At 39.7% G+C, this 115,953-nt stretch overlaps 7 protein-coding genes across 12 annotated transcripts; 5 read left to right on the forward strand and 2 right to left on the reverse strand.

The window, feature by feature from the left end:
• Positions 1-6,600: 6,600 nt before the first annotated feature.
• LOC117540121 (sodium/hydrogen exchanger 6-like) lies at positions 6,601-27,482 on the reverse strand. 2 transcript variants are annotated; one of them, XM_034206636.1, is made up of 17 exons: positions 27,080-27,482; positions 24,681-24,880; positions 20,291-20,368; positions 20,009-20,085; positions 19,618-19,730; positions 19,378-19,483; positions 17,540-17,681; positions 12,617-12,722; positions 11,823-11,911; positions 11,481-11,594; positions 11,105-11,216; positions 10,514-10,667; positions 10,399-10,429; positions 10,199-10,284; positions 9,876-9,981; positions 9,581-9,616; positions 6,601-9,259 (listed from the first exon to the last, which is right to left on the reverse strand). In XM_034206636.1, the coding sequence occupies exons 1-17, from the start codon at positions 27,354-27,356 to the stop codon at positions 8,963-8,965; spliced, it is 2,124 nt and encodes a 707-aa protein (XP_034062527.1). In that variant the 5' UTR covers positions 27,357-27,482; the 3' UTR covers positions 6,601-8,962. The 2 variants fall into 2 exon arrangements, with proteins under 2 accessions (XP_034062527.1, XP_034062528.1); XM_034206637.1 differs by lacking the exon at positions 9,581-9,616 and having other exon boundaries at positions 8,963-9,259.
• A 3,965-nt stretch (positions 27,483-31,447) lies between these two features.
• Positions 31,448-36,871, forward strand: LOC117540123 (cytokine receptor common subunit gamma-like). Its single transcript, XM_034206638.1, has 8 exons — positions 31,448-31,587; positions 32,125-32,215; positions 32,457-32,626; positions 32,853-32,983; positions 33,076-33,247; positions 33,864-33,969; positions 34,474-34,531; positions 34,700-36,871. Exons 1-8 carry the CDS (start codon positions 31,521-31,523, stop codon positions 34,946-34,948), a joined length of 1,044 nt encoding a protein of 347 aa, XP_034062529.1. The 5' UTR covers positions 31,448-31,520; the 3' UTR covers positions 34,949-36,871.
• Positions 36,872-36,978: 107 nt separating this feature from the next.
• On the forward strand, positions 36,979-45,070 carry snx12 (sorting nexin 12). Its single transcript, XM_034206639.1, has 6 exons — positions 36,979-37,363; positions 39,362-39,457; positions 40,940-41,064; positions 42,640-42,730; positions 43,100-43,110; positions 44,210-45,070. Exons 1-5 carry the CDS (start codon positions 37,199-37,201, stop codon positions 43,103-43,105), a joined length of 483 nt encoding a protein of 160 aa, XP_034062530.1. The 5' UTR covers positions 36,979-37,198; the 3' UTR covers positions 43,106-43,110; positions 44,210-45,070.
• A 3,481-nt stretch (positions 45,071-48,551) lies between these two features.
• Positions 48,552-71,377, forward strand: slc7a3a (solute carrier family 7 member 3a). 3 transcript variants are annotated; one of them, XM_034206642.1, is made up of 12 exons: positions 48,552-48,664; positions 61,767-62,381; positions 62,541-62,702; positions 63,386-63,569; positions 63,664-63,779; positions 64,522-64,744; positions 65,127-65,266; positions 65,632-65,734; positions 66,504-66,733; positions 66,861-67,027; positions 68,484-68,592; positions 68,691-68,845. In XM_034206642.1, the coding sequence occupies exons 2-12, from the start codon at positions 62,015-62,017 to the stop codon at positions 68,843-68,845; spliced, it is 1,956 nt and encodes a 651-aa protein (XP_034062533.1). In that variant the 5' UTR covers positions 48,552-48,664; positions 61,767-62,014. The 3 variants fall into 3 exon arrangements, with proteins under 3 accessions (XP_034062533.1, XP_034062534.1, XP_034062532.1); XM_034206643.1 differs by lacking the exon at positions 48,552-48,664 and adding an exon at positions 48,855-49,465; XM_034206641.1 differs by lacking the exon at positions 48,552-48,664 and having other exon boundaries at positions 62,015-62,381; positions 68,691-71,377.
• A 1,025-nt stretch (positions 71,378-72,402) lies between these two features.
• Positions 72,403-78,275, reverse strand: LOC117540242 (ras-related protein Rab-39B-like). The gene is made up of 4 exons (XM_034206828.1): positions 77,958-78,275; positions 76,690-76,922; positions 75,349-75,619; positions 72,403-74,414 (listed from the first exon to the last, which is right to left on the reverse strand). Exons 2-4 carry the CDS (start codon positions 76,902-76,904, stop codon positions 74,259-74,261), a joined length of 642 nt encoding a protein of 213 aa, XP_034062719.1. The 5' UTR covers positions 76,905-76,922; positions 77,958-78,275; the 3' UTR covers positions 72,403-74,258.
• Positions 78,276-79,460: 1,185 nt separating this feature from the next.
• On the forward strand, positions 79,461-88,308 carry rab38c (RAB38c, member of RAS oncogene family). The gene is made up of 4 exons (XM_034206745.1): positions 79,461-79,923; positions 82,874-83,004; positions 83,883-84,020; positions 87,903-88,308. Exons 1-4 carry the CDS (start codon positions 79,731-79,733, stop codon positions 88,062-88,064), a joined length of 624 nt encoding a protein of 207 aa, XP_034062636.1. The 5' UTR covers positions 79,461-79,730; the 3' UTR covers positions 88,065-88,308.
• Positions 88,309-92,517: 4,209 nt separating this feature from the next.
• On the forward strand, positions 92,518-115,414 carry LOC117540235 (phosphatidylinositol-binding clathrin assembly protein-like). Of its 3 annotated transcripts, none has more exons than XM_034206821.1 (19): positions 92,518-93,364; positions 100,139-100,281; positions 101,607-101,682; positions 102,067-102,169; positions 102,727-102,820; positions 102,905-103,016; positions 103,487-103,593; positions 104,866-104,907; positions 106,710-106,795; positions 107,706-107,808; positions 108,403-108,536; positions 108,688-108,785; positions 109,094-109,207; positions 109,328-109,358; positions 109,522-109,660; positions 110,689-110,712; positions 111,102-111,158; positions 111,282-111,401; positions 112,209-115,414. In XM_034206821.1, exons 1-19 carry the CDS (start codon positions 93,235-93,237, stop codon positions 112,221-112,223), a joined length of 1,728 nt encoding a protein of 575 aa, XP_034062712.1. In that variant the 5' UTR covers positions 92,518-93,234; the 3' UTR covers positions 112,224-115,414. The 3 variants fall into 3 exon arrangements, with proteins under 3 accessions (XP_034062712.1, XP_034062710.1, XP_034062711.1); XM_034206819.1 differs by having other exon boundaries at positions 92,519-93,364; positions 111,234-111,401; XM_034206820.1 differs by lacking the exon at positions 104,866-104,907 and having other exon boundaries at positions 92,519-93,364; positions 111,234-111,401.
• Positions 115,415-115,953: the final 539 nt, after the last annotated feature.

Raw genomic sequence — 115,953 nt, forward strand, 5'->3', positions numbered from 1 at the left:
TACATACCCGGATTCTTCCAAATTTGTGTTTCCAGATGGCGGTCATAGCGTATACGCTGTCAATAACAGCTGCTTGACCGTCATTGCGCTGGTTGAATTTTCTTACAATGAGTGTAGGCATTGATCACCTTTGAGAAAAATGATCACAATGTATTAAAAAGAGGCATGTTTACTGTAATACTATCAACTACATTGTTGTAACGTCACTGAATTAATAAATGGAGCAAGTTTCATGAATGTCAAACTTTTATTTTGTAAGATAGCAAGGGGGGGCATATTGTGATGGCCAGGCCTGTCATAAAATGCCCCCCCCCCAAAAGAGGTTTCTATGAATCCCACCCTCAAGCATTTTTCAGGGTATGGTTCTAGGACTGGTACGAATACATGGAGCAAGTTTCATGAATGTGACACTTTTATTTTGTAAGATAGCAAGGGGGGGCATATTGTGATGGCCAGGCCTGTCATAAAATGCCCCCGCCCCCCCCCAAAAAAGAGGTTTCTATGAATCCCACCCTCAAGCATTTTTCAGGGTATGGTTCTAGGACTGGTACCAATACATGGAGCAAGTTTCATGAATGTCACACTTTTATTTTGTAAGATAGCAAGGGAGGGCATATTGTGATGGACAGGCCTGTCATAAAATGCCCCCCCCCCCCCAAAAGGGGTTTCTATTAATCCCACCCTCAAGCATTTTTCAGGGTATGGTTCTAGGACTGGTACCAATAAATTGAGCAAGTTTCATGAATGTCACACTTTTATTTTTGTACGCATAGCGTATATAATAATATGCTGACAAAGACTATGTAACATTTGTAAACATATATTTTGATTATTAGATGACAACTATGTAAAATTAAACAATACATTTTAAAGCACGTTTATAGAGACAGGACGTAACAATAATGATAAAAAAAAGATTTAAAAAAACAAAAATTGAAAAGGAAGTGACGAATGAATTGACACCTCAAATACGGAGCGAAAAGTTAAACCAGAAGAATCAAGACTATGAGCTACCACTAAACAACTCACAGTCTGAAAATTACCATTAATAAAAACCCTGAACGTTTACTTTTCGTTTTAAACATCGTTTTAAGGTGTAAACCTATGGTGTAAACGTGTCATTTAGAGGTGTAAACGTGTCATTTAGAAATGCGCGTTCCCGTGACAAGGGGGGCATTTCATGACGGGGAGGCATAATGTGACCATAGACTGTATATATAAATGGATGTAGGGTCCGTGACGTCACCCATAGGATTCTGCAGAGTTGCCGTGAAGCCCTTAGTAGGCGGAGTCGGCCACTAACGGCTCAACAGTGACGTTAGAGTTCAACTCCCGCCTTCTCCAAATAAGGGCAAAGAGGCGGAGCCGAGGCCACCGAGCTGAAAGTTCCAGAGCTAGCTGAAGCTACCAAGCTAAGCTAACATTTACGTTTCTAAGGTAAGCGGACATGAAACTATAAATAATAATCTAAGTTATTGAGTTTTTAGCATAATACTTCAGAATCTTAAAACCCCTTAACGTTTGTATGCAATTGTGCTAAATTCAACACTGGAATCAAGCAAATATTAATATGTTTACATGACATTAGTTATTTATGTTTTGATATCACTTAACTATACGTTTAATACATTTAAGTCAAGCTAAGGTACATGTGATGGTAGCTAGTTAGTGCTCTTACCTGTGAGGCCTCCTCCAAACAGCATAATAACCAGACTATATCATTAAAACTAAGTACCAGTTCTAGATCATTGACTTTAGACAAACAATTCAAAAGATAAAATGTATTTAAAGACCAATCTTTATTTGAATTTGCCTCTTAACCTGAGATATTAGTTATACAGTAATAGTATTGACAATCTAAAAAAACTGAGCAACTCAACTTTATGTTTCTTATTGTCTAAAGCATTTATTATTTTCATTTCCCCCCTCTCATATTCAGTGTGGACGGATTGAGACAGCATGGTGTCCAGAGAGCAGGAGAGACTTCAGGGAGAAACCTCCGTGTGATGGACGTCCTGTCTGTTGGTTTGGAGAGGACTGAGGGTCTTTCCTCAGCGAGGAGGACTGAGGGTCTTTCCTCTGCGAGGAGGACCAGGGCTGATGGAGGAGCCCATGCTGGGCAAAGCTGATACCAACTGCACAGGCCTAGTCTGTCACTTTATTTGACTAAATGTGTTTACTTATACATTTAATAGGTTTACACCTTCTGTCCATATGTGCTTTTGGTTCACATTTCAATAATTTGTATTTGTATTTGCACTCCTTTTGTCCATTATTCTTACTGAAAATGTTAGATTACACATTCACATCTGACTGAAGATTGGCCCCATTTATTTATGACGTTGCAAAACAAGGTACATGTTGTGAAGCTCATAAAGTGAGGCAAATATAAATAATCAGCTGATGGAGTGTAGATGTGGAAATAGCTGCATTCGATCAGCTGACTGTTTTTACAATAAAAGTAGTTTCTTAGTGAATGTCCTGTACTGGTCTTGAAATCTCATAACATCAGCTTTTAATGTTCCTCTTGGATGTTCTTCTTGACCCTCAGAGAAGGAGAACATGTCGTGTCTTTCAGGCATGTCCTTTCCTAACAAAAATGACAGGAAACATAAAACATATTATTGCAGAACAAGTGTGTTATTTATGAAAGCAGTGTGCTTGTGTGTTTAGGGGCTGTAGATATAATTATTTTGTAATTGTAATGTTGTTTTTTTATTTCAACAATGAGCTACAAAGACAATCAGATTATGAATTAACAGTATGAAGTTCATCAACATTGAAATATATGTTATTATCAAAATAATATTTAACTGTTATCAAAACGTAGTGCAACTGTAGAAGCTTGCTCTGTTGTCTCACTGAAAGAATCACTTTTACCATGTTTTTTTCAGACAATATTGAGAGATAAATAGTAGCAGTTCTCACTATGTGTTAAATAGCTTTGCCTTCAATACATTAAATTAGAAAGCTGACAAAAGTCATATTGCTAATATCTAAATGTAACTTTTTGCATGGAAAAAACCCTCAACTTCACTGATGTGTAGGTGATCTAGTATTGTTTAATGGAATGTATATCAGTGTATTCAAGTCAATACTTCATTCATTTAAACCAATATCTTTCTTGATTCTTTGTACAGTATGAAAAAAGAGTCTTTGTACCTGTGCTGAAGTTCACTGCTGTGAGGAGTCCAGTTCTGTCTCTCACTCTCTGGTCCAGCCTGTCTGCATCACCTGGACACCTTAAACAAACAGATATATATGTAAAGTACCATGTGTACAAACAATATAACTGATTCTCTTCTGTTGAACATGTTGGATTGTGTATTGTCCGAGTCAGGGTTCTTTTTATTTTACTGTAACTTTGGAAGTTGTGTTACCAATGCTTACTGTTTATTTGATACCCATTTGGTAATACAATTAATAAAAACAACAAGGTTTGGGTTCGTTCTTCAGATGACTGTGACGTTAACGTGTAAGCTCGATAATGAACTCCAGCTCAACCAACCATATTGTAATATCTAAGTAATCATCTTGAAATATGACATTAATAATTGTAATATACACACATCTTATTGTGAGGTTGATTTCACATACACTACTTCGACATTAGCTTGTCTACATACTTGAGCATAGCCAATTTAAATTAACCTTAGATGCATACAGTTCTACCTATATAATAAAATATCTCTAAGTTACAAGGATGACCTTATTTTATCAACCTCAAACAGAAGCCGTTTGTTCAACAGTATTATCCCACTTAACACTTGTCTATTTAGTTTACCTTTATATATACAGTCTATGATTTTAACTTGGAGGCTACGATTACAATCGTTAGCACCGATGTAGCTACCACTAGCCACTAACTAACCCAAGCCTTACCATTCATTACGTAGCCGATTAAAATCATTAACACATAAATAAAGCACTCGAATTTCACTTACCGCATTCATGCACCGTCTGTTTTAACCGCAGAGCGAGTCACAATAGTCCGATATATAAGCATGAAGAACAAACAACCACGGCCGGCTACAAGTTGTGTTTGCTGGATGAGCTGAGCAGGCAGAGTCCCTGTAGCTAGCTTCACGGAGCAGCTAGCAGAGAGACAAAAAGCTAACAGCGGCAGGCACTTGACAGAGCCGTCACTCAATGTGACCACGCCCTAATGTATGCACAAACTTTAAGACCTAATATAAATAAAAGGGTCGCGTTAGAAAACAATTCACTCACAGATCCATAATTATGAAGGTGGAATCTAACTATATCGCTAATAAAATGTATGGAGCCAGGGGTAGAAACATGTTTTTTTCTGCTGTAAAATTGGGCATTTTAACATGGGGGTCTATGGAAATTGCTCCTTTCTGCAGCCATCGCCTATCGGCCAATATATGAACTGCAGTGTGTGGCACTTCCGTATTGGCTTCCCGGCTCTACCCCACAGTTTGCCGCTTGAATGTGACACAACACCTGGACGCCAATACGGAAGTGCCACACACTGCAGTTCATACATGGGCCGCTAGGGACAGGCTGCAGAAAGGAGCAATTTCCATAGACCCCCATGTTAAAATGCCCAACTTTACAGCAGAAAAAAACATGTTTCTACCCATGGATGCAATAAATATTATTATCGATATAGTTAGATTCCACCTTCATGATTATGAATTTGTGAGTGAATTGTTTTCTAACACGACCCTTTTATTTATATTAGGTCTTAAAGTTTTTGCATAAATTAGGGCGTGGTCACTTTGATGGACACGTACATGCCTCACTGTCAGCTAACAGCAACTTGTCCACTCTGCTAGGCTACAACCATAGAGGCTACAACGTTAGTTAGTCATAGTACTGTACTTGACCCTTTAGCTTTAGCCGTGTTCGTGGTGATTGTGCCTTTTAGGGAATATTGTTACAAATACCAGACAATTAAAATGTCGTGTTGTGCGGTTGAATGTACTAACAGAACTTCCAAGAAGTCTAAAATGATAATATTATACATGTTAACCCCGTTCGCAGGTGTTTGTGTGCTTGGTAGCTTAGCTTGTTACTTATTAGCCAGCTAAGGACGTAACCCTTTATGCATACATACATTTTAGTTTATGATTCAGCCTTGGGTAAGACTTTTATAGTCTATGGCTATGACGCCCATAATGCTAAACGGGAGCAAATGTTAATAGGGGACCCAATTATCCCAGTGGTGGCCGCCGGAGCTAACGGAGCCGCAGGGGGCTAGCTCCAGCCGGCGTCCCGGAGCTAGCCCACTGCGGCTCCGTTAGGTCCGGGCGGTGGAGTCCGTCTTTTCTCAACGTGTGAATGACAAGCATTAAGAATAACAAAATATAGCTAATTCTCTTGCAGATTGTCTCATTTTATTATGAATGTAACGTTTATATAGGGGAACTATACGGTTAGCAGTAACTTGGTATGCATGTATTTCATGTTAGCTTAGCTTCTTAGCCTGAGCTAGCTCTGTTTACTTCCAGTTCGGAGGCAGCAGGTCCCGCCTCTTTGCTCTTATTTGGAGCAGGCGGGATTAGACTCTGACGTCACAGTCGAGCCGTTAGTGGCCGACACCGCCTACTAAGGGCTTCACGGCAACTCTGCAGAATCCTATGGGTGACGTCACGGACACTACGTCCATTTATATATACAGTCTATGGTTGACACATATTTAATGAATTTGTGCCCAAAGACTTTATTTAGCATGATAAGCAAAAATGCAAAAACCTGTGTTCCGAATGGCCATGACTGTAATATATAAGGGTTATAAGGGATTAATATGGACATATGGGATAATTTGGTGCGTTGAATCTTTGACAACAATATTCAAGTATTAGCTATTAACGCATGACCTTTATTAAATTTCCTTTAATATCATTATTATTATTTGTCAATATTATTTTTCAGTTATTACAATTAATGATATTTTATTAATGAACAACCATCACAAGTCATTTCAGTTTATGAATACAAAATGTTGGAAATGCGATTGACCTTTTATCAATCGGTGGTAAAAGTCAGGTTATAAGGAACATCCATACGTCTGCCATACGTTTTTTTTTTCCTTCTAAACTGCATATCTGAGCATATCTTTGAAATGTAGCTTATTAGTTTATTACAGATACTTGATTATGGTCCTTGAAATCTCTAATACAGCAACTTTCTCATAATGCTATATCTAGTCTTTGGGCACATGGGAATATGTCCACGGTCTAAATATTACATTTTAAGAAATGTGGTTTAAACGTAAAAAAAAACTCAAAGCAGGCACCGATGCATAATCGTTTTTCAGCATAACTGAAATAAAGTAGACGAGCGGAGAGTCTTTGACCTTGGAAAAACAATATTAACTTGATGTCCACTTGCTAAACTTTTCCTGTACTATAAATGTATCTTAGTCTTCATCAGCGGATGGGGTTTGATCAATTGTCTCTTCAGCTTAACTAGTCAAAGAAGACAATTGTACTTGAGTATCAATATAAAGAGTCATTCTGAAAAAATCTTTGAAGAGATTAAACTAATACAACTGAGATTAACTCAACTTTAGGTAGCTCAATGACATTGAACAATACAAGTCATTGCATAATTTGAACAAGCAAAGACATGTCATTTTCAACATTTTTTTTATTTTCTAGTACACTTGCAAGATGTCTGACTGCGACGATGTTAAAACTTCAGGACCACACAGGGAACAATATAATATATCTGTGATTGTTTTCCCCTCATGATGAGTTCAAATTTTAAAACATTCACATATTGAACTTTTGCAGGTGTACTTTTCACAAATACAATTGTCAGTAACACTTTCTACAAACAGTAGAAACATAGACATGTTCAGATTTTCAGGTGTAGTTGTTATTTTATGATTATAGACGTTTCTTCAAAATTCCCATATAAACATATGTTTTTGTTATGGTTTAATTACAGTACAACAAAAGGAAAATCAAAAGGTACCTTGCTGAAAGGAACAAATGGTGAGTTCGCTTGTCCTTATCTCTCAAACCCCAGAACAACGCTTACAGATCAAAAAGACAACTCGTGCAGCTTGACAGTTACAAGCATTTGAACATTTGAAAATGGGATTTTTAGCAGGAATACATTTCTACTTCAATCATAGAAATCACCAAACAGCAAACAAAACAAACAAGGAGATGCCTCAGTGCAAGTTATCTCACACTGAGGTGGGAACATATGATAGGATATCAGTTGCCAAACAAGGAGTGAAAAGACTGAACACCAATATGAGTGTTCTTATCTTTTCCTAGACCTTCTACAAAATAAAAATAGGTCACCAGGTTCTTGTTGCATTGAAATTCAGCCCCCAATAGTGTCATTCTCAAATGCCACATAAAGTATACTTTACAAAAAGTGATTCCGTCTGAGAAAATATTAGTGATACTTGTTTCCCGTTAACAAAGTACAATGTTTTTGTTTGCACTCTTTTGTGATCGCCACCCTAGAGGCCTGGCCTAATTATACTGGGAATATAATATTAAGCATTAGTCATAGTTTTTTTGTGTCATATAAAAAACAAGAAAGATAATCTTACTGCACATTAGTAAATCAAAATATGTACAAATCTACATTATGTAATAGAATTCCAGAATAGGCACTTTAAGTCAAAACAGTTCAGCCAGCCCTCAAAGTCATCAAGACACGGCAGTTACTTTTTCTAAGAAAGATTAAACCAGACATAACCCAGAAACAGACAAAAGCCCTAAAACCAGCGTCAGTAGATTTGGACAATTTCATTCTGACATCAGCCCCACACACACTTAAAATATGCACACAGGGAAGCTCTAGTTTCCAAATATAAAGTAAAATATCTGCTACAGCGCAGGAAGGAGATATAATAACATGCACACTTGGTAAAGATCAAACTCTTCAAATGATGATCCACCAGCCTCAAGACTTATCTACCGTACAATTATGTAGTGTTTTGTTCCGAAAATGTGCATGATAACAGCCTTTCACCACAAGCAGCCCTATGTTCAAACGGGGCAAGATAATCATTAATGTCACCCCGAAAACAATAAATAAACAATAAATAAACAAAAGAAATCGTTAAATAAATAACTCTTTTTTTTTTTTATTAGAAATAAATACATGAATAAGGGAAAAGACTGATTCGGCAGTGCTAAAATTTAAGTTCGATTTTATGGCTTGGCTGAATTATATCTACTTTCAATCTTTTAGAACATATTTGTTCATTTTAAAATCTCTTTAAAAAACATCTAATACTGCTTCCACCACAGATGCCAATGTCTTAGTCTACTTGTTCTTAACCCTTCTCCACCTGGGACCTTTGAGCAGGAGGAAAACACACTAGATAAATGTACAGTCTGTGGATGGATGGATAATATTAATAATGTGGCTGCAGTGTAAAATGCTCATTATTGGTACCAGAGTAACGTTTTAGAGTTCTGTACACTAAATGATGCTGGCGGTCATCGTCACAATACTTGAAGGGAAGCTAAACAAATACAGGTCCTGTAGTCAGGAGCAACTTCACCACAGAGAGAAGGGTAAACTGCATATTAAAGTCCCTCCATAAAGCCGGAGGGACTTTAATGGATTATAGAAATAGCACTTGCATGAGCCAACACTACAGCCCCATTTTTTAAGCTTTCCTTAATGCAAGCCAAATGTGCGTCCCGCATTATTTTAAGTAACCCTTAGGTTTGAGGTGCACTTGATTGACAGTACCTTACCTCGACAGAGTACGCTCACTTTCAAGATTACAGAAATCCACCTAAATAGCAAGTTGAATAAAGCGCACTTCATGTTTGTCACAAAGCTGAGCCTATTTTAAATCCACGTTAGAGAGGTGGTCCCATCAATATGGTGACTTTTATGTGACTCATACTCTAAAACAAATCATTTCCTTTTAAATTCAAATTAGAAGATTTGTGATTTTTTTTTTGTAATGCTTAAAACAACAAACTGCATCCTGACAGTGTACGCTTTCTTACAGTCTGTGCCTGCGAAGCTCGGAGCGTGGCGGTGAAGGCGGGGGGGGCAGGGTGAAGGTGGTCGGGGGCTCCACTGGGTCGTCCATGGGCAGGACCAGGCGGGTGCCCCTGATCGCCACTTCATGTTCCGCTGAGCCCAGCTTGTGCTCCAGACCCTCAGCCCACCGGCCCCCCCTGCTGGTGGTGCGGGACCCAGAAGCGTCCGTGCTGACTGTGACGTCGGCGTAAATGGAGCTGACACTTGAGTCATTCAGGATGAAGTCCGAGTCATCCTCGTGGAGCCGGTACTCGTTCTGGTGAGTGAACAATGGGAAAACGTGGGAGGGTAAGACATTAAGCAGAATGAAAAGACAAAGACTGTAGAATACCATCACAGGACAAGAAAAGGAGAGAAGTGGAAAAACTGCTTCTTTAAAGAAAAGCAAAATCTGAATAGTCACAGACTGGGAGCCCCTTCCACCAAATATCAACACCCAAGTTTATGACGTCAAAAGACTCCTAATAAGATCTTTAGATACATAAACTAGCTTGATTTATTGATTTTCAAATGTATTGTTCTATAACATGTAAAAAAAAAATTAAAAAAAAAAAATCGTATTTCTTTGACCAAATACCTCCATAATTCGACAATAATTTCCCATCGGGAGCATCTGCGAAATATCAACACATTATGTTATGTTAACAGTATTAACATAACATTTCTAGATTATTAGTATGTGGATATATAACTACTGTGGTGTAAAGGCAACAATTGCATCATTGACACTTACTGTATGGCAAATTCCATTATCTCAAATCTCAGAAATACAAAGTCTTATATCACCGTATTGATATATTACCCTGCCCTATTTCAGATGTTCAAAAAATGACTGATTGGGTTCTGTAAAACAATATGCTGAGTGTCCAAACCTCATAGGCCTGCGGGCTGGTGAGGCATCGGGCCAGCGGTCCACAACAAGCAGGCAGCGTGGAAGAGAGGGGGGGGCCGCTGTGGGTCAGGAGGGGCTTTAGGTAGCTGGAGAACAAGCGGTCAAGGACTATTTACAGTTTTAAAGTTTCATTATTAAAATGAATTTGGTCAACTCGCAGAACATTATCTATAAAAGGAAGTTATATAGCTTACAGCTTGTAAAGAACGCCCTCTGGTGTTTAAAGCTGAATGTAGTTTCCACTCTACTGAAAACAGGATCTTTTATACATTATACACGTATGATCCATGGCTCAAAGGATACTTGTGGTCGAAGTTATACCAGATCCTGAAGGGCCAGGCACTCTCATGTTTGGTGCTCCGTTGTGTCCCATCCAACACCGCTGAGATCTGTTTAGCAAAATATTGAATTAGTGGCAATTTCACTTGGGATAACAACTTAATGCGACCAAAACATTTAAACATACAAAAAGGAGTATCATGCCGTCTGTGCTCATCACTTACAGAGTTGTCTTGATCAGAGTCCACACCCACCCTGAAAGAGAAAACATTGTGGCATTGACTTTTGCTGAAAAACATTTGATAGCGGGACGAGAGAGAAACAAATGCACAGCCTTACGGTATGCTCATGAGGGACAGCATGGGCGTGGTGCCCCCCCCACAGATCCACACAGTGAAGAAGACAATCAGCAGGGTGGTAGAAAACATCATCTGGCGGGCGTACGTCGCTGTGTCTCGGATTGAAAGAGCAAAGGTCATTGCACCACGCAGACCTGATGGAGATAAGATAACAAGACCCCGTGAGAGTGAGTAACAGTGTGAGTTTCACCAAAAGACACCGTGGGAGACACCTTGAGTGGGTTTTGTCATTCATTTTAGAAAAGCCAGAAAATATGTGTATTAATGTGGCTGTTCTTGGGTTCTTCTTTTCCTAACCACTGCACATTTGTTGAGCTCATCCTCCACAGTATGCTGATTCAGGGTTGTTTATCTACCCATCCGGGCTGGTGGTGTCCAAACAACTATGTGCAGAGACATGGAGGCGATGTTCTAATTTTAGCCAGTTTTAACTGTCAATATCAACCTACGGCTGTTATTCATAACTACTGTATCTAGGGTAAGCAGTGTATTCATTTTTCGAGCAAGCCTGAGGAACTTTAAATGACTCATTGGAGAGCTGGGAATTGACAACAGAGACTTAAGTCCGTACCTGCAAACATCATGACATGCTGGAAGTTGGATTTAATCTTGTTCTTGCGGCCCAGGTTGAGCAGGAAGGACAAAGGGTAGATGTTTGCCGCCCTGCCCAAAAACACAGCAAACTACACGACACAGGAAGGTCAAGGACACAACAAACTGAGATGGAAAATACTCGTGGGTAGATGACATTACAGAAATTCTATGTCAGCAATGACTAATCTTTCTTTTAAATGTTGCTGCTATCCGTGGGCTTCCTAAAACACTTAATTATTTCAGCAGTGGTAGCAATAGTTTTGGCAGCCAAAGAGTGGTTATATGCAACACGTATTTGGCTAAATAACCAATCATCTGAGGACAGCAGTAACAATATTCAGAGTAAAGGATACAAAGGCTCCGATGATGAACATAGGGTTAAAGACGTGTGACTGGAAGGAGAAGAGAGTCAGGCCCATGTAGGAGAAGATGAAGTTCTCTGCCAGGAAGTTCAGCAGCTCAAACAACTGATGGGGAAGAGACAAGCAAACATTTTAACAATGTAAAAAGAACATTACATTCATGTCATTTTGGATGTAATGGAAAGTGACTGAGAAAATGTGTAACATATGGAGTTACTACGTTACATGGGTGATTATCCTAATTCTAAGACTTAAAAACAGAAGTAACTAGTATTCAGGTAGGATCTAAATAAATTGAGTGAAAGTGACCAAAGACATGTGGTTGTGCATCACCTGTTTGGTCCTGTCCTGAGAGTCGGGGGAGAGATTGTTGAAGGTGTAGTGAGCCTGAGTGATCCCACAGAACAGCACAGCCACTACGCCTGATGAACAGCAGACATAGAGTGGTCTCACTTCAGTATCAATCCAACACATTGAATTATACTTATACCAGAGGACAAGAATTAAAAACCATCATTCATTTCAGGATTTGTGGCAAAATGAGTTTCTAAGAACATTAAAATACATCTGACGGAAGTTGCTATGGTCAAATGTAATGGACGTTTTTTTTAAAGATTGAAGCTAAACTGTAATGTAAAAAGGGGTGCAGTCTACGTCCTTGGATAATATCAGTGGTTAAAAAGACTGTTAAAGACTCGCACTGTGATAAAACAACATAACCCTATCTTTTGACATCATGTGGCTTGAGGGTGTGTATCAGTTTGTTTGATGATTTTATTTCAGCAAGTGTGAATGATTCATCCTTCAATACATTGTCAATCATGGCTTCATTGTTTTAATGTGACAGTTGGAACTCCTAAGATAATAAACAAATGTTTCAGGCTTATGCATACTGGATTATGCGTAGTGTACAAACTGTGAAGTCCACTGAGACAAATGTAACATTTGTGATATTGGGCTATATAAATAAACATTGATTGATTGATTGATTGATTGATGAAAAGGTCACTTTCAATATGTGATAGAGATTCATTTTTGACTAAATTAAGACTGAAACTTAGTCCACGACTTATGATCAAAATGAGAAGCAGTGTATATTGCATGTGTGCTGCTGTGTGCTGGTGTACCTGTGAACCCGCAGGCCTCAGCCAATAGGAAGGTGCTCCACGACATAAGGAAGAAGAGCGCCGTCTCCAGCAAGGGGAAGTCCCGCAGCTTAGTGAACTTGGTCACGTGAGCAAACCTTAAAGTCAAGGAGCAAAACATGAGGGGGCCCTGCTGTATATAAATGGAAACAAGGTAATAAAGATATTGTTTGAATAAACCTTTTTATCCGAACGTGCAAGTACACAATTTAGGCTACTGATATAGGGACTGACACTAAAACATTTCTGGTTCCAAGTTGATTAAAACTTGAAGCTGATCAGCAGGAACTTAATGAGTTACAATGAAACTCTTTATCCCTGTAGTGCAGTGCTACTCAAAGTGTGGTCCGCGGACCACTGGTGGTCCGTGAGCGCCCCCTAGTGGTCCGTGAGTATATTGGTAACATTTCACATTTTAAATATGTATTTATTTAAGTTTTTCGCACTCTCGCGGGAATATAGCCGCAATGGAATGAGCTTAAGTTTCACTTTCGATTGCATGATATAGCCCAGATAAACACCTTCATCACACATCTTGCCACTTGTTTGTATCATTATCAGGCGATTTGTAAAAAACGATGTGTTTTTGGATATTTGTGGAGTTAGGTGGTCCGCGAGTGTTTTTTTTATTGGTTAAGTGGTCCTTGCAGTGGCGGCTGGTGTAAAATATTTTTGGTGGGGCTTTTGATATAGTGAGTAAAAAAAGAAATGGGAGAAATGACCCCTTAAATGAGGACTTCTGGTGATGTAATGGCGCGTTTCCAGTGCAGCGCGGAGCTCGCTTTAATGCTGCGTTCAGACCGGACGCGATGCGAATATTCGCTTCGCTCTAAACGCTCCTATCGCATCGCTCGAGTTTCACCGCGGCTGCCAGCTGTGTTTACTCGCATCATTCAAACAAGACGCGCTGGCTCGGGAGCTACAACTACAACAAAATGAACATATTTTACCGTGATTAAATTGTAATACACGTTTCTAAATGATGCCGACGTAACAACATACTGATACCGGTTAGTAAAAACCATGAATTAATGCTTTGACAAGTCTGCAGACAGACGGCAGGCGAAAAACCTTTTAGAATGCTTGTTTTCTGAATGGAGCTTGGCTAAGCTAACGTTATATATGTTCCGACCGTCCACACTCACAACAACGGCCTATACAGACATAAATAAACCAGCGACTGTATTCTCCATGACACAGACAGTCTGTGGTTTCTACTTGTTTAACTTTTGTCTAGTTTCTGAACAGATCGTATCTCTCCCCGGCTGTTTGAAGAGCAAGCATGGGAAACAAAAGATAGCAGGCTTGTTTGAGACAAGCCAGACCTGCGCAGTTGCGATCAACGTCTTGCTAGTGCGTTGCATGATGGTTAGTCATGTTGTCCGACTTGCTCTGGAGGCCCGCCCACATGAGACTTTGAAATTTCGCGGGACAAAGACGCCCGCAGCCTTGAGAGCGAGGCGAGGCGAGTTGGCGCAGTTGCTCTCCACGGGCTGCGGAAGCGAAATGCTTGATGGGAAACGACTCGCTGGTATCTCGAGCTGAGCGCTCATTGGTGGTTTTTACCACGTGCTGGTGATGAAACTCTCCAATTGGCTGGCAAAATGTTGTTGTTGTTGTTGTTTTGTGTCAGTTTTACGTCGCCACTTCCATTCACATTTTTCATCATTGTTCCACAATATTTATCATCATGAAATGAATATCTATATATTTTATACTATACTTGCACTGCTTACCGTTTTCATACTTTATATATCTTAGCATATTCATACACACTGTTCATACTGCTCTCAGGCTGCTGTGTATATCTAGTGTATTCATAGCCCTCACTGTTTATTCATCATTCAATTCATTCTATATGTTATTCTGTAGATTGTGTACATTACTTTTCACTTTACTGCTTGTTGCACCTGGTTAGAAGCTAAAGTGCATTTCGTTGTCTCAGTACCTGTAATATGTGCAATAACAATAAAGTTGAATCTAATCTGGAGCAGGAACAAATGTATTTACTTAGTACATATCTGACATTAACGATTAAACACATGTGTGCATTCTTTATAAATGCAAACCGAGTCAAGCAGACTCCGGAGGTGGCGGTATGCACCTTAAAGTTGTTTGCAATCCGCCAAAAAACCGAGAGAAGAAGAAGAAGACGAAGCCGACTCCGAGCATGGACTCCGAGCTGTCCGACTTCAGGCGAGCTTTTTGAGACCTCCCCCGGCTGCGATCGGCTATTCTCGTCTACTTTCGAGGCGAGCCGCAACGCGTCTCAAACAAGCCTAATATTTACCTGTTTGCATCGTTTGCATCCAGCTAGCCTCGTTGATACGTTTTGTCTTTTTCACGAGCTTACTGTGATATATACAAATCGGGTTGGTCCGGTCCAAGGTCTTTAAGTATCAATTTATCTCCCAAACTTCTCCTTTGGAAAGGATTGGAGAGTAGCTCTTACACGGAATTGGGTGCGGACCGAGGTCCGGCGACTCCACCTGCACACCATTCTAAATACTGCGTCACCTTGGTCACTCACGAGTCTAAAAAACAACTCACGTCACGTCAGCAACGTGGGCGCCAACGTGAGCGCCCTCGTGACCAACATATTTGACGGCGCTGATTGGCTGAAATTATGTTTCGGCGGCACAGTTTACTATTGAGACTTTTGCAACGTGCTGGTTGCTGCTGTTTGTCTCGGGGGCTCCGCCCGGTAATGATAAACTAATGCCACGGGCAAGGCCAGGCAGGAAACATGTGACTTATCAGTAACTTTATACATCGTAACACAATTTTAAACGAGATTTTATTGTAGATTATACATGTTACTGATACCAATTGTATGATATTTACCTTGTTCATTAAAAATAAAAATATAAAATATATATATATTTTTATATATATATATTTTTTAAATATATTTTATTTTTAATATATTTTTTTTAATATTCTTTTTTTGAATGTGGGAAGAGGTGGGGCGGCGCCCCTAGCACCCCTATGGGCCGGCCGCCACTGGGTCCTTGGTAGGAAAAAGTTTGAGAAACACTGCTCTAGGCCCTCTGTGAGGGCCTAAGATATTTAAAAAAATAATATTTGAAAACATTAAAAAAAACCATTTGTTTTTGTTACATTTTTAGTTTGACCAAAATAACTTGATTTAATTGTATTTAAAATAACATTTCCAAATAAATAAATCCTTCGAATCTGCCTGTTCAGTTTCTGTTAGAATGTGAAGGGTTAAATGCCGTCTCTGCGAGCTTGGTCCAATTGTACCTCCCCCGGCTGCGATCGGCTAATCCAGGCTGAAGACTTTTCTTTTTGTCGCTGCTTTTAATTGAACTATTCATATCTTAGACTGCACTGTAACTTTTATCCATGTACTTTTTTCTTTTAATGTTTAATTGACAGCACTGTAACTTTTATCCATGTATTTTTTCTTTTAATGTTTATTTTATTAGCTTTTCTTTTTAATGATTTTAAATGCCATTTTCTTAATCTCTTTCATTTTTTGTAAAGCACTTTGAATTGCCTTGTGTTGAAAAGTGCTATATAAATAAACTTGCCTTGCCTTGCCTTGCCTTACTCTCGTCTACTTTCGAGGCGAGCCGCAACGCGTCTCAAACAAGCCGAACGTTTTTTTAATGGATTTTTTGTCAAAGCACTTAAGATATTCATTGCTATAGGGATGTTAAGAGCATTCCATGGAATATAACAAAAAGTGTATCTCAAGCCGGTTTCTCAAATGTACATACCCTACCTTTAATAGAAGTAGTGTCAGAAGACACAGCTTCCTGATGTGTTTGTTTGTTCTGTGTCTGGTTAAAGTAGCTTCCCATTATGCCCGCCTGATGTGATCATTTTAGCTAGCAGACTCTCTTTGAAATAGCTAGTTAACTCATTAAGCTAACATTAGTTACTCAAGGGGGTCTCGCTTTTCTAATTTCCTCTTCAGATGCTTGACTTGGATACAGCACTTTTGCAAAACAGAGGCTAGCTCAATACTCTAATGTTTATATAAACTATTTCAGATAAAGAGTTAGGTTGGGGATGCTGGGGGTGTAAACTTCAAAAATGTTATATGGCAGGACCAAGTAGCTAATGTTAGCCTACATTCTCATAGCATTCACAACATAGCAGTGACGTGCACAGGTACGGGCCCTATGCAGTGCTTCTCAAAGTGTGGTCCGCGGACCACTGGTGGTCCGTGAGCGCCCCCTAGTGATCCGTGAGTATATTGGTAAAATGTTACATTTGAAAGAAATACATTTATTTAAGTTTGTCGCACTCTCGCGGGAATATCTCCGCATTGGAACGAGCTTAAGTTTCACTTTCGATTGCATGAAATAGCCCAGATAACCACCTTCATCACACATGTTGCCACTTGTTTGTACCATTTTCAGGCGATTTGTAAAAAACGATGTGTTTTTGGATATTTGTGGAGTTAGGTGGTCCGCGAGTGTTTTTTTATTGGTTAGGTGGTCCTTGGTATGAAAAAGTTTGAGAAACACTGCTGTAGTGCTGCGGATTTCAATTGAAATGTAATGAGGTCCAGTTACTTAACTTTCCTTCCAACAATGTCCGAATCTCAAAAAGTCTTAATTGTGTACCCCTTTGTCAAATAAAATATAACATATAATTTCAACATGTTGTCAATTGTAAGTGTAGCACAGTTAACATTTAGAATCATTTCAAATCTTTACCATAAATTAGACCTAGCATAATACAAATCTACATTGCAGGTAAAACAAAAGAGAATCTTGTAAAGAAAAAACAGCCGTGCTGTCAGGAAAAAGCAAGCACATTTTCAGATTTCGGTCCACCAGTTAGTGATGCCTGCTGTAGTTTTATTCTATAGCTGCTTATGCATATCACTAACTGTAAATGTTCATTATGTGATAGCAGGTGAAAGGATATGAGAGCGGTCATGAATCCGGTGGCCACCCCAAGAGCAAAGGATCCGCTGAAGATTCCCAGGAAGACGCCAAAGGATTTTAGCATGGCCATGGCCTCAAAGCTGTGGTTGTTGTCTCCTGCAGGCTGATACGCCACAATAGAGCTGAAGGGCAGAAAGAGAGTTAATACATTTACATGGAAAAGGGAAATAGACGTTTCCAAAGAATCCCAAAAGAGGATCTGATGAAATATTACTCACATGCTCTAATAGAGAAACAAACGGACGAACTCAAGATGAAGTAAGGCATCAAATCAAATCTGCAGCAACCCAAATCCAATAATGGCTGCTGTTTATCTGATGTGTTGTATCATTTAGAGGATTTTAAAATAACAAAACAAAACTTCACACTCATGGACTGGAGTTGGGTTTTACAGACATAAAAAGGGAGTAAGTTGGGGTCTTGCATGCTTGATTCTTATTGGATCGTGCTGCATCTTAACACCATTCCATTGATATCCAATATAGAGTATCAATAAGTAGAAAACAGACAATTCAGGTGCTACCCTTTTATGAGTAGTAGTGCTCAAATAGCTTCAAGACCAACAAACCAAATCAATAGCACTAAGAACCAGGAGTAATAAACCTTTTACATACGAAATTACCAGAAATGTAAATAAAAGTAGGGTCTATAGAACACAGAAAAAGGATGCAAAGAATGGATATGAAAGGGGAGGAGAGCAATAATCCTAAGAGGAAGGCTACATACTACTAAGTCAAAGATCTGCATAACATAGTCTTAGTTAAGATGACCAGGCTCTTCAACTATAACTCTTCCAGCACAGCCGCATAAACAGCCCCCACCACCCACCGAAGAGTCAATGTCTGGTTTTCTTCCAGCCATTGATCGTCCCCTTGAGGCCAGACAGAGTCATTGTCTCCTTGGGAGCGCACCCCCCCGGCCCCATGCCTACTCTGCCTGTCCAAGCTGAGGAGAACTCTGCATACATACGTACAAGTAGGCCACGAACGACACGGATGGAATGAAGGAAGGCAAGCAGTGAAACGACAGGGACTGACGTTAGTATGATTAGAGTCCATCAATGCGAAATGTACCACACAAAAAGCTGAGTTTGACACAGTTAGCCTCATTACAGTGCAGGGCAATAACACAACTAGAATATGAAGGATAGATTCACATTTCTTTGAAGTCTCTCGAGGAAATACTAACATTTATGACCATGTATTACTCTTGTACATAGTGGCCATAAAAAACGTTCCTGTATAATCCAATTCTTATTTCAAGAGGCAACAGAAAATATTTCCCCCCATAGTGTTCAACATGGTATAATTGATGGCAAAGAGTACAACTGGATCCCTTTCAATTTACCTAAGAGCGAATTACTTGCGACAAATTTACAGCATTGTATTTATCAGCACAGGGTCTCCCCATTTCCTTTTTGCGCTGTCAGAAAGAAACAGACACAAGCACTACGCTCTGTTCAAGAGCTACGAATTGCTACATTTAGCATCACAAAGTAAGCCACTTTGAAAAAAGACACTTCAGATTTATTGACCTCAGACTGTTGGAACATCACATGAGCTTTAACTGCACAAAAAAAGCTGTTGATGTTATCCCCAATCACTACTTGTGAGCCAGTTAGGTAGTAGAGAATGAACTGGTGAGAAGGCCACTAATAACTCTTTAAATATATACTGTTCGAGATAGACTTGCAAAAATGTTAACCTATCCTTTAACATGACACTACCAATTCTTTGATGAAATAGAAGTGGACATAAAGTGTTGCTGTGTAGGCTGTGTGTGTTCATATCTGCAGTTTATTAATTAATTGGTGCTTACGAAGAGAGGACGATGGCCACAGCATCATTGAGGACACTCTCCCCAAAGAGTAAAGCATACAGGTCCACATCTACTTTTAGCTCATTGAAGATAGCCAGCACTGTCACTGAGACACAAAGGAGAAAAAGACACTCAAAGACACGTAAATACTGTACAAGATGTCGCACTGCTTCATTAAATTACATTCTTAGTACAGTCTTTGGATAAATAGTTGCTAAAAGCTAACATGGCACTAATTACCTGGGTCTGTTGCTGAAACGATGGCCCCAAACAGGAGGCAGTCGGTAAAGAAAAAATCTCCTCCAAGCTGGCCCACAACTTTCATGAAGGACACAATGCCATACATGATCAGCCTAAGAACGGAGAACAAGATTTGATCAACAGCGTACGTACAGTATTTACGTCTGAGAGTAGAAGGGATGAAGGATAATGTATGTGAAAATAATCTTAATTTTGTGTTTCTTTTCCAATATTGCGATTGCAGTTCAGTATGCACCCAGCAGTTTGGAAGCAAGACATGGAAACTCATTTTTTTTAGATTATTTTACGTGTAGCTTCCATTAAAGTGCATTGCAATGTCAATAAGATGTTGTTCAGCCCTAGTGTACATCAGAGATAAACAAATATTTACCCAATAACAAAGCAGGAGATAACTGTTCCGATGAAAGCATAGGCCAGGATGGAGCCGATGTTTCTAAAGAAATGTCTCTGAGACAGGCAAGGACACAGATTTGTTAACAAAGAGGCTTTCTAGGACTAAAAGTTAGGATGTGGCATTACAGACAAAAAAATATCAGAATAATCAACAAAAAGTAGTTTAGCCTGTTTGAAACGTGTATGCGAAAGATCCAATGTAGACTTTGAAAAATCTGAATACTTAAATTGACATGCTTATTAGTTTAAACCCTCTTACCCTTTTGAGACTGTAACCAGCATGGAAGATAATGGGAGGCAGCAAAATGTTGAAAAACACTTCTGGGTCAAAGGTCACCTAAAGACAGTGGTAATATAGAACAGGTTAGACACTCATTTTAAATAGTCAACTCCCTATGTGTTAAACCGGACCCATAATATCTGCTTGTATATTCAGACTGACACATTACATTACATTACATTGCATTTAGCTGACGCTTTTATCCAAAGCGACTTACAATAAGTGCGTTCGACCAACAAAATACAACTTGAAGAAAACAGAATCATATAAGTACATCAGGCTTCATAGAGCAAAAACATTTCAAGTGCTACTCAACTGGCTTTAGATAAGCCAGTCCTTTATTAGTATAAAAGTGCTTCGTTAATAGTTCTATCGCTCGAAGTGGAGTCGAAAGAGATGAGTTTTCAGTTTGCGCCGGAAGATGTGCAAGCTATCTGCCGTCCTGATGTCAATGGGGAGCTCATTCCACCATCCTGGAGCCAGGACAGCAAACCCACGTGTTTTCGCCGATGGGAACTTGGGTCCCCCTCGCAGCGAGGGCGCAGCGAGTTGTTTGGCTGATGCAGAGCGTAGTGCACGCGCTGGGGTGTACGGTTTAACCATGTCCTGGATGTACGAAGGGCCAGATCCATTCGCAGCATGGTAAGCAAGTACCAGTGTCTTGAAGTGGATTCTAGCAGTTACCGGAAGCCAGTGAAGCGAGCGTAGGAGCGGAGTAGTGTGGGAAAATTTAGGAAGGTTGAAGACCAGATGAGCCGCTGCATTCTGGATGAGCTGCAGAGGTCGGATGGCACATGCAGGTAGACCAGCCAGGAGGGAGTTGCAGTAGTCTAGGCGTGAGATGACGAGAGCCTGGACCAGAACCTGAGTCGCTTTCTGTGTCAGCTGGGGACGTATCTTCCTGATGTTGTAAAGCGTGTATCTGCAGCAACGGGTTGTAGCAGCGATGTTTGCAGTGAAGGACAGGTTGTTATCTAGGGTCACACCCAGATTCCTTGCAGTCTGAGTCGGGGAAACAACTGAGGTGCCGATGTTGATTGTTAGGTCAAGAGTGGGACAATCTTTTCCCGGAAGGAAGAGCAGCTCAGTCTTGTCAAGGTTGAGCTTGAGGTGATGAGCAGACATCCACTGAGAGATGTCAGCTAGACAAGCAGAGATGCGTGCGACGACCTGGGTCTCTGAGCGGGGAAAGGACATAATTAATTGGGTGTCATCAGCGTAGCAGTGGTAAGAAAAACCATGCGGGCTAATGACTGATCCGAGCGAGTTTGTGTACAGGGAGAAGAGGAGGGGACCAAGAACAGAGCCCTGAGGGACCCCTGTAGTTAATTGACAAGGGTCGGACTCAGACCCTCTCCAAGTCACCCTGTAGGTACGGTCTTTCAGGTATGAGGTGAGGAGGGAAAGTGCAGAGCTTGAAACTCCAAGTTTTTGGAGAGTGCGAAGGAGGATCTGATGATTCACCGTGTCGAATGCAGCAGACAGGTCCAACAGGATGATGACAGAGGAGAGGGATGCAGTTTTGGCAGTGTGCAGTTCCTCCGTGACAGCAATGAGAGCAGTTTCTGTGGAGTGACCTGCCTTGAAACCAGACTGGTGCGGATCCAGAAGGTTGTTCTGATTGAGATAACAGGAGAGTTGTTTAAAGACAGCGCGTTCAAGTGATTTAGACAGGAACGGGAGGAGAGAGACAGGCCTGTAGTTTATAACATCAGACGGGTTAAGAGTGGGTTTCTTTAGGAGAGGGTTTACTCTTGCCTCCTTGAGACTGTTTGGAAAGTGACCAGAAGTTAGAGAAGTGTTGATGAAATGGGTGAGAAACGGTAGAATATCAGGAGCGATAGTCTGAAGGAGGTTTGTAGGGATAGGGTCCAGAGGACAGGTGGTAGGGCGGGCAGAGGTAATGAGGGTAAGAACCTCACTTGGAGAGAGAGGGGAAAAGGAGGTAAGTGTGTTGGTGGAAGGAGGGTCTGGTGACCCAGCGGTGAGTAAAGGTGAGTCAGAAAAAGAAGAGCGAATATCATCAACCTTTTTTTCAAAGTGGGTAACAAAGTCGCTTGACAGAAGTGAGGAGGGGGGAGGGGCTTTTGGAGGGTCCAAGAGGGTGGAGAAGATGGAAAATAGTTTTTTAGGATTGGAATAGGAAGATTGGATCTTATCTTGAAAGAAAGTGCTTTTTGCCTGAGAGATCGAAGCAGAGAAAGAGGAGAGGAGAGCTTGATAGGTTAGGAGGTCGTCACGGTGTTTGGATTTCCACCGTTTCCGCTCTGCTGCCCTAAGGACGGTTCTATTAGCACGCAGTGCATCATTTAGCCAGGGAGCAGGAGGGGACTGACGAGCCTGCCGAGATGTGAGAGGACAGAGCGAGTCCAGAGTGGATGAGAGAGTAGAGAGGAGAGTTTCTGCAGCAGAGTTTGGAGGGCAGGAGTTGGAACGAGTCAGAGGAAGGGAGGGCTGAGAGCACCGACGAGGCAAAGGTAGAGGGGGAGAGGGAGCGAAGGTTACGGCGGACAAGTGCAGGATGAGAAGAGATTAGTTTGTTATGTTTGGAAAGGGGTAGAGAGAATGAAATGAAGAAGTGATCGGATGTGTGGAGCGGGTTTACAGAGAGGTTAGAAGTAGCGCAGTTCCTTGAGAATATGAGATCAAGGACATTGCCAGCTTTATGAGTCGGTGGGGACGGAGACAGTGAGAAAGCAAAGGCGGTTAACAGAGATGTTAGTTCGTCTATCTTCCCCGTCTGGAGGTTGAAGTCTCCGAGAAGTACAGCGGGAGGGCCAGTTTCAGGGATGTGTGAGAGGAGATAATCTAATTCCTCCAAGAAGTCCCCCAAGGCGCCTGGTGGACGGTAGAGAACAACAATGGTTAACTGTATAGGATGGGTTACTGTGACGGCATGGAATTCAAAGGTGGAAGGAGTGAAGTTAGGTAGCTTGAAGAGGGAAAAGCTCCATTTGGGAGAGAGCAGGAGACCAGTGCCACCTCCTCTGCCAGTGGGTCTGGGTGTATGGAAGGAGGAATATGCAGTGGAGAGAGCTGCTGGGGTGGATGTGTTGGATGGAGTAATCCAGGTCTCAGTGAGAGCAAGGAAATCCAGAGACTGCAGGGAGGCGTAGCCAGAGATGAAGTCAGCCTTAGGAACAGCTGACTGGCAATTCCACAGGCCACCAGAAACTAGATGTTGGATCTCAGTGGAGCATGTGGGATAGACGAGAGCAGGCCGGTTATATCGATTAGGAGATACACGGGGCCAGTGATAATTGCGAGAAGACACATGAACAGGAATGGAGAAAATACACATGATTATAGCATGAGGGGCTAAACAACCAAATAAAATAAAACAAAATAAAAACACCAGCGATACTTAGCTCAATCAAAGTAGGATTTGCCTCCTCTTTGCCTCCCTCGTGACTCCTGTAGGACCCTAATGTCTTTGCCAGTCTGACGCTGAAGCTAACGCTCCAGGAAAGTGCTACCTAAAATGGACACCTGATTGCTGAGTTCTCACAGCTGTGGGGCAATGTCCCTTTAATTAGTTAACTCTGCAGCTGGTGGCCCTCAAAAGGAAATCTAGACTGGCTTCCTCCTGATGTGTTATTGTCTTTTAAGTCAATTACATTAAACCCTAAGTTATAAAGTTATGAGTTTAACCCTTAATACAGTTACACCTACTCAATAAAGCTCTTAGTATTCTACAAATGTTTAAATCAAAGTTAACCCTAGCAGTCAGTTAGTTCACTTTTAAGGTTTCAGTCACATGACTTTTCCCAAGTTTCTGTCTGACAGATACTGTAGCGGTTTTGAGTTTTAAAAACACAATTCCAGTCAGATCAACTACAGAGCATTGATACAGAGTACACACACTGAAACAGAGAAGTCTAAAAACACAATGTTACTCTCACAATTCTAGAAGTCTCCAGTAGCTTTCTTGTCAAAATCGACTTGCACACTGGCAGGTCAGTGCTTAGGATGAGATTTAAATACAGTTTCTGTTGGGGGAGTGGCCTCAGATCACAGCCGATGGGTCTCAATCGAGACTGGCTTCCTCCTGATGTGTTATTGTCTTTTAAGTCAATTACATTAAACCCTAAGTTATATAAAGTTATGAGTTTAACCCTTAATACAGTTACACCTACTCAATAAAGCTCTTAGTATACACAAGACACAAGTTAACATCATGTAATGTTCTATTTGTATTGTTGACAGATTATGTTTGATATATCAGGTTTGCCGTTTGCAGGTTGTTTGTTTTTTTACACGATAAAACATATACTTCTGCCATTTGGCAACCGCCTGCTGGTGATTTCATTTGAGAGCGGCACACCAACAACAAGCTCCACTTGAACCATTCATCTGTTCATCCTCTTGCCTTTCTCAGCATCTCGTCGTCCTGTACTTGGTGACCTTTGCCCCGGCTGACTTCCCCCTTTAGCGTGTACTCGTAGAATCGCCCACTGACGTTGACCAGAAGTGTAGCGGGACTGGCGTTGACGGCGCAGTTGAGGATCACATCACTCATGCTCGCGGGGACATGGACTCCAAAACGCAGGATCACACCCACCAACACGCCTTCAGGAGGGAGGAGAAAGTGGGTGAGGGGAAAGCAGTTAAGGTATCTTTAGTAAATGATAATGGTTATAATATTCTTTATATATAATTTTTTTTACAGTTACAATAGGAATAGAACCCTAACCATGTAATATTGACTTTAATATGGACAGTGAATATCATAATGGATAAATAATAATACTTTTGAATACAAACACCCTACTAACTATGGTAGCCTATATCACATTTCGCAGGGAGCCTCCTTTGTACCGTGAAACCCAGTGGTGTAAAGTAAGTAGATCTACTCAAGTCAATTTTGAGGGACTTTTACTCCACTATATTTATTTAGTACCTTTATTTAAACATGGAGAACAATTCTCCAGCTACCCTACAGCACCTACATACAAAGTCATTCAAATTAGCCACACCTTTACCACCTTTACTTAAGTACAAGATCTGAGTACTTATTTCACCTCTGCTATTATATATAGACATTAAAATGGGCTATGCATATGACACTGGATAAAAAGTAATACTTTTGAATATGAACACCCTGCTAAGCTAACAATGGTATATCACATATCGTAGGCAGCCTCCCCTCAAACCTTGAAACCTGAGTAAAAGCTGTCATATTAGCTTACTGGCTAAATTGGAGGAGCTAACACCATCATTGCCAACTAGCATTGGAGCTAAGTTAACTGAAAGGCATCAACTAAGTGCTCATACCATCAGAGGTGGGATAAGTACTCAGATATTGTACTGTAAAAATAGAAGTACCAGAGTGTAGGAATAATCAATTACAAGTAAAAGTCCTGCATTCAAGTAAAAGTACAAAAGTATTAGCATCAGAATATACTTAAAGTACCAAAAGTAATTATTGTTCATTCCAGAATTGGAGGACAATTTAGACACCAACATTTTTGAAAAATGAACCTTTTATTTTATAATTTGTTGTTATGTATTTAGGAAAACAGATAACAAACCATCAAAAAAAAAGTGATTTGCCCAGGCATCAAATTAATATTTTCCAATGAAGAATTACCCCTGTTACTCTAATTATAGTAACAGGGTTGAAAATCAATGCTAATTTGAGCTTTAACCTCAGGAATTATTGCTAGATGTAGCATGTAATGCTACTTTCAAGGCAAGGACAAACTTGGATATCTAATGCAAGAAAGATAACTTTGAAATGAATATGCTTTATTCTGATAATATGAGTAACAGGGTTGAGTGGGTCAGAGTGCCACACTCTTTTAAGACTGAAAAGATTGTAAAAATATGAAAAATAAAAGAGAGGACTTAGTTTTGGTCTACCCATGGCACTAGCACATGGCTTGCTGATGTCCTTTCCACTGTGTCATCTGACTTACAGTTTGTTCACTTCCTGTGCCAATCTAAAAAGGTTTGGGTAACAGGGTTGAACGCATGTTGAGGGACACACCTTCTGTGCAAAATTACTGTTATCTAAAATTTGTTTATGATTTAACAAATTGATTTTACCATTACAAGAGACATATATCAATAGAATAATACCAAAAAAAGTAAATAAAATCCCTATTTTAAACGTTATATTTGACATGCAAGTTGGTCACCAAGAAGCGGGGACAAGAGAAAAATGCCATTTTAGGGAATGTTCGAGAGCTATTTGATCATTTAAATAATATTTGGAAACCACTTTTTCTACAACTTTATATACATTTTGTCTCAATACAAGTATGTTTAACACAACAAGTGCATGTTTTAGCATTTTGGGCATGGATTATTAGATTTTTTATATGGGGGACATGAAATGTCCTCCAATTCTAGAATGACGCACTCATTATGCAGATTGGACCATTTCAGAATAGTGTATATGTTTTTATTATAAATATTGATACATTAATGAATTAATCAAGTTGGTAACGGTGCAGCTAGTTGTAATTCATTTGTATACTGCAGGGTTACTTGTGAATTTACTCCAGGTGTTACTGAAGTCTTTTATTGGGGTTGATTATATTTCACATTATTTAACTAAAGCTACTAAATAAATGTAGTGGAGTAAAAGCACACGATTTACCTCAGAATTATAGCGGAGTAAAAGCACAAAGTAGGCCTACATAAAGTTGAAAAGTACAAGTATCTCAAATGTGTAGTTAGGTTGTTGAGTAACTTGAGTTGAGTAAATGCAGCCTACTCAGTTACTTTACATCACTGTTAAAGCACCATCGTCAGTTCTCTTACCATAGATCATGGCCAGTCCTGTTTCGTGCAGGAACCTGAATCGCCGGTGTTTGAACAGCCATATCGTTAAGATGGTGAGTGTTAAGAGCATTATGAATATAAGTAGATTGGCACTGTCTTGTCGGTGGCTTTCCTCAGCCAGCCTCTCGGTTGAGACGTTATCCATCGCATTATTATCGCCTTGGCTCCCAACGAGCAATAATGTCAATAGAAAAGGCAGAAACACAAGCGTTTTCGACGGTTTAACACCAAGAAAGAGTCTCGGTGTAAATCCCATTCTTGAGCTCTGTGAAAACGGTCACATCTGTCGTTGAATTAGTATCAGTTTAATGGGAAATACTGCTTGGACGAGATAATATCAGGATAATAACCACGAAATGACAGCTTCTTCCGCAACCTTTACCAAAACACTAGGACTTCCGGTCCTTCAAAATAAAAGTCCGTTTATGAACAGAATCAGTCCTGAGAATAACAGCGACCTCGCATGGTGTTTGAAGGTCGACTTTTGTTGTCATCATGCAGATAATATGGTTATCATGACACGCACCAACATTGTAATATGAAATGCATTACAACGAACCTAACAAACACATTGACAAACAGTACAAATGTTAATAGTATAACCATCATAGCCTGTAAGAAAATTCAGTACCATGATAGTGACACAATTATCTGGTGTCTTATATCTTTGTTTACGTTAACATCTAAAGGGTGCAGTAATACAATGTGTTAATCATCATCACCAACTGAAGTCAAGCATTTTGTCATCCACATTTGTTGATGCTTCTCTAATACTTGCTTACCATGCTGGTCTTTGTATTGATTTTAAACTTTGTATTGATTTTTTTTTTTTTTTTTACATTATTACATTGCATTTAGCTGACGCTTTTATCCAAAGCGACTTACAATAAGTACATTCGACCAGGAAGACACAACAAGATTTCAAACTTGAATTCTGGTTTAATAATTTGGATACAGCTGTGATAGTCTTGACTCTGCCACAGAAGTATATGCACCATCATACAAGCACCGTGATGCTTTTTAATGACCTTTGATTCAATGTCAATTGTTGCATTGTTAGTTGTTTTTCTAAAAGTGTTTCAAAAGCATGTCTATATATCTGAATACTTTTTTAGTGCTTCATTAACAATTTGGTTTTTAACAACTTGTGAATGAAAACACAGAGAGTTCCATTCAAAGATAAGCAAAAATGGCTTTAAATGTTCTTTTCAAAAGGAGAACAGAAACAGAGCTAAAATACCATAGAATTTGACAACGCATACACCCTCTTCAAAACCCTCTTCAATTCTCAGGAAATGAACTGTGATGAGCTGATTGTTGCTAAGATGTCACATATCAAATCTAGTCAGAAGTTGGTCACAGATGTTGGGGTTGATTAATTGTTGCTACATGGCACTACATGTACTTCTAGTTGGTTAAATATCACTGGTCAAGTTTTCTGAATCTGCACAAACTACAGTTCAGACAGCAATTATTGCTTTGTAACATTTCAGCACAATTATTTTGCTATTTAAGATGTTGTCATATTTTGTTGTTCATTTGTTAATTGATAAGCATATAAATGCTTATCAATTAATATAAATTATATATATATATATAAAAGCATGTCTACTAATTTGATGGTTAAACCTATAACACTCAATATATATCAATGGATAGGTTAAGTCCAATCAACAAACCAATAGTCTTCCTGCACCACTAAACAGTTATTAAATGGAGTGCATGTAATACAGGTTATTAAGATCAGTATGTATTTATTTTAATAAGATAAAATAATGTGTCTGTTTATTGTGCACACACTCAGATGTAGGTATACTTTCTCAAAAAACATTTCTGTAACAGTTTCCTCTGACAGGCAACCGAACACACAAAACTCATCATTTTGGGATCGCACTCACCGAAAGTGACACATACATATATGATGACACGTGGGTCATGCACAAAGTATGTTTTAGCTCTAATTCTTCTTTAAAAGTCAGTCAAGGATGAATTGTGAATGTTACCTGTTTTACTTGAATGAATAAAAAAATGTGCACATTTAGATTTGACTGTCACAAACAACATACATGTGACACGCTTGACATGCTTGAAACTGCAAGGCAGAAGGATAACCAATGTTTTCAGCAAATTTTGTAGAAAAGAACCTGTCAGAAGAGCAAATATGTATTCGATACACTTTGTAGCTCTTGGAAAACCCTAACCCTAACCCTAAATCTCTTTTTGGTTTGTTTACAACAAATTACAAACTCTGAATCACTTCATTGATATGTTACTTTTTATTAGTGACATACAGTAAGTTTCTCTTTAAAATATGCTTCTGGCAAAGTACCACTTTGAGGTGCCAATGTTTACTGTACTGCAAAGTTGTATCTTTCTCTATCAGTGGTCTGTATGTTCTGCCCCAGGAGAACAGATTGAAGTTCCTATTCCAAATCTGAAAAAAGGACATTTAAACTTCCACTTCCTCTCATACCTTACAACCACTGATTAAAGCATGGCTGTCAGTTGAAAAACAAAAAAGTCCTTTGCACCTATTAGTTGTTCCTTAAACATAGTATTTATTTTTGAGAGACAAATATTTTACACAACTGAGTTTCATCATGTCTTGTCATCAATCCAAAAAAACAGCTTCACTAAGATGATAATAAATGTAACCTCAATGAAGCAGAAGGAAAGGCCCCAATAAAATGACTGTTGAGATTGTAAATCAGCATCAGCGTCAAGGCACTTACAGTAATCAAGTGTAGCAACATGGTTTTGATGTGTATTGATATTTGTGTGGATTTTTCTCATATATAACCTTTTGTACGTACATGTAATGTTTGCATGAATATCAAGACCCATAATTGCTTGGATCATCATGTAATCAAAAATCCATTTAACTTAGATAGGTATCTCCCTCTTTGGGACACACAGCTATAATAAGAAATGAATAGCATTCTATGCCTTATACCCCAAGTTGAACTCTCGACAGAGTAGTTTTTTTAACATGAAATTAATTTGTGGACCATATACAACTACACCATCTTCGGTATTTCATTAACAACTTGAATTTTATCAACTGATGAATGACTACACAGAGAACGTACCAAATATAAGAAATAAAAGCCTATACATACAAAAATGGTAAAAGAGCAAAGTACCACAGTATTTTACCACATGTACGCAAAAAAAAAAACCTCTTAAATTCTCAGGAAATGAGTTGAGATTAGCTGATTGTTGCTAAAACGTCACATATCAAGTCTAGTTAAAAGTTGGTCACAGATGTTGGGATTTCGTGTTCTTGATTGCATACATTAAATAATAATTATAATTGCGCTACTTGTAGTTGGGTGAATATCACAAACTATAATTCACAATGCAGTTATTACTTTGTGTAAGATTTCCGCATAATTTGTTTGCTATTCAAGATGTTGTCACTCCAAATATACAAGCGCGTTTCATGCATTTTGTCAGGATGAACTAATTCACAATTATCTGTTAATTTTAATAAGCTGATGATAGCCTTCCTCTTAAATAATTAGTCCCAGAATTGCATAGCATGTAATACAGGTTATTAAGATATAGGTAAATATGTATTTGTTCTAGATAAATAAGATGTAACAATGTGTCTGCTTGTTGTGCACACACTCAGATGTAGGTATACTGTCTTAAAAACATTTCTGAAACAGTTTCCTCTAACAGGAAACCAAACCACAGAACTCTACATTTTTGGATAGCACTCACCGAAAATGACGCATATCTGATGACACATGACCCTGTCATGCGCAAAGTATGTTTAAGCTCTAATTCTTCTTTAAATGTCAGTCATGGTAATACCCAGATAAATTGTGAATGTTACCTGTTTGACTTGAATAAATAAAACATGTTAAACATTTTTGATTTGATTTGATTCTTTCACAAACAACATACATGTGACACACTTGTTCAGATACTTAAAAAGATAACCACAGCGACATTTCATCAGAAACTCAAACCCGACACATGACAACCACAAACATCACAAATGAAGGACATGGATTTGGCTTTTCTGTGTGCTTTTCTGTGTCTTAATTTTTGCCAAAAAGTATGGATGTTTCATGGCTTAAAAATGTGCATGTGCATTATGACAGCAGAGAAAAAACCCTGTGACTCAAAAAGTGTTGTTTAAAAAAAAAAAAAAATTATCTTAGGATAACCTACAGTATGTTTCACTCTATGAGTTAAAGCATGTTTTAAAAATGGTGGGGTATATTAAAATACAGCCATACAGCAGAAGGCCTAATTACAGGCATATCTTGATATGTAACCTAACATGTGACAGGAACCAAAACCCACACAGAGAGATCAGAAACAGCAGACGGAGAAATAACATTTGCCACATATCGAGACTGAGAAGTAGATCTGCGCAGATCCTGAGAGCATCCTGTTTCTGTTTGACATGATGGCGACGAGACTGCTTCTGTTTCTCTGTCTGACGGGACATGTGTTTGCCAAAGAACCACCTGGTAAGAACATTTCAAATTAATATTTTACATTTTAAGTTGAATTGTGTAACACATTATAACAGTTTTAGCCAGATTTGAAGGAGTATCAGGGCTTTTATCAGATCTAATCTAAGTTTCCCTCCAACTATCATGAAGTGAAGCTACTTTTCTTGTTCATTCATTTTTATATATAAAGTATTTGTTAATAATACATATAAACAAAAATATTAGTCTTTTGATATAACTTTTTCTAAAAATAGAATCCAGATTAAAAGGCAAGGACAGCAGAACTGACTTGAAATATGATTACCGTTAGATGTTAATAATAATTTAAAATAATCAACTCCTTTAACCAAATCTTAATCAAACAGCCGTTACAGGTTAACGGTAAAAGCCTTCCTTAGCGCATTCTTTGTAAAGTCCCTATTACGCTCTGTCACCATTTCCTGTGTGTGTGCGTGCGTGGGTGCGTGTGTGTGTGTGTGCTGTTGTGTTTTTGCTTTATTATCTTCATTAATCTATGTTCTACTTATCTCAACCTTCTTGTTTCTCTGACAGATGTGGAGTGTTTAGTGATGCATCTGGAATATATTCATTGTTCCTGGAATAAGGACCGGACTCCAGAGGTCAATTACACCTTCTATAGCTGGTTCGTAATTACTGACAGTGACCCTGACACTCTCAAACACCTTTTTTTTTTTGTCTCACTGTATCAATCTCTAAAGAAGAGTGAAATATTGGACTAACGTAAACAATACAAAGTTGACATTGTAATTTATTTATGATCTGCTGTGCAGGCACTGGTTTCTGAATGTACAGTTATAGACAAAAACATCAGCACCATCCATTGATTTTTATGTGATAATGTATAAATAGTGATTTATTTACAGGTTCCCCTACAAAACACCCGGAGAGTGCCCCAGCTATCTTTCAGAGAACAGCATAAACACTGGATGCAAACAGCCTTATTTACAAATAGGTGATAGGTTCTCCGACTTTACCACCAAACTGGTACATGGAAACGACAGTTATGAAAAGAAACATGAACTCAAAGAGAGAGGTAAGCATTTTTACTGGGGCTCATCCTCTGAAGATACTATTTAGGCAGTATTATTTGAAAATGAAGCACAACTGTAACTTCAATGTATCTTTTTTCTTTAAAGAAAATGCTAGCATTTTTGACATAAACTAATAAAAAGAAAAAAAAGAAATATTTTATTCATGTTTGCCCCATTACCGTATTGCCATATTGTACTGTATCTTTGAATGGTCTGTTTTGTCTCCAGTCAAGTTCAATCCTCCCTACAAAGTGACAGTCCAGTTTGGATTGGACTCGAACCTGTGGCTCAACTGGACCCAGATTTCTCATTGTGTGGAGAGTCAAGTTCGCTACAGGATCAACAGCAAGGCGTGGATGGTAGGCATTTTTAAAGAAAGATCCTTTGTTCCATAATCGTTTTAGTTTTTTCCCACCCGTCTCCTTTATCAACTCCATCTTTGTGTCCACAGACGTATCCAGTGAGGGCTGGGATTCAGAATTACTGCATCAACTTGCCCTCCAGTGCCTTGTATGAGCTGCAGGTGCGGAGCAAATTGGAGAACCACTGTGGAGGCAGTCAAAACTCTTTCTGGAGCGACTGGAGTGAGCCTGTGTTCTGGGGCTCCAAAAACAACAGCACAGGTAAACTGCAAATGTCTAGACCTATTTCCAGTCACTTACAGTAGCCTGTACTGGTTACCACTGCTACTGGTAACCATAAACTGTCACAGAACCTTTTCGTAAAAAAAAAAAAAAAGCCCAAACTTTCACCTGATTTGTCTTTGATTTGATTTATTTCTTATCAAATATAAACATTTAGAATATTCTGAATACTGGTCATGACAGGAATAAACATGTTTTTCATGAATACTGACATGTTGTATTTACAATCATTTGTAGTGATTGTAGACCCTTCTTTTTAACATGTTTTTCCTAGGTTGGGAAATTCGTTTTCAAAGCCAGAGCTATAGTTGAGGGGCCAGTAATAGATATTGTAGGCCATTAAAATCATCACATTTACAATATAAGATGGCCAGTGTAGGCAATAGGGCAATACAAACCTGACTTATTCCCTTCAAATCAGTACAGGGTAAACTGACAGAGCAAACTCCTAATCATGTGTAATTTTCACCATATCACACGTGATTAAACGTCAAAGGAGATTTCTACTATCTGCAGCTGTTGCTCTGCATGTGAACAACACAGTAAAGGTGCAGTATAATGAAACAATCTTCCCCTGTCTTTCTCAAACTCACAGACACTCCTCACATGAACAGCTCGATGTCTGTGTGGACTCCAGTGCTGTATGGGTTGGGTGCTTTCATCCTCATCCTACTGGTCATGATGTTGCTACACCATGAAAGGTGGGTCATGTCTTATTTATAGTGTTTTACATATAGTTTCAGCAATGGGTACATATTTCCTCCTTCATTCATTGTTATATTATCATCAACAATATTTCCACGAACTGGTAACTAATGTGAGTATTTAAAATTTGAATTGTTTGAAGGAATACTTGGGCTGAGCATTTGTATATCAACAACTCACCCTGTTACCTAAAACGTGTGAAGATAGGGCCGGTTGACAACAAGATCTGGCGGCCCCTGTTAGGCCAAACATTACAGTCAATGTCCTCCTCTCTGTCGCCCCCTTTCACTCTATATCTCAGATAAAAGGCAACATGGGAGGATAACTTGATGATCTTGAAAAAAATGATATTTTTTTAGCTTTAAAGCAACAGTAGATGAAAGTGACGATAGCAATGAAATTCACATTTGGTAATGTAATGTACTTTCAATGTATGTGTGATGTAGACTAGCTGTAGTTGATATGATCATCTGATAAACATGTGCCTCCCTTCCATACAGAATCAGAATCATCTTGATCCCTGTGGTCCCCAAGCCATCCTTACCTCCTAATGTCGAGGTTAGTAGCATCAAAAACTCTATGCTTCCAAAAAATGATTTGTACTGAAACCACATTTTTTTCATTCAGCTGGAAATAACTCAAAATACTGCCTTTTTTGAAGAAAATGTACAAGACATAGATAACAGCAAAATAAAGTCATACATGTTTTTTTTTGTTTTTTTAAAGGATTGGTTTCAGTTCCCCAAGGGCCTGAAAGAGAGTTTTAAGGACAATGAGCGTCCCTGTCCTGTCCGTGAGTACTGTCATGTCCCTGAGTCTGACAGCGAGAGCTCTGACTGCTCCACCTGCTCCGGCACCACCGACCAAACCGACTGCTCCGTCTCCATCCCTGTGAACGAATCTGACCTGCCTACTTCCTGTTCCTCTTCCACCTCCACAGTCTCACCTGAGGAGGAGAAGCAGGATTCTGTTTAGGTGGCATGTCAGTCAGGGTTGTGTTTCTTAAAACGTTATAATTCTGATTGTATTTTACTGACACAAAATGGAAATCATGATTTCCCTGATGAACAGAGATCAGTTTGAAGCCCATATAATCAACTGGTCCATTAAAGGTATACATGTTTAAGAATACCAAAAACCTGATGCAGTAGTTACATATATAAAAAAATATTTCAAATTCAGTCACTCATTCTTTTAGTTTATTTGATCAAAATTAAAAACTCTGAACCACTTAATTGATAATATTACTTTGCAGTAAGTGCAGTAAGTAACTCAGTGACAAAGTTTACTGTATTACAACGTTTTCTCTTTCTCTATCAGTGGTCTGTATATTCTGCCCCAGGAGAACAGATTGAAGTTCCTATCCCATATCATAAAAAAGGATATTTAAACTTCCATTTCCTCTCATACCTTACAACGACTGATTTAAGCATGGCTGTCAGTTGAAAAACAAAAAAGTCCTTTACACCTATTAGTTGTTCCTTAAACAAATATTTAACAGAAATTAGTTCATCATGTCATCAATCCAAAACCCCAGCTTAAAATGACATAATCAAATCAAATCAAGTTTTATTTATATAGCACATTTATAAACGATTTTTGGTCAAGCCAATGTGCTGTACATATAATAAAAATAGCCTACAGTAGAGACACTTTACAGCTAATACAACAGCACAGATTGTTCAGAATATCAGTATGAGAAAAAACGACACCCTCTATCCTTAGACCCTCACATCGTACAAGGAAAAACTTCCGGAAAAACCCCACAGTTTAAAGGGAAAAAATGGGAGAAACCTCAGGGAGAGCAACAGAGGAGGGATCCCTCTCCCAGGACGGACAGACGTGCAATAGGTAGTCCAAATGTTAGGAAATGCATGTCTCTAATAAGAAGATGAATCTACAAAGATGTCAACTACAATCCTGTGGGAGCCTTCAGGGAGGCAGCATGACGAGACCCAGGCAGGACCGCAGAGACAGGTTTAGTCACGACCCGAAGTATGATGAATGTAACCTCAATGAAGCAGAAGGAAAGGCCCCAATACAATTACTGAATGAGATTGTATATCAGTATCGTCATCAGGGCACTTACATTGTGATAAAAAAGCGTAATCACTGGCTTCTTTATTTTTGCTTCTGTCAGATATTATATCTTAAGTTTTAATCGTTCGCCTTAATCAAGTTAAGCAAAATGTCTTTGATTAGTATTGATATGTGTAGATTTTTCTTACATTTACCTTTTGTATGTACATATAGTGTTGCGTAAATATGAGTAATAATAAGTCCTAAATTGCTTGAATCATCATGTAATCCAAACTTCAATTAATTTAGATATGTATGTCCCTTTTTGGTACACACAGCCATAAAAATACATTTGGAGCAAAGGTCGGTTTAAAATAAAATGAATACGTGGACCAATTATTGTACTTAAGTACAAGAGTGTTGATTGTCACTCCACAAATCAAAATCTGCAAAGTAACTAAAATAATTAAATACATGTAATGGAGTGGAAGTACACTTTTTACCTGTGAATTGTAGTGGGGTAGAAGTACAAAGTAACAAGTAAAGGAAATGCTTACGTAAAGTAGCCTACTAGTCCCTCATAATTGTACAAATACAGTAAATCTACTCATTGACTTTACACCACTCCACATGGTGATTGGTGCATACATGATACCCAAAATCAGGGTGGGGATGCCCTTTTTCAAGCTAATGGGGCCTCACAGCCCCTTAAAATATGTGTCTTGTATTATCATGTGTGTTATACTTATATTCCTCAAATGTTTCCAATCTTAATAGCTCTTTGATTGGACTTTTTCAATGTGGTTTGACGTAACCTGATTGTATTTGAGTCCTTTCTGTCATAACCTGATTTAATAATTAATAAATATAAATGCCTTACGTCTGAGGAACTGTGACATTAATTTCCCAACTGCAATGATTAGAGAAATCGGAGCCTGTCCAGTTATCTCTGTGTCCATTAGAGGGAGTGCAGTGTCCCAAACGCTTCATCGGAACTGAGTCAACGCATTTTTCAGATTCAACAAGGGTAGGGCGCAGGGCGGCTGGCCCCCGCAACAAGACAGAGACACAAGTCAGCTACTTCCCTAGCTGAATCGATCAGCTAACGTGTTATCAATTGATGTCTTCATAGGAGATTTAAGATTTTGCTGAGCATTTAGTTGGTTTGATCCGCCGTTTGTCGTCCAAAAACTACAACCCGACAAAATGACAGACCCTTCGGTGGCCGACACTCGCCGGTTGAATTCCAAGCCCCAGGACCTGACGGATGCTTACGGCCCCCCCAGCAATTTTCTGGAAATAGACGTTTATGATCCACAAGTCGTCGGAGTTGGACGTAACCGTTACACAAATTACGAAGTTCGCATGCGGGTAGGTGTTGAAAAAATCTGAAGAAAAAAAACACCCTTTTAGCAGCGTTAGCTTTTATTTGCTAAGCTAACTGGTAATTACTGTGTTGTTGCTAGCCTTAGCGTATTTAGCCGCTGTGCTGGAGTCAACCGCAGGGACCGGGCTGTGACGTTGACGGTAGCAGCCTGGAGTAGGTCAAGATGGCGCTCCAGTAAAACTCAAGCACCGGGGATTTTGTGTGGCCTACTTTGTGTAGTCAGCAGGGCTGGGATCTAGAAGTTTCCTGAACATAACTACGACTTCCAGCGTACATATTTAAAGCAGCAATGTTTAAGCCCGCACACTGACTGGTAACGTCATATGTTTATGTATTTTAACCAACTGTGTGTGGCTAGTAAACGTTACGTACTGAAACGCAATGTGGTTATTACGACAGTGTGAGTCCCAGCAGACAGCATGAAGCTAACAGCTACATATGCTACTGTCAAAAAGCTGTGGTAGACATACATAAAGTACCTTCACGCGAGTACTGTACTGAAGTAGAATTTGTAGGTACTTTATCTGAGCCTTTTTGAATTCACTTAATACTTCTACCCCCTACAATTCAGAGGCCAAACGTGTACTTTCACCCCACTACATATATTTTGTTTCTTTGCACATTTGGATTAATAATAGGAAATGTAAGGGAAAACAACTCTTAAATAAGACTTAAGTAACACCTTGAGTAATAATACGACACATTATTTTTATTTTATAATTATTGATACATTAATGTGTTTATCGCTTCAATTTTGCATTTGGTGGTTTATTTGAATGATTTTATATACTATTGGGAAGTTTAACCTTTACTAGTAGATGGGAATGTTGAGCGCCTTTGTAAAAGATAATAGCTGACACTTAAATACGTTTAGAAAAAACATTTTTTTTAAGGAAGCAGGTGACAACATTACAATTGCGTAATTGTAACATACTAAAGCGTCTTTGAGTTGTGAAAAGCGCTATATAAATAAAATGCATTATTATTATTATTATTATTAGGTCTGGCTTAACTACAAATCCTTATTTTGCGGGTTTTCTCCTGGGAGAGTTTGCAGATCATAATGTAAACACGTGACTTTCTTCACCACTTGAATGTTCTCATCACAAGATTCGTAGGTTAATGCAGGCATAATACGCAGTCTGATGTTTCCTTAGTTTAATGTGTTTTTGTTAAATTGCTCATCCAAATAGTGCTGTTTCAAAACGCTGCATAGAAAAACGCAAACTAACCAGATCTGTTCGTTTAACTGGAAAGCATTGTTTAGTTACTTACTCCCTGTCTACAGGAAGTGAATCAATCATAGGAGAGTCATGCTAAAAAAGCCACCTAATCTTTACTCACTGGAACATGGAGAGATTGGTGGTTATTGTATGCAACATTTGCCTTTATACCTAACTCCAAACTTGTGAGCGTTCTGGGAAACGGGTTTGCTTGGCAGGCTTTCTAATATTATTGTAAATAAAATTAACACAATACTTTGCATTTAGAATTCTAATCATTTCAGGGCAAATACAATTTAGAATACAATCTAACATGAAATAGATTAGTGGCTCTTTTTCTCTTTCTTTATATAATGATTAACAGCTGAACATCTTTGGGTCTTGGACTGTTGTTTGAAGACCACACACTGGGATCTGGGAAAGTTATGAAAATGACATGCATTCGGTAAAATACAATTTGTATTACAGTATAATAAATAGTCAGAGCTCTCATTATACTACAGTGTAATGGAAAAAATCAGTATAAACGACACAACAGTAGATGCTACTGTAGAGGTAGAACATAAACGCCTCTGCATACTAGTCTAAGTGTTGACTTTCATACCATTAGTTTAGTCAAAATAGGGTTATATCAAGTGATTTTTTTGTGTCCCCTTAAGGCATCTCCACAATGAATTCAGCATTCAGTAAGATCATGTTTTTGAAAAAATGATTTTTTAAAATTAATTTAGAGCTGTTCATTTATTTTTCTCTGTGTAGACAAACCTCCCCATTTTCAAACTGAAGGATTCCACTGTTAGAAGAAGATACAGTGACTTTGAGTGGTTAAAGAACGAGCTGGAAAGAGACAGTAAGGTAAGTGAGTAATTATATCATGTTGTGTTTCAGACTAATCATTTCAGCAGACTAATAGTTAAAATGATCTGATAAGTGGTACTGTTGGTGTTACAGCTTGGAAAATGTAATTACTTCATAGATTAAAGTAAAAAGTAGGATAACACTGTAGGCAGGGCTCGACAGTAACGGTTGCCAGGTTGCCATTGGCAACCATTCGGAAAAAATGTCAACCACTTCTTGGCCTTTGGTTGCCATCAATGTCAACCAGTTTTTAACATAAAGAAATAAGAACAGCAAACAGAAAAATGTGCACCCCAAGATGAATGTTAATAATTTGTTATAAGAGTGATATTTAATTATTGTTGTGACCAGTCTGATACTTAAATTGCACGTGCATTGGTGTGATTATGGAGCCAGAAAGCGATGCACGTTTACTCGCGTGCGCGGTGCGCCGTGTGTTTGTTTTACAAAAAATGGCGAAGCAAATTAAGTTGTTTGACTGTGGGGTAAAAACTTCGGCCAACCCGTCAACTTCTCAAACGAATGTTCAAAGTGATTCAACTGATAAAGCGCAAGGTGAACCCGAACGAAAAGCAAAGAGGAAATGTGTAAAGTGTCGTTGTGCATTCACTTCCGGTAAAAGTTCCTTCAAAATAAGAGTCCCGATCTTATTACTACCAAAATAAAAGTGCAAAACGAAACTTTACCAGAGGAAAATATTGGCATACAAATATAATCACTTCTATAAAAGGTAACACATGTTAAATATAGTTAGACATATAAAAGATAATTTACAGCATTAATAATTAATATCTAATTCTTAACTATGAATGGTTTTAATGTATTTAACATTAGAAAAGTATTAGTCTGGTCAATCCAAGACTTCAATGCTGAAGAAAAGGTCAAGAAAACCCAAATTTGAAAGGGAGACAACGGATGACCAAGAAACTAGTGACTTGCTCAATTCATTTGTGAGGGATCTGTGAAGAACATGACAACAGCTGCACTACTGGTATTTTGTATACCAGCAATTGAGGGTGGACAAGTTTACTACCACTTAAGTTTCAAATAATTGTGTTAATTACTTATTGTAAAGCATTTGAACATTCTTTTGTGTCACATGTTCATTATTAAGTTGATGTATAACTGTAGTATCTTAATTATTTAAAATAAGGTGACTAAAAATGGCAACCATATTTTCAGTTTTGGCAACCAAAAGCTGATGCCTGGTTGCCAGCCTGGCAACCACTTAAAAAAGTTAGCGTTGAGCCCTGGTAGGTTTCGTCTTTTGTTTTAATGACAAGGTAGGTTTTGTGATGTTCTCCTAATTAAATGTGTTGAATTAGTTTATGCCTTTGCACTGCTAATCAAAATACGTGTATTGCCTTGCTGGAGCTCAAATGTATTGATGCCAATGTATTGAGTTTTGACTGTTCAGCACATGAGTGTGAACTTTGGATTCCATGAATGTGATCTTTCCTGTTATTTGTTCTCCTTCAGATTGTAGTACCATCTCTTCCGGGCAAAGCCCTGAAGAGACAGTTGCCATTCCGCGCAGATGAGGGCCTTTTTGACGAGGTCTTCATTGAGGAGCGGCGATCGGGCCTGGAGCAGTTCATCAACAGGTTCGGCCATACATTTTAATACATATTTTTGTGTGTTTGAATAGTAAAAACTATCTGTTAAGGCGAGACACGGCAGGCAAAAACATCGTTTTTCAAGTACTGGTCAATTTTGAGATTTTGTGCTATTTTGATTCCATAACATGTTTTCTTTCAGGCTTTTGGAAGGAAAACGTACAAAATACACATTTAAGTGTTTATTTTACTATAGTATGTCTATTTGCGTCTGTAGATTTCTCCTAAATTCACCAAAAGTTAGCATTCTAACGTAACATAAAGTACCGCGACCGCTGTGTGCACCATGTCAACAGAGGTATCGCTGGAAAGCTCCGTCTCTCCTGCACAATCTCATCGGATCCAAATATGGTCATTTCCTTTGTATCAGCAACCAATCGTGAAAGCACAAAGGGGTCTTAAACCAAGAAACGAAATCTCATTGGCTGGTGTCAATTTCTGACAACGTGATTCGTTCAGATGCGTCACGTGGTGTGCTAAAACACTTCCTGGTTAGCTTTCAGCTAGAAATTGAAATCTCAAAATGCCAAAAGAACGGCGAAAAAAACGTTCACAGAGAAGACGACAACAATTGTCACTTGCACGAAGCAAGGTTATAAAAAAAAAAATGACCCTGAACATGAAATACCTTCACGGAGTGCGTCGATGCGCAAGCTGTCATTCAAAGAACAGGAGGGTTTAGCTAGCGCCTCACTGCAATCTTTAAAGGTCGTTTTCTCAAAATGAGTTTTTTCTCCTACTCTAAGTTCGAAATTTCAACTTCAGTAGCACGTACATACACCAAACCTTCCAGTTATATTCCTATCAATATTATGAAGGCTTTTACAGAAGGGTTTGTTCATATATAATTCATAGCCTGAATTATACAACATTGTATACCTAAAAACATGGCGAAAATGGATATTTTAGGGCTGTTGACAGTATTTTCTGATTTATGGAGTGATAAAAAGAGATATCCAATATCCCTTCTGTAAAAGCCTTAGATACTAATATGACTACAAAATGAAACAAGAATTTTGAATCTGGCTTTATCCAAAGTTCAGATTTTGATTCCTGAAATGTGTTAAAATATGTGCATATTTAATGAGATAATGGCTAATTTGCATATTTAAACATGCTATTTCAGAAAACTTGTAATACAAAAGACAATTGCCTTATTGTAAGTAATTAACTGGAGAAATTTCTAGCTGATACCGTTAAGTTAAAAAAATTACCCTATTCACCTGGGGTGTCTCGCCTTAAGTTCCAAAGTTTGGGATTTTTATTTGGTGATAAAGGAACAGTAAATGTTTTATTAAATATTGTAAAGCTTGTGTCAAAGCTGCAGTTTTTCTTGTTGCCACAAAAGTGTTGTTTTTCTCAACTGAAAACCACATATTCAGTCGAGTCAGTCATTGCCATAAATGTATGGCCCCACACAAGGCTTAACCTAATCTCTGTCTGTGCGTTAAATAACTAATCTAGTCAAAAAACAATTTCGTTTTATAAGCCTCAATGAAAAACTATTAAAACAAGTTAATTTTAATTTGTATCTACTGCCCATCTTTGTGTTTGTTTCTGTAGAATTGCAGGTCACCCCTTGGCCCAGAATGAGCGCTGTCTGCACATGTTTCTGCAAGATGAAAGCATTGACCGCAACTACATTCCTGGAAAAGTACGTCACCAGGGTTACTAAGGGTGGAGGGGGGGGGTTTAACCTTTGGGGTGTAGATCGGACTCACCTTACACTTCCCTCTCTTTCCTCTTTTAATCTCTTTCTGACTTTCTGCCTCTCTGTCTCTCTCACTCAATATCTCCCTTGTGCATTTGTTTCATAAGTGTACAAAAAGAAAAGCACTACTCACTATTATTATAATATAGTATATAAGTTTGATGCATTCAGTCTTTCCCTTATGAGTGTTGTATACTAATGCGAGTCATGAAATAATGTCTAAAATCGCCATAGATGTTTACCATATGGATAAATGCAGACTGTAAATGAGTGTTCTGATTCTGTTTTGTTCTTTGTTTTTTGTTCTTCTAGGTATGAATAAAGTAAGTCTGCTTTATTTGATCCGGTCTCCAAGAGCTTTCTGAAAGGTGGCTGCATGGGCACTCTAAAGACCAAAGGCGATAGTTCACAAATACTTAAGTAGACTAATGCTAATGCCATATAAGGGCTGGGCTATATATCGATATCATAACATTATCGTTGAGACTTTATATCACTTACATTTTGGATATCAGAATATGGCATACATTGTATCTTCCTGTTTTTAAAGCTGCATTACAGTACATTGATGACATTTGAACTAACCAGACTGTTCTAGTTAGTCATATCCATATAACTCATGATTATTTATCAAAATACTCATGTAATTAACCAAAAGTCCTCCCAACAATATTGTTGCAATATTGAGATATTTGATCCAAAATATCAAGGTAATTGACTATCTTCATATAGCCCAGCCATATCATATATAAACAACCACAGATGTCTGACTACAATCTGTCACTTTGACTTGTAAATGTACCACCCATGTTCAACCAGTCATTTCCCAAAGAAATTATAGCGTGATCATGATGTGTTGCAAAGGGAGGAACACTCTGTCAGCCCGTTTGGCATCACCCATTATCTGCCATGTGGAGAACAAATATTGTGAAATCTGAACATTTTTAATTGGAAATTAGTTTGCGGGAGTTAATCAGATGATTATAAGAAACAGGCTTACAGAGGTTTCTCAGTCCACCAGTATCAGGCGTTTGAGTTATGTCAAGTTACTAGGAAAAGGTTCTGTACATCACTAGAAAATGTACCTTTTGAAACATTTCTCTAACTAATTCTGATACATTGTCATTATCAACCCGTTATCATTGGCTGCATGGCAAACTTGCACGCTTTCCTTGCAAAAATATGTGTCTCAACTTCACTGACAAATCTTTTTACATGCCTCCGACCACGATGTTCAGCCTGTCGATTCAGATATTCATTCCTCTTATAATTTCAGTTTCTACAGACATGTGATATTTCCTGTGAATAGTATTATAATATCGTGCCATTGCATTAGTCAAGCATTGACCAAATCCATTTAAAGCTTGAACATGTCTCTGTATTATTTCTCACGTCTGTCTCTTTCTCTCTCTTACTGCAAAGACAATACAGACTGCTGCACCTGCCCCATGTACATTAATTACGACAGCACGTCATTATAAAGCTGGTGGAAATGTCAGAACTGATAAGTATCAACGGTGTAGGAAAAACACAAATATCGCTCCAGGACAAAACTAAGACAACCAATGTATAAATCATTTGATGTTGTGTCTTTATTAAGCCATTCCACATACAGTATGTACATTATGTTTTGATTCAGTACCAGTGAAAAAGAAAACATGTTCCATATGTCCTTTTGTCATAGCTAGATTCTTCTTTTTTTTACAATTGATTATTATGTTCTCTGAGTGTCTTTTACATTTATTTGATCAAGTTTAAAATTAGGGTAATTTCCTGCTTTGATTAATGTCTTCTTTTGCTAGCGGTGATGTGATTTTGATGATAACTTCCCAAAGTCCAGCCACATGTAGCATCACGAAAGACATTTATGTTTCATTCCAGTCAATACAAATGTTCGGAAAATGCTTTTAGACAGGATTGTTTCATGATTTATTGTTTTAACTCCGCTGTCTTAGTTACATCATCATGCCTACACTTCGGCTGTGTGTTGTCAAATCAGCTATTTGGAATGTTAAGTTAGGTAAATAACCATATCTAAGCACTGTGACAAGAGGTTCATTATATGAACAATAATTCATGTTTAAAGGCGTAATCAGCATCTGGTTTATTGATCTCAAATATGGCTTATTCTGTGCTTATTTTCAGCTGGTTTATTCTTTCTATCAATGTTATTGTGAGGTGTATTAATACATGTTATCATTACAGTTTCACTATGGGTTACGAGGAACTCCCTTGTTAATTCTGTCCACCGATTAAATTTCCTGCTGCCTGCTGGTTCATGTCTACATGTGTCTTTTCAGTTTAAAGAGAAATATAATCAACAAAACTCAACTTCCAATTTGTGATATGTGCGTCACACTAAGAAGCATTAAGAGGGGGTCATGGGAGCTGAATGAATGGCAGATAACCTAATTGGATTAAATGATTTAAAAAATCATAAAGAGGTTGGAAACAGACTTTTTGGGGTTTTACATGATTCTTACAACTTGTACATACAGATTTTACTACATTTTAAATATTGTTTTAAACAGCCAAACCTCAGCTCTTAATGGTGGACTTGGAGGTAATGGACTTTATGAAAATAAATGGTGCGGTGAGATAGGGTTATGTTTCACTTTGTACAAACACAAGGCCGTTCCCAGCACTATTAGTTAACCAACCCTCCACAGACCCTCTCCACAACCTGATAATATAAGTGTAAAATTGAAAAAACATTTTAAACCCCAATGAAACTTGTAATGTGCTGCAACAAAGCTCACATTAATAAAACCTTAATACAGTGTCAGATCTGTTTGTCTGCATATGATAAAACACGTTAATGAACACATTAAACCCAAATCAAAGCACTTACTTTATGTAGTTATTAAGAAATAATTTGAGAAGAAAAATAATGGTTTTGCATTTAATACTTTTTTTGTCATATTTAATTGAATATTTGGGTTTGTGACTGTCCATTTTTAAAAATGTTCTACATCTTTTTTTTATATTGTAAAGCACTATGTTACTAGGTTCAATATTAATATAGTTATCAGTATTAATGTGAAGACGGCCGCTTCAGCTCTGTAATCATAATTACTTTTTCTCTTGGAATGTGATAGACAGCATTTCTTAGATCACAGCAAATAAAAAACCTCTCTTTAAAAAAGTCAGACTATCCTACCTTTTTCCGGTTCATAATTTTTAGAAGGTCCATAAGAAAACCTAAATATTTTTAACATTTTATTTCTGCATTGACGATAGGGGGCTTCTTTTGTGCTGTTTCCATTTATTAAAAGCACCAATGTGTTCAATTAGTCACTGCATTTTATAACATTTTAAGACGTCATTAATAATCACTCTTTTAAACCAGATGAATGCATTACAGTATAAACATGTTATATTATAAACAAACAGATTTAACCTGAGCACAGTCCCAGTGCTGTAAATACAAGGAATATAAACTAGCTCTTCAGTGACAACAATAGGTCTTTTGTTTCACTAAACATGAATCTTAAAGTCCTCTAATTTCTTGTTGTTCGCCTTCCGGAAATAAGAGTCGGAGAAATATTGTGACCACAGGTGGATTAAAGGAGTCCCTGAATACTGATATTGTGTGTAGACCTCGACCAGCAGGTGATCCAAGATATGACAGTAATAAAAAATAACAATACAAAAGTGTATACAGTTCATGTAGTGCCTGCACTACACTAAACTACTAAAAACAGTGTGAGGTGTGAGTCAGCCTTATTTATTCATCCTTAAAATCTAAAACATAAATCTTTACAATTTGTACAGCATACGACCCTCTAGATTCAGGAAATAAAAAGTGAGAAACCACCTTTTGGGATGACATAAACATGTAGTCTGTGTGAATGAGTAGATTAAAGTAGAATGAATAAATGAATTAGAAATGTTTCCTGGGATACACACACTGCTCCTGAACTTTCTCATCAGGGAGAACTGTGACCTACAAACTGGTGAGCTTTGATGTGCTGGCCTTGTCCAGAGTAATGACCGTGGCAGACAGGATGGGCAGAGTAGGCCAAGGCGAAGATTAGGACGTGTTTTTTTAGCGCAGTTTTAACACTGGAGCCCAGTGTGCAGCCATGACGCTTGTGTTTGCAGAGGTTAGGTTGATAAAGTGGAAGTAAATTGAAAGAGCAACCCAAAGCAGTGTGACTTGGCAAGTACAAAAGGTGAGGCGAGGCTACTAACGCACCATCAGACAAAAAGTGATGGGAGGAGAGGGAGAAAATAAAATTAACAAATCCTTTTTTCTTTCTTGTTCAATGCATGAAAAACAATGCACCCTTTCCCAGGAACAGAAAAATAAATCTGAACCTTCTTCTTGTGCAGTGGCCCCACATTTCTCTTTTTAGTTTTTACTTGTCAGTAGGCCTACAAACTTTATTAGAAAGAGTAACTACAGTGACTTTAAATCAAGAAGAAGTCAGCGGTGTAAATTAAAATTAATCTCGGAGCGGCAGTAGGAATGATGTATTCCTGTCGCATGGCTGCACTAAATCCGGACAGAGAGGGCATCTGACTAGGGGTCTGAGATAAACAGTTGCCCCAAAGGCCCATTTTATTGTGTGTCAGTTGCTTTGTGGTGATTTGATGTATTGGAAATGTATTAAGGGATATGCAGTACGAGAGCACCATATTATGATTTATGTCTTAATTCACATATACTATGTTTTGTAGAAGAGGTAAAAATGTCTCTGACAAACACATATTTCAAAAAGATTTAAACTCAGTTTATGTGACCTTGGTGAACAAACTTTTGCTCTATAGATCATATCCCACAGTACAAATATAAAATGTGAACAAAAGTGACTAATTAAGACATATTGTAAAAAAGAAATAGAATTTAATATGAACCTAGTTCCTATATGAGTGATGGCAGCCATACATTTTTTAACAACGTTTAGCGTCAACATGCATATACAGAATGTTATAGTCAGACAGTGGGGAACAAAATTATTTCTGACAACCTTAAAGTTTCTGAAGGAGAAGAAAAAGGCTAAATATGTATGTTATGAGTTTTTAAAAGTAAAAACACCTATTAAGTTTATTATGCAACTGTAACATGTGTAACTCCACACTAAATAAGGTCATAATACTTTAAAACCCAGCTGTAAGTTATGTTTTACCAATTTTTTTTCAGCATGTGTAAAAGCAAAAAAGAGAAAGTCTTGACATTATTATTTAATGATGCCACATAGTGTTGCTGTTGCATCAGCCTGCATGGTAAATGAAATGCATTTTGGGGACCCCTCATTTACATGCATGATGTCACCGAATTCCATCATACACAGGCCAGGATGAGGATGTTGCAGTCAGTGTGTGACACGAATTATCTAAAAAATGACATAGTTGTATCAACCCCACTGACCCTCATGCTCTCCCAGGTCACTGAGGGCAAAAGGCCATGAAAGAAATAGTTTGGTTTTCCCTCCTTTTTTTTTTAAATCTGTGGAACAAAGCGAGCGGATATTGTATGGAGTGTCGCCGGCCTAAACATAGCAGCTCACAGGGGGGGGTTTCCATATATGGGCTTTCTACTACGGGGTAGCACGCTCACTCTCTCCATGCTCATTTTCTTTATCTTAAACAGCCCTCTTGTTACTTTTCCTCTTTTCTTAGTTTGTATGCTCTGCTCTCTACACATTGACCAGAGCAGCGCTGTTATCCTAAAATGTCAGAGTATTGTTGCGTCTGTGTTTTAAGGTTTTAATTCATGAAACTAAAGCCCCGCCCCTTTTCTAATTGCGTCAGTGTGTGTACACCCCGCCCCTCCCGTAGGATCAAAACTACACACCCTCAGCCGAGCGGGATATTTCATCAGCGACCACGGAAACAGCGTCTTTAAACACCAACAGCCAGAAGATATTAAAGGTAATACCCTTCGTCATATAAATGTTAAATGAAACATTGTATTATCAAGCCGAGTTGTCTTGTCACGACCGCCATTGTTGTTAAATGTACATCATAGTGGACTGATGCAATCCTCCGTCAGTTGTATTGGCGCTCTAATGTTTACAAAGCTCACAGCTTGCTTCTTCTCCTCTGTTCGTTATGTTGAAGAATACAACAATAGGTTTATAACTGAGCGTTAAACACAAATGTTCAGTTTTATTCAAAGTATGTGTCATTTAAGTGGGCAGCTGTTGAGTCAGAAGCGTAAACGGGAAATTACAACGGAGTAAACTATTGGGTATTTTCTGTTAAGGGTCCGCGGTCGGGTTTTTTGTTGTTGTATTGTTACATTAAAAACTAAGAACAGGACTCGACACGTTTTCGTAATTCCACTCCGTGTTTTCATTCATTGTTTTGGCCGGAGAGTCCAGCCGTCCGACCGAGGCGTGGGATGAGCAGCTACGTTCAAAGACTCGCACACATCCTCGAATTCCATACATCCAATACAATATCCTTTCGTAAAACAGTCCCAGGTACAATATTTGCATCTGAACTTTAACACAATATTAACAAATCACCGTTACATCTAATGTAAATCTAATGTAACTACCAATATGCTCCGATACAATTGTACACACTTACAAAGGCTAACGAGGATGTCCCTGTGATCTTTGAAGGCAACATTTGCAGCACGCTAAAACCGGAGCCACGTAGCTAGCTTGTGTTTCAGTCCCTGACAGATGGACAGCTGAACACCGTCCACTATAATTAACTCTGTCCGTAAGTAAAGCTATTTTAAGTGCGAATTAATACATTGATGCTCAACAATCACGAGTTGACGTAACAATAATTATATTTACGGTTTCTTTAATGCTCAGTACCACGTTGTCTGCATCCAGGGTGTTACCATGCTTGCGTTGCATCAGCCGATTTAAAGACACCCCAGTAATTAAAATGTAGTTAAATCATTGTGGTGGTGAACACAAGAGTATTATATGGAGGTGTAATTTGATACAAACCTGTCTGGCTGGTCAGGTGGTTTGATGGAGGATGTTAGACTAACCTTAGAGACACTATGCTTTCTTAAAATCGAGGCTTAATCAATACAGTTTTAACAGCTCAGTACAGCTAAAGACAACCCCCAAACGCTAATCCAAATAGAGAATTTGCCAGATGTAGTCATTGCCTGTCTTTGCTGTTGCTATAAATGGGTAATTTCTTTATTATTCTCAAGTGAGAGCCCAAAATATTCAATGGAGTTCACATGTTGCAACATGTCATAGTGTTTCTATTTGTCCTTCTGAAGGTAAACATAGCATCATTACGTCCAATTAAACCCTGTTCAAAGTGTGTTGGAGGTGGTGAGCCGATTACATGGCCATTATACAGTTGTTGAATTATATTGCTTTAAACTGAGAGGTACATTTACATCACTGGAGTTAGTCTAAATATTAGACATATCTGTCTGAGTGGAAATAAAATAAACCATGAATAGTGGGTCTATTTTATAACTGCTTAATATGGACTTTTGTTATGACAATGCTGCAAGTAATAGGTTCTCGGTACATTATTGAATCAGCTACCAAGTCCTTATTCAGTCATAACCATACTGACATCTTGGGATAAGTTATTTGGATTGCCCAACATTCCTCGTTATCTCTAGTGCAATGGTCAAAGTAAAGTTGACCAGAAATCTTGTGTAACAGAAATTGTTTGCACCACCTCCTCCTCACCAACCTACACCTCAGTATCCGGGTCAGGGTACATTTAGGCATCAAGCATTAAGTCAACATTCTGACATGATGACCAATAGGCATATTTGGTTAAATGCATGTATATTGTGTTAAGAGTTATTTTTAGTTTTTCCCTGTGAATAGATTTCTAGTAGAAGCTGGGAAATGTTGCATTCTAGTTTCTAATTAATCAGAGCATAATAATTACTTTGAGTGAGTCATACATCGACTGTCAAGTTGTTCTGCTTTATATTTCTGCTTTATGACTGTGTAACCTTGTAGCCATAGGCTGATTGGTTATCCGTTCTCATAATGTGTAGATTTGTACTTAATGGTCTTGGCTTTGACCATGGGAAAGTGAACAGATCCTTACATTGTCACATTCCATCTCGCAGCACAGAGCAGTTTTTGGCAGGACCGCTGGTTTTCGGCCAGGTGACTTAAAGGGTCGTTCAGTTCAATCTCAGCGGTCGGTCTCTTCCCACATACTTTAGTTCAACCACAAACACAGCCTTTATGCGAAGCTAACGTGAATCTTATACATACAAACATACATTTCTGGCTCAAAAGAAGTACTATTTATAACTTCAAACAGCTAGAAAACCATTGTTTCTCTGTGTGATTCTTGAAGAATGGTTCGCCGACTCTGTCCAGCCAGTCGTGATACGGTGTCTCTTCCAGGGTTACGCAAGGTCACATAGGGCCGTTGGATGTTAGCCCTGCAGAGAACTGAATATGGTGTTCCCTTTGTTCATCGGCTGGCACAACAAATAACGGTACAACAAATAACGGTACAACTATGGTGTCATTAGGACTTATTTGTATTACGGAAAAGGGATAGACTAGTACAGGATGTTCATTAAATGTAGGCTTTAGGACAGGGGTGTCAAATTCAATTTCATCACGGCCACTTCAGCATTATGGTCAAAGGACCGGTTGTAATTTTAAGACTATATATAAATATTTAATATATATAAAATAATGTATTGTATTACATTATTGCCGCTGCATTGGATTATTATCGGATAGGGTAATAACTTAATAATTAACTACGTCTGAAAGCAGAAGTGTAGGGCAAATAATTGCAAGTCTCTTCGGTAAGAATATCACAATATGATTTAAAAAGAAAAGCCAAATTCAGGAAAAACAAAAAAAAGGAAGTGCAACTTTGAAAAAATAGGAACATTTTGAAGAAAAATCTATTTATGAGAAAAAGGCAAATTCTGAGAAAAAATGCATATGTTGAAGAAAGAAAGTCAAATTCTGAGGAAAAAGTCAAATTTGAGATGCATTGTGGGACATGCATTTTATGGGCAACGTGCTTCTGTAAAGTAGCATGTAAGTTAACCATATATTATATTCTTTGCAAGCTCTTGTGGGGCCACATAAAATGAAGTCGCGGGCCGGATTTGGCCCCCGGGCCTTGAGTTTGACACCCCTGCTTTAGGACTATATTCCATGCACATTTTGAGAAGTATGTATATAAATAAAGAAAAATATTAAAATGTCTGCATTAGCAGGTGGAAATATGGTCAGTCAAAAATAATTTCCATTTTTCCATTTGATGAAAAAAGCTCAAACTGCTCAAACAACATTTATTGCAATCTTTTGAATAATATGAGGATTGTGAGGGGCAGAATCTTAAATTAATTTAGCTTCATGTTTTGTTTTTTTAACGTGGGAGTGGATTTTGCAATGGATAATTTGATATTGAACAATTCTACCTTAATATAGTATAAATAATATTGCTTGTTCGGTTATATAACCATAGAGCTCTGTTGTTGTGGTCGAAGGTGGCAGTCAAAACAATGCCATGCGTTGTTTGTGTCGATAGTAGGAGTAGCAGCAACAGGCTATAAAGAGGTTAGGCGGTTTGTTTCTTCTCTGAATAATCCTCTTAGAGTTTGTGCCGGCAGTTGCAGCAATGCTAAGTCTAATAACAGGCCCATTTTCCCAGAATCCCGCTGTAATGGAAACACTGTTAGTCCTACAACACAAAGAGCTTTTATATTGCCTCTGTTAAAAATAACTTGAATTTACTCTGGTTAGGTTGACTCTCAAGAAAGTAAATACAACGGAACACCAAGGCATTAATCAACTCGTCAACACTTAAAATCTGCTAAAGTCATGTGTATTCATTTGAGATGAAGATCATAAAATGGCTGCAGGAAGAACCTGGTCTTTTCGTGTGGGTTGTTACGTAGCGGAGCTTACACACGCACATACAGGGACACACCTCCGTGCAACCTGGCATAGAGTAAATCTGCCCCACTTACACAAACAGGGACCCTCGTGAAAACCACAAGGAAAAGATTAGCAGCTACAGTAGGCGACCCGTGGGTCATACATCAAGCAGCTCGGTGCATTTCTAACTGTTGGGTGTCTGAAGGCTCAGAGAAAGAAACAATCATGTGGGAAGGAAAAAATGACATTTCCTAGAAAGTGAAAATTATTGAGTTTTTTTCTTTTTAAGTATACTTTCAAACTTGAATTGCTCCTATGCGTAGTTGCTTGATCAACACATTCTCACTCCCAACCCGTCACATGTTGACGGGCGGTCAGGGCCCCTCCCCGTCACCATATTACGCACAGGGTACCCCTTGAGTCAGTTTTCAACGGTGTCGCCCTCGGCCCAATACCCGTATGTGTGTGTGAAAGAATTCCGTTTCGGCGGCAGTTCCTCATGTTTGTCTAGAAGTCTTCTCATCAGGGCTCTATAAATAGCGAACTACGGCAGATATGTAATATTTAATGCAGCCGAACCGTGTATTACAATGCCGTTATGTGATGACCTCCAAAGAGAAAAGCAAGCAAACTCGGAATAAAGTATTTTTTTTTCAGATTTCACATCAACAGGAAGTCCGGTTAACTAAAATGTCGGATGCAATACCCCAACCCAGGGGTTCCCAACCTTTATTGTGCCAAGGACCGGCAGATACATAAAAAAAAATCGCGGACCGGTTGTCAATTTTAACTGATTTTAATATTTACTCACCAGCAGGTAGCAACAGAGGCTAATTGTATGTAACAGCCTGAACAAATACTAGAACAATATGTATCCAAAACATATTAACAACATTTAAAAATGCGTGCGTGCGTGCGTGCGTGTGTGTGTGAGACACTGGCATTTGTTTTCAGAAGATATTATGATAGTGACGTTCGTTCCGGTGCACGTCCGACAGCATTTAGCACTACATCGAGATTAAACTAATTTATTTTGGGAACACCCGCATATAGGCTACCTATGGAGTTAGCCAGATGTGTGTAAATTACTGTTCATGGTCATTTGAAAACAAATGCCGGTGTCGGACAGACACAAACGCAGAACACACACACACACACACACACACCATGCTCCTTGGTGACTGGACATCTCCTTCATAAAACCATGGGCGGCGGGTACTGTAGGCTAGGGAAGGCTAAGCCTTCCCAAATATTTGTGTCACTGCATCCTGGTAAAATAAAAATATAATGTATAATGTTTGTGTCTTTAACATTAGCGCTGCTATGCAGCCACCTGTGCCCTGTAATACTGTGACAGGGTTCTATTTGTCCGTTCACAAACACTGGCCTAGTCGGTTGGGTTACGCTCCAAAACTTTATTTATAACAGCAACAACAAAATAGCGAACCAGCACAAGTTAGACAACAAAATAAAATCCACAAACAGGCCGTCCATCACTCATTAGAGTAAACATGCTCTGGGTTGCCTTCTCTGCAACCAACTCCCAAAAATGTCCCAACTGTTGCAACATTCTTCCGAGTGACACAGTCCGAAAAAATACAAGGGTTGCGTTCCGATAATCCAAAAATCAGCTCCTAAATTCTAACCCTATCTCCTATTCCTTGACCTCTGAGTGAAACGTCACAGGGTTAAGGGATAGTGGATAGGAGAATTCAAAAGGACTTAGGAGAAGAGACCGCGGTACTTTAGAGAATCCGAATGCACTTTCACTATCCGACGTGTTTATAATTGCAGACTGTTATGTTTATGTGGGGAAATAGCAGTGCATACATTATGTGAGATATATTTCAAACTCGGACTTCATTTTAAGGACATATATGCTATATGTTTATTTTATTAGCTTTTCTTTTTAATGACTGATTTTAAATGCCATTTCCTTAATGTCTTTCATTTTTTTGTAAGCACTTTGAATTGCCTTGTGTTGAAAAGGGCTAGGCCTATATAAATAAACTTGCCTTGCCTTGCCTTTGTTTAAGCACCGGATTGGCAAACAGGAGAGTAACCCAGTCTGCCTTGATCTATTAATTCATGTCCGGGACTCTCACGGTATCTACTGCCCGCAGCTGTTTTATAGAAGGAAAACCTCCTTCACTTCATGAAATGGCTGCAGGCAGCATCAGGAGGCAGCGGGAAGTGTAACTCCGCTTCTGAGAAGTGCAGCACCAGCGCGCAGAGAGCTGTGCCTTTTTACGCACCGCCTTCGCTGTGTTTACCTTCATCAGAACAGCGAGTGACTGCAGGCTGCTACGTGTTAACCACAAACACCTCTACACACATCTCTACACACACATCGAACTGCCCGATTACTCCCCCTTTTATTAGTTTTATAACTAACGCGGCGCGTGAGGCTCAGGTTTGGGAAGGCTAAATAACCTTTTTTTACCTGACGCTGCCCGCCTCCGGGGTCTGAGATCAACTCAATGAAAGCACCGCCTGCTGACCAAAAGAGCTCAGTGTGCGGAGTTTAAATCTATCAAGTCATATTACAGGATAAAGGAAACGCACATTCATGACGTCCGCTGGCGCATCATAAACACGTCGGATAGTGCAAGTGCATTCGGATTCTCTAAAGTACCACGGTCTCTTCTCCTAAGTCCTTTTGAATTCTCCTATCCACTATCCCTTAACCCCGTGACGTTTCACTCAGAGGTCAAGGAATAGGAGATAGGGTTAGAATTTAGGAGCTGATTTTTGGATTATCGGAACGCAACCCAGTACTTTAGAGAATCCGAATGCACTTGCACTATCCGACGTGTTTATGATGCGCCAGCGGACGTCATGAATGTGCGTTTCCTTTATCCTGTAATATGACTTGATAGATTTAAACTCCGCACACTGAGCTCTTTTGAGTGCTTTGTTTTGAACGTTCATCAGTATTATAATCAAAAAGAGAAATATGAACGTTAGTTTTTTACTGAAATGATCAAATAAAGTCAACATCTCACAGTCTTTACTGAGCTGTGTGGAGTTTGTTCAACTTTTAAAAGATGTTTGAATGGTGATGTACACAGTGATAGATGTTAAGGACTAACGTTTATAATAAATACATTTGTATTGATTTTAAGATCTTTTCATAGTTCATACAATCATACTTATTGGGATCATTTGTATTAATGTGGACCGGAGGGAGAGGGTGACGAGCATAAGTTTCACTTTCCTTTTTTATTTCAATTCCAACTTTGGTCATGAAGAATATGTTTCTCTGTTGTCCACGTTCATAAAGCATAAAGCAACAGCATCAGAGCACGGTGCAGAGTCTCTAGATGAGTTTACAGTAGTCCCTCATTCTTATTATACATCCATGTTGTAGTCCGCTGTATAGAAAACTGTAGTTTCCATAGTTTCCCCACAGCAGCAGACGCACATTCATGACGTCCGCTGGCGCATCATAAACACGTCGGATAGTGAAAGTGCATTCGGATTCTCTAAAGTACTGGGTTGCGTTCCGATAATCCAAAAATCAGCTCCTAAATTCTAACCCTATCTCCTATTCCTTGACCTCTGAGTGAAACGTCACGGGGTTAAGGGATAGTGGATAGGAGAATTCAAAAGGACTTAGGAGAAGAGACCGCGGTACTTTAGAGAATCCGAATGCACTTGCACTATCCGACGTGTTTATGATGCGCCAGCGGACGTCATGAATGTGCGTTTCCTTTATCCTGTAATATGACTTGATAGATTTAAACTCCGCACACTGAGCTCTTTTGGTTAGCAGGCGGTGCTTTCATTGAGTTGATCTCAGACCCCGGAGGCGGGCAGCGTCAGGTAAAAAAAGGTTATTTAGCCTTCCCAAACCTGAGCCTCACGCGCCGCGTTAGTTATAAAACTAATAAAAGGGGGAGTAATCGGGCAGTTCGATGTGTGTGTAGAGATGTGTGTAGAGGTGTTTGTGGTTAACACGTAGCAGCCTGCAGTCACTCGCTGTTCTGATGAAGGTAAACACAGCGAAGGCGGTGCGTAAAAAGGCACAGCTCTCTGCGCGCTGGTGCTGCACTTCTCAGAAGCGGAGTTACACTTCCCGCTGCCTCCTGATGCTGCCTGCAGCCATTTCATGAAGTGAAGGAGGTTTTCCTTCTATAAAACAGCTGCGGGCAGTAGATACCGTGAGAGTCCCGGACATGAATTAATAGATCAAGGCAGACTGGGTTACTCTCCTGTTTGCCAATCCGGTGCTTAAACAAAGGCAAGGCAAGGCAAGTTTATTTATATAGCCCTAGCCCTTTTCAACACAAGGCAATTCAAAGTGCTTACAAAAAAATGAAAGACATTAAGGAAATGGCATTTAAAATCAGTCATTAAAAAGAAAAGCTAATAAAATAAACATATAGCATATATGTCCTTAAAATGAAGTCCGAGTTTGAAATATATCTCACATAATGTATGCACTGCTATTTCCCCACATAAACATAACAGTCTGCAATTAAACGGTTGTCTGTGCGCTCCTCTTCCTACTTGGCGCACCGGTAACTTTCTCGTGCGCACAAGAGGCTGAGACCAGGCTGAGCCGCCGAATCCCTCGGAACATCATAAAAGCCATTTTCAACGGTTATCTGGTGAAAGATTAACTAGGCTACTGGATGAAATAATATGGCTGGTATAGTGCGAACATTAAACACTTTTTGAAAAAAATATTATGATAAAATATTTTTATATATTTATAATTCTGCAAATATTACGATAAACTCACAGCTATTTCGCGGCCCGGCAGTAACACCTCGGTACCGGTCCGCGGACCGGGGGTTGGGAATCCCTGCCCCAACCCATAGATCCCATAGGGTGAATAATGTCAATCACCACATTACACACATCCCTTCACATTTACATTTTAATTTACATTAAAGTATTTTGTGAGGCCTTCTAAAATGTTTTAAAATATAATTAGGGTTGTAGTTGAAGAGTTTGTAAATTATTGCGTTGCCTGGCAACGCAATCGCACAACGGCACGTCCATTAATTCCACAACCACACACATTGATTAACATCGATTTAATACATTAATGTAGCCTTTGTTTCTGCTAAAAGAGGTGTCAACCAGCTGGGGCAACAAGAAAATCGGCGAAATCGAGTGTGACTATTACAAAAATAAATCATTATTATATTAATATTGACAATAACAACCGACCGTCGGGGTACTGTAGCATTTGCCGGGGAGCATTATCATGGCGTCTATTATCAACGCTATGGGAGGTCTATGGGACGCCCTGCCCGTTGAAAACTGACTCTCAAGGGGTACCCTGTGCGTAATACAGTGACGGGGAGGGGCCCTGACCGACCGTCAACATGTGACGGGTTGGGAGTGAGAACGTGTTGGCTTGATACAACTTTCCAGTTTGCACAGTTTTATCAAAGGTTTTTTTTTCTTCTGCTTAGCGAAGGTGTGCAGTGTTGGTTTGAACCCCCGAGGAGATCACAGCCGGCTGGGCACAGTTCTCAAGTAATAAATGTTTATTGACCCAACATGTGTGTAGTAAAAAACGTAGAAAACGCTACTGGAATGTCACACCAAGTGGGGAGTGGGAGAATATCCTCCATGTACCAGTTTCCCATCAGTCTTCAGAGGGCTGAGTGTTTATTGTTGGGTGCTTTCTGTGTTGTTTGTATTTCATTGTTTGACAGAGTAGGTATTTTTTCTTCACGTTAACTGTACTGGGCAGGATATTCTCTTTTGAAACGGTTAGACTAAAAGAGCTTTGATGAATAGGTGATGTTGTTTTTATGGTAATAATAGAATACTGTCATTGTATTGAGACATTGTGAGAGCTTTGATCCTGTGTGCTATGAGAAAGAAAAGGCCAAAATTAGACCATAACATAATGTACAGCCGAAATACTGTATTCTTTTTCCTTTTTGAAATGATCTAATCTACTGTGTGACCCAAAAGAACAGCAATCGAGAACTTTGTGTGGTTGTGGGTAGCGCTTGCCCCATGTTTGCATTTCGTTGGGATTCCTCAGAAATACAAGCTGGTTAGAAAAACCTAGACATTGTCCGACCACAGCTACGCATGTTGAGTTATGATGATCGATCAAATATTTGAGTTATCTTTGATCTATTAGCATCATTTTTCATGACACTTTTTGGCTGCCATTTTTATCCATTCATTCTTAAACCCTGAAATATCTGATACACATTCTCGTTTCTCACACCTGAGTTATGCTCCCTCTTTTCACCGGAGCTGAGTAGGGAGGACATTTTATTTTCCACATAAAGTTGGAACAAATAAGAAAAACGGCTCTAGCCTCATGTTGCGTTATGTTCTTCAATGAGTATGTGTTCTGCTAGGACCAGTGCTTTTTAAATTAGTTTTAATTGGACAATAGAACAGAGAAAACCTCGACAGCACAACAAAAAAATATACTATGTATAAATCTCTCTGCACTCTTTGCCCCACCATCTTTATTTTCACACTGTTAATACATGATAGCCACGCTCACACTGTGCTACATCACGGTCTGGTTTTGTTGCGGGGTTAGAGTTTCACTTCTCCTCTTTGCTGCCTGACCGGTGAAGTGACTGATGAGCCTGAAATGTCCGTGCGCCTTCTCAGCACTAACACCAGGAATCAGGTGTCAGCATTAATAGCTTCAGACTGGGTGCAGCGTTGCCGTTGGCTTTGCTCCGCCTCCTACCTTCAAAGTCTACTGGAATTCAAGGTACTGGTGCTCTAATGTCTCAAAGGGTAATGAAGCATCTACTTTTTCTTCTGTAAATTGCTCCGAATCAAAAAGATTAATCGGGTATGTCTTTAATCCCTGAGAGCTGAGTTCAGCCTTTTTATGGCTTCACTGCTGATCCTTTTGGACGGTACCCATTTCAGGACTGTGGAAGTTTTTTACTGATCAATTGTCATTGGCAATTAAAGAAAAAGTTGTTAATGCTAAGTCATGTCAGTGGTAGTTGTAGTAGTTGTAAAATAAGTGTAGTATTTGCAGATAAGATAAACTTGGCCCTTAAGAGACACGGCTTTGCCAAGACTTGTATGGGAAAGTGTTTTTTATTTGCTTTTACCAAATAAAAAACTCAATGGAATGACCTGTAATACTAATAAGAAAATGGGAAGTCAACTCTGCTGGTCAAATAAACTTGAAGCGATGACACATTTTAATGAAGGCAAATGTTGGATTGTTAGTGACAGACATTCACACACACACTCATTCACACACACTTGATGTGTAAAGCTTTGTTCACAACATTGAACTGTGGCTCTTCATGGACATCTGAAAGTCCAAAAGTCATCAAGTGCACTTTATTTGGTGACGGTGAAATCAAAAACTGACATCATGGTGGGTCTTTGGTCCTGCTTTCTAGGATTACAGTACATAGAGAAGTATATCATCTAATATATGTTGACATTTGTTTATTGAGTCTCTCAGCAGGAGCAGCTGCGTGTAAAATCTTCATTAAACATCTCATCTTCGTAGAGAAACACGGATGAACTTGTTCAAGCACTAGGATTTGAGGAGAAAAAATCTCATGCAACAACCTCTACAAAACCAAAACATCTTAAATGGCATTAAGAAATGTGGCAACCTCATGACTAGTAGGTTCCTGGAACTGGTCTGTAACATACTTCTGCAGGGTGTGTTTTGTCGATGGGGATTTACGTCAAACCAGTCTTATTGTCACCTTAGACAAACAGAAAACGTTGTATCTTTCCTGGTCAGATGAGCTGTACGCAGTGTCCTTGACCCGCAATGCATTTTGTGTGGGTCTGTGTGTGTGCATGGTGTGTTTTGCAGAATCTGATGTAATCATTATCATTCAACCGTCCCTAAGCTTGAACAAATCATTACTCCTGACGTAGAGTGTGATGCCGTTGTCCTTGAAGATGTTTTTGTTTTTTTAAATGATTGATAATGCAGCAATATTATTGTGCTCTGTTTCAAAAAGGATCAGTATGGTATATCACACCGGAGTGACTTGTTGAACACAGTTTGGTTCAAATAAAAGTGAGTTGCTCCCTCTTTGTGGATGGATTTGTCGACCAGTTCCACGGTTTGGTCTTAGCCGAATAAGATTTCTTAAGTCAATTAGTCTATTTTTTGTGTAGTATGACTATTTTCCAAGAAGCTTAAATCATATAGCAGGTGTTTATTAACTTAACATTTCTTACGTCTTGGACAGGTATTAATAAACTTGGCTATAAGAGGTTTTTCTGTTATATAAAGTCATTAAAGCACAACAGTACTAATTTGATTTCAAGGGTAAAATTGAAATTGTTACTCAAGTACCATGTTACTGAACTCCGCAGTTTTTTTTAGGGTACGGTTCAGTACCCTGAGTGTGTCTTTATTATACCAACCTTGTGGCAGGGCAGCTGGTTCATCTTATCGAGCTGCTGGTTCACACTGTCCTCCTCTCCCTTGTTGATATTAGCTTGCAAAATTCAACCATATCATCTCTTCACAGCCCTGGCTTTCCCAGGCTTCTCCCTATCAGCCTCTTTCTGCTGAAAAAACATATCAAAAGTAGCAGTGTGTCCTTTCTTGCAGTGAGGGAGTGGTGAGGAATTACGCTAGGTGCTCTTGTGTTTTCATATGGGTGCGTGTGCTTTGGCAGGTTTATTTGTAGAGGCCGAGTTAAGTAGTGGATAGCAGTAGGTTTACTTTTGTCTTCATGAGGTGTCGTTGTGCCCTACTGTGTCTCATCATGTGTTACTACAGTATGCGGTAAAAGGTGGAGGTATGAATTCCTGGAAGTTGCGTAACTGGTATTTATACAGGTTCCCGTGTAGTGAAATGTTTATTTTCATTGCCTCACCAAAGCTGCTGACAGACCCTCTCCTTTTTATTAGAGGAGTGGAATATTCTAGGAAAGTCTCCAACATCGCCGGTGCTACCTGAGTTCACTAATCCCTACAAAAACCAACTTGTTACAAAATTGTTACTTGTTTTGTTTAGCCCCTGTGGGACCGGCCGTGTCAAGGTGACAAACATTTATGTTTACTTCACTTTCTTATCCCTGCCTGTAGTTTGAAATCTTTTCCTGGTAAGAAATGTGGCTATAATCCTAGGACACGGTGTCAAACACAAGGCTGTGTGCATATAAGCTTTGGCAATATCTGAATAGTTCCTTGTTTTGTTTTCTTCTTATCTTTTTCTACAGGGCCTAATCTGCTGCTGCAAAGCACTGTAACCGCTGATCTGCCACTCCCTGTTCTGTTCCAAACCTGATTCTGATTCTCAAGGACCAATAATAAGCAAGTACTTGGTTAACCTACCCATCTGCTCGAGTACTTCTACCCACAGACCAGTCGCACGTGTTCTGTTTAGGGTGTGTCAATCACGCACACCCACACTCGAAGAATTTAAAACACACAGCCCGGTCCAGCCCCCCCCACAGTCACAGCAAATATGGCCCACAAGCTGGCCACCTTTGGCAAAGTCCTGCTGCGTCGCCGGGCGTTGGACTTCTCCGGGGAGGAAACCCGATTCGCCCGCTGCCTGTCCACCCTCGACCTCATCGCCCTGGGGGTCGGCTCCACCCTCGGCGCTGGCGTCTACGTCCTCGCTGGTGAGGTCGCCCGAGAAAAGGCCGGACCCGCCATCGTCCTCTGCTTCCTCATCGCCGCTCTGTCCTCCATGTTGGCCGGCCTTTGCTACGCTGAGTTTGGCGCCCGTGTCCCCAAAACAGGCTCGGCGTACCTTTACAGCTACGTGACAGTGGGAGAAATCTGGGCCTTCATCACTGGCTGGAACCTCATCCTCTCCTATGTGATAGGTGAGCTTTCTTTCAGTGGAGTTGTTGCAGCACATTAATGTTCTGCAACCTGATGCATTTAAAAGTATGCTGTAATAACGTAGAGAACAACGTAAAGGATGAGTCACTTTCAGACACTGCGTGGTTGAGGTATTCAAGTTATTTTGTCTTCTCTTTTAGGTACGGCCAGTGTGGCCAGGGCGTGGAGCTCAACATTCGATAGCTTGGTTGAGCAAAAGATCTCTGGCTTCTTTAAAGCTTCCATGACAATGAAGGTGCCAGGAAATGTGCTGGCTGAATACCCGGACCTGTTCGCCCTCATCCTGGTCCTGCTGCTCTCTGGTGAGTTACCCCATCATCATCATCATCATCATCATCTTCATCTGACTCTCAGTGGTTCCCAACCTGGATCTCCTCTGGGGGGAATGGGATAAATATGAGAGTGCATGATAATTGTCTTATAGATTAGGCCATTAAGAATATCATCCGAAAAGTGATACTATGTAGGCCACAAAAATCATATAAAAAGTCATAGTATAATATAGTATGCCATCAAAAAAAGTAAAAATTCACGGTATGTCATAAAAAGTCATCGCATAGTATGACTTTTTTTATGACTCTTTTATTGACAGTCACATTGTTTTAAAGAGCTGTTCCATTTTTCAATAAATCAACCTAAGGAAGAAACATCGATCTTCGGTTGGGCTTACAAGTCTGCGAGAATTAAGAAAAAAATGACTCTTTTCAAATAAAGAAGTCACTTTAATTACTGCAGTTAGTCTTTATTAGTATTGTATTAAAAACATGACATAACAGCCAGAACAGACCGGTCACACTAATATTGCCACTAGTGTTGCATGGCAGTAGAACTCATTGGTGTGGTGGTGGTGTTGCTGACTGATGGTGAGTTTGACGTTATGAAGCTTCCACACCTCCACCCACATAGCAGGACATGTTGTTAGTGGTGCTGCGATGTGAAAGCTCCTTGTCTCTGTTACATCCCTCTCTTCTATTCCTGCCCTCAGGACTTCTGGCCTTCGGTGTGAACGAGTCTGCTCTGGTGAATAAGATCTTCACGGGCGTCAATCTGGTGGTCCTGGGCTTCGTTATCATCTCCGGCTTTGTGAAGGGGGACTCGGCCAACTGGAACCGGACGGAGGAAGACTACGTCCGCTACATAAACAGCTCCAACAGCACTAAAACTCTCAAGTCAGTATTTCAATCAGCCAGCGAATGTTTGTTTTTTACAGTTCCACATGTTTCTGATAGCTAAACTTTGTGTCTCTCTTCTTCTGTGACTCAGAGTTGATGAGGAGTTTGGCGTAGGCGGCTTTGCTCCGTTCGGCCTGACTGGAGTCCTGTCTGGTGCCGCCACCTGCTTCTACGCCTTTGTGGGCTTCGACTGCATCGCAACAACTAGTAAGTGCCTTTCATATTTCCATAAAATGCCATGTAGAGAAGCAGCCTCACCAAAATGGCGTCATAAACAGATATAAAAATGCTTACTTGGTATTGAAAGTTGTTCCCATGATTTCTTGTTTAGCATAAACAGATTCTAAACATGGGAACTTGTTGACTTACTTCCCCTATGGTCACACAGACCTGAAGTGGAACTACTGATGGTAGTGAGTTTTGATTTTTCTGGACCAGGTATAGTCCCAGAGTAATTGCAATACACAATATTGCAGTTTCATGACCAATTTATTCCACTGATATAAAAATATAAAGCATACCGGTAATAATGCAAGATCACCCTCCGAATACTTTGCACATATGTATTCAAGCTACCTCTCTTTATATCTGCACATATTTTATTTTATTATTCTGAGCATTTTGTCAGTATACTGTTTGTAGTTTTTTTGTGAATATCTATATATCCTTTCAAATATGTTGTGCTATATTTTAATGTTATAAAAGTGTTATTGTTTTTTATAATTTATTTAATTTTTTGGTTAATTTGTCTTTCTGTCTTTTAACTTTGTTTGTGTGCACCATATACACCAAGACAAATCCCTTGTATGTGAAAACCTACTCTGATTTCTGAAGAGCTATTATCTTTATGTGAAAAACATCTAAAGCACAAAATCTCCCCTTACGATATATTGCCTTCGCTTCTTTCCTCATCTTTTCCTCTTTTTTTCAAATCTCCCCCTGTCTTCAGGCGAAGAGGCAAAGAACCCGATGCGCTCCATCCCTGTTGGCATCGTGGCCTCGCTGCTGATCTGTTTCTTCGCTTACTTCGGTGTGTCCGCCGCTCTCACGCTCATGATGCCGTACTACGAGCTGAACAGGCAGAGCCCCCTGCCCGAGGCCTTCAGCTACGTGGGCTGGTCCCCCGCCAGATACATCGTGGCTGTGGGCTCCCTCTGCGCTCTGTCCACCAGGTGAGGGGCCACACTGTGATCTTAGCCATTGGTTGTAAAATGTACAGTCCTAGTATTGTATCTCCTTAATATATCATCAAAAAAGCCATACTATGTAGGCCACAAAAAGCATATAAAAAGGCTGAGTATAGTAAGAAGAGTCATAAAAAGTCAGTCAAGATCGATTTTTTTAAGGAAAAAACGGCCATCTTTGAGATTTGTAAATAAGCATTACTCTATAGCTTTATAAATAATAACATTAAATAAGTGCATCAGTGCAGTACTGCAGCTTTCCTAGTCATTGTTAGCATTGTATTAAAAACATTACATAACACAACATTGTATGTATTTAGTTTTGCACAACACTGTTAAAGCTGAAGTTTAATGCTTTCTATTTCCCCAGTCTCCTAGGCTCCATGTTCCCGATGCCCCGTGTGATCTACGCCATGGCGGAGGACGGCCTGCTGTTCCGTATTCTATCCAGGATCAACGAGCGCACCAAGACTCCTCTCCTGGCTACCATCGCTTCTGGCGTTGTTGCAGGTACAATCACGGCCTCTATCTGTGTATCATCTTTTACTGTGTTTGATTACCTTTACCTGGGTAATTTCCTGTCATGTTTGTTCATCGCTTGAGTCCAGGCAGATTGTCTCTGCTGTGTCTATCCCGTCAAGTCTGTCAGAGCTGATGTTTATATTTCTCTGGAGTCACAGCTCTCTCTCCTGCCTCAGCTCTATCTATAAGCCTGACTCACTGGCTATTGGTTAGAGATCAATAACTCTTAGAAAGGTCTGCATAAACGCAAACTTTTTCTGCATTGTAGGCAGTCTTAGCCATCAAAGCATTTGTTTTGACGTTACAGAGATGTGTTTATTTTCTAAGAAATCCCTTTTTACTCCTCCTTACAGCTCTGATGGCCTTCCTGTTCGACCTGGCAGCGCTGGTGGACCTCATGTCTATCGGAACTCTGTTGGCGTACTCTTTAGTGGCCATCTGTGTCCTCATCCTCAGGTAAGCACCTTTTTTATTCGATTAAAGCTAGAGGTGGGAAGTGTGGAGTACAAATACTTTGTTACTGTTCTTAAGTACATTTTTCTGGTATCAGTACTTTACGTCTACTTGTTTTTCTGACGACTTTTTACTTTGACTTCTTACACTTTTAACACAAATACCTGTACTTTCTACTTCTTACATTTTCAACACAGGCTCGTTACTTTAGTTTTAATGTGTGTTTGGTGGCGTGATCATTATTATTTCGAGTCATTGCGTGTCTATTGATTTGAACACGATCCGTGTATCCATCATTTCCTGGTCTTCTCTAAAGAAGAGGGACCAATGAAAACGTTGTCATGTTGACGTTGTTCAGCATCGAAGCATTCATTAGCTAACAATAACATTATTGTTCTATTAATATAAAGTGAGGTCAGTTACTAAAAATGTAAACAGCTGGTAGTTATGGGTACTTTTTACTTAAGTACATTTCAAAGCCCATACTTCTTTACTTTTACTTGAGTAAAGAAGTTTAGTCAGTACTTGAGTATTTTTAAACACGAGTATCTGTACTTCTACTTGAGTAAAGAATGTGTGTACTTTTGCCATCTCTAATAAAGCACACTTAAAGTCTTCTGAAGTTGTAATAATGTGGTAACTACTCTCTAGCAGACATCGCAAATATCAAAGAAGCCAGTTTAGAAGAATACCTGCATCCCAATCTCTGCACAGATAAAGTAATCTTATAATAAAAGTTGAGGAATTCACATATCTCCCCCTCCCTCTGCAGGTACCAGCCCGGCAGACTGAATTCCTCCAGCCAGACGGAGAAGCTGGTGGAGATGGTGGAAGGGGAGAAGGTGGCCGTGAGCGGAGGAGACAGCGGTGACGAGTACGGCATGGAGACGGAGGAGAAACCGCTCCGGGAGACTTTAACCATCAAGCTGCTGTTCTGCCCGAGTGGAAAGGTCCCAACGCAGACGTCCGGGAACATCGTCTACGCCACCACCGCTATCATCTGTAAGTGTGGCTGGGAGGAATCTCAAGATGGCTGATAAATAGAAAACGAGGATAATAAGCTAACCATCATTGTTGGGCAACCTAGGATTTTGTTACCTAACCTTGTCTCCTGCTTGTCTCTTTGCAGCTGTTTTTATCACTGTCCTCTGCGTTATCCTGGCTAACTGTCTCAGAGAGCTGCTGGCGGGACATGCAGGCGTCGTGGTGCCGTGTGTCATCCTGACTTTACTCTGCGCCGTCTGTGTCATCATCATCTGGAGGCAGCCGGAGAGCAAAGAGGCTCTCACCTTCAAGGTAACCACACACACTCTGTTTATTGATCTTTCCAAAGCTTTCGATACCGTCGATCATCAAATCCTGAAGCAGAGGCTGGCCAGTATTGGCATATCCAGCCATGCAGTGGGGTGGTTTGTGAACTACCTCTCTGAAAGGTCCCAATGTGTTCATTTTGATGGGCTCACTTCTGAGTGGTTAAACATTACAAATGGTGTTCCTCAAGGTTCTGTTTTAGGTCCACTTTTATTCTCCATCTATATCAACAGTTTAGGTCAAAATGTGGATGAAGCAACTTTACATTTCATGCTGATGATACCGTGATGTATTGTGCAGGTCCCTCCATTAAGGAGGCTGTTGTTAAATGACAGGCTGTTTTTAATATTATTCAGACGCAGCTCTCTGAGCTTAAGCTTCTTTTAAATGTGGATAAAACCAAGGTAATGCTATTTTCAAAAGCTAAAAAGACACCGGAGACAACTTTGGATATTGTTACTACGCAAGGAAAAGTACTTGAAGTGGTTACCTGTTATAAATACCTTGGTATCTGGCTTGATGATTGTCTCTCTTTTAAACCTCAGGTCAATAATCTGCTTAGAAAGCTAAGGGTGAAGCTAGGTTTCTTTTTCAGAAACAAGTCCTGTTTCTCGCTTGAGGCCAGGAAAAGGCTAGTCACTGTGACCTTTTTACCTGTGCTGGACTATGGTGATCTGATATATATGAATGCACCTGCCCATTACCTAATCAAGTTAGATGCCGCCTATCACAGTGCGCTGAGATTTGTTACAAACTGTAAAGCACTTACTCATCACTACCCTGTATGCCAGGGCAAGTCTGCCATCACTTACTGTACGGAGGCTCAGTCATTGGTACATGTTCATTTACAAAGCCATGTTGGGTAAACTACCACCTTATATCTGCTCACTGATATCACAGAGAGTCGCAAGTAGCTATTGCCTAAGATCCCAGGATGTGTTTTTATTACATGTACCAAGTGCTAGGACTGTTTTAGGCACAAAAACGTTTATGTGCGCAGCTCCTCTAGCTTGGAACACTCTGCAAAACATATTGAAAATGAGCATTTTGGTTCCCCTGCATCATTTTAAAGCACAGCTTGATGAATTGATATTTGATACTCCTGGTACCTGTCTTTGTGAATAAGCTTGTAAATTGTACCCCTGTCATTATGTTGTATGTGTCCTTTTGTTTTCTGTTACATGTGTAACCAATGTGCGGCAGGTCTCCCTTGTAAGAGAGGATTTTTACCTGGATAAATAAAGGCTACAAACAAACAAACTTCTGAGTTAGCACCCGTTGTGTTACAGATAGGGAGATATGGCTGTTTTGTTTTGGCATTATAAAACTCTACGTATACTTAGGTACACATTGTTCCCTGACTCTCTCACTGAGTGCTATCTAGAGAAGAACCAGGTAAAGTTTAAAATAGTTATGCTGACTCTCCCCCTGTCCTTTGAAGGTCCCTCTGCTGCCCTGGTTGCCCCTGTTCAGCGTTTTCGTCAACATCTACCTCATGATGCAGCTGGACCGAGGAACATGGTGCCGCTTCGCCGTCTGGATGCTTATCGGTACAATATAAACATTACCAATGGTGTTTCTCATTTCTATTGCTTCACTTTTCTGTGACTGTTTTGTAACTTCTCGTTGCTTCTCTCCTCCTCTCCAGGTTTCGCCATCTACTTCCTATACGGTATTAAGAACAGCAGTGAAGCAGCCAGGCGGAAGTCCCCACGCAAATACGCGCCCGCGCTGCAGACCAAGAGCCCGATCTACAAGGGCGCCCCCGACGACAACAACGTGGAGGGAGGCAGCAGCCCCTGATGCCCACTGCCGTAGACCTGGGGGGTGTTGCCAGAGCAACTACACACGTTTTGGCAGCGAGGTTGAACTGGCGGCCAAATGCTGCGATGTAGGGGGCCTGGAGCGCAGCCCTGGGTTTAAAGGGAGGAGAGGCAAGAGAGCGCCACACACACACATCTTACCTCTGACTCCGAGGCTGATTAACTTGATGGCTAGACACTGTGACAGGCCCCTCTCTGGCCTATGTGTCCATTTAATCTGTCTATTCGTACTTAGCCTTAGCCCTCCGGGAGATATTTACCTGCCTATAACATGCTTTCGATGGACCTAACTAACAAAGTGTACTGCGGCGCACCTGAAGCTGTTAATTGGAAGAATGTTAAAATGTAACTGTTCCCGTCTTCACCACCTCCCCGTTACCGGTGCGCTGTAGATCCACCGGCTAGTAGAGCTGCTGTCACTGAATATTATGAGTTGAGCTAGTGAAGTTCCAATGGTCAAGACACGTGGATCAGTGAGTCTCACCCCCACAATGTGCGAGAGCCTTTAGTAGATAGTTTCTAGTTTATTGGTCCTTTGTTCATTGCAGCAGGCTGGTTGTTTGTGTGTAAACAAGCCGGCACTGAGTCTGTGCTTTACAGCATCAGTGTGTTCGATGTCATCACACTGTACGGTTCAGTGTCCGAGGCTGAAGTCCACGCTTTACAGAGCTCCTGCTCCCAGAGAACAGCCAGACAGCAACTGTACACGGGACCTTTTTTAAGTCATATTAAGTTAGTTGCATATCGTTAACTATCTGTTTCATATAGACTTTGTTGAAATGGTATTTTATGGCTTTCATTTTAACATGATCCAGAAAACAAAATGTTTTTTAACTGCCCAATGGGCAACAAACTTCTTTCTACCCTTTAAAGGGCCATGAACTTGATTTGAACGAAAAACTGCAAAGCAAGAGTCACATCATTAATCCTCTGCTCTGCTTTCTGATAGTGAAAACCCCATCCATCTCCAAAACATGCTTTCATACACTTATTTGCCAATATTTGGTTTGATATGGGCATGTACATATCTATGAATTTCAAATAATCGAATTTGCTAATTCCAGATTTCCTTTACATATGTGTTTCATGTCATTCGCATGGCTGCACCCAGATATTTCTGCAGATCTGGGGAGGGTTGATCAGATTTGCACTTAATGAGGTCATTAATCGCATTACATTTAAATTATTATAATCTGTCCACCTCTGGCTGATCTGAGGGCTGGGGATTGTTTCTGAATGAGGGGTCTCTGTTTTTCATCACCACTCAAATATCGCATTCACCTTTTTTACTTGTGAAAAGACGCACAAAGGTTCTTGTTTAGTTTCAAGTCAAACTAAGGAAGAATTAGAGAGTTTCCATCACTTTCATTTTATTCATCCGTATTTTATTTGTACTACTTTATTAACTTCTACTGATAGATCTGTTAATATTCAAATGTTTATAGTATTGTTTGTTTGGGATAGCTTTTCTTTTTTGTTCGGCCTTTTTCACATCAATCTCAATCAACTGGATATGCTTTTTAGGTGTTAATGTATTTTGATTGTTACATGTACAGTTTTTAGTGTGCTGATCTTTTTTTGGTCTCCTGTTTTAATGTTTATTTGTTTCCCCTTTTGTCGAAAATGTCTTGCATCACCAAATCTTAAATCTTTTTGACCAAATGAACTTGTTTTGGAAACTGGGCTTTCCATTACAAACGACCATTAAAAGTTGGTCTCTAAATTGTGTAATATATATATAAAAAGAAATGTTTTAACCCCAACCCTCTGGAGTCTTTATAACTTATTGTTTATAGTATTTTTTTGTTTCTCTAGTAAACTGCTTTACTGTAGATTGTACAGTATTTGTTTAAAACCGTTTCTTCATTTGTATGATGCTGTATATTATACAAACACACTGTTTTAACATATAGGTGAGAAATGTTTTACTTGTAAATTACACTAAAGGCACTTCATTTCATAATTAATGCTGCTGAAACCCCTTTTTTTGATGAAAATGGTCCTGGTGGATGCACTATTCCGGCATTTCTATAGATGCTGCCTGTTGTTGCTTATGAAATGTTCCCACCTTTTTTAGATGTGTAAAAACATGACATATCACACAATGTTTGTGGAGAAGGGAGATGAAGAAGAGGTAGATTTGGATTGAATTGGGACTCGATAACTTGGTGCCTAAAGAGCCATCCTTCTGCCCGAGAGACACCGGGGCTGGAGAAACAAAGAGTCCAGCTGTATCTCAGAAAATATTGAAATATTGAAATACTTTCACTCTGATATCATTAAAGGGTGTGTGGCTGTGGCTCCTGTCACTCAGAGCTCTTCATTCTCAGTCCTCGTGCCTTTGAACAATCCATACCATCATCTTCCCTCCTCATTGCTATCTCATTAACCGTAATGATCTATTTTTCGCTTTGTTTTATATCCTGTACATATGGCTGTCATGTAAAAAAAAGAAAAAGCTGTATTTTCAATGTTTTTTTTTTAAAAATAAAAATAATTCATGCTAATGGAAGGTGTTTTATCTACCTCTTTTGTTATTGAAAATAACTTCAAACCTCCTCAGAATGAGCTGCAGGGGAAAGGCTATTTAAAGACCACTTTTACTGGTTTTCACCTGTGACTCCACTTGAATATTGGTATGTTTAAAATGCACTCAGTCAGTAACCTTTCAGCTGTTATACTAAATAACTTGCATGCATCCTGCAGCCTAAAAAGTGTAATTCTTAAATGTATCTCCATAAAATAATCACATACATCTTTATTTATTCAGTCAGTGTTTTACTTTATGGTAAAAGAAAGTATTGATAAATTGAAATAAACACAAACCCCTTGGCATGGTTCAGCCATCCTGTGCACCTCTCCCTCTGACAAAATGGCCAGACAGTGTAGTTCTACACCACATGCCTTCCTTCCTGTTTGAGGCCCTCTGTCTGCCTTGTCCATATTTGGTAACTGTCCATACTTGTTACCTTCAGTACTAACAACTCCCTGCTGCTCTCTGGGGTGTAGATATTACAGAGAAATTAAAGCTACGTACATGCAAATATTAGATAAGCAGTCTAATCTACTTTGGTTACCAAGGAAGAGACCAAATATTATTGGGTCAAGCAGCAAGAAAACCATATCATGTGAGAAAATGAATTTAAGATTAAGAATAGCAAATAGTATATTGAGAATTATGATTTCTATTTAAAAAGTTGTACCAAATTAACTGATACAAAATGTGAATTCCTTCAAAAAAATCGAAATGGCTGCCCTTTTTCCCCACTCTCTCCAACTTTTTCTATATTAAAGGCAAAAGGCCAAAACCATCGTTATTTTCTTTCTTTGAAGTTTTTATTTGAAATGTGTTTAATTATTAATAAGTAAGAATATGCCTCATTTTGAACATGTGTTGAAAAAGCTCCCCCACACTGAGGCTGCCCTCTAGTGGTCGCAGACAGTATTACTGTTAACATTGAGTCTGTCTACTTCCGGTTCTGGTTACACAACAGTATCAGCAGTAGTAATATATTAAAGAGAGAAGCGTACCTCCGATTTTGTGCACACGACAAATCTTTATTAATGTCTCCAGGCATGTATTATTGATGACACTTGTGCTATAACAATCCCAGAGTCACAACAACATCGAACAGTCGGCTTTGTCAGGGTTTGGTTTCAAACAAATTATTTACAGGTTGTGTGTAATGTGACACCAGTGTATTTCCTACCACCCTACAGTTCAGATATTTTAATAGTTTTATCTTTGAACAGGAAGATGACTGTGTGTGCTAGTTAGGCTTCTTTCCTCCAAAAGGCACTCGGAGGAGACTCTTCCACTGGACTGTTACACTGTATGAACTCACTCATATGTACTAAACTGTTGAATTAGTGAATATGAATGCCAACAATCTGTCCTACAGTCTGAGCAACCAATCGGGGTTTAAATAATCCACATTTTTCAAATCCGTCAGTGTTTCACATACAGTTTTGTATCTTCATTAACTCTGCTTTTTTCTGATGAGATCCCAGGAACTGAATGCAATGGCTATTAAGAGTATATCAAAAATAAAAATCTTTTAATTATTTGGAAAATGTGGGTTAAAATGGAGGCATGCATCGCTTAAAGTTGATTAATTGAATTAAGTGATTAGTGTGAGAGGAGATTGTGACCAGAAGGTATCGTGTAATGTTAAGTGTTAATTGTGAATGTTTAAACAGACTTTTGAAATCAGTACGGAGCCCCAAAGTGTTGAATATTGAAAAGATAAGTCATTATGACAAATTACACAAATACATTGTGTAAAATAAAGAAATCTCTCACCTTTTAGCCGATCACATTGTTTAAGTTAGCACAACAGCTGCTATTAAAATTAGACAATACGATAAAATGATAAAATAAGTAAGGAAATATTTGAGAAAATTACCCTTATCAACTAAAAACTTAGTGAAAAATGAAAAAAGGAACGATAAGATCACATGTCAAACTAATGAGTTGTTTAATCATTTATTCAGTAATTTCACTAAATCAACTGTTGGTTTATTTAGCCTGTGTATTGTACATATAGGCATATGATTATTATTATTATTTAAATACATATTGAACACCTTGGGGTTCCATACTAAAGGCTTTAAGGTGCTGACCAGTAAACTAACACAGTAGTTGTAGTAAACATGAATTTAGGTACTAACTATATTTAAAAATAATCCTTACTATGATCAGGTTGTAATGGTAATCAGTGAGCAGCTACAGTAGCTTTTCCTTTTCTACATTTTAACAAACTCCTTCCGATACACAACAAATAGTCCAGCCAGGTGTCATACTTTGGTTCAATTTGACTTCATCACCCTTCGCCCTCTTTCTGTATTAAGTCACTAGGATTTGAGGTGCAGTAAGATCTGTTTTCCGTCTCGTCTCTCTCACTGCGTATCTGTACAAGGTTGCAATTTATTCAGAGTATTACACATGAAAAGGAAGAGGCATGGCTCAGTCTTGGCATCACTGAATCAGGTTTAAATATAAAATAAAACACATTACACTGACAGTATCAGTCTTTAAGAGATGTGTGCCAACAACATATAACTGCCTACGGGAGTATAACTGTAGGAAAGGCTGAATGTGCAGTAAAGCTGAAGTGTTGAGGGTCTGCAGGATTATTACAGTCACATGCACACAGAACAGGAAACGGGGTTAGGATGCTGCTTGTGCTTCTATCAACAAAGAGCCAAAAACAGGCACCAGAAGGATTAAACAATGTCTTATTTATAGAATTAAGGTGTGTAACTGAGCGGGGAAAATAGAACGAGTCTCCAAAAAGTGGTCTGCGTGCAGCCGAGGCTGGAGAGAGAGCTCCTTCAGAAGGAGTCCTCTGAAGTATGGCCGCCCGTCAGCCCCCCATGCTGCAGTGGGGGAGTCAGCAGAAGCACTGCCGGTTGCCCTTGGTGACCTCCTCGGAGGAGTGGACCGTGTTGGGAACAAGTCCGCTCTTTACGCCCTCCCAGCCGTCCTGGATCTTGATGTCCCCGCTCTGTACCAGCGCAAAGATGTCCCTCGTCAGATCCACAAACGCCTGAGAAAAAGAAGCAAAAAAAAAAGACTGTGGGGGATTCTAAAGTAATCAGATTACTTATTAGTCCCAGAGCGGGGAAGTGTACAGTGTTACAGCAAAAGTGGCATAGCAGGTAAAAAAAAGCCAGCAATAATAAAAAAAGAAAAGCGCACATTAGTGAAAAGACAAAAATAAAAACAAATAGGTACACAACCATGGATACAAAATTAGTGGAAGTAACTTAAGAGAAACTGAGTGACATAAATAGCATTAAAGTATTGAGACCCTATACAGTAAATGTTGGGACATTTATAAAAATGTATGTATGTATTTGACATAAAAGGGATTTTTGCACAGTATAATTGTGAACAAGTGTTTATGTGAGTTGAGGAAGGCAGCTGGTGTTTAAGCTTTACATCTATTTGTTTGTTTTGTAAAATAATTTTATGTCAGTCATCAACAGGATGCAATTTTGGGAAATGTTTATAAAGTCTGTATGATTTAAAGCTTGCCTAAATAGTTCAGAAATGACTTTTAATTCAACTCAGATCATGACTGCCTCAGTCAATTTTCTGTATAATATATAGGACCTATATTGTGAAACACAGTAAATAAGATTCCATGTAAATCACCAGTGCTAAAAAAACGGAAAAACGAATTTCCAGATAATCCAGGAGCTAAGAATTAATGCTGTTGTTTATTTTCTATAGTTTATTTGTGTTAACTCTACTATGATTATGTAATTCTACTTCTCCTATGTGTAACCTTTCACAGAATAATGACTTGGTTTAGAATCTATAAAAAATATTGAATTCAGTTCAGTTTTATTTGAAAGTACTTTATTTAAGTGTTAAGCCTTGAAAAGCTTGATAAGCTAATCAAGTGTCACCCCTAGTCAATGTCGTTGTGCTATTTTTGAGCTTATATCTGAAAACAAGTGAAATCTCCTCCACACCTTCTCCACGTTGATGGACTCTCGTGCCGATGTCTCCACGTAGCGCATCCCGAAGGCCCCGGCCAGCTTCTCTGCCTCCTGGAGGCTCACCTGCCGCTGGGCCTCCAGGTCACACTTGTGCCCGACCAGCAGGAAGACGATGTTGTGCGGCTGCACGTGGCTCTGGGCCTCCTCCAGCCAGTTGTGGACGTTGGTGAAGGAGCGGCGGTTCGTGATGTCGAAGAGTAAGAGCCCCCCCACTGAGTTACGGTAGTACGCTCTGGTGATGGACCTGGGGGGAGTGAGAGAGAGAGAGAGAGAGAGAGAGAGAGAGAGAGAGAGAGAGAGGAGAGAGAGAGAGAGAGAGAGAGAGAGAGAGAGCGAGAGAGAGAGAGAGAGAGAGAGAGAGAGAGAGAGAGAGAGAGAGAGAGAAACTTTGTTTTCTGTTCTGAAGCTAATAATCCCAAACCAATGCATCCAGCTTTTTTGGGACAGATTCTGCAAATGTACATGTGATAAATGCAAAGTACGATGGCTCAATGACGTATAAAATGGAGAGAAATGGGATATTCAGTTTCAGAATTTGAATTTATATAGAAATAAGAATGGCCCGTTATGGCCTGTTGTCTGTATATTAATGTTTTATTGTTTTGTTCTCATTATTTTTTGTGAAGATTGTTCGGAGATAATATACTATGACAATTTAAGAGACAAAAAACTCAACTTTATAATAGAGTGTGCCAATAAAAGGTTCAAAGTAAAGATACACAATATCATAGTCAAGTGTGTCATTACAAGACATCCTAGTATTGTCACATATTTGAACGGTGAGAGTTAATGTTTAATAATATGTCATAGTATAGTATGTCAGGACCATTTCTTACCAGTATAATACACATACACACACACACACACACACACACACACACACACACACACACACACACACACACACACACACGCAAACACACACCACACACACACACACACACACACACACACGCAAACACACAGGCTCACAAGGTGAAAACAATACCGGCTACACACTGTTGGGGCTGGTAAACTGGACATTTAGTATATACTGTAAACTCTGTGAGGTTTGAACAAATGTATCTGTATTGCCCATCTGAGGAGACATCCAACAGGATCTGGACAAGGCTGGGGGAATGAGAGCAAGAGGTGTTTATGTTATGTTGGTGTTGTGTGGATTTATAAAAAGAAAGCAAACTTAAACACACACAAAATAAATGCATGTAAAACCAGCAGAGATCTGAGTGACTTTTGTGTGTGTGTAGGTTATAATATCTGTTTGTGCATGGATGAAGAGAAAGTCCAAACAGGGAATAAGGAGCTTGGCCTTACCTGAACCTCTCCTGTCCCGCTGTGTCCCAGATCTGCAGTTTGATTCTTTTGCCCGGCTCGATCTCCACCAGGCGGGAGAAGAAGTCCACCCCCACCGTAGGGTCCGACACCTGGGCGAAGCGGCCCTCAGTGAACCTCCGAATCAGACACGACTTGCCGACCGTAGAGTCTCCGATGACGATCAGACGGAACTGATAAAGCCATATTGTCTCCATGTCTCACCTTGATAAAATCTGTGGGGAAATAAAATCATTCAGTCATCCATGTTATGGCTTTAAGTGTATTTTCTGCCTAACAATCCAAACATAAAGGCACTGAGTTTATGATCATACTCAAAGGAACATGAGATGATTCCTTGAAAAATTAATCCACCTTTTGACAAAATTAGTTACATAAATGTTCCACATCTAATCCATATTACGATGTAAAATATTGTTTTAACAGATAAATGCATCTATTTAAAAAACAAAGATAACTACAACTGAAATTAAACCTTTTCCAAAAGTTGAATTATGAGCCATATCTACTAGTTATGCTCAATTTTGATACTCAAATACAAAATTGTGTGGGCTGTGTCTCACAAAATATTTGACTGTTTCAGATTGTCTCAACAATATCAAACATTTTAAGGGAAAAAATGATATTAAATTAAAACAAATCTTGATCAAACCCACACAAGAGCCTCTAAAGACAATGAAACACACTACAGAATGCCACCCTCTGCTTAAGAATTAGAGTAAATCTTTAAACAGTTTCCGATTAAAAAACAAATGTGCATTTAATCCACAAACTGTGACGACCACATGGATTATTCCTGGATTATGGCCGCCACCATGAGGGGAGAGTAATAGACCCAAACCCCCTCAGCGGGGTCCATGTGATTTACAGTTGGGGTGATCTAATTTGGGGGGGGGGGGGGGGGGGGGGGGGGGTAGGGCCACTCCTCTTGAACTCAATAAACATTGGCATAGTCAGCCCCCATGTGCAGCAATAACACACAGCAATAACACACAGGGCGTCCTTGAAACTAGCCAAACGTAAGCTAAATGGAGAGATGGATGCTAAACAGGACTGCTAGTTGATAACAGATATTTGCCTCTGATGCTAGAAGACCTCCAATGTCTAAAATATCCTTCAAGGTTTATTAAAAAAAAAGAGTAAATCACTTGACTCATGAGGCCCAACCCATTTAGCTTAATGCAAGTGTGAGTATTGACAATAACGATTACACATTACAAATGCGGTAACATATGTCAATAATAACGTACCTTAAAGTTAATAGCTCAGTAGCTGTAAAAAGCAAACCCCATATCGATGATTTGGTCTTCTAAAAACGATCTTCCAGTAGCAGTGGTTGTGTTACAGGAATAACCGAACACAAACATGCATCATTAACCCGGCCTGCTATCCACCATCAGCACGTGACTCTTTTAAAATGACGGATTAAAGCAGCCTGTTGCAAACCGACTGAGGATCCGAACTGCAGCTTCTTCAGACTGTTGATGATATTTCCGTGAAGATCCGCGTAGGAAATGGCAGCAGGAAACAGCAGCAGCATCAAATCTCCTCCTCGCCCTCATCAGCACCACTACCGTAACTGCACGCGGTCGCGGAGTTGCGCAGCAACAATGGCGGGGACTGGCTGCTGCTTTCGTAGGCTGTGGGAGAACAAATACCGTAATTACGAAATGAGCGATCACGAACATTTGATGAAATATATCATTATCAAATATGCTAATCCCTTTACTGGGAGATACACTTTAGCACATTGCAAATTAAAATAGAAACGGATATAAAATATGTCCTACACACATTTAACAATTCATGGTAACATTTGTTGTTAGATTTATTTTAATTATTTATTTGCTGCTAAATACAAACCAACTTTGTGCTATATGAGCTATATGGGCAATATATATATTCCATTAATAACTGTGTAATTTATACCTGGCCACTAAATCAATATATATATATGCCGTTAATAACTGTGTAATTTATACCTGGCTGCTAAACTGTCACTGTTACAAGGTATGTATCTTGTATTTTGTAAATTGTGTAACTTGCTGCTGTTAAATACCGTCAAACTATGTGCAATATGTGCTTTATGTGCAATATATACTTTGTATACATATGCCATCTTTAATAACTGTAATATATATCCCAGGCTGCTAAATCCTAAGAACTGCTACAGGATTTGATTTGTAGATTTGATTTGTTTTTGATCTGTATTTTTGAAAATTATGTAACTTTTTTAGCATATCGTTTATTATATTATAACTTAGTACTTTTTTTTTAGCATATTGTTTATTATATTATAACTTAGTACTTTTTTAACCCATGTAAGATGCAACATTAAGCTGTCTGTGGCTCTTTCCTGCTGTAACGCTGCAAATGTCCCTTCTGTTGGACTAAAGGTATTCTGATTCTGATATTTAACCTGGTTAAACTAGACATATTAAACTAAACATTATATAGGAAAATACTATAGGCCTATGGGATCATTACACCAATTTCCAACATGATTTTTTCCACTACGAATATCAAACTTTTATATTTACTGCAATTTCACTTTTCTACAGCAGGGTGTTTTTCTGGTTGCAAATTAATATGAACCCATACCTTCTATGATCAGCCAAGTAAAGTACGTACTGTTGCATTAGTACTTTTGGCGTAAACCTACCGTAGAAAAATGCTCTGAAATTTCACAGGCGACTTTTTACGACGACCGCTGAACGCAGCACCAGTTAATAACATGTGTGGTGGAGCTTCTCACAGGAGCGAGGTAAACGGAGTCAGACTGTCATGTGTGATTAAACTGGTGGTTGACAATTTATCTCGCAAATCTCGATGATATTGGATCATATCTTGTTTTTTGTTTGTGTTTTACACTACAAAAACATGTCTTACTAGTCAAACATCATAATTTCTAGGCTAGGTGTGACTTTATACCTAGTTTACAGTTTTTTGGGATACCTGGGAACCTTCATAAAGTTACTATAATTCTCCAACGAGTTTTTGTGTGTGTGTGGAGAGCTGCAGCTATGCAGCAGGAGCTTTTGTTCAAAGTGCTGGTCATTGGAGACCTGGGAGTGGGCAAAACGTCCATCATTAAGCGGTACGTGCATCAGATCTTCTCCCAGCACTACCGAGCCACCATCGGGGTGGACTTCGCCCTGAAGGTGCTGCAGTGGGACAACGACACTGTGATCCGGCTGCAGCTTTGGGACATAGCAGGTCTGTCAAACTGTTACATACTGAATTACAGGTTTATTGTGGCATCAGTTGACCGTTCAACTATAAACCTCTGCTGGATTTGTTTACTGTAGGAACATTTAGTTTAAGGATCGTTGCTGGTAAGAAAAGTTTCAGCAGCTGTGAACATCTGTACATTCCTAAACCTCTAATAAATAAGCTTTTGAAATGCAGTTATGCAAATATGTTTGCTTTCTAAAACAATCAAAAGTGTCTTGAAACAATCTACTGCACTAAAATACACTTTTTTTTGTTTTACTGTTATGACTCAGTGATATCAGTCGATAGGATTGACAGTTATGCAGTGAGAGATGTGAACACAGGGACAGTGTGTTTGTGCAAGCTGGATGCCTGGTCCCTCCCTGTCATTTGAAGCCTGGTCGAGGAATGTAGATCTTGTGCCTGGCTGTGACTCAACTGATCCCATGCTGATAATATCAGTCACATGATGGGTGCTTCTGCAGAATAAACAAACAGTGTACACACACAACATTGCTTTATTTATCACTAATAAACCATGATATGAGTTGATTCGATTTTTACAGACTCTCATTTCATTTAATTTCAAACCTTTATTTAACCAGATTGGTCCCATTGAGATCATAGATCTCTTTTTCAAGGGAGACCTGCAGCATATAGGTTCCACATGAAACATAAAACAATAAAGGACATTATACATTATATTTACAGGATACATTTACATAGTTATAGACATTTACAAGTGGCCATAGTATCAACGAGCATTTCATTTAGCCTAGCTTTAAAAACATGCAGAGGAATGAGATTGCTCAGTTTCAATTCTTGCTGAAGACTGTTCCAAGCAAATGGAGCTGCGCACATAAAAGCTGTCTTACCTAAGACAGTCCTTGCTCTTGGCACATCTAACAATACTACATCATGCGATCTCAGACAATAGCTGCTTGCAACTCTCTGTGTTATCAGAGAGCAGATATAATATGGGAGTTTACCCAACAAAGCTTTATAAATAAACGTGTACCAATGACTGATCCTCTTTACAGTAAGTGATGGCAGACCTGCCTTGGCATACAGGGTACAGTGATGAGTAAGTGCTTTACAATTTGTGACAAATCTCAGTGCGCTGTGATAGGCGGCATCTAACTTGTTCAGGCAATGGGCAGGTGCATTCATATACAACAAATCACCATAGTCCAGCACAGGTAAAAAGGTCACAGTGACTAGCCTTTTCCTGGCTTCAAAAGAGAAACAGGACTTGTTTCTGAAAAAGAAACCTATAACCCTCAGCTTTTTAAGCAGGTTATTGACATGAAGTTTAAAAGTAAGACAATCATCAAGCCAGATACCTAGGTATTTATAACTGGTAATCACTTCAAGTACTTGTCCTTGCATAGTAACAATATCCAAAACAGGCTCTGGTGTCTTTTTAGCTTTTGAAAATAGCATTACCTTGGTTTTATCAACATTTAAAATAAGCTTAAGTTCAGCAAGCTGAGTCTGAATAATGTTAAAAACAGCCTGTAATTTAACACCAGCCTCCTTAATGGAGGGACCTGCACAATACATCACGGTATCATCAGCATAAAAATGTAAAGTAGCTTCATCCACATTTTCACCTAAACTGTTGATATATATGGAGAATAAAAGTGGACCTAAAACAGAACCTTGAGGAACACCATTAGCAATGTTTAACCACTCAGAAGACAGCCCATCAAAGTGAACACATTGGGACCTTTCAGAGAGGTAGTTCACAAACCACCCCACTGCATGGCTGGATATGCCGATACTGAGTAGCCTCTGCTTTAAGATGCGATGATCGACGGTATCAAACGCTTTGGAAAGGTCAATAAATAGAGCTGCACAACTCTGCCTATTGTCTAAAATACTCGTAATGTCATTCACCACTTTCATTGTGGCAGTGATGGTGCTATGTTGTTTTCTGAAGCCTGACTGATGTTTAGACAGGATATAATTTTTACATAAAAACTCCTTTACCTGTTCACTCACTAGGCGTTCGAGCACCTTCGCCAGAACTGACAATTTAGAGATTGGCCTATAGTTATTTAAAATAGTTGCCTCCCCTCCTTTTAGTAAAGGCAAGACATATACTGACTTCCATACTTTTTGAATTGCATTTGTGCTGAGGGAGAGGTTAAAAAGAGTAGTAAGAGGAAGAGCAATAAAATCTGCAGCTATCTTTAAAAAGAAAGGTTCTACGTTGTCCGGGCCAGCCGGTTTCTTAGGATCTAGCTTAGATAAGGCTTCATGAACAACATTGACAGTAAAAGGAGTAAAACTGAAAGGGTTTTCCAGACCACATTGTTCAGAGTCACGGATTGGGGTGTTCACAGAAGCAGAGTTAGTCACAGAATCAAACATAGAACCGCAGGACACAAAATGCTCATTAAAGCAATTTAACATAGTGGCCCTGTCCGATATAGTGCCAGATGCTGTGGTAAGGCACGGAGGTAGCTCATTACGGATCTCACTGGTGGATATCGATTTTATTGCTTTCCAAAATTTCCTAGGATTATTTAGGTTTTCTGTGGTAACTGACAAATAGTACTTCGACTTTGCACTATTGACATTTAAAGTGAAGCTATTCCTTAGCTGCCTAAAACGCAGCCACTCTACCTCTGAGCCTGATTTCCTAGCCTTTGCCCAGGCCTTGTTTCTCTCATGAAGGAGACTAGACAGCTCAGCAGAAAACCAAGGATTGTCTCGTCCCTTTACTCTAAATTTACGCAGGGGTGCATGTCTATCAATGATCTCCATAAAACCAAGATAAAAAATAAGACCATGCAGTTTCCACATCAGCACACAGATCGATTTTACCCCAATCAAAATCAAACAGATCATGCACAAAACCCTGCTCAACAAAATGTTTTCTCACTCTAAAAAGGTTCCTTTAGATAAATGTTTATGTGTGTCTGATTGGCTGTACCATGCGTCCCAGGGCAGGAGCGCTATGGGAACATGACTCGTGTCTATTACCGGGAGGCGGTGGGAGCTCTGGTGGTGTTTGACGTGACGAGGGCCTCCACGTTCGACGCCGTGCTGAAGTGGAAGGACGACCTGGACTCCAAGGTGTGCACAAACTAAGGCCTTTCCTTCTAACCTGTCATTCTCGTCACTTTCAGCGAACACCCACAACAATGTATTCCAAGTTACAGTTAAGGTTAGGGCCGGGATAAATGAATATATGTAAATACACATCATCTATATTTCAGTCTAAATGTCCAACATTTCATTGCAGTAGTTCAACACTTGCTGTAGTCACCTTGGTTTCATGTACTATAGGAACACATTCAAAGTGTGATTTTGCTAGTAGGTTTAACAGCTGCAATGCAGAAAATGTGCACGAAGCGGAGGTAAAAGGCACAATGTTGGAACTGCTTAAATTGTCAGTCGATGCTTATGGACCCCGCTCCCCCTCTTTCTATTTACAAAATTCACACCTCAATACTGTGTCACATATTGTACTGCTTGTCATCCAACCATGTACAAAGGCCAAAAGTGTTAACTTTAAAGCCAGAGAGGTGTTCATTACTCAAATGGCCCATATTTTGGGACAATCCATCCTGGTGGACATGGTGAAGCACTCATACTAGCAAAAAGGGACAGAATAGTGTGAAAAATTAGAAGAACAAAAGCTTGGGTTAAAATAATAGTGAGTACCAACATAGCAAAGGTGTAAGGGTAGGGGGTTTCAGATTTAATTTTCCCAACTAACAAGCACTTATTTTGAATCATTCTGACACCTTAAAGTGGTTACAACAGATATGTTCATCATAACAAATTAACAAATGTAAAGGAAAAGTGACAATGTGATAGGAAATACATACTGTACCTATAGTATAAAAGGTCATGAATAGATACAACACCTTCTCCTACAGTTCAATTTTTAAAAGCCTTAATTACAGTTGTTTAAAATCATCCCTTAACATGTCTTTCCTCTCCCTAAGGTGACCCTAAACCATGGGAGGCCGGTTCCAGTGGTCCTCCTGGCCAATAAGTCAGACCAGCTGGGCTCCCAGCAGCCCAAACTGGACTCCTTCTGCAGGGAGAACGGCTTCGCTGGCTGGTTCGAGACTTCCGCTAAGGTACATGACTTTGGATGCACCTTTCTGAAGTCAAATCAGTGGAAAAGGTATTTAGAGTTAGATTGAGGAGGTAGTAACATTACATTATCACTAATCATTTAATATAGCGATATCTACTGTATGTCAATATAAAAAGATTAAAAGTATTTTTTTGTATAAACCCCAAATGGAAAGAGTTGTCAGGGGTTTAACTTGAGTCAAAGACTTAATCACATTCATCTTCCCTAAACATTATTTACACAGTCAGGTTAACTACATATTAAACCGTAGCCAATGCTTTAAAACAAAAGCCCAAAATACAGACACATGATTCTGGTAAATACTGAAGGGTGTTCACACTAAAAGTGAGCAAACCTTATTTACCTTGCTCTCAAGAGAGAAACAGAGGAATGTCTGCAGTCTGGTGTGAAGTAACCTTCTGTATTTTCCTCCCGTTCAGAGCCCATCTAATGAGTTACACACCAGGGTGCGAGTCAGAGACAGGAGTGTAGTTAGTGAACACGAAGGCGAGGTCAGGATGAAAAGGGAGCTGGTCAGTAGACAAAAGTCAGACTATTATTGGTTGAAAACACACCCTTACATTTTTTAGCATGACATAAACATTGGTGTGAGTCAGCAAAGGTAAAGTGAAGGCCTTGGTCAAACAGTACAAACTAAGTATACAGTATGATGTAACATGACACATAAGTGTTTCAAACAGTGTTATGTTCTTAGCGTTGAATGGTTCTCTAGGTCATGTTGAAATCACCGACCTACTGATTTTATAGTACTTGAAAAGTGAGTCCCAAAAAGTTTTCCCTTAGACCAGTGGTTCCCAACCTGGGGGGCGCGCCCCCCTTGGGGAGGAGCCAAAGATCGCAGGGGGGGGCGCCAGGCCTCAGATGATTTGAGGCCAAATATCATATTTAGACTTTTTTACATATAATTGTAAGGCAATACATGATTGTCACTAAAAGCCTCGTCTCTACATTACAATAAAATATAAAAAATAATTTACTAATTAATTTTAATAAAAATTCAAGTTAGTATTAAAGGCATAAAGACAGAAATGTATAATTCTTTCTTTAATAGAAATGTTTCTTCTGCCCGTAAAGTGTCCAAACCAGGCTTGTCTGGATAAGCGCATTTTTAAAACATAGTCATTGTCCATGCCGGTTTCAGTTGGATTATTTGTCACAGTTGCTCCGATCAGATCGGTCTCCTCCATTTTGTAGATTATTTACGACTTTTGAATCCACATAAACACATCGGCAAAATCCGGCTTACTTTGAGCATGTGTTTTAAACAGTTTAATCCCTTTGTGAATTGTTTCCACTTGCGCCGTCCTTTAATTTCTTCATACAGCGGGAATCCAAATAAATTAATCCTGAGTCCAATAACCATCAAAGTCACTCCAATAGTGCTCCTTAATTACGCTTTCATCCTCCTTTAACATAATACTTCACATTCATCCAGTTTGTGACAGTAGTTGTATTTTTGAGACTTTTAAACTTTAATTACCGCTGTTGCGCACCCCACCCCCCCCCTTGTGTGTGTGTGTGTGTGTGTGTGTGTGTGTGGGGGGGGGGGGGGGGCCGCAATTTCTAACAGGAGTCATTTGGGGGGGCTCTTGGGAAAAAAGGTTGGGAACCACTGCCTTAGACGTTGAGTTCTCCACAGTGACTTTGACTTTTCTCAAAACTGGATTTAAAATGTCAATCTCCTTTTATTTGTTTGCAATTTGAAATGTCAAGATAGTCCTTTCCAATATTTTCCAATGTTAGTTTACACCAGCGTTTCTCAAAGTATGGGGCGCGCGCCACTGGTGGGGCACAGAGATGTGATAGGTCGCGAATGGACGCGATCAACAGGAGATTATTATTATTATTATTATTATTATTTTTTTTAAAAAAATGTTTTGGACCTGAGGCCAAAATCGAACCTGGGTCCTCGCGGGCGGTAGTGGACTGTTACAGCCGGAGACTCGCAACGGCGGTGGACTTTCACAGCGCCGCAACGGCGGGTGTTTGCGGCAGCGGATGCGGTACCGGCGCAGCGGCGCTGTGAGAGTCCACGGCCCACCTATGCCACAGCCAGCGTCCCACCGAAGGCAGCAGCCCACCAAAGGCAGTGGCCCACCGAGAAAAGTCCCGAATCTCCCGATGGCCAATCCGAGCCTGCTCACACACACAACTGAAACCAAAATAATTTACAGACATATGTAAAAAATCTCTCATACACACATGACAAATGCTCTCACGCTCTCTCTCTCTCTCACTCACACACACACGCACACACACACACACACACACACACACACACAACACACACACCACACACACAACACACACACACACACACACACACACACACACACACACACACACACACACACACACACACACACACACACACACACACACACACACACACACACACACACACAGTCGGGAAGAAAAGCAATGTGGAGTGGCACCTCACCACTTCATAAGGAAATCCTGTTTGTGTCCCCCCACTTTACAATTAGGCCTATGTTTATTATTATTTTTTAACGCAAGCCGTCATCGCCACGGAGGAGCACACAGCCTCTGTGAGCGAGAGAGACAGAAACAGAGAGACAGAGAGAGAGAGAGAGAGAGAGAGAGAGAGAGAGAGAGCTAGAGAGAGCACACCTTTATCTATTTAATATAGCCTAGTTGTAAAAAAAAAAGTAAGAAATCATTCCAATGTGTACTATAGGACAGTAAACAAAAACAAAAGTTTAAAAGGGGAGTGATTAGTAAAATATGCATAAATAAAAAGAAAGAATGTAACATAAGATAAGAATAAACAAGTTTAAATGATTTGTTATTGGTTGTGATTTGTTATTGGTTGTGATCATATTCTAAAGATGTTTGGATTATTGAAAAGTGTACTGCTCCCTTTCATATGAGTGTTGAGAGCTGTATCCATAAATTCATTTTTGTGCTCATTTAAAGGTAGGTAATTTTGGAGAAACCAGCTTGAGTGCGCTAGAATTTGAAAATACACAGCCGGTGAAAATCTGCCACTTCCTTACAGAGCCCCTCCTCCAACACACACGAACGCGCACATGACCAATGAGGGCACGAGATAAGTTTATGCACAGATGGAAGGCTGACAGGCAGGTAGGCCATCCAGTTATTTTAGCCGGGCCGGCTCAGATGATTGGTCGTGCTTTTTACAGAGCTACGGCTTCCACAGATGACATTTTTGTATGGATTTTTTTTCAAAGCACTTAAGATATTCATTGCTATCGGGATGTTAAGAGCATTCCATGGAATATAACAACAAGTGTATCTCGAGCCGGTTTCTCAAACTTACCTACCCCACCTTTAACTTCAACATAAAAAAAAGAGGAGTAAAAGTAGCTCACGACTTGTCTTATTTTTTTTAAAGTAGCTCTCATCCTAAAAAAGGTTGGAGAAAAAAGGTTGGAGACCCCTGTTATAGAACGATACATTTGACAATTTTAAGCTTGGCCTACCATTTTATTGGAGCAATGAGGAACAGGTGGGGCTTGAAAAGGCCTGGTTTACACCCATGCTTTCAGCTCTGTGAGACGTTAAGACACTGCAGTGCTTTTTGATCAGTGCTTTACTCTAACTATAGCTGATGGTATAGCTCATGGATTTATCATTATTTTTGCAGGTATTTGATCACAAAAAAGTCATGAAAATTGACATTTTGGCCTGATGATGGCACTAGATGAATAGTCAGTAGGGTTTATTTTGTGGGAACCATGAATGTCAGTACAAAACTCCACAGCAACCAATCCAAATGTTGTTGACATATTTTACTGGTGGACCTACCAGCACAGTGCCATCCTTAGCAAGGCCACCACAACTGATTGCTTTATAGTTGTTTTCTTTTACGTTCCCTCAGGAAAACGCTAACATCGAGGAGGCGGCACGCTGCCTGGTGGAGAACATCCTGAACAACGAGGAGAGCCCGGTGGTGGAGCGAGAGCCCGCCTCCCTCATCCTGTCTGGATTCACCAACACCACCAAGGATCCTCTCAACTGTGCATCATGTATGAAGCCGTGACTCCTGACCAATCACACGCCACCAGGAAGTCAGTTTGGCTCAGGGACTGTTTTAGTGATTAATACAGAAAAATAGGCAGAGGTTTGTACCATGGCCATCAGGAGATCTGAAGCATAAAGGATTTGGTTTAGGTTCACATTCAAAATGTTTCATTCCTTCAGATCCTCTTAATTCAATATGAAAGAATGTCTTGACTTATTAAAAGTTTTAGGAAGATAGGCATTAAATGTGAATTTACGACTTACATTTTATTTCATACTTTTTAACCAGATAAATTGTACAGTATTGTTTTTGTCTTAGAGGTATTCAAATTATTAGTATTATTTTTATTTAAAGGAGACATGTCATGGCCATTTCCACCGATCATAATTCCATTGTTGAGGTCTACTAGAATAGATTTATATATATTGTGCAATTTTCCAAACTCACATTGATTTCTCAACAGCATCTCTGTAAAACTACGTGTATTCACTGAATTTCACTCTCTGCCTTTAACGGCTCGTTGTAGCTCCAATAGCTCCAGCCCCCACCCTCCCTGTGAGCACAGTGTGCTCTGATTGGTCGGGACGTTGTGAATCGCGCTGAGCTGCGTGGAGGTGTGGTTTCCTTGTTTAGCGATACACAGCGAAACACAGCCAAACTCATCCTGAGCACACACAAAGTCACAGCCGAAGTAAAAACAATAAGTGTGGCTTGATATTGAGTAAGAAAAAGGTTGATAAACGCTGTGAGAATGGGTCTGAAGAGAGAATTTCACCGCGATCCCAACTGTCTGTTATCAGCCTGCAGCCAGGGAGGAGAAATCAGCAGAGCTGCCTGCACTGTGTGTGTGAGGAAGTCCGTGTATTGGTCAATTTGGACCAATCAGCCTGGTCATAGCTCTGGGCGTGGCTACTGGGTATTCAGACGTCACAATGTCCAGGAAGAACATGAGAAATCTCCAACGAGGCGTTTTGGGAAGGTATTTTCTGTGTTAGAGTTTTACTATCTACATGGTGTACTTTGAGGGTTTTTCTCTGCAGACCGTTTACATGCATAAAAACCTTCATAACACACAAGGGGACGGGTACTAACCGGAAAAGCATGACATGGGACCTTTAAGTTAGTCACATATGCACATGAGAAGCACAACTTTTCTGTTACATTCTATGATTTAACCCAAATATATGTAACATATATATCAATATGTACATTTTTGTAACTGTGGTTCTTGTGCTTTCTTTGAACATATTTAACAAAACATAATAATAAAAAAAATAAGACTTAAAGGTCCCCTATTATACTGTTTTTCATCAATATATTATAGGTCTCAGATATATAAAAAACGTGTCTCTGAAGTGTTTGACTCGAAATACCAAACAGATCACTCATTGCAGCATCCCACAAACCCCTCTGTTTCAGCCCTGTTTCAAAAGTGCTGATTCTGTATTTTACTTTAGATGGAAATAAGGAGCCACTCCCAACGCCCCTCTGAGAGATATTTGGTTAAAATGAACACAATGGTGCTCTAGGAGGAGATTCAGGTGATAAGGTGGGGGGGGTGTTACCTTGGTTGGTTATTGGCTAATGGTTACACAAGCCAAAAAATCGTTATAACATCATAAAGTGTCCAAAATCTGATCAGCTCATTTTCAGACATGTTTTTATATAAATGGATCAGGACAAAAAGTGAGCGAATCTTTTTTCCTGAAACTTTCAGAATCTCTTTACACAGAGGGGACACATGTTGATGTATAAAAGACATGAAAAAGTGGATTTTGCATAATAGGTGACCTGAAAGACTCAGATTAGCGTTTGAATATAGAGATACCAATTATTAATGCAATACAAACACATCAAACTATCACATTTACAATGGACTTACATTTGAAAATAAATGTTCTTTGGACATCAGAAGCTGTCCTTCCTTCATCTGTTATATTTCCTCACTGCAGTATTTAGGGATCGGCTCAGAATGGGCACACTGCAGGAGAGAACATGCAGAAAAATGGCCTTTCATACAGTGTTTTTGTAAACTAGTTTTAACTGATTCCCCTGGGTTTAAACTGACGAGGAAATTAGCAAATGTATACTGTCTAAATACCTGACGTTGGTTGGAGTAATGCTTATTGGACAGTTAAATACTATCTGTCATTACAGATGCTATACTTTCCATCTGCTGAAGATCACAGCCTTATTTGTTTGCTAATCTCATGTAAAATTAATCCCTATTATGCAACATTATTACAGAGAATGCAATGCGTGTGTTTATAATTGGCCCGCTACGTAGAGACATTCTCTTTCACACTGGATCACGAACTGATGGGCTGGAAAATCTGTTCTCTCATGCTACCGAAAAAACACACAAGAATCGTGAGCAGTGAGAAATAAACATTACTGTTGTGGAAGTAATGGAGGAGAGTCAGTTTAGCAGATATTTCCATTTAATGTACTGCTGAAGTGGTTGATAAAACCTAAAGGCGTTTAGTGGATTGCAATTCTTTATTAAGAACAGTGGTGGTAAAGTGTGACCCACTTTACAGCGTCTGTGGGTCTTCCAGTATACTCCGTCTTTTCATGATGTACAGTAGCTTCCTCCTCTAGTTAGGCATCCATTTCCGTTTTATCATGAATATATTTGTCTTTTCAATCCATAAGGATTTTTCATGTCCTCAAAAATTGGACATTTCACTAGGTATAAATAACTTATAGCAAACAAACTCACATTTGCTCCTTTGTTGGTATGAGGCTTTTCTTCAACCCTCAAATTGATTTCCTGCCAGTCAAAAACATGGCATGGGCTTCTCTTTTCAGCACAGAGACGACTGAAAAGCAGCCTTTGTTGAATCTGCCTCAAGTGGTTATTTGAAATTCCATGTTTCGAATTAGGCATCAGCTTTATATTTTACTTCACTCCCTTTGATGTATAATAGCCTGTCCTTGTAATGCAACACATTCATATTCTCTATGGACAAGACTACATGCAATAACAACTGTATTTGTGTTGCCGTATACTGTCCAGTATGTTGTCAGTAGTGTTGTTCATTTAAGATCGTTGCATGTGTCATGTCCTCTCAGCTCAAGGCAACACATTTCCCCACAACCTTTTGAAATCAGCCTTGAAATTGACTTAATTCACAGAGAGCAAATAGGGCTGAAACAATTAATTGATTCATCAACGGCTATTTTTATAATTCACTAATCGCTTTTTCTAGCATAGCTTCTCACTTGTGAGGATTTGCTGCTTTTTCTCAGTTTTATAAAATTGTAAACTGAACATCTTTGGGATTTGAAAATCCCCAGTGTGTGCCTCTCTTTTATAGCGTACACTGAAGTCCTGAGTCAAAGATAATTAACAGGCTAGAAGAGTCTAAGAGGATTCAGAAAATAAAGTCAGCACAGCAGTAAGTGTCCGTGTCACACAAAGGGTTTTATCTGGGTAATTATCTTTTAGAGAAATAAAGAGCCACCCCTGTGACCCGAACACATGCTATACATGAGGTGCATTCTTGGACTATATAAAACACACAAATTGTAATGGGATTTTTCAGTATTTGTGAAATGATCTAGATCAAACAATACTATACGTTAACAATCAGCAGATTATTGGACTATAAAAAACACTTGCAAGTTGCAGTTCAAAAGGGCATCCCGTACTATATTATGCCCAGACAACAAATCCTAAAATTGCTATAGAGCAGTTACTGCCATTACAAATGTCCCTCAATTTCAGTTTTGATGTGTTCATTTTTCTTTCCACATATTGAACTTTCTCTTTAATCTGAATACTGATCCATATTCCCTGTAATAAAACATGTTGTTCTCTAGACATTTCATCAGATGGTTGTCTTTCAATTAAAGCAGGAACCATCAGGATGGTATTTACTTAACCATTAAATGTCATACTGTTGGAACTAAGTAAATCAAACTGGAAAGAATCCCGGGAAATGATTTTAAGGCTACAAAAAATGTTACCGAATGGGAATGTTTGCTAGGATTTTACTAAGGTATACCATTATAACATGACACCATAAACTACGCACTGTAAACTCTTGTGCCACTGATATCACATCAAACACATAGAATTGCTACTGTAATGCCATACTAATTCCTACAACATGAAGATCAGGGTCACCCCACACATGTTCAGTCTTATAGGAGTCATGTAGCATCACAGGAATGAAACACCTTGTGTAGATGTTATCAGGATTTTCCTCCATATGTGTCTACATTTCATTGGATGGCAGGTAATCATGGAGAGTTTGCACATCACACTCCACATGCACCGAGGTGATGGACCAGCTGATACTTTTTCTTTGCCTTGAAAAAACCGGGGGGCAGCCTTCAGCTTTAAGGTGCCCTCCCCGGCCCCAGAAGTGGCCCAATCGCCCTCCTTTCCCAGTCCACCTGATACATGTACTGCCATTTTACACACAAGTTTGACTGACGGGGGGGGAAATTGGCCTATCGCAACCTCAACACACAGAAATACACCCTTTGTAAGGAGATTAAAAAGACTGGGGGAGAAAAAAAAAATCAAAGCGGTTAAGGTTAGATGCAGCCAGTGCGGGGAGCTGTGTGGATCAGAGAGGTGTTTGCGGTCGGTGTGTGCGGAGATTTAGAGGAGAAACCGGGCGAAAGAAGAGCAGAGAAAAGGGGGAAAGGACAATGCTGTGTTTATACCGTCTGTGAAAAAATTGCTTCAGTCACAGGGAATGCCGCATAGATCTGATAATCATCACCGGTAGTGGTTTCGATTATCGTTATTTCGCATTCAGCTCTCGTAAAGGCATCATCTCAGAGATACATTGTCTTATATTATAGTACTTTTACTGCAGGCTGCTCTTTATAATTATAAGATAGATTTCTTATTTCTGCAGCTTCTGATACCTTCGACTGAATATGATCCCTGGATGTGACCGTTTTATGTTTTATTTGGCCGCCGCATGAATTCTCCCACCGGATCCTCGTCGGTGAAAGCTGCTGTCCTCCTCCTCCTCCTCTTCCTCCTCAGACGGCCGATTCTCGCAGAGGGCACTACCCTCCTCCCTGCCTCTAAAGACATTTTGATCGTCCTCCCCGGTTCCCCCCACCCGGACTCCTCGACCATCATCACCACCACCACCACCACCTCCTCCTCCTCCTCCTCCTCCTCTTCCTCCTCCTCCTCCTCTTCCTCTTCCTCAGTACCATGTCGGGACAGTCTTTGACGGACCGGATCGCCGCCGCTCAACACAGCATGACCGGGTCTGCCATCAGCAAAGCCGTGTGCAAGGCCACGACGCATGAAGTCAGCGGACCCAAGAAGAAACACCTTGACTGTAGGTTATGCATGCCATTACTGCTTACTCTATAGATGCCTCTTTCCTTACAAAGGACAGCTTGTATAAACAGAATCTGTTATGCTTCCCTCCTCCATCTCTCTTTCATCTCTCACCCGGCCCGGTTGTGTTTGCAGTTTCTTTAATTAAACACCATTACATTCCCTTAGATTAAAATGAGATTTACGCAGCGACGCGCACTTTGTATATGGGTATTAATATTTAGCGGTAAATGTGGATATAAGGCAATCTGTAAATGCCATCCAGGGGGAATATGCCACTCTGGTAAGGGCTAATTATATTGAGAGCAGCTTTACCGTGTAGGCCTATCCATTATTAACCACTATCAGCGGCTCCACTACATCCTCTGGAGACATTTCTGTACAAAATGTGCCTTATTTCTGCGGCATTTTTCCCCTCCAATGTGATCTCACATTCAAGTTCACTGTCATGTCCTCTGGTGCATTATTGCCATTAATGGATGTGTTTGCTGCTGTCAGGAGCAGAGTCACTGTGCGTTACTGTGCTGGTGGGTGTTACAATGAGGCGTTTAAGCAGACAGATTATTTATCTCCAAATTCAACTAATTAGCTGTGTGTGCAAACTACAGCAATTATATACACAGGGAGAAACAAGGAGGCTTTCTCACATGTAGATTTTACCAGTAATTATTAGGTTAGGGGGCTTTTCTGCCTCACTATAATTACTTGACATGATCGATGGAGAGCTTGATAATCAATGGTGCTGCCAGTCAGACTCACAGGCAGGCAGCAGTCAGCACGACAGCTAAAAAGGCAGACAGACAGACACAGACAGGCAAATAGCAAGATGGCAAATCAAGGGGAAATCAGTCTGAGAGAGAAACCACAAGGCAGGTAGCCAAACGGCATGAGAGTCAGCCATCCAGCTACACACCCAGCCAGTCAGCCGGCAAGTTTGGCAGTGGATTAATCGGTCATGTCCACAGCAGAGGTGACACTGGGATTTCTGGGATCCCTTAAAAGATGTGCCAACGGGCGCCTCAAATTAGGGCTGTTTCACCTAGCCCTGCTAAAAAAAACATTAAAAGCAACAAAAACAGTCTGAAAAAGGTTCAGAAATGCACTTAATAAAAAAGCTCTTTTTCAGTAAATGTGACATTCGTCAACATTTACTGATTCTAATTTCTAAAGAAAAACAAGCCTATTGATTAATCCCAACAAAGTACTATCAAAAGTGCTGAAGAAAACAATCAGTTAAGGGCATAAGGAATTGGCCTCATATTGGTTTATTAAGGTGCTTCCTGCGGTTTTATGAGAACACCTCTGCAGTTGTTAAAAGCTAGAAGGTCGTCCACCTTCAGCATCGCCACTGGTAGGAGTCTTACAGAAACTAGTAAATGTCACTTCACTCAAGGGTGAGAGCGGGTATTCCTAAAATAGAACAGGAGCATTTACATGGCAAATTTTAATCCGTCAAATGGATTATGAAAAGGTTTGTAATGCTGCTCTCAAGGACAAAGAAGTTTCTCTCAGAATGGGTCAGTTCTCTCTGGACGATGAGGTTACATGAGATGTTTTTAGTTCTGATCCGGCTCTTATTCTGATCATTGCAATAGCAGAAATTGAGGGCCTGGCTGAATTAAAGCCTGAATTTGTAGCTGAATGAATGTTTTGTACATGAGCCATTTAGATGCAGCTGTTCTAATAGACACAGCTTTCACAGTAAACGCCTTCTACTTCCTGCTGAAGGGGCCCCTCTTCCCCATCCAGGACATGGTGTAACATACGACTCTCTGACATTTTATTGAGTGCAGACATTGCACTTTTAAGGTTAACGGAAAGACGCAGGAAGGAAGGGTGTTTGTGAGGTCAGTGCATCTACAGTAATCCCTCGACTGGCGGAGAGGACTGTGGCGGGGACATGAATGATCAACGAAAAGATAAAGCAATGAACTAAATGTATCTAAAAGGAGCTTCTGAATAATCAGTTGACCCACGCCCTCTTTGTGCAACTCACCTAGAACAACTCTGGAAGCTGTTTTAATCAAAATGCCTAGTTAAACAAGGTCATAAAAAGTGGTTAAACAATGCCCATTTTTCACTGAATTAGGTTTTTAATCCAGAAAGCTTGCAAAAAATAGGTGATATCCTCCTTTACTATTGCAAGTATGTAGTCATTCGACATTGCACATGTGCCAAAAAGCAGGGTTATGAAATACTAAAATGTTATGGTAGGCACTATCTCTTACTACTCTGATTGTTGGAAGAGTGGAAAGAAACCCAAAGACGTTTCAACAAGTTTTAATTTGTTCCATGTTTGAATAAAGTGTGTTTTACGATGACAAGCTGGGTAAAATGACAATGGTTTGACTGGAGTCTGGTGGCTTTAAGGAGAGCATATTAATAGCATGTTTTGTCATAGTTGACCTATTTAGATATAAGGGTTTATTCTAAAGGAAACAAAAAGGATTCTTGATTTCAGATGTTTGCACCCTTATGAAAACGTAGCTATGAATATTAAATTACATTTCTTCATACATTCCCCTGCACACTGGCCCTTTAAGTCTGTACATTGAGGTAATGGAGGGGCAGCCTTCAGCGGGACAGACACCAAGCAAATGGAATAAAATCAATGTGGCTAACAGATTAGACTTAAAGGAACAACATATAACAGACTGCAGGCAAATATTTAAAATCCTATCCCCTGGAGCCAATTAAAGCTTAGGAAATAGCTGGCGATTCTGTATCAGTTTACATAATCTTAGAGGTTTTATAAATACAGACAACATTTCAATTACCTTTAAAATATACTCAACCTGTTATTGATCTTTCTTTGTCGGGCACTGTGAAAAGAGAAGATGAATTGCTGTGCCATTTGTCCAAATGCAACGCTTGATAAATCAAATGCAATGTGGGCCATTGAAGCTATTCATCCAGGTCTCATCGACATCTTTTTTTTCTTCGTAAAGTGTCATGACCTTGACAGACTGGTTGGTGACTTAACGGCCAGTGGTGATTATTTACTGCCCCACAGCAAATGATGAGCATGACAGACAGAGTAATGGGATTTCGCTTTCACTTGGCCGTGTTGTGCATGGCCGAGATAGTAGAGAGTGACAATAGAAACCAGATTCATCACACATAGAACTGTAACGTGGCCAACAATGACCTTCTGCCCTGAAAGCTCGGTTAGCCGTGTTTTTCAGCACATAATTCATTTGGCTGTGTGTCACAGCTGTAATAGTTATGTTCTGTAGAAAATAATCACTGGCCTTTTGGTTCTTGGCCATAGAAGAATTTGAAATGACGATAGGTGGCGTTGCTATGACTCACAGTCAGTCTGACAGCAGTATAATGTTTAAACTGAGCATGAATGGATACCCCCACACACTTACTCCCACATGCATGTGTCACTATAATAACCCTATCTTGTAATGCAGATTTGGGTTCTGAAAATGTGTCAATAAAGTTTGTGTTACACGTATTTTAAGTGATACAAACTTTAAGACTTTATATATTTTGCTCACTAGCATTACAATGGGCTTGACTTTAATGAAGTGTCTTCTTTGCATTTGCATTAACACTGTTATCCTGAATCTTATTTATAATTATCTTATCGATGCTCATTTTCCCTATGTGGACTGCAGTTTATCAATAATCCCAGATGGCAATCAATATCCCATCAAATCCTGCTGGCTATCTACACTGTCACACGCCAATGATTAAATCCGTGCTGATGTATCATCACCCACAGGAATAAATGCAGGAGGACCGAGCTCGGAGATATTTGACTGAAGACGCTCTATTACTTAGGTGTAATTATATTCAAGGAGTAGCACGAGGGCTTTGCTATTTCCCTGTGGTATGGTAGATATTGTAGCAGCTCAGAGATAATTGCTACAACCCAATTGCACATTCAAATGTAGCCATATATCCATATCTCCATCACAATAACGAGCATTTCAATCAGAATCCAACGTCTCACTCACAATCAAAGGAATTTGCCTTGGTTTTTGGTGCATATAAAATACGGCTTCGTAAAGTATTGCAGCTGACATGTGAGGCTACTTAATTAACACACTATGCTTGCTCTAAACTAGCTTAAGCATTAAACAATGTTCTATAAAAACAACTAAAACCAGCAAAAACATGCTGAAATTAACTCAATACTATTGTTCCTGTTCCAGTTAAAAAGGTGTCAAACTGCCCTAAATATTACTAAAATATTGGTATAAGGTTTACCATGTTCAACTTCCCTACATTAGCATGCTAATATTTTCAAAGTAAACTACGTTGTTCAGGTATTTGGTCCACCTTACTGGTGTGTTTTTTCACTTTTGACAGGAACAAATAATTAGCTGAAATCAATACGGTCCCATTAGTTATTGAACCAGGAAGGAAATCCACAAACAAATCATTAACAATGTGTAAAGCATGACTAAACGCTACCATTACTGTTTTAATATTAGTGCCCAGAAATGTAATTAGGATAAAAAAGGCATGGAGTGGCAATGGCACGTTTATATACGTCAGGTATAAATAAAAATGTGTAATGTGAGCTTTACTGGGTATTTACCTAAATGTGTTTGCTTTTTAATCATTTTACTGGTTTGTATTTTGTTTTCATGTTTCACTTTCCACGTTCAGATATTGGAAATAAACAGACATTTATATTTGGCTTTAATGCAGAGGACCAGTGTGTGGATGTTATTGCAGCTGATTGAGAGTCTAACAGTCAAAGCTAGAGTCAATGAAGTCTATAATCAATATTGGTAATTAAGAGATATTATTGGCTGTTTTGTCACCACTAAATTCTTCCCAACAAATGACATAAATGAACTGAAATCTTAACAGGATTGAAGTTTAGCTGTGGTGAACTCCCAGTGCTCTGTGCGCCTTTTACATGCATCAAACACTTAACTGTGGCATCAGCTGGGACTCTTTGGTACAACGTGTTTCAGGAGGATCAGAAAACATCACAGAGCTTTCAAATAAACCCCGATAACCTCTGATCCTATGGAATAAAGAGAACTAGGATTTGCATCAGAAACCTCACCTTGCTTGAAGTTGTTCCCAGTAACTCTGCCTGTCTTTGAATACAAGTTCACTTCCTCTCACCCCCCAAGTTACTCACTAAATCTGCTTTATTAATTTTATACTTATATGCTGATGTGCTTTTCTTTACTAAGTCGAGTTCTGCTCTCAAATGGAAGTACAATTGCTTCTCCTTTTGATTATTTGTTTTATTATTTGATCACTTTGTCCCAATGTCATTGAACAAGATATTTAGTACACAGTCAAATTTGATCAGATCGTCTCAGTCTGGGTTTTAAATAATCGGCACAATGTCAAGTTTCGTGCAGCACCATGAGGACACCATGTTTATCAATCCAAACAGGGATTCTTCAGAGCAAAATAGATAAATCCAGATAATGTTATTGGTTGGTCCAGGAAAAGATCGTAAACTTGCTGATAAATGTCACAGAGCAGATAACACGCAGCAGCTCTTCAGTGAGAGCACAGTACAATCAAAGGGTTACTGTAAAACACACAAGATCAGGTTTGAGAGAAAATTATCTTTGTCATTGAAGATATTAACAACCCTTTCTAGTAATCCAGCCTAGTCAAAAGCTGAATAAGCACATAGTAAAATGCCTGTTTCTGCTAAAAGCTTGGTCCTTTAACAAGGCAGTATAAGTACATCTTTGAGATTAAACAGAGGCCGAACATACTTCACATTTTGATCTTTAGCCAAAGAAACCCTTGAAAAATGTAGGGCATTGTTCCACCAATCCGTCCTACGTTTAGTGTTTACTGCTGAGTTTTGAATGACCTCATTTTAAGGCGGTAGAGAGTTATATAAAACTGAAAACGTTTTCTTAAAAAATTGACCCTGTTCTGAGTTTACTTGTCATGCACACAGTTTGCCATTTTGTCAAACCTTTTAAATCCAATACGAAGCAAAACACTGAGATTTCTGTTTTTTTTTAAAAAACGTGTTCCACATTTCCTTTGAACAGTGAGATTACACTCTGGTTGCAAGTCTAACCGGGTAAACATGAGAGCCAACTCAGTTTTATTACATTACTGTTAACAAAGACGCTCTGGAAAGAAAACTCAGATTCATGATTCAACATCAAGCTACATTGTTTTTGTTTAAATAATGCATTCTTTGTAGATGTTTCATTGACCTTGTAATGTAGCTTTCCATTTTCTGAGTAATTTATTGGAGTAGCACTGATGAACTGCAGCCACAAAATGGATTTCATGATACAGTAGCACTGCTTCTGATTCATCCATCTGTACGCTCTATCATTTAATAATCATTTGTTCATTGATTTGTGTGCTGATATGGAGTGAGTCAAAATGCATGCACCAGTCAATAAGACTGCATTCATTGTGGTTGTTCACTTATTCTATTGATTCCTAATAACTCAACCTGTAAGCTCCCCAAGGTTATAGATTACGATATTGGCACGTGGCTAGTGCTTTTATTCACAGGGACTTACAGAAAGTAAACTAGCCGGGTTTTAATTAAACAATGTAGGCAGGGGAATAAAGTTTTGTTTTAACCTTACAGCATGTAAACATATTCTAATAGTATACAATTGTAGTTAAATGACCTAAAATGTGTATAATATGTGACCTTTAAGGACATAATGTTCATAGTATCTAACAGCAACAGAGGATCTATAATGTCTTGGCCACACGCCTGTTTCTGTAATCTCTCTTCTGATGTCTTTAACAGTTTTTTTATATAAATATCTTTTCTGTTTTGTTCCCTTTCCTCCAGACCTGATCCACTGCACCAATGAGCTGAACGTCAGCATCCCCCACCTGGCAGACACACTGCTGGAGCGCACAGCCAGTAACAGCTGGATCGTGGTTTTCAAAGCGCTCATCACCACACACCACCTCATGATGTACGGCAACGAGGTGAGCGGAGCACGACCAAGGGAGCCCATAGAGGGAAAAGATGATTATTTTACAAACTCTCAGGATGAAAGAAGTTTGTCATCTTGAGATAACAAGCCTGTTTCAATTACATTTATTTAGTTGTCTCAACAGAACAAGCTCTACAAATGTTCTCATAGCAGTTATGTATTCATGAAATAATCCTGGTAGTTAGCTTGGTTTATTTTGGATAGTTAAATTGAGCTCACTCTTATTTCAATTTTGAAGGTCACCTACAATAACCATCTATGCCTGGATTTGTCAAGTTAGTTAGTAAGCTGTACATTATCAGCCTCTAGAGATGCACACTAGATTTGAAATTATTTATCAATTTCCTGTTAGTCGATGGACAGAAAGCCACTCAACAACAATTTAGATAATCTATTTATCAACAGATTTAAAGACTATGTAATGTTAGTCTCAAACCCACACAAGATCATAAACTGAGCACACGGGTGCAGATTAACGGATACATGTTAGACATTTTCTGTTCAACGTAATGCTCTCATCAACAAACAAAAACATGAGAAGGATTGCCGATCGGCTAGATCGAGTCATTGATCTGTCGACACTGACATTTTGCTCGCCAGGTTGAAGCGATTTTTCTGAGACTCTTGCAGCCAGTTTAAAAAAGAAGAAGCTGTTTCTTCAATGTGTCCAACAAGGACTGATAATGTGTCCCGCTGACATTTCAATGGCCAGTGTGACAAATCACCGCACTCTGCTTGCTCGCGCTGGAAACAAAACGATAAGAGACTAGAAACAGTGATTACAACGGTTACACCGACTATCTCGAAGTATTCAAACAAGAAAGTTATTCCTTCACAAACTGTGGCATTATGAACAGAAACACTATGAGGGATAAAGCCCCATGAATTAGCATCGTCTCTCAGTTAATGTGATGCATCTCCCGTCAAAACATGATGCTGGAACTGGGTAATCGTAAAATGTAACGTAAAATTGCAAAATGAGGATTTAGCTACAGCACAAAGGAAGTCAAAATGAATACTTGACTTTGTATGAAATACACTGTTTGTGTTTGAGTGAAAATGACTGGATATTTATCAACTATTTTCTCGATTAATCAAGTAGTTTATTGGTATTGGTTGCTGATCACCATGACCTTAAATGCCTCAAACAGTCATAGAGGTGTTAAGAAAAAGAAAATATTCACATTTCGAAAGCTTTTCAGATGAAAGGATTATTTAAAATAGCAGCTGATTAATTTAAAGTTGACCACTTATCTCTGCAGCTCTACTGTACATCAGATACGTCTCTAACTCTTCCTCCTGTCCTTTTTCCATCAGAGATTGATGCAGTACCTTGCCTCCAGAAACACACTCTTCAACCTCAACAACTTTCTTGATAAGGCTGCACTACAAGGTGATTTAATGCTATTTGGCTGCTCAGCAGTGCTGCACGTCTAACAAAATGGCTTTATGTCAGACTCTGCCTGGCTCTGTAACACTATCAATAAGCCCGTTTTAGAGGAAAGCTACAGTCCAGGATTGAAAACCTACTAAATCAATGTGCCTTTTGTTTGATACAAGAAGCTGTAACAGTATCTGTAATGCAATATATTCAAAAGAGCTATAGAATAAGCAATAACATCTCAAGGTAAGAAGGTGCAATGGCTTATTTGGAGAAAATCAGATTGCTCACGGAGAAGTTAGTCCATTTCATATGAGAGGGATTATGACTTCTTAACCTTGTTTGAAAATCAAAGTGATCAGCCTCTAACTGCAGTGCCCCTCTGTGCCCCCCCAGGATATAACATGTCAACTTTCATCAGACGCTACAGCCGCTACCTGAATGAAAAAGCCATGTCATACAGACTAGCAGCAGTGGACTTCACCAAGATGAAGAGAGGGTAACACACTACACACACTACTGACACGCACGCGTATAAAGACAGGTATTATGTGGGGTTTTTTCCCAACAAATATGTAATTTTCAGCAAATGGTGGTTGCACCAGATGTGTTTTTTTAAATGCTTTACTTGAACAGCAGATATATTTAACCTTTGTGACAGCATCCACTAACACTAGATACGAGGGTGAGTTATGGGCATGTCAAACAGTAACTCAGGGGAACTGACCCAGTATTATCCAACTATTTGTTATGTTATCCAAAAACGTAGAACATTATCCATCATAGGCTATATGTCATACCCGGCCAAATAAAGCTGAAGTGGCAAAATCCCTGAGTGTACTAAATTGAGAAAGTGTATAGTTTCTGCTTAGAAATTGGACTTTTCAATTCAACGATGAAGAATGCGTTTAAAAAAAAGAAATGTATTCGTGCTGCTAGAGAGCGTACATCTCTGGGACCTCCTTACACACATACATCCTTCAGTCTACAGGCCTGATGACTCCTGTGTGTGTGTGGCATGCGTGTTTGTGTGCATGTTTTCTCTTCTGTGACTAGGGCTGAGGGTGTGATGCGCACCATGCACACAGAGAAGCTGATTAAGACTCTGCCCATCATTCAGAACCAGCTTGATGCACTGCTGGATTTCCAGGTAAACATCTGACTCAACAACAGGAGACACAAGACTTGAATATTTAATGCTGCCATAACTTGATTCTTCCTTTCCTTCCTCTAGCCTAACTCCAATGAGCTAACCAACGGAGTGATCAACACTGCTTTCATGTTGCTGTTTAAAGACTCCATACGGTTGTTTGCTGCCTACAACGAAGGGGTCATCAACATGCTGGGTAAACCCTACACACAGATACTTGTTTTAATGCTTAAATCTGCCTCTGATGTCGAGATCACCAGAGTAGGGGGCAACTCAATGTTTCTTTAAGGGGAAATAAATGTGCCTCCAGCTGTCTCTAAAAGTCCAATTTAAAGATCTCCTTCTTTCATTAATTATTGAGCCAGTAAAGAGTCAGGGGCTGAGAACACACAGAGTCTTTAGTGAGGAGTTCATTAAATGTTTCATTACTTCATTGATGTGCTTCAACTACGGTTATATAGTTGTGGATTTAAAGCCTGCAGAGACGCCAGATGTGTGTTGCTTATCATGACAAATCAAAAGCTGATTGGTTATTTTTCAGCAGTTTTTTGATTGTATACATTTTCTAAACAATATCACCTAGCAAATAAATCTTCATTATTAGCAATTATAGATGCCAAACATGTTAACGATCTTGTGCTGATTCTGGTGTTTTCTCATACACAGAGAAATACTTTGACATGAAGAAGAACCAGTGCAAAGAAGCTCTGGAGATCTACAAGACTTTCCTCAACAGGATGACCAAACTGTCCGAGTTTCTCAAAGTGGCAGAGGTAACGTCCGTTTGTCCTTGCTGCTCCTCCGCGGAGGAAACCGCAGTTGTACTCCACTGGAGAGGGCGAGGGTAATCTGTCTGGGGTCAATCTCGACGGTCTCCTACTCAACACATCTCCATGTTCTTTTAAAATGTACTCCTGTTTCTCAGAAGAATTTAAGCAGCAGAGAAAACCCGTTGAGATTCACTCCAGACTTCTGTGACCCTTTGGAATCTGATTTACGGTCGATATCTTCCAGGCTAAAACTGACCGTAGATCAGTGTCCGGGTTCTTTTTTCTTAATCTTCCAAGTTTTTTTTTGCCTCTAGATTTTCCTCCTGTTTCTGTCCTTCTCTTGCCCTGACCTGGGGAGGGGGTTACTCCATGACAAGTGAATAATGGCTGAGTGTTAGCCTATTAGAGAGCCACTCATGTAGAGCTTCCTGTTGAGGGACCCCTCGCGTGCTGCCTGTTCACATGCCTGCACTGCATGCCCAAGCAAGCTCTTTTTCTATCACTATCTCTGTCCTATTATTATATTTTCTCTCTTTTCTTAAAAAATATATATTTAAAATGGCTGTCATCCATTTAATAGTTGCTAGGCTTCACAGTGAATATATAAACAGTTTTATCCCGTGCGCCATCTTCAAAGGCTTTCTCTCTGCTTGGTTTCGTTGCCATTTGGATAAGGTTTGGCGTGTGCGATCCACTCGATCCAAAGAAAAAACTAAACAGACTAACGTTGACTTTAAGGACCCATTCATTTTACCTGTCTAACAAAATGTGTGTTTGTCTGTTTGTGTGTCATCTGTGTCCCCCCCTTCTCTTTCTGTTCAAAGTCAACATTAGTTGAGTGTCTTCCTTTTGGATGTTTCTTACCTCGCAGTCACGTGACCCGTTGTCTGCCCTCTCTGCCTGTTCAATCAGTCGGTGTGCTCAGCATTCATTTCACACCAGTCTCCAGATCTCAGTGTGTGTGTGTACTTATAAGTGTGTGTGTGTACAAATACTGTGTATATATAGATGTTTGTATGCGTGTGCATGTGCCCTCCTCCCCTCCTCCTCTGTTGTCTTTTATTTGTTTTCCTTTCCAGCCACTGCATGAAGTAATGAATGCTTGAGTTTGATTCTTCTTTCTCCCTCCTCCTCTTCCTCCTTCACACGCCTCTTCCCTTTTTTACTCTTTTGGATTTTTTTGTTTATTCCTTGTTTTGTTATTACATTTGGTTTATTTTTTATTTTTGCCTCCCTCCACCCTCCCCTACCCCTCCCTCCTTTTTTGTGACACAGCGAGTTGGGATAGATCAGGGCGACAGCCCCGATCTCACACAGGTCAGTCTACATCTCATCTCAATCAGTCAATCAACCAGTCAGTCAACCAGTATTTAAATCCGTCAATCAATCCCATAATGCTTCATTCTAAACGCTCCCGTTCCCTACTCACCCTACAGACCTGCCCACACTGCAGCTGCCCTGTCCTCCTCTCTTCTTCACTCTCCTTAACTCCCTCGCCTTCTTCCTTTTCTCTCTGAGTCTAGAATAGAGAGGAAACGATAAATGAAGACCTGCAAACAGCCTTGAAGTACATTTAATTTCTACAATTGTTAATTATTAGCGCAGGAATTAGTTCCTTACCTTAAAAACTTGCAGAACAAATTGTAGCCTGAAAAGGTAAGAGTTTGAAAGCAGCCTTTATGCAGCTGAATATCAAACGTTTTTTGCCTCTTTTTGCATATTACTAATTCAGACGCCCAGGCTTATTATCCGTCTGAATTTCCCCAGCTATTTCTGGCATTTTCCCAGTGTACATATCAAGGCTTGTCTCCTTAATTCAAAGGCTTATCATATAAATAAGTCAGCAAAGCTTTATGAAATAGGTTTTTGCCCACATAAGCAGTGTTCAAATAATTTCCCTGAAAAGATCATGTCCCTTTGCATTAGCTGTGGGGAGAGCAGCGAATGGTTATACTGAATAGGTCTCTGCTAATATGACTTGGATAGGTGTACATAAGGCCATCATAAGCACTGCATGTCATGCAAAAGGCCCCAAATGCAAAGTATCCTTTTCAGTGGAACCATAATTGGATGTTTACAATGTGACAAATCAGCTAACAAACTGAAAAGGGCTGACTTTTTCAAATTAATGTCATGTTTGTAGTGCTTAAGAAGACCTTATATGCCCTTATTCAACAACATAGTGACCCATGCCTATACTGAGCTCTAGATATGTGTCTGTTTTACTTTTAAACCTTTAGCATATTCTAGATTTCTATGAAGAAGGATATCCAGAATTCGCATTTTACTCTGTCCCCCTTAAAATAAGTATATGAGAAATCTTTCTTTGCTTGTTGTGTTTGCGTTGCGTTCTCTGGTGTTGAAATGTAAGGCTCTAGAAGAAAACTGTGGTATCACATAGTGGTCAAAATGAACCTATCCATCCTTTTTGTTTTACAATACAGAGCACTAGCAAGCTGCTCAATGTGTATACCTGGTTTTCACCAGATGTTTACATTTCACCGAGTTAACTTCCCTGGTTTCCAGTGGGATAAAATGTTGCTACTTAGCTTTAGCTGAAGCTGATTTCCAAATTATAATGAATAATATGTTGATTTGACTTTCAACCTAACGTGGAATCCACAAGTTAACTCTTAATTTTTGGATTGTGATTTTCTTTACTCGTATGCGTGTGTAAGTGTGTGTGTTAATGAGAGCATTTGTGCACTGCTGGCCTCTGCATGGGCTCGTTAGACGTTCAGAGACGTGTTTGTTGTGTTTCTACTCTGGAGCCCTGCAGCGACGACGCTCTGCTCTGTCCTGACCTGTCAGTCCTGCTAGGGACTCGCTTGCATGATCCAAGGCTGATGAGTGCATGCTGGTCAACCAAACCTGATGAAACCAAATGCAAAAAAAAGAAAAGAAAAAAGAACGATGAGCTGTTGTAGAGAGTAGATAATGAATCTGAGGGTTATGTCTTTAGTTTGCTGCTGCTTTGTGTGCATTTGTGAGAGAGTGAATGAGCAGGTGAGGAGATGGGAGTGAGAGAAAGCGGTGTGTCCAATCTCGTCCACTTGGCTGTGGTTCTAATGTCCTCCCATCACCTCCCCTCCCATTCCCCCCCCCCCCCCCCCCCTCAGGCTCCCAGCTCTCTCCTGGAGGCTCTGGAGCAGCATCTAGCCTCTCTGGAGGGCAGGAAGCTCAAAGACCTCTGCGCAGCCAGCAGGTACCATCTATAAATTATATGACAATGTTCGTTTATAAATTGATTAATATTTTGTTTAAGCTACAAATCTAAATCTGTAAAGTAACTAAAGCTATCAAATCAATGTAGTGGAGTAAACAGTACAATATTGGCTTCCACAATGAAGTGGAGAAGAAGTACAAAGTGGAAATACTTACTTTAAGTACTTGTCTTTCAAATAGTTGTACTTAAGTACAGTACTTGTGTACATTTACTTAAAACTACTGGTGATGTGAAGCACTGTCACAGTTTGTTGTACTCACCTGTAAGTGACATTCTGTGAGTCTCTTGCACCGAGAAGTTCCCCTGAGTTTGTTACGGGTTAAGCTGCTCGTTTATCCTCCAAACACAATATATCAAGTTAATGCAGCCCTTCTGTCCACATCTGTCTGATCCATAGACTGCATTTATAAGCCTACAGGCATTGTTTATATAATAAAGCTATATATCAGTTTGTCACTGAATGTAAAACATGTTAGCTACATCATCAGGAGGCACCTGTTAATGCAAAAAGTGGGTGTGTTAGATTCAGGTCACTATGCATGGTCACTGGGTGGTGCATTAAATCACTGCTTAGTTAAGGAAGATGCAGATATTTAAAAACACCATGCTTAGGTAAAAATAATTCAATCATGATATTATTATTTATTCTGTGCTGTTCACCAAGTGAAAGCTACTTTTATTATGCCTGATATATATTCTGTAACTTCTTGATGTATCTCATGCACAACAATAACATTGAAGCAGTAGTTGCTAATCAAATATGTGTAAAAGAAAAGCAAACAAAAAAGGCTATAAACAGTGATGAAATATAACATAAATATAACATAATTTCAATCGATGAATGTTAACAGGAATGTAGTAAATTCTTATATGTGTGTCTCTCCTTAAGATCCAGCACCTTGTCCAGTGCAGTGTCCTCTCTCTCCAGCACTGGGATCTCTCTCAGCCGTATGGACGACAAGACAGACGACAACAGACTGCAGCAACACAAGGCAAGACATATTCAAACCATAAGATCCATAAGATCCATAAGATCCATGAGATCAATGCACCATGGCAGACAGGTATTCAATAGACTGCAAAATATAATGTTTAAATGCATTTTTAACTGAACGGATTAGGAATTAAGTTTACATGATATTTCCTCTTCCATATATTCTACATATATTTCCGGTTTAATTGTTCAGTGGCAGGTAAAGATAAAACGTTGTTTAAGACCCCGAGGGTACAGGCAGTCTTTTTGTTCTCCACACTGTTGTTAAAGTTGAATGGAGTGCATCGTTCCTGCAGTACAGTGCAATACACTGTCAGTCTCTGGCTGTTGGCCCACTGCGTACAGAGCTGCACAGAGAATAACAATGAAGTCTGCAGTGGATTTTTCAATCAAATAAAGAAGCATTTAGGAACAGAATCATTTAAAATGGCACATCTTATTTTCCAAGGCAGTTATAACGTGTGTGTGTGTGTGTGTGTGTGTGTGTGTGTGTGTGTGTGTGTGTGTGCGTGCGTGCGTGCGTGCGTGCGCTGCAGGGCTATTTAAAAGCCAAGAAAATGTAACATTATTGTGTTTATGCTTCCAATTGAAGGAGGACGGTCATAAGGTGATTGATATTCAGACACCCAATGTGTCGCCCAGCACTCAGTCGGTGGGCAGTGCCAACAGCAGCGGGGGGGCCACAGATCTCTTCTCCAACTCACAGATCGTACCCATCAGCAACCAGTGAGTCTAACATCTGCAGTCTATATGTTTCAAGTCTCACTGGTTCGCTGTCTGTCATTATGAATTCGATTTGTGTAACTATCTTATCTAGTTACATACCAAGACATGAATAATAAAGCTGTGCTCTACTCTCCATTTTCCCTTCCTGTAGTGTGCCAAACCTGACCAGTGAGCTGTTCACCCTGCAGCCTAACTTCACCCCCATCCAGACCACACACACTGTGCCCAACAATAACAATGCCTGGGGAGGTATGACTGCATAAACACACACACACACACACACACACACACACACACACACACACACACACACACACACACACACACACACACACACACACCACACACACACACACACACACACACACACACACACACACACACACACACACACACACACACACACACACACACACACACACACACACACACAAAATAAACTCACACACTGCTTGGAGCTGAATGTGTTGTGACGGTGTTGCCCAGTTGCTTCATGCTCTTGACTCATGTCCCATCTTCTCTCATTTCATGTTACCATGGTAACCTTTGGATGTCAGGTGACCTGCTAAAGCCAGTAGCACACGCTCAGATTCACAGCCCCGGAGTCCAATTGCACTCTGGGAAAATGCTGCCCAATGATTTGGACTCTTCATTAGCCAATCTCGTTGGCAGTGAGTATACAGAATCTCTCTCCAGATATTCATCGCTTCCATTTTTCCTGTTATTTTACATCTGACTGCGTTGCTTCCTTCCAGCTAATGCTATGTTTCATTTTCCTCTTTTTCTATCAGACCTGCAGTTTGGGGGGACGCCAGCTAAAAAGTGAGTGGGTTTTCGTGACATCTGAGATTCAGCCACAAGCAAAAAATGACTCAGCTTTATCTCTGCTCAAAGTCTTTTATGACTCATTATCTCTCCTTTTTTAGCATAATCTTGTTTTGCATAATCTGTGAACCTGAGCATTTATTTTGCTTGTGTGCATCAGGCCGGAGCTCCAGTGGAGTCAGCTCGTAGAGAAGAAGCCAACAGGAGGAGGCTGGCAGTCAAAGACAATGTGCACCAGCACCAACTGGACTCACACCACCCATCCCATGGCTCCTGCGCCCATGCCCGTTCCTCAGATGGTAATTTATAAACTACATTTACATTTTTTGCTCTACATTTTAACAACTGGCATTGCAGATTAAGTGAGAGCTCACTCACTTGCCTGTTAGTCATGAACCAAACAATGTCCACCGCTGTTCAAAACCACAGCAGCAGCACTGCACCAATTTGTGACTTTCACCCACACATATTTCACACTGCTTGTTAAGGTGGTGTCAACTTGGACAGGTACAGTGGTGTCTCTTTCAACACAAAAAGCAGCATAAAATAACATATTTCAAAAGGAAAAAGCAGAAAGACTCACATTGGAGAAGCCAAAATGAGACCACTTTTGACAGTTTTTGCTGTAAAAGGTTCCTTAAACAACTAGTTCATTAGAAACATATGACCCAATTTACAAAGAAGTAAAAAACGCAGCTGGCTCTTCATCAAAATGTACCATTAGGGAAAAGAAAACCCTCCTGTGTGTGTAATATTGTAGTAATACTGCTAACTAAATAAATCAGCAAGTTTTTTTAACGAGTTACAAAATAAAGTGTGACACAGAGTCAAGTCTATCGATGTGGCCTTTTGTCAGAGAAACATTACTGCACTGCTTTAGTTTTAGTTTTAATAAGTTAAAAGAATTCGGTGCCATCCATCATTGTGTCGGTGAAGGCTGTTTCTCCTAATGGTCCGATGTCTCAATCTGAAATAAAACTCATTAAATGTACCTTTTGGCCAAATGTAACTCTCTGCTGCATTCAGGGCTTTTCATGGAGCTCCCAAATGTATGCCTGTCCTTTGTGCTCCACTCTAATTATCCGCAAGTCTCTTCCATTCAATCTCGTTTCATCTTTTAGTTTTTCGACGATTGACCTCTCAACTGAAACCGCTAATTTATTCAGCAAATAGTTCGGAAAGCTGGTGGCACGACATGAATAGAAAGTAGTAGTGATTTGAAACATGAGGATTGAGAACAGCTCTGTCTTATCTTCTTAGCTCATGTAGAGAAAACGCCTGATCATGGTATATATTGTTTTAACTCTTTTTCTCTATCTCTCCACAGAATGGGATGATCTATACTGGCTATGTACGTACTTTTATTCACTTAAACTCCCTTTAACTCTTGTTGTTTACACATGACGTCACCCTGATCCGCACTTGTATTATTAGACTGTCTCTATTTTTGATGAAACATGAATTATCAGAGAAACGGCTCATTTATCGCCTTTTGTACTACCTAGAAGTAGTCGTTTCACCTTTTCCGGTTATCAAGGCTGCCATGCTACCTCAGTTCTACTTTGTTAAAGTTTCACCTCTTTTTGTATCTCAGCATAAGATGTCTCGCAAACAAATGCTTGTGTTAAAGAAAGTCAAGACATTTCTGTATTCGTTAGGGAGGCACTTGACAGGTTAGACGTGAGCCTGACAGTGTCATTATGTTTGTATTATACAGCTTCTCTCTTTTTATCCACACAGGCTCCTGCACCAGTGGCTTTTCCTATGACGTCACCTCAAGTGCCTATGTATGGAATGGTAAAGAAAGAGCTTTAATCTCAGTCAATCAATCAGACTTTGCTGGCATTCAACTACTCTAAATAAAAAAACAGTTTTTTCTCTCCACATTCACATGAATTCTCCCACCTATTCCCTGAGCAGCTCCCTCCTCAGATGAGTCATCAGATGGGGGGTGTTCCCATGATGCCCCCGCAGCCTGTCATGTACAACCAGCCCGTCCTGAGACCCTCCAATCCCTTTGGACACATGCCGGGGGCACAGGTAACACACAGACAGAAATATATTAGTGCATATGCAACAGATTTTTGTAGATGTAACAGATTTTCTCCTGAGGAAATGCACCCGCTTTATTCTGTTAAGGAATTTGGCGACTTACTTTGGGAAAGGAATCGTGCCCTAACGCCATAAATACCACGTACCTTATCTTACTTTTTCCCCGTCATAAACATTACAAAAACCAATGTTGCTGCTGCATTGTCCCGAAAAACGCTTTTATGTTTCGGTTCATAGCTTGCAGTGAGTCTTAGAGCTCGGGGTTACCACAGACTGCAACAAAAAGTTAGTCCTCCATTTGACCTTAGGAGAATCTCAATGCTAATATGCACAGCGTCACGCAAGTTAAAACACTTAAGACACCTTAAGTCTACAGCCAGTTAGCTTATCGTAGCATAAATCTGTTAAGCATAAAAAAGTATTCATTTTGTAATCGTATTTTGCGTTCAATTAAAGCTTACTAACAACTGATAAGTAATGCCAAAATTGTGGATCCTTCCAGAAGTAGGAACAAACATGTTGTCTTTTCATAATGGACCATTGTGAAGAAAGTGCTTTTCACAGCGGGTTTTCATCAGTTGGCATGGCCACAAGACTCACAGAAAAACAACACGTATATTTTTGACCAATTATTCAAAACAAAACTGAGTAATATAATTGCCTACTGAGCACTCTCCCCATGAATAGATGTTTTCCCAGCACTGCGGCAGGTAATCTGCTTGTCAGTAGATGCCTGAACACTTGAGGTGTTTTGTCGCACTAAATTACTCTCCATTCTGATCCCGTCCTCTGCAGATGCACTTCATGTAAGGATGATGTTGTAACCATGGCAGCAAAGCCGAGAGAGAGAGAGAGAAGAGATGGAGAGAGAAAGAGGCGAAGACAACAAATCCAGAGGCGGAGAAAGAAACAGGAAGACAGAGAGGAAGAGAGAGGGGAAAGGAAGATGGAGAGAAGACGGATGAAAGAAGAAATGCTGATGTCTGTTTCCATGTCTCCTCACCATCTTATCTCCTCTCTCCGGGTGGCTACTGATCTCTCTGTCTTTGACTGGGGCGCGAGAAGCTCCGCATCAATTCCACTCATCCTCTGTTTGACTTGCCAATTCAAACGGCCATTATGACCTGTGATGACAGCTCTATGGAAGTGCAGAAGCTCTACGGCCACTTCCTGACCTCCTCATCCCGATAATTTCCTGTATAAAGACGTTCCCACTTTAAACTCTGAGGACAGGCGTATCTTTCTCTGATTGGATTGTTTGCTGGCACTTTACTCAATGTGAACTTTGCCAAGGGTGTATGTCCGTGTAGGTGATTTTCGCATCTTGTTCAGATTGGTTCCCTGTAGTGTGTCATCCATCACCTGATGTCAGTAGTAATTGATTTGAATGCGTGTGTGCGTGTCCCTTTTTCTACATATTAATGTGCTGCATCAACATTATCGTCTCAGTCTTTTTATGAGCTCCATTTGTTCTTAATTGCCAACTTCACATCAACAATGCAGCGTGGGCGTGCTTGTGTGTGTGTGTGTGTGGCTGTGTAGGGTGTGTAATGTATGTGTTTCTCTTTTGGTACCTAATGTCATTACTGTGTTGCCAGGTACCAATGTGTTACTGCACTGGAACTTACTAACGAAAGCACTGAGCCAGACCCATGCATCGCATTTGGATGTAAACAAACCTCCTACTCTAACTTTGCTACTTGGGTTCGTGCTTTACACACGTTCTGTTTTTTCTCCTCTACAGCTGTGCAATACAGTATCATGCAATCTTGTTACTGTCTCCCCCCCCCCCCCGTCTTTAGGCTGTTTAGAAAGCTGATTCCTGCTGTAGTGTTGTTGTGTGTCCACATCCGTTTTATGTATAGATCGCTGTTTCCTAACCTGTTGTGTTAAACCTGTACTGCTCTAAAAGTAGTGAAAAATGCACTGAGAGCCAGATCGAGAGGCGGCTGGATATTAGTATGAAGAGTCAGTCTTGCCAATCACAAATGGTCTAACTCCCAACTCTATGATTTCCTCCCTGTCCTGAGCATTTGTCCTGTTAAAAATGAGTCTCTTGTGAAAAACTGGATAAGGGTTATTAGAGGAGCAGATGTCTCACCTCCACCTGGAGGAATTGAAAGCTCTGCTACCACAGAGGGGCTTGTTAATGTAGTGTTAACATGTATGGACTGAACAGCAAGAGGTCAGTTGGAGGAGTCGAATGAGGACGAGACTGCGGTAAAGCGACTGAGGGTAACGTCTGTCGATCATGACCCTAGTAATGCCTGCAGTGACGACAAACTGGTTAATTCAGACAGCCAGAGACGTTAGGGTTTAATGAGACGTTAAATGTTAATGTTGTTATTCTGTCAGATCCAAGGTCAAGTTAGACCCACAGACAGACGATATAAATACATATATAGCACAAACCTTCAAACAGGGGACAACGCTCTGCTGCACAAAAACCTAAAACCATTGCTGGGATGTACAGTTGAAAGGGGCAATAATCGATTGGGGATGAAGTTGTTTTCTATTGATTCTGTCTGTTCTATGTACATGTACTGTATGTGTGTTTATGTGCACATGCCTTCCCATAGAGATTAACAGGGTCATGTTTCTCAGTCAGAGAGGAAGGTCTTTAGTCAGCTGGTAGTGTGTACTAACTTAGCAATGAGTGTTGTTGTGACCGTGTCTCAGTCTGTTCAACCCAGCCACCATCAAATTAAGGTGGCACCAAGGATCACTCATCTGCTGCAAAAATGCAAGAAAAAGCCCCTAAAGTCATCAGACCTTGAATCTCAAAGTAAATCTGAGGCGTCACTCTCCAGAGAGCATCACATACTTGTGATTTCTCACAAAAATGGTCAGAGAATTGTGTCGGTATGGTGGTGTATTGTTACAGTTCATCCTTGATCTGTAACTGCTAGCGTTTGAGTTACCAGTCTAATACCAGCAGAGAATTCAGTGTTAGAATTCGTCACCAAGCTGGCAGATATTCTCTGAAGTTTCTCAACAAGAGGCCAGCTGACATTTGGATATGTCATTTGAAAACATTTTGTTTCACTTTCCTCCATTACTACTCCTTGTCCCAATGTTTGTCTCTCTCTGTCAGCTGAATGCTCTTTCATTGTGCACTTCACTCCCACGATGCAGCTCGATCCATCCTGGGCCAACCTCTGACTGTTACTGTGTCCTCTGTATATAGGTAATGCGTTCATGTGTTTTTAGACGTGCTCTCTCTGTAAAGTGATCGAAGCCCCATTGGATGACGTACTGTACGTTGGACAATTTATTGCTGTATCTGTGTTTGAATGGTTGTATTTTGAAGGTGTCATCATCCAGGGATGGGTGGGGGGTGGGTTTTGATGTTTGTGATGTTTGTGTCCATCTTGAGGAGGAAGGGGGTGGGGGTCAGTGGGAGGGGGGGGGTCGAGGGTAAACTATCACAACTGGTCTATACCAAGAGTGTCTTCATCGAGGAAGTGGACAGGACAGGGTCTGTCCTCTTCGAAACAGGAACATTTTTTTGCACCAAAGTCATCATCAAAGCGCAGCTTCTTCTTATTCAAGGTCACTACGGATGGATGATATCAGAACTCAAAAGGATTTTGTTCTTTTATTTTTAGAGACAAAGAAACTGTCTTTTTTGCATGATTAAGTGTCGTCTTTTTATTGGCTTGTGTGCCCGGTAAAAGCATGACCATTGTGTGAACTCTCACTTACCGGTGTGTTTGGAAAACGTTAAGGAAATTTCTCCATGAGATTTTTTACTTACCTCTTGACATGAACGTTTATTGACATTCATAATCAACTGTTTTACAATGTAGGGTCTGTAACTGTTTGAAGGCTGCGTCGCATGCAGAATTGCAACTTGCAAGTAACCCATCAAACTTCAAACCCAGTTACCATAACTGCATCTTTGTAAAACACCATGGATGTCAATGCCAGTTATCACCTAGCTAGCTAGACATTGCAGTCTTGTAAAATCGCTCTTTATTAAAGCGTTGCTATTTTCAATACGTGTGTTTGAATGCTCGCTCCTTTTTCATACTATGCCAGCAGCATCACTGGAGGTTGTGATTGAAAGTCTAAGTACTGTACTATGTGTTTGGTCTGGTCAACATTGTGTGGTGTTTTTAACGTGTTTGCCCAGTCTTGTCCTGTCTGTCGCCATCAACTGGACTTATCCCAGTCATCCTCTGAAAGCACGGACTGGTTTCCTGATACCAGGCTTGGATTCACAGATAGCTTCAGCTTTATTTTTGAGAGTATTTTAGCAAACCAGGTTAAAGTGTACAGACCTTGTTTATGAGATCTATGACATGGTTTCTAACCCAATTCCAGATGGGTACAAAATCCCAAATGTCTGTCAGTTACGAGTCTGTATACTTCGGCCAACACACAGGCACTACTTTAATTATCCTTACATGTTCACCCCTGCTAAATTAATGTAAAGGAAACAGCATTAGGGAGAGACAGAAACTGTAATATTTAATCTGGGGTTGGATTCCCTTAAAGCATATTTTAAGAAGATTAGCTTAAACAGGTGAGTATGTTA

The sequence above is a fragment of the Gymnodraco acuticeps genome, unplaced genomic scaffold, assembly GCF_902827175.1.
Source record: "Gymnodraco acuticeps unplaced genomic scaffold, fGymAcu1.1, whole genome shotgun sequence".
NCBI lineage: Eukaryota > Metazoa > Chordata > Actinopteri > Perciformes > Bathydraconidae > Gymnodraco > Gymnodraco acuticeps.

What these genes read in the sequence shown, in the direction of transcription:
- LOC117540123 (XM_034206638.1), top strand. Translation starts at nt 31,521, where the DNA reads ATGATGGCGACGAGACTGCTTCTGTTTCTCTGTCTGACGGGACATGTG. An exon ending in ACATGAACTCAAAGAGAGAG is followed by an intron (nt 32,627 to 32,852) that starts GTAAGCATTTTT and finishes TTTTGTCTCCAG; the next exon opens with TCAAGTTCAATCCTCCCTAC. An exon ending in TCAACAGCAAGGCGTGGATG is followed by an intron (nt 32,984 to 33,075) that starts GTAGGCATTTTT and finishes TTGTGTCCACAG; the next exon opens with ACGTATCCAGTGAGGGCTGG.
- LOC117540235 (XM_034206819.1), top strand. Translation starts at nt 93,235, where the DNA reads ATGTCGGGACAGTCTTTGACGGACCGGATCGCCGCCGCTCAACACAGC. An exon ending in ATGCACTGCTGGATTTCCAG is followed by an intron (nt 102,821 to 102,904) that starts GTAAACATCTGA and finishes TCCTTCCTCTAG; the next exon opens with CCTAACTCCAATGAGCTAAC. An exon ending in CCATGCCCGTTCCTCAGATG is followed by an intron (nt 109,661 to 110,688) that starts GTAATTTATAAA and finishes ATCTCTCCACAG; the next exon opens with AATGGGATGATCTATACTGG.
- LOC117540242 (XM_034206828.1), bottom strand. Translation starts at nt 76,904, where the DNA reads ATGGAGACAATATGGCTTTATCAGTTCCGTCTGATCGTCATCGGAGAC. An exon ending in GCGGGACAGGAGAGGTTCAG is followed by an intron (nt 75,620 to 76,689) that starts GTAAGGCCAAGC and finishes CACTCCCCCCAG; the next exon opens with GTCCATCACCAGAGCGTACT. An exon ending in AGTCCATCAACGTGGAGAAG is followed by an intron (nt 74,415 to 75,348) that starts GTGTGGAGGAGA and finishes TCTTTTTCTCAG; the next exon opens with GCGTTTGTGGATCTGACGAG.
- LOC117540121 (XM_034206636.1), bottom strand. Translation starts at nt 27,356, where the DNA reads ATGGGATTTACACCGAGACTCTTTCTTGGTGTTAAACCGTCGAAAACG. An exon ending in AGGACTGGCCATGATCTATG is followed by an intron (nt 24,881 to 27,079) that starts GTAAGAGAACTG and finishes TCCCTCCTGAAG; the next exon opens with GCGTGTTGGTGGGTGTGATC. An exon ending in CCAGCCCGCAGGCCTATGAG is followed by an intron (nt 9,617 to 9,875) that starts GTTTGGACACTC and finishes GATATTTCGCAG; the next exon opens with ATGCTCCCGATGGGAAATTA.
- snx12 (XM_034206639.1), top strand. Translation starts at nt 37,199, where the DNA reads ATGACAGACCCTTCGGTGGCCGACACTCGCCGGTTGAATTCCAAGCCC. An exon ending in ATTACGAAGTTCGCATGCGG is followed by an intron (nt 37,364 to 39,361) that starts GTAGGTGTTGAA and finishes TTCTCTGTGTAG; the next exon opens with ACAAACCTCCCCATTTTCAA. An exon ending in AGCTGGAAAGAGACAGTAAG is followed by an intron (nt 39,458 to 40,939) that starts GTAAGTGAGTAA and finishes GTTCTCCTTCAG; the next exon opens with ATTGTAGTACCATCTCTTCC.
- rab38c (XM_034206745.1), top strand. Translation starts at nt 79,731, where the DNA reads ATGCAGCAGGAGCTTTTGTTCAAAGTGCTGGTCATTGGAGACCTGGGA. An exon ending in GCAGCTTTGGGACATAGCAG is followed by an intron (nt 79,924 to 82,873) that starts GTCTGTCAAACT and finishes CATGCGTCCCAG; the next exon opens with GGCAGGAGCGCTATGGGAAC. An exon ending in AGGACGACCTGGACTCCAAG is followed by an intron (nt 83,005 to 83,882) that starts GTGTGCACAAAC and finishes CCTCTCCCTAAG; the next exon opens with GTGACCCTAAACCATGGGAG.
- slc7a3a (XM_034206642.1), top strand. Translation starts at nt 62,015, where the DNA reads ATGGCCCACAAGCTGGCCACCTTTGGCAAAGTCCTGCTGCGTCGCCGG. An exon ending in AACAGCACTAAAACTCTCAA is followed by an intron (nt 63,570 to 63,663) that starts GTCAGTATTTCA and finishes TCTGTGACTCAG; the next exon opens with AGTTGATGAGGAGTTTGGCG. An exon ending in CTCTGCGCTCTGTCCACCAG is followed by an intron (nt 64,745 to 65,126) that starts GTGAGGGGCCAC and finishes CTATTTCCCCAG; the next exon opens with TCTCCTAGGCTCCATGTTCC.